This window comes from Myotis nattereri (genome assembly GCF_964212035.1).
Source record: "Myotis nattereri genome assembly, chromosome: 13".
NCBI lineage: Eukaryota > Metazoa > Chordata > Mammalia > Chiroptera > Vespertilionidae > Myotis > Myotis nattereri.
This window is the reverse complement of record NC_138088.1, coordinates 8,889,667-9,033,845: the sequence shown is the minus strand read 5'-3', so window position 1 is coordinate 9,033,845 and position 144,179 is coordinate 8,889,667. Positions and strand designations below refer to the sequence as shown.

The 144,179-nt window shown below is 42.7% G+C and overlaps 4 protein-coding genes across 4 annotated transcripts; 3 read left to right on the top strand and 1 right to left on the bottom strand.

Moving 5' to 3' along the window:
* Positions 1-24,851: 24,851 nt before the first annotated feature.
* Positions 24,852-37,174, bottom strand: LOC308529165 (uncharacterized protein; the record flags this gene model as incomplete). Its single annotated transcript, XM_081105185.1, has 4 exons — positions 24,852-28,565; positions 33,974-34,069; positions 34,347-34,482; positions 37,118-37,174. 4 exons carry the CDS (start codon positions 37,172-37,174, stop codon positions 26,479-26,481), a joined length of 2,376 nt encoding a protein of 791 aa, XP_080961311.1. The 3' UTR covers positions 24,852-26,478.
* A 10,035-nt stretch (positions 37,175-47,209) lies between these two features.
* On the top strand, positions 47,210-62,329 carry ZNF25 (zinc finger protein 25). Its single transcript, XM_081104998.1, has 6 exons — positions 47,210-47,600; positions 49,712-49,826; positions 54,578-54,704; positions 54,984-55,079; positions 57,742-57,802; positions 59,228-62,329. The coding sequence occupies exons 2-6, from the start codon at positions 49,812-49,814 to the stop codon at positions 60,276-60,278; spliced, it is 1,350 nt and encodes a 449-aa protein (XP_080961124.1). The 5' UTR covers positions 47,210-47,600; positions 49,712-49,811; the 3' UTR covers positions 60,279-62,329.
* A 6,813-nt stretch (positions 62,330-69,142) lies between these two features.
* ZNF248 (zinc finger protein 248) lies at positions 69,143-85,754 on the top strand. Its single transcript, XM_081105201.1, has 5 exons — positions 69,143-69,199; positions 70,885-70,926; positions 78,456-78,582; positions 78,846-78,941; positions 83,860-85,754. The coding sequence occupies exons 2-5, from the start codon at positions 70,912-70,914 to the stop codon at positions 85,356-85,358; spliced, it is 1,737 nt and encodes a 578-aa protein (XP_080961327.1). The 5' UTR covers positions 69,143-69,199; positions 70,885-70,911; the 3' UTR covers positions 85,359-85,754.
* Positions 85,755-94,400: 8,646 nt separating this feature from the next.
* BMS1 (BMS1 ribosome biogenesis factor) lies at positions 94,401-128,967 on the top strand (the record flags this gene model as incomplete). The annotated part of the gene is made up of 22 exons (XM_081105065.1): positions 94,401-94,576; positions 95,956-96,146; positions 97,652-97,731; positions 101,353-101,541; positions 102,475-102,617; positions 103,311-103,432; positions 103,736-103,929; positions 104,698-104,837; positions 108,158-108,900; positions 110,848-110,949; positions 111,671-111,825; positions 114,568-114,649; positions 116,341-116,414; positions 117,987-118,163; positions 120,684-120,872; positions 120,964-121,144; positions 121,324-121,382; positions 122,328-122,450; positions 123,639-123,786; positions 124,106-124,281; positions 126,802-126,963; positions 127,483-128,967. 22 exons carry the CDS (start codon positions 94,401-94,403, stop codon positions 127,711-127,713), a joined length of 3,837 nt encoding a protein of 1,278 aa, XP_080961191.1. The 3' UTR covers positions 127,714-128,967.
* Positions 128,968-144,179: the final 15,212 nt, after the last annotated feature.

The following is a 144,179-nucleotide window of genomic DNA, read 5'->3' as shown; positions in this document are numbered from 1 at the left end:
CAATTATGAAGAATACACAGACGCATATAAATAATAGAATCTAGCACAGTAAAGATTGAGTGCCCTAAGACTCTTGGGGCTGCCAAACAGGAAATAACTGAGGCTGCAAAGTGAAATAAATGTTTATTTAGGGTCATATTAGAATTTGAACCCGGGAGTCACAGCTTCAGGAAAAACCCCACCTATGTGTCTGGAAAGACAAGGAAAGCCAGAGCTTTTAAAGACATAAAGCAAGCGTGCTATTCCCATCCGGTCCTCGTGTGCCCATGCAGGGTTCTGGCTGGATTGCTGGGGCTGGTCAGGTCCATGATGGACAGGAGGGCTAGGCTTGGCTCTTTCAGGGTGAGGAATGCACCTTTTGGTCCATGTGCAGGGGTGAGGAGGAAGTAACGTTCTGGATGTGGCTTCACGGCTGGCTTAAAACTTTAAAAGTTTGGGTTTCAAGGTGAATTCAAGGAGCTGGAGCACTGGTCGCCCAGGCCTGAGGGCCCACAATCCCCATGGGTGGCCGTGGGACTCCATGGCGTCTGCAGGTGGTGTTCCTACAGATGATGCCCAGGCGATGGGCTCAAGGGGGAAGTTGTGATGGCTGCGCAGAAGGCACTGGACCCATAAATATGCTAGCCCCAAAGGCAGCTTCAGGCACCGAGGAGCACCCTAATCCAGTGATGACGAACCTTTTGAGCTCGGCGTGTCAGCATTTTGAAAAACCCTAACTTAACTCTGGTGCCATGTCACATATAGAAATCTTTTGATATTTGCAACCATAGTAAAACAAAGACTTATATTTTTGATATTTATTTTATATATTTAAATGCCATTTAACAAAGAAAAATCAACCAAAAAATGAGTTCGCGTGTCATCTCTGACACGCGTGTCATAGGTTCGCCATCACTGCCCTCATCCAGTCCCCTCCATCCCCAACAAGCAAGAAGTGGCTGCATCTGTGAAGAGGGCGGCAGAGCTGTCATCTGGTTCTGGCTGCGCGAAGGCGAATGCCTGCGGTGCCCTAACTGTGGAAGCCGGTGCCCCACGGGTTGGTCCCCTGAGCCCCCACACGAACTCATTCGAAATGTGCTGTAAAGTGTTTTGTTTCCAATAAAGACTAGCCATTGTTTTGGCTCCTCCTTCCCTGTCCCCCCACCCCCGTCCCCCCTCCCCCCGCCCGGTCGGGTCACAGCCCCTCTGCCAGGGGCTAGACCTCCATGAACGCCAGGAATTGGAAGAAGACACAAGTAGCCGCAGGCATACAGGAGAGACTTTATTGAGCACAAAGTAGCCATTGCTAACACGGGAGCCATCAGACAAAGCAGTTCTTCAAAGCAGCCCACAGAGCAGCCGCTCACCGCTGGTCAGCAACACGTCTTCATACCAACTCAGACCAAGCAGGCCTCTTGCCAAATAGTGCCATCAGCACTGGGTTATAGAAAGGTACGTGTGCACCGTGTGTGTAGTAGAACTGCTGTGTCATTGCCCTTGCACATGCGTGTGGCACATGGGCCTGGAACATCTGGTCAGGGTCCCCATCTCTCCAAAACAGAGTTTATACGTTCATGGTTCAGACATACATAAGGCCGAGCTCTTCAGTGCCTCCCAGCTGCATGTCCATTTTGTTCCCTTGACACAAATTACAATCTTGGTAACGTCCATTCTCAGGGCTCAGATAAAAACTGTAGTGTATAGAGGAGGGAGAAGGTACTTCCAGGCGGGAAGGTCAGAGAAAGCTCCAGGGAGCAGTGGTACGCATGTGAGCGGAACTTTGAAGAAAGAGTTTGATTTGGAAATAAAGAGATTGGAACAGAGGAGGGAAGTGGGACATACAATTTGTGAATGAAGAATAGCAAATAGCTCGGAAAGAAAGCAGAGAGGGACGCATGTGGAAGGGTACCCCGGAGCCAGATCACAAAGAATCTCCCACAGCAAAGTAATAAAGTAGTAAGCACTTGTATAATGTCTGCCAGGTGCCTGGCACTGGCCCACAGCTTTCTACAGATGAAGTCATGTCATCTTCAGAACAGTCATTCGCAGGCAGGAGCCGTATTTAATATCTCAATTACAGATAAGGGGCCAAAGTGCAGCGAGGTTATGTCATGACTGAGGTCGCGTCCACAGCCGATGGTGCTTGATCCACACTCAGAACCACCATCCTCTACTGCCTGATGGTAAGGAGTCTGGACTCAGTTCTCTCCAAGACGAAAAAAGGTGGACCAGTTGCTATTGTTTTTTAAAAGTAAACAGACATTTCCATGGAAAAGGAAATAAAGCTCATTATAGATAACTCAAGAGATAAAGCAAAAAGAAAGAGGGAAATACAGTTTTACTTCCTAGAGACAAACGCTATTAACATTTTATTGTTTTATTCCAGTGTGTTTTAAAACATTATAAAAACAAATTAGAGAATAAAAGAGAGTTTAGGGTGAAAAGAAACATCCTTGCTCCCCAGCGTCCACCCCAAAGGCCGCCTCTTTCTCAATTTGACAATTGGAGGCAAAAATCTATTGATTTCAGGTGTACCGCCCCGCCTTCTCCTCATGTTTGACCATTCCAGTATTAAAGACTACTATTGGTTCTCTTTATCATTTTAGATAATATAGTAGTCCTCTAATTTTTCTAGCAATGTTAGTTGGTTCATCCTTCCCTTTACAAAAATGAGAAATTAACGCCTCTTACCTGCCTTCAATTGCCCTCCCTGATCTACAATTGCACGTTCACTTTTACAGTAAGTCCCAAGGCTGCCAACATTTCTATTCTCTGCTGCCACATTCAAGCCTTCTATTCTTTATATTTAGGTTGGCTTTAAGAGGTAAAAAAAAAAAAAAAAAAAAATCAATAAATAGCATTTACATTAATCTGACCAAATATTTTTTACTGCAAGGCCAATTATAAAACTATGATTATATTTTATTATATTTATTTTTTAATATGAAAAAATATTTTTAACTGCAAGGCCAAGTATAAAACTATGATTTTAAAAAATGATCCTGGCATCAAGGTGAAATGGGTTCTCTTACATTCTATCAATTGTACTTCAAATCTTTACATATTTTATTGTGCTTTAAATTTGGATCACAACAGCTGGTGATCTCGCATGGATTTCATTTGGGGGTGGGGAGTGGAATTGCCTGTTTCTGCAGCCTGTTTTCTGTACTCCTGTTTGAAGCTGGAATGTTTGTGCTCAGGCCTGTGGCATGGCTCTTACCCTGGGTTTTCCCTCACTGCCCTCTAGGATTGGTTCCGCTGCTCCCTCTTGCCTTCTTTGAGTGGATCCTGACTCTTCTTTTAATTCCTCCCTTGCTTTTCTAGAGTATATCATCATGAAACTCCCTAAGGATTGTGCTTGCTGATCCCATGAATCTCTGAGAATGTCTTATCTCGCTGTATTACTCAGATTCCCAATAGGAAAAGCGAAATCACCATAAGCGTTTAAACAGAGGAAATGTAGGGGGAACACTGCGTGCATAAATAGCGGAAGAACTGGAACCGAACAGGGGGAAGGCAGCCTGTGTGTTACCGACGGTGGACACTCACAACCGTCCTTGGGCTGGAGGGACAGAGCAAGAAGAGGTGTTAGCAGATCCCAGCCCTGGCCAGTCACACAGGAGAAACCAGGGCCTCAGAGGACACACAGCAACGGTCAGATTCCACCAGAGGGGTGAGGCAGGAAGAACTGGGGGAAATTAGACCCCGGCTTCTTCATTCCTCCTGCACTCTCCTGCTTGAAGCCAGACAGAAGCCAATACAGGAGTCCGGAACCTGCAGCCCACAGAGCCAGTTCCCGGAATACAGAGCAGAGCAGGGAAAGGCAAGGGACCCATCCCAGGGCAAACTCCTGCCCTCACTCACACTTAATGTGTATGCTTAGCTGCTACAAAATTGTAGGGCCTCGATTTTATTTCTTCAGAGCTTTGAAGGCATGATTCCACTGACATCCAGAAACTAATGTGGACAAGAAAGCTCATGTCAGTCGGATTCTTCTCCCATGGTTCATCTTTTCTCCAGCCCATCGAGCCACCAGACAGTGGGAGTCCCAAGCTTCCTATTCCAAGCAACACTTCACTCCCATCAACGTCCAGTCCTCCTCATTCCCCCTCTACCCATCCAGCCTGTCATACCACTTTACCCCGGAACAGAGACAGGAACCTTTAGAGCCGTTCAAATGTCTGGCATCGAGGAGAACTGCCCTCAGGAATCCTCAGAGGAGGATGCACTAACTTGCCCGCAGGCCACCGAATTGTTCATACCCATAACAGACCCCTCATGGAAGGTGCTGAACAGACGTGTTCAGTATATAAACGAAACCACCTGGAGATAAGAGACCTACAGGACTCTCCCCTCACTGCCTTGTTTATCCAGGTGCCACCAGAAACCCAAACTGTCCAGATTCTTCATCAACATATCCCTAGTATGACCTGGATCTCCCCTAATCTGATCCTATTCCCCACCTTCCATGACCCCTGGAACACATGATATATCTACAATAATAAAAGCGTAATATGCTAATTAGACCAGACGACCTTCTGGACGAAGCCAGGACTGCGAGGGAAGCCCGGGTTCCAGGTGCCTGCTGGTGGCCAGAGGGAAGCCCAGTCCCGGTGCCAGAGGGAAGCTGGTGCAGGCAGCCGGGGGAAGGAAGGCTACTCTTGCATGATTTTGTACATTGGGCCTCTAGGCACCTATAAAATTCCTTCCTCTTTCTAAAACCCCAGCAACATTTAAATGTGTACATTTAGTTACCTTTTTAGTTCTATCATTTACCACCCTACCACCTACCCACTTCCATCACTCTCCCTAATTCCTGAACCACGCTAATATCTACTGTGTTCATTCATTTTCTATTGCTACCCTAATAAATTATCACAACCTTAATGCCTTAAGACAACATGAATTTATCATCTTACGTATGGAGTCTAAACCAGTTCCAGCAGGGCTACACTCCTGGAAGTGCTGCCTTCAGGGGTCAGGGATCTGTTTCTTGGCTTTTCTAGCTGCCATATTCCTTGGCCCATGACCCACATCACTCCAACCTCTATCTTCATCATCACCTCTCCTTCTCTGACGCTGATGCTATTGCCTCACTCTTACAAGGACATTGCAACTAAATTACTCCTTAATCCAGGAAAAGTTCCCCATCTGAAGATCCTTAACTTAATCATATGTGCAAAGTCCATTTTGCCATAAAGGTAACATAGTCACAGGTTCTGTGAATTAGAACATGGGCATTTTTCAGGGGCCACTATTGTGCTTACCACAACCACCGTCCCCTCCACCCCAGTCCTGCCAGCGTTCTCAGTGCATCCATTGGGAGATCTAGCCAATACCTAGACCTCTCAGCTCTTTATCACTTAGCATCACCTTTTTTCTACCACATCTCAGTCTCCTATTCCATGATCATACTCATGACCTTGCCATTACCTATAACCACACTTCTTTCAATTCCTCCAAAATCTGAATTTCAAATATCCTTTCTTTTCTAGTCCCTCATTTCATTGAAATCAGCAACTCTAGCAACTATACAAATTCAAAAACGTCCAACCTATTAGCTATTCCAGTTCTTTTTCTTTTCTTTTTCAAGTGTCTCTCATCCTTCTGACATCCATCCTGACCCAGCCTAGGTCCTATGGTCCATCAATCTAATCTCTCCCTTGAAAATTCTCAATTTGTTTGCCCTTTTTACCTGCCTACAAACTCACCTAGGAAAGTCCACCCTGGTTCAGTCTAATCAAGTGATTTTAATTCCTTTGGGGAAGAAACGGGGAAAGGGCAGGGTCAAGCCTCTGAAAATATTACACAATATAATAAATATAAGATGGCCAACAACAGTAATGTCTACCCATAGTAGAATTCAACAAGTCTTAACTATTATGAAACTATCCTTTTGGCCTACTTTTTGTATTATTATTAAAATAGTATGATCTTAATAACTAACACCTTTTTTTTACCATTGTTATCTTTTTTTTAAAGATTCATGTGGGCCCCACACTTTTAGATTCTGATCATGTGGCCCAGCACAGAAGTGTCTGCATGACAAGCACATTTATGTTCCAGTAAATCTAAATAATTCCTAAAATTACTTTTTTTTTACCCCAGAGTATTTTTACTATTTTTTTAACCTATCAGTGCATTTGATGCTTGAAACTGACATATAAAATGATATAAAATGAATGCTTCCTGCCCATAAGCATTTATGTACTAAAAAGACAAGTAAGGCAAGATGTAAAACACAGAAGATAAAAATGAAAACCGTGTTGGGTCTGCTATTTGACAAGAATTTTGAAACGTGGCAGGTGAGCTTCATCAGGGACTGACACAAAGTAATTCACTCAGAAAAATAATATAATCTATATTGACAGAGCAATGAGCTCAGAACCATCTGTTATAAACCAGTAAAGAAGACATTAAAAACTGCTAAAATGAGACACTAATCCAACCTGCTACAGAGGTGAGGGAGGGGCATGAGACATTAACAAAGGCAGATTACAAATAAAATGTAAAAAGGTGTCCTAGACCACATGGACACCTATTTGGTTCACCTCAAGAAAGATCATTGAAGCTAAAACACAGAGGAGAGAGAGAGAGAGAGAGAGAGAGAGAGAGAGAGAGAGAGAGAGAGAATGGTATCTAAAAATCATAAAATGTACCACAGTTTTTTTATCCACTCATCTGCTGATTTCCAAGCCTTAGCTATTGTAAATTGCACTGCTCTGAACATGGGGGTACATCTGACCTTTTTGATTAGCATTTCGGGTTTCTTAGGATATATTCCCAGAAGTGGAAACACTGGGTCAAATGGCAGCTCCATATTTAATTTTTTGAGGAAACTCCATACTGTTTCCTCCAGGGGCTGCACCAGTCTGCATTCCCACCAGCAGTGCACTAGTGTTTCCTTTTCTCCACAGCCTCGCTATAGCCATTCTGACAGGTGTGAGGTGGTACCTCATTGTCATTTTGATTTGCATCTCTCAGATGATTAGTGATTTTGAGCATTTTTTCATATGTCTCTTGGCCATCTGTATGTCCACTTTGGAGAAATGTCTATTTAGGGTCTTTGCCCATTTTTAATCAAATTGTTTGTCTTCCTTTTCTTAAGTTGTATGAGTTCCCTATATATTTTTGAAATTAACCCTTATCAGATGTATCATTGGCAAATAAATTCTCACACAGTGAGCTCTCTTTTCACCTTGTTGACGGTTTCTTTTGCCGTGCAGATGTATTTTGATTTTTATTTTGATGTAGCCCCATTTGTTTATTTTCTTTTTAGTTTCCTTTCCCTAGGAGATGTATCCATAAACATATTGCTATGATAGATGTCTGAGATTTGGCTGCCCATGGTTTCTTCTAAGATTTTTATGGTTTCATGACATTTAAGTCTTTTATCCATTTTGAGTCTATTATTGTGTATGGTGTAAGTTGGTGGTCGAGTTTCTTTTCTTTCTTTCTTTCTTTCTTTCTTTTTTTTTTTTTTTGCATGTACCTGTCCAATTTTCCCAACACCATTTATTGAAGAGACTAATTTTACTCCATTGTATGCTCCTGCCTCCTTTGTCAAATATTAATTGAGCATAATGTCTTGGGTCGATTACTAGGTTCTCTGTTCTGTTCCATGCTTGTTCTTGTGCCAGTACCAGGCTTTTTTATTGTGGTGGCTTTGTATTATAACTTGATATCTGGTATTGTGACTCCTCCAACTTTCTCAAGAATGCTGCAGCTATTTGGGGTCATTTTTGGTTTCATATAAAGACAATGGAATACTACAGAGCTATTAATAAAAAAAAAAAAGCTCACTGCGTGAGAACATATTTGCAACAGCATGGATGGACCTGGACAATATTATGCTAAGATAAATAAGCCATTCAGAGAAAGACAAGTATCACATGATCACATTCATATGTGGAATCTAATGAACAAAATAAACTGATGAACAAAATAGATCCAGAGACATGGAAGCATAGAACTGTCGAACCTCAGAGGGAAGGTAGGGAAGGGAGGGTGGATGGGAAGAGATCAACCAAAGAACTTGCATGCATATATGCATAGCCCATGCGCACAGACAATAAGGTAGTGAAGGCCTGGGGTGGGGGTGGGGGCGGGAGCAGACTAGAAGAGGTTAATGGAGGGAAAAAGGGGGACATATGTAATACTTTCAACAATAAAGATTAAAAAAACAAAAGTCATAAAATGGGGATCAGTGTTAACTCTTAATACCTATGATAAAAATAATGGAGTGGTTAATTAATGTGTATCTACTCAGCTCAGAAATTTCATTCATGAATTTTATGTCATTTCATCCTCATAGAAACCCCACGAGACATGTATTATAACCTTCATCTTATAGATGATGTGGTAGTCAGCTCAGCTGCCATAACAAAATACCACACACTGGGTGGCTTAAGCAAGAAAAATTTATTTTCTCACAGTTCTGGAAGCTAAAAGTCCAAGATAAAGGTGCCATCAGATGCTTGGTGTGGCCTCTCTTCCTGGCTTATAGACAGCTACCTAGACAGCTACCTCTGGCTGTGTCCTCTGATGAAAGTGAGTGAAAGAAGAGAGAGGTCTGGGGTTTACTCTTTTTTTAATTTCTTTATTGATTAAGTTATTACATATGTGGAGTTTACTCTCCTTCTGATAAGGAGATGAGCCCTATCAGATTAAGACCCCCATCCTTATGACCTCATTTAACTTTACCTCCTTAAAGGCCCCATTTTCAAATACAGTCACCTTGGGAGTTAGAGCATCAACATATGATTTTGCAGAGACACAATTTAGCCTCTAACATATGAGAAACTCGAAATTCACTCGCCACACTTGCCCACCCTGCCATGGGTCTGCAAGGCTGGCCTCTGGGGGCTGCATCACCCCACCTCCCTCTGGCTTAGAGTGGAGTCCAGCCATTGGGAGGCAATAGCGGGTGATTAGAAGGTGAGATGCTAAACTACTATCCCCCTGGCTCCCATCCTGCCACACCACCGATTTAATGGTGGTCACAGCTCCTGATGGGTGATCCCTCTCCTACACCTGCAGCTCCTGCCAACATCCTCTGACCCTTCCTTCCCCGGTTCCTCTAGGCCCAGAGTGGTAACAGCTTCACATGCTGTAATTCCAGGGCACTTGACTATGCCCGTGTGTTTTGTTATCCCAGCACACACAGTTTTAAAGAGTGCCTTCATCAGACTCTTCAATCGCCTCTTTTTAATGTACCATCTGTCTCCTACCAGATGCTAATACAATAAGTGGTACCCAGGAGCAAAAGAGGATTCTGAAATGGATCACATATTTGAAGAGAACGCAAATCACCTCTTTTCCAGACATGGGGTAGCATCACAATCATTCAGATTAATCCTGGTAGTGGCAAGGGATGAAGCATAAATCCAAAGAAAGGAGTTGAGAGATAGTGTTACTCTTTGTCTCCATTATAGCCTTTATTTTAAGGCCCTTATTATAGACTTTGTTTTAAGGTCTATTTTGTCTGATATAAGTATTGTTACTCCAGCTTTTGTTGTTTCCATTTGCATGAAATATCTTTTTCCATCCTATGACCTCCTGGTTCATAGGTCGACGCTTAACCACTGAGCCATGCCAGTCTGGCTAAACAAGATGTTTGAAACATTTAGAAATGTTTTCTAAATAGAACTGCCAAATTCACAGTAGATTAAAAACTAGTGGCCAAAAAAACTGTTCTGGTCTCTGTCCATCATACAATGGATATACATTATAAACTGAGCAAAAATTTTGGTGTTGCAAAAGAATTGTTAAAGGAGAATGATCTGTAGTGACTCACTCAGACATGTTATACAACATCCAAAGGGCAATAATTAATAAGTTAATAGTTAATAATTATGCACTCACTCCAGATGACCACACTTGAGGTTTCTTCTAATATCTTCATATTTGAAAACAAACAAACAAAAAGGATGTGAGTCTGGTACATGAACATCACTGAGGGAAAGAAAACTGCCTGGGTAGGAAGTGGATATTATGAGTACAGCACCTTACAAAACCCATAATGACTTACAACTATGAGGAAAGAAAAGTCTAGGAAATCATGATGCTACAATGCAATGAGATACATTAACATCACATCTATTAATAAATACAGTTCTCTTGTCATCATTAATAACTTTTTACTGGGAAGCAGAAAAACATAGTTGAAAGCTTGGCTAATTTGCATTTGATTTGGGGGTTGGCAAAAGACTTGAAACTTGGCAAATTGCCTGATTTCTCTGAGACCGCATTTCTTCCTCTATAAAGCTAGATTATTGCTCTAGCCAGTTTGGCTCTGTGGATAAAGCATTGGTCTGCAGACAAGAGGGTTCTGGGTTTCATTTCAGTCAAGGGCAGATACTTTGGTTGCAGGCTCCTCCCCAGCCCAGGCCCTGGTCAGGGCTCATGCTGGAGGCAACCAGTCAATGTGTTTCTTTCACATCAATGTTTCTCTCTGTTTTTCCCTCTCTCTTCCACTCTCCCTAAAAATCAATGAAAAAATATTCTTGGGTGAGGATTGACAACAAAAAGCTAGATTACCTACATGAAACCACAAAGAACCCCAAGTAGACAAAACAATCTTGAGAAGAAAGAATAAAGCTACAAGCATCACACCCCTTGATTTCACCATGTATTATAAAGCTATGGTAATTAAAAGACTATGGCACGGGTCTAAAGACAGACATATAGACTAGTGTAACTGGACAGAGAGCCCAGAATACATGCGTAAGTAGTCAACTGATCTTTGACAGGAATGCCAAGAATACACAATGGAGAAAAGATAGTCTCTTCAACAAATATCTACATGCAAAGGAATGAGATTGTATTCTTATCTTACACCATACACAGAAATCCACTCAAAGTGGATTAAAGACTTAAAAGGATAAAACATCCTATATAATAAAAGCCTAATATGCAAACTGACCAAACAGCAGAATGACAGGTTGCTGTGACATGCACTGACCACCAGGGGGCAGATGCTCAACGCAGGAGCTGCCCCCAGCCTGCAAGCCCCAGGCCAGCCAAAGCAGGTGCGAGCAGCCCCCAATCGCCCCGCCGGTCGCCCCGCAGAGGGAGGCAACCAGTGGTGGCAGCTGGGAGGTGGGGCCAGAGAGTGGACGGTGCCAGGCTGGCCAAGGCAAGTAACAGCGGCGCTCCCCTCCCCCCCAAATCACTCCACAGATCAGCTATGATCGCCAGCCAGGCCTAGGGACCCTACCCATGCATGAATTTTATGCACCAGGCCTCTAGTGAAACTATAAAACTCCTAGAAGAAAACATAGGAAATAAGCTTCATGACACTGGTCTTGACAGTGATTTAATGAACATGGTACCAAAAGTACAAGTAACAGAAGCAAAAATAGGTCTGTGGGACTACATTAAACTGGAAAGCTTCTACCCAGCAAAGCAAACAATCAACCAACTGAAAAGGCAATCTATGGAATGGAGGAAATATTTGCAAATCACATATCTAATTAGGAATCAATTTCTATAATATACAAGATTCACCTACAACTCAATCGCAAAAAGAAATTGTAACCCCATTAAAAATAGTCAAAGGACTTTAATAGATATTTCTCAAAGAAAACATACAAATGGCATACAGGCACATAATAAGATGCTCAATGTCACTAGTCATCAGGGAAATACAAATCAAAACCAAAACGACATATAATCTCACATCTCTTGGAATGGTTATTATTTTTTTAAAAAGCAAAAGACAACAAATATTGGTGAAAAGGTGGAGAAATTGGAACCTATGTAAAACTGTTAATGGGAATGCAAAATGGTGCAGCCCCTATGGAAAAATAATTGCAGGCTCTTTAGAAAAATAAATCATAGGACTACCATATGACCCAGTGAGTCCACTTCTGGATATTTAATGCAATTGAAGTCAGCATCTAAAAGAAATATTAGTATTTCCATTTTCATTATAGCACTATGCACAGTAGCCAAAATATGGACACAAACTAAATATCTATGGATATTTATGGATGTCTAGATAAATAAAGAAAATATGTCAGACACCTACAGTGCGATATTATTAAGCCTTAAAAAGGAGAAGGAAATCCTGCGATACACAACAACATGGATGAGCCTTGAGGACATTACGGAAGTGAAATCACAGGAGGGCAACGTTTCGAAAGTAAAACTCATGGAAGCAGAGAGTGGATTAGTGGTTGCCAGGACCGGGGGTGGGAGTAGGAAAGGAAAACAAGGAATTCCTGTCCAGTGGGGGTAAAGTTACATGACATGAATGAGAACTGCACACGTCATGTTTACAGTTATTGACACTGTAGTGTCCACGTGACATTTTGTTAAGAAGGCAGATCTCATCTGAAGTGTTTCTACCACAGTAAAAGCAAGCAAGTTGGAATGCCACCACCTACTCTTGTCGCGACAGAAACGTCATGGTGTGGTGGGCTAATAATACGTTGAAGTATTAATTTCTTGCACCAGTTCCAAATTCTCATATCCGTGGGTTTGGGTTGTTACTGCAGACACACAAGGCGAAAGAAATCAGACCACACCCTATTTTTACTTTTTAGAGTACACTTTACATTCTCTGGTAGAGACAGCTTTCACGATATGGTCTTTGAGCAACAAAGAATGGCCTAAACATTAGGCAAATAAAAAGGATCCCCCTCAGCCCATTGAGACTAAATAAAATGATACAAATGCCACAAAAATTTGATTCACCATGAGGCAGAAGTTTAATTTCTAGGCATCTGTCCTCGGGAGACTCTGGCATACATACATACACAAGGAGATGTGCGTAAGATTTGCTGAAGCCCTGGTGGTCATGACAACGATTGGGAAAACTAAAAGACCAATAGTGTAAAAATGGATTAAAAATCTAGATACACATGAAGGGGAATACTATACGGCAGACAAATATAATAACTTACATATGGATTAACACAGAAAGTTACAAAAATACACTGTAGAGTAAAAAATCAAGTGTGAGGTAATGAATACAACATGGTGTGACTTAAGTAACAATAAAGCATACAACAGTATGCATATTATGGGAATAGTTATATACTTAGAATTACCATAAAAGGGTAGAAAGATATGTGCCAATTATATGTTAGCAGGAATGTCTTAGGCAGGGAAGATAATTAGCATTGAGTGTGATGGACAAAGAGGACTTCAGCTTAATCAGGAAGGTCCTAATGAGAGAAGAAGAAAAAAAAAAGGGTTTCCCAAACCAGGGAGATGTGGGAAAGAGGGTCAAAGGGGAAATACTGGTGACGGTCACCAGGAAGGGCTGGGACTGTTGCACTTCACCCTGATACTGGTTCTAAATGAGAAGAGGGCCAGAGAACGAGAACAAGTCTGATAACACTGGTGATGCAACACCAGAGGGGATCTGTGCCACAGCCTTCCCATCTGGCACTGAACGTGGCAGCTGCCGCGCTCACCTGGGCACCAGGCAGAAGCTTGGGCAACCTCCATCACTGGAAGGGCACTCTTCCTCGGTGTCCCCTCCGGAGGAAACCCGGCCAGCCTGAATCCCGCATCCCCGCTCTGAGACCAGAAGGGAGCCCAGCTACCGCCCAGGACTTTGAAATGAAGACAGGTGCTGTTGTGAGTGGCTAAGTAACTTGTTATGCAGAATGGCGCCTGAACATGCAGATTGAAGTTGTTACACAAAGTAAAATGCCTTATCCTGCTCATCTGAATATTGATGTATTCGTGCCAGCAGGGCCCTGATTGCCAGCCAGGCCTAAGGACCCTACCCATGCATGAATTTCCTGCAATAGGCCTCTAGTGAAACTATAAAACTCCTAGAAGAAAACATAGGAAATAAGCTTCAAGCCACTGGTCTTGGCAGTGATTTATATAATATACAAGATTATGTAAATTCCATAGATGGCTTTTTCAGTTGTAGTGTGCACAGTGTGACATTACAAGAAACTGATCCGAAGGTCAGAAGGTCTTCAACAAAGGACCTCTCTAAAAATACTTACGAGACATGAAAGTGGCCAGTGTCTTCCGCATGTTACCACAGTTTCACACGCAATATGTAACTCCCTAGAAATCAGAAGTTCTAGGTGAGGCCCAAATGAAATCGTGATAACCCTAGGCCAAAGCCTTCTGCGGAAGGTGCTTTTTCTGAGAAGAGAGTATCATTTCGATGCTCAATGCTCTTTGCCTCATCCTGACTCAACAGCCTATGTGCTGCTGAGTCAGTATGTTTTGAGTCAGGAGAGTTCATACCCTACAGGCACGGACCTGCCGTTTCTGATGCAGAGGCCTGCGGGCAGACTTCCTTTCCAGTGCTCAGGAGGAAGCAGGTGGTGGGGCAGACACTCTTGCCAGCCTCTGGTCTCTGCCTTTCATGAGTAACCCCAGGAAGAATGCAGCTGTGTAAGGGAAGGGGGGGTCTGGTAGGAACATAAGGGGGCAGGTGTCTGCCTCTGGTTCCCCTCTGGGATCGAGAGCAGCTTGCTGCCCTCTCAGGTGGGAGCCAGGCCTGTGGGGCTGGGGGACACTCAAGGCCATGCTACTGAAATGCTTCAGGCTCCACAAAAAGTACAAACCCAACCTGATCCTGCTGGTGCGGGGCACAAACACCTTGGAGAGCATTCCTGGGTCTGGGAGGAAGGTCCTGTCCTTCCATGTGGATGTATACAGGTCTGTTCTTGATTTCAACTTCAAGTTGAAATATTTTTCAAGACCATTTTCATTACATTGCATTTAAGAGCACATGCAGAACTTGATTCTCTAAGATTTTCAAAATGTAAGTCAGGAGCCCACTATTGGGACAATACAAAAAGAAAACAATAGAATTGAATAGATCACATACTACATAATAACAGTAAGTATCTATACTAATAATAGAGGAATATGCACATTGTCTGGGACACCGTCACAGTAACAGTAACGACCAGCAGGTTGCCTGGGGCGATAAGGCTGGCAGGGGGGTTAGTGAGGTATGACCAAACAACTGAACAGCAGGCTGCGTGGGGCAACCAGGTCGACCAGGCTGGCAGGGGGGCAGTTGGGGGTGACCAGGCCGGCAGGGAAGGGCAGTTAGGGGCAATCAGGCTGGCAGGCAGAGGAGGTTAAGGGTTATCAGGCTAGCAGGGGTGGCAGTTAGGGTCGGTCAGGCAGGAAGGCAGGTAAGCAGTTAGGAGCCAGTGGTCCCAGATTGTGAGAGGGATGTCCAACTGCCGGTTTAGGCCCGATCCCAGGGATCAGGCCTAAACCGGAAGTCAGACATCCCCAGAGGGGTCCCGGATTGGAAAGGGTGCAGGCTGGGCTGAGGGGGCCTCTAGTTCTTTCATAAAACTTCTGTTAAAGACACACACACACGTGTATAATCATGATATAAAACGTGTCTTATGCTGTGGGTTGCAGTCATCAATGCTTGAAAGCCACTGCTGCAGATAGTTTGACATCTTTTATTAATATGTAAAGTCAGAGAGTGGAACAAAATGTGAAAAAGCCTCTTGGGAGTACTAACTTTAGGGGAAAGTGAAGAATAATTATGAGAAATTTACTCCCTTCCCCCTAGTAAGGAATAAATTTTTCTGAGATTATTGATCTGTAAACATATACATAAATAACTTGTTAAGTTTCAAAAGTATTTGAATATTTAACATGAAAACACATGTGAAAGTGCTTAGAGAACCTAAAGGCCAACATAAATTTGAGCCCTTTTTTCCTGAGATGAATTCCAAAGAGACAAACTGATCTTATTTTCTCTAAACCATCCTGGCAGTTCCTCTCCTGAAAAAAGGATTGGGGGCTGTCAATTTTAAAACCTCCTGAACTAGTAGAAAATGTGAAAGTCACTTTTTTATAGAGGCCTATGCTAATACCACTCTACCCCTGTTAGTACCACTTTAATTATGAAGAGCCAGGGAACAATATAGTTACAGTTTGAAACCAACCATGGTTTATTCTAAGAGCAATTAGTTGTGCTTCTTCCATCAAAGGGGCTTGTTTTGGGTCTCTCTGTGAACTGCTTCTCCTTTCCTCTCTGAAATCAATAAAAATATATTAAAGAAAGGAAGGGTAGGGAGAGAGAGAGAGAGAAGAAGAGAGGGAGGGGGGAGGGAGAGAAGGAAGGAAGGAAGGAAGGAAGGAAGGAAGGAAGGAAGGAAGGAAGGAAGGAAGGAAGGAAGGAAGGAAAAGTGTCTGCCTTCCATCATAATTCATTACAGGATTCAAGAGCTAAAATGAATTTTGTTGATCGGGTGAAGCAATACCAGAGATGACCACTAGGTGGCAAAGCAGACTTGGAGAACAGCCTCTCCGCAGGCAGGTGCCAAGGCCACGGCTGCAGCCGGTGTTTCCAAGGGGGTGACGGGTCTTTAACTTAGTTCACGCGCAGTCCGCGGAGGACATCAAACATGCTCAACAAGCCCTCTGCAACCCATCGTGGCTCTAAAGGGAGTAAGCTTTCTCAGGCTTGCATAGTCACAATCGAACTTGTTAACTCTTGTTACTCATTTCCAGCTGCAAGGAGGAGAGAAGGGCCCTAATATGGTGCTCATGTTGTGAACAGAACATGCCAGAATGCCAGAGCTGGACCCACAGTCGACTTACAACCTGGCTTTCGGGGAGCATCCTGCTGCCTTTCCTGGGTTTTATTCAATTGAACAACAAAAGTGAAGGGTCTTGCCTCAAAACATAACAATTGGACTGATGATTACCTGCATTAGCACTCTGAAGCCTAAAACATTTATTAGAATTTCTAGGGAAACGGCAAGAAGTGAAAACAAATGCTAAGCAGTTCTTTTCCGACATTCATAGGCTGCTCTGGCCAGAGGGGCTCTGCTCTGCTGAGGGAAAATGAGGGGAAATGAGGGCTGATGTCCTACGGCAAACTCATGGTGGACGAGTTAGCTGTTATTTTTTCAACATTCTGATAATTTATGGTTATTTCTTTTAAACACTGTGTTTTTGTAATGAAGGGTCATAGGTTTCATTTAAAATGTTATTAGAGTTGCCAGAGTGTTGTCCTGTGGATCGAAGGGTCCCAGATTCCATTCCGGCCAAGGGCACGTACGTTGGTTGCAGGCTCCTCCCTGGCCCAGGCCCTGGTCTGGGCTCGTGCAGGAGGCAGCCAATCAATGTGTTTCTCTCACATTGATGCTTCTCTCTGTCCTTCCCTGTCTCTCTTTCAATCTCCCTCAAAATCAATGGAAAAATATCCTCAGATGAGGATTTTTTAAAAATGTTATTAGAGTAAATAACATTCTGATTAGAAACCTTCTGGTGAGAACAGTCGTATGGACTAAGTATTTCTAACATGTCTGTTTACATACTGAAAGGACACCTGGTGAAGAGAGATCTTGGCCTTGATATCTGTGGTCTATGACTACTGTAAGTTGGGCTATTTATTTTCTCAAGGTCCATATTTATCAGAGCATTTATCTTTGTATCTGAACATATTCCATACATCTCACTTGCTTTTAAACGTCAGCCTTTTGGCACATTCATACACGTCAGGAGACTGTATGTTTGCAAAGAAAGCAGAAGTAACGCAGGAGACAGGCCCTGCCGTCAAGCATTAGGGTCAGAGAACACCCCAGCCGTGCCACGTGGGCCAAGGGCCTGCGCACTCGGTCCTGCTCTTCATCCACACCATGAGCAGCACCACGCCGAGGACTGGATGGGAGGCACAGGGAGCGTCGAGAGAGCCTGACTGGTCCCGGGCAGTTCTTCAGAACTGGTCAGATTGCTTTAAGAGTTTTCCATGACCGTCTGATGGTACAGAATGGTCCTTTTCAAGGGTAACCAGATATAACATTTGTTGAGTATAAAATATGTGTTGGGTTGAGTTTTCAACCCAAGGTGACTTTGCCCCGAGGGGGCCTTTGGCCATGTCTGGAGAGCTTTTTCTTGCCACAACTTGTGGAGAAGTGCTACTGGCATCTAGTAGGTAAAGGCCCAGGGGGCCGATAAGCATCCTACAACACACAGGACAGCCCCCTACAACTAAGAATTATCTGGCCTCAAAGGTCAGGAGTGCTGAGGCTGAGAAACTTAGTGTGAAGAGAGTTAAGAAAGATCCAGAAAAATGTTGTAGTCTTCCATTTGTCAGTGTGGGAACCATGCCAGGTCCTGGATAGTCAAGGCCGGTGGGAGCACAGAGGGCTTGTTATTAATACACCAGAATGGCCAAAGGCCGCTCTGGGCATGTGCCTAAACAGGGTGTCCAAGGACTCTGGGCCTGGGAGCCATAATCAGGCCAAGATACCATGAGCGGGTGCAGGACACACGGTACACTGTGCCCCTCAGTAGCCAATAGGATCGATGTAACTACAGGCATGAAGCCTTCTGTGTCTAAATGGTAGAAAAGTAGGTTACTGACTAGTCTAGTTGTCTGAGGATGGAGTGAGAAGAAGTCTGCTAAAGAGAGCAGCTGGGCAGGAGAGACAGGAGAAGCTGCTGAGACGGAGAAGCTGCTACCACTACGATGTGAGGCAGTGAGTCTAGGAGGCAGCGTGCGGCTGCTCAGATAATAGTTGTGGGTATAGAGACTGATGCTGCTTTGTGGGAAAGATATATGTTCAACAGCCGGTGTCCAGCTGACTGCCTGTATGGGCTTTGCGGTGAGGACTATTCTTGTCTGATGGCGATATGGCCCAGGGAGTCTTCTGCAATAGACTCATTCCTATACACCCACAACCTCTCATGGCTTCTCAGTCTAAGACTCACGTCGTAGGAGGTCCAGCCCCAGGCAGAAGGGCTCAAACCCAACACCTGTTACTAATGAGCAGAGGATAAAGGAGGAACTTGGACTAAGTTCCCAACAGTGGGCAGGGTTCGAGAAGAACCAGCCCTGGTGTAGTCGGATAGGAGAATTTAGAAGAATACATGGACTCACAGCCACTCAGAGATACTCAGAGAGAGTCAGGCCAGCAGAGCTGTGCGGTGCTCCTGCTGCTGGCTCTGACAGTCAGGAGAACCTGGAAAATGTCCTTACACTTACTAATCTGGCAAAATTTGAACTCTCTTCAAGAATCAATTCACACCCGGCCAGTGTTGCTCAGTGGTTGAGCATGGATGTATGAACCAGGAGGTCACAGAATGATTCCCAGTCAGGCACATGCCCGGGTTGCAGGCTGGATCCCCAGTAGAGGGCGTGCAGGAGGCAGCCGATTGATGATTCTCTCTCATCATTGATGTTTCTATGTCTTTCTCCCTCTCCCTATCTCTCTGAAATCAATAAAAAAATATATTTTTTAAAAGAATCAACTCACATTTAATTTCTCTGGAAATCACAGTTTCTAACCTCCACCACGGATGAATCTCATATTCATTTATTCAACTCTTCAATTGCTGTTCTGATTGTCAATTCCTATGAGTGCGTAATGCAGGCCCAACAATGGAGACAGGACAAGGAGTGTAAATAACCAGCTTTGCTCAAGTCAGCGAAGAGGGAGCGAAGTAGAGGATACGTTGTGATTCTTGAAGATTAAAACTCAGGCAGCTGAGCAGTGGAGAGTGAGCACAGCATCCCACACAGAGGGCAGGCGAGGGGGAGTCCACCCTCTCTTATAATCTTCCATTTACAATTGTGAATATTTGTTCTCAGTGATGAATTTTGTTAAGTCTCGTAATAGGAGTAACCCGATGGATGAAAGTAGTAGCTGGTGCATATCTCTGAAGGTCACGAAATATAAACCTGATGTAAAATCTCTGTCATCAGCAATGCAGCAGCAAAAGTCCCACTGATAATATCAAATGGAGTCATAAAGTTTTCTGTCAGACTATCAGTGTACATGTATACGTTAAAAAATAAATGTATTTTTCATCATCATATACTGTGTTTTTGTCGCTCGAATGCATTTTATTATTTCTTCAAGGTTCTTCACATACGTACACCTTAAGAGATATCAAGTAGGCGTAACATGTTCTCAAAAAATTAGGGTTGGCACGCAGAAGAATTTTGAGTCAGAGATTTTGCTGGTTTTGGCACGCACTCACAAAAAGGTTGCCCACCCCTGCCCTAGAGGTTACCAGTGGTAACTGCTTACTTAGTAAGTAAATATTTACTAGATGAATGGATATGTCCTTCCAAAATTTGTCCTTTTGTAAAAAGAATTATATGTGTATGTTTTTAAGCACTCACTGTGTGCCAGGCTCTTCTCTCTGTGTTTACACTTGTTTGTTTGTTTGTTTGTTTGTTTGTTTTAATATATTTTATTGATTTTTTACAGAGAGGAAGGGAGAGAGATAGTTAGAAACATCGATGAGAGAGAAACATCGATCAGCTGCCTCCTGCACATCTCCTATTGGGGATGTGCCCGCAACCCAGGTACATGCCCTTGACCGGAATCGAACCTGGGACCTTTCAGTCCGCAGGCCGACGCTCTATCCACTGAGCCAAACCAGTTTCGGCATACACTTGTTAAGTCATTTACTCTACAGGACAAGTCTGTGGTTTAAGAGTCTTTTATTTAATGGCCATGTGAAAAAGCAGAGGCCCGAGTGGCTAAGTGACTGGGCCACAGTCACACAGCTCTTAGGTTGCGGAGCTAAGATTTGAACCAAGGCAGTGTGATCCAGATTTTGTTTCCAACCACCCAGTATGTATTATGTTCTCTGGCCTGCTTTTTTTCATTCAGCACTACCATGGACATCTTCCTCATTCAGTGCAAATAAACCTACGTCACACCTGCTTTAAAGGAACCCCCAAACAAAGAGGGACTGTCCAGAATTCATTAGTTGGCACATGAAGTCCTTGGCTCAAACAGAATTTTGAAAGAGGAAAGTATATGAGACAATGTATTTGTTGAAGAGACTTTCAAGAGTTATGTTTCCGAACTCAGCATCAGTATGGCCAACACAAATCTCGAAGAGACGCTGAGAGTGAAACAACTGGATTCCAGACTCCTTTTTTCACTAGCTCTGCTGAAACTTGTATAAGCAGTTAAAGGCCCACACCTCATGTTTAAAGGAGCTCATCATTGACTATGGCCCACAGCACAAAATTCTGTAGAAAATCAAATCAGTGAATACATAATGAAAGGACTTTGATGGCGTGTTAAGATAGATGGGAGCTGACACAACTCTTCTGAACACACTGAATTCCAAAGAATTTGCAGATATTGATTAAAAATAGAATGGAAGCCCAAACTGGTTTGGCTCAGTGGATAGAGCGTCGGCCTGCAGACTGAAGGGTCCCAGGTTCAATTCCAGTCAAGGGCATGTACCTTGATTGTGGGCACATCCCCAGTGAGGGGTGTGCAGGAGGTAGCTAATCGATGTCTCTCATCGATGTTTCTGACTCTCTATCCCTCTCCCTTTCTTTCTGTAAAAAATCAATAAAATTATATTTAAAAAATAGAATGGAAGTTATAATCTAAATTTGATACAAAAGTTCTACCTATCTGTTGAAATAAAACAAGAACAAAAAATATGAGAATCAAAATAAAATAATAATTGAATGTATAATTTAACATAGTCTCTATAATTAAATGTTAGAAAACAATGATCTCTTGTTTTGAATTTCCTGAAATTAAAACGGAAACTAAATCTCCTATCACTATTAATGGCTTTTTGGGATTAAAAACAAAAAGGCACAGCAATAAAGTTGAACCAGTCTCCCTGGTGTTGAGTGTGGACCTATGAACCAGGAGTTCATGGTTTGATTCCCGGTCAGGGCACATGCCTGGGTTGTGGGCTCGATCCTCAGTAGGGGGCATGCAGGAAGCAGCTGATCAATGATTTTTCTCTATCATTGATGTTTCTATCTATCTCTCCCTCTCCCTTCCTCTCTGAAATCAATACAAACAGTTTTTTTAAAAATAAAGTTGAACCGTCCAATCAAACAGTGTGAATCCTTATTCTAAAACATGACAGGAATATGAATGGAAAAAAGTAATTGAAAGTGTGAAATCAATAAAATTAAAAGATTTGTGCAGGCAGAAAACAACCAAAAAATAACTGCAGGAAGAATGTTAAGTTGTGGTGCTGGAATAATTTTTAGAAGTCCCCATCAAATGGCACCATCCCCTTTGCTGGGGATCGTAGTGTGGAGAATTTTTTTGCCCTGGTGAGTTCAGAGTGTCATATCTCCTACTTGCCTTTAAGCGCCCCCACCCCAAGGACCAGGAATGGGAATCATATGCATATAGAAACTCACACATCAGCAATTTTGTAACAGGGAATAAAAACTTTATACTATTCTGACTAACCATGAAATGAAATTAGAATAAAATGTACCACTAAGAAACTGATAAAAGGAGCTCACATACTGACAATTTCCTTATAAGCATATTGCAGGAATCAGCAGTTCCAGTTCCTGCTTGTATAAGAAATGGTCTTGACCACAACTTCAGTTGATGCAGATCACCCAACTGCAGGAATTTGGCTAGCACTGACCAGCTCCAGTGTATTGACATTAATGATCCATATTGGAACCAGCGAGGACATAACCTGCACATCCGTAGCCCCTTTCCCTCGTTTCTTTGTTTTGCTTTCCTTCTCCTTCCCTAGAAAAACCCCTATCGACACTGAGATGTAAAGATCGTTGTGAAGGCATGAGGCTGCCATCTTCTTAGGTTGTCAACACCTGAATAAACCTCTTTCCTTCTCAACCAGACCTGTATCATGAGTGTGACTTCCGTCGAAGCAGGCAGCCTGACTTGTGCGTCATTTTCCCACTTACAATTTTGGGAAGCCATCCAAGAGGTCGTGGGAGCCCCCCTCAGTAAGTCTCTCAACTTCCCAGGCTGCCTGTAGCTGACTTACCCCGTGACAGAACTTAAGAGTCAAGACCATTTCTTATAAGAGCAAGAACTGGAACTGCTGATGCTTAGCAGCTGCTGAGTAATTTTTTATTCAGGACTGCTTCTCTCCCTTGGTGCTGGTCGCCTGCTACATCTAACTTGGGGAAGGAAACAGGTGTTGGTGGGCTGACAAGCCCATAATGGGTAAGTCTCTAATGTGCATGGCCAGGAGACTCTGATGTGCCACTTGGGTTCCAAATATAATGAGCAGAAGTATGACTTGAATCATAAACAGAGTCATGCCTCTCAATCAACTCCCAGTATTGAGCCAGTTAACAGAAACAGAGTGTCTCCTTCTTGAGGAAGAACCCACTACACTGCCCAGAATGTATGCTGTTACTCTTCCTCCAGCATTCCCCAAAAGAACCTATGGCCATTTAATAGTATGACTGTGCATTGGGTAGAAGGAAATCATCAGACTTTTGGGAATTCCCAAACACTACTCTGAACTTATGCTAATTCCTGGTGACCCAAAGTCACTGTAGTACACCATTCGGAGTAGGGGTTTGTGGAGGTCAATGGAGTTTGAGCTCATGTCTATCTCAGTGGACCCAGTGGGTTTCCCAAACCCATAATGTAGTTCCTTCCTCAATTGTGAAATTCACAATTGGAAAAGAAACACCACAAATTTTCAGAATTTCCGCATTGGTTCTTTGACTTGTCAAGTAAGAGCTATTACTAGTACAACAAAACTGGCCACGTGCAAGTCACAGGAACTGCCTCTACCTACGAAGATAATATAGCAAAAGCAATACTGCATTTCTGGTGGGACAACAGATATTAGTGCCACCATCAAGGTTTGCAAAGATCCAGGAGTGGTGATATCTACTACATCTCCATTTGACTTACCTACTTGGCCAGTACAGAATACATATACACTTAGATAATGACAGTGGATTACCATAAATCCAATCAGGCCGTGAATCCACTTGTCATGGCATCTCCAGATGTGGTTTTTGTTGCTAGAACAAATCAACACCTCCTTTGGGACCCAGTGTGAAGCTATTTACTGGCAAATGTTTTTTTTTTCTCTATACCTGTTTGTAAATACCATCATAAACAGTTAGCTTGCTGCCAGAAAGGTCGGCAATACACCTTCACTGCTCCACCTGAGGATATAGCAACTCTTCATCCTTATATCAGTCTAGTGTACAGAAATGTGGATTGTCTTTCTCTTACACCATACATTTTGCTGGTTCATTACATTAATGACATATGCTGATTGAAACTATTGTGTAAGATGTAGCAACTAGTCAGACACATTGGCAAGACACTTGTGTTCCTGAGGGTGGAATATAAATTCCACAAAAACTCAAGGGTCTGCCACCTTAGTAAGATTTCTAAAGGTCCAATGAAGGAGAGATGGCCAAAGTCATGGATCCACATTGATTCATTGGAATACTTCAGAAGGTTCTTCTTTTCTCTAATCAAAGTTGTAAATTTCTTCCTCCAGAGAGCCTCCAATCAGTATCATCAAGATTAGGGCCCTTCTCCATGGCAATGATTGCTTCATAGGGCTTAAGTCCCACTTGAATTAACCCCTTTCCTATACCATAGGGTGAGTGTCTCCCCTCTAACCATAACGATGCACTAGTGTACATACATATACAAAAATTAACTCAAAATAGATCCAAGCTCTAAATACAAGAACTGAAACAATAGATGACATAGAAGAAAACATAGGTACTAAACTTTTGAACCTTGGTCTTAGAGAAGGTTTTATTAATTTGACCCCAAAGGCAAGGGTTGTAAAGACAAAAATAAGTCAATGGGACTATATCACACTAAAAAGCTTTGTTGACCACAAAAGAAACTGCCAACAAAAGAAAAAGGGAACCAACCAACCAACCTGGCCAGTGTTGCTCAGTGGTTGAACATCGACCCATGAACCAAGAGGTCTCTGGTTAGATTCCTGGTCAGGACACATGCCCAGGTTGTGGAATTGATCCCCAGTAGTGAGTGTGCAGGAGATAGCCAAGGGGTTAAGGTCGCTATTTCGTTTCTAACATTAGCAATTTATGCCTTCTCTTTTTCTCAGTTAACCTAGTTAGATGTTTAACAATTTTATTGACTTTCAAAGAACCAGCTTTTGGTTTTATTAATTTTCTTGATAGGTTTTGTTTTCTATTTCACTGCTTTCCACTCTGATCCTTATTATTTTTTTTACTTAATTTGTTCTTGTTTCCCAGGATGGAAGTTTAGACTATTTATGTAATCTATAATCACTAGGTTGTATAATCTTAGATTACTTGTGTAACTTAATGATGTACTTGAGTATACCTCCTTTACACTATCCATAAAAGCCCTGCTCAAGCTCTACTCTGTCCCTACTCGTCTCAAACCTCCTACTCATATAGTCAAAAGTTTCTAAGGGCCCAGTATCTCTCAGACCCCTCAATTTACAGCCCAACTTATACCCCTGAGCATCACCTAGTCTGTCTTTGGCTTCTCTCCTGAACCCTATCTTGGAGGGCAGCTGATTACAGAGTGTTTGGACAAAATTTAGGCTGAAGGCTATTCACACATGTGCAGTCAAGGTACCCCGTGGCTTGAGATGAACTGAATGAGAAGAGAAAGGGGCAGTAAGACTAGGACCTAGACCTCCCAATGCACAGAATACATTTTATTTACCATTTTGTTATTTTTATTTATAACTTTTAAGTGGTTGACATTAGCTTTGCAGTCCTATTTTTAAACTATTGCTTCAGGCCCTACACCCATGGGGGATGCACCTACTACTAAACTAGGAATGCCTATTTCCTATTCGCAATTATATTAAGTTCCATTATGCATTTTGAAACACATAGTTTTTATAATGTACCACTTATACATACCTAAGTCCTGTGAACTCAAAGGATACTTCACGTATACATCTAATGCTATTGCCCTAATTACTTAATTTATCCCTGCTTTCTAAAAGTTTCATATTCAATTGTTGCCAGGGGTTTGCAAAAGGGTATAATTTAAACAAGAGAACTTATCGTGGTGAAATCTTTATTCCTTTGTAAACCTGATGAAATACTGATTTCAGATTTCTTTTTTATTTTGTAACCTATGCTGATGATTATTCAAAATGATGAAATTTCATATAACTACAAACACATACAGTGCATGTAAAGATGGGGGAAATCTGAATATGATCTTTACCTGACAAAGAAGTAGGGTGGCTTCAATTACTTGAGAACATAATATAGTTAGGTAGGATATAATCATTCAAAGCTTGGTGAAAGGCACAGGAGAATTCTTTATACTATTATTGCAACTTCTTGTGATTCTCTTTTTTCATTTTGCTATTTCTTTTTTTTCTTAAAGCTTTACATTGTACAATATAAATCTATAAATTAGTTTATGACATCAAAACAAAAACACAATTATTAATACTACATTACATCTAAAGAAAATTTTCAAACTATATGTCTCAAATTGACAGATTCCTCACCAATATAAATTCTGACATCACAGACTTTGAATTTTTGCTAAAAACTTTTACAAAATCAAAAAATTTGTAGGGTTTTATACCAGTAGTTACTTGACATTCAATTGAATGTTACTTCTTAACAACACTGTCCTCCTTTTGTTGCAGTCTATTAGTTTGTCCAACATCATCACTTTGGAGTAAAATAAGGCTAGTTTGTGGATGAAGGTTACTTTATTCAGAATATCAAGAGAACTTTCTCCATAGTGTGAACTCTCTGAGTTGTAGTGAGTGCTGAATTGTGACTCAACATTTCTAATATGTACTTCAATCATAAAATTTTCCTCCCATGTGTGTTCTCTGATGTACAATGAGGTTTGACTTCTGTGAGAAGTATTTTCCACACATGTTACATTTATAGGGCTTCTCCCCTGTGTGTGATCTCTGATGTTTAGCAAGGTCTGATTTACGGTAAAAAATTTTCCCACATTCATTACATTGACAAGCCTTCTCTCCTGTGTGAGCCCTGTGATGCACTGTGAGGGATGATTTGTGACTGAATGATTTTCCACACTCATTACATTTATAGGGTTTCTCCCCTGTGTGTTTTCTCTGATGTAAAATAAGTCCTGACTTCACACAGAAAGATTTGCCACACTCATTACATTTATAGGGCTTTTCATCTGTATGAGTTCTCTGGTGTACAATTAGAGCTGACTTATGACAGAACGCCTTTCCACACTCACTACATGCATAGGGTTTCTCCCCTATATGAATTCTCTGGTGCTGAGTGAGCTGTGATTTCTGGCAGAAGGTTTTCCCACATTCACTGCATTCATATGGCTTTTCCCCTGTATGTGTTCTATTATGTTTTATTAGGTATGATTTATTGTAGAATATTTTTCCACATTCCTGACATTCATAGGGTTTCTCCCCTGTATGTGTTCTATAATGTTGAGAGAGGGTGGACTTATGACTGAAGAATTTCCCACATTCGGGACATGCAAAGGGTTTCTCCCCTGTGTGAGTTCTCTGATGTACTGTGAGGTCAGACTTCAAGCAGAAGGTTTTTCCACATTTGTAACATTCATAGGGTTTCAACCCCGTATGAATTATCTGATGCCTGGTAAGGACAGACTTTTGGTAGAAAGCTTTGCCACATGTATCACATGCATAGGGTTTATCCCCTATGTGAGTTCTCTGATGTTGTGTAAGATGTGACTTCTGACAGAAAGATTTCCCACACTCAGGGCATTCAAAGGGTTTCTCGCCTGTATGAGTTCGCCGGTGCACCGTGAGATGTGAATTCATACAGAAGAACTTCCCACATTCATAGCATTCATAGGGCTTCAGGCCTGTGTGTGTTCTCTGATGTTTAGTGAGGTCAGACTTCTGGTAAAAAGTTTTCCCACATGCATTACATTGATAGGGTTTCTTCCCTATATGTGTTCTCTGATGTAATGTGAGGGCTGACTTGTGGCTGAAGGCTTTCTCACATTCATTGCATTCATAGGGTTTCTCCCCGGTGTGTGACCTCTGATGTTTAGTGAGGTTTGACTTCTCCCAAAACTTTTTCCCACATTCATTACATTGAAAGCTTTTCTGTCCTGTATGTATCCTCTGATGTCGAGTGAGGTGTGACTTCATCCAGAAAGCTTTCCCACATTCATTACATTCAAAGTGTTTCTCTCCTTTATGAGTTTTCTGACGTTGTGAGAGGTATAACTTCCTCCTGAAATTATTTCCACTTTTATTATAATCACAGTATTTCATATGTGACTCATGATGCTTTAAAAGTGTAGCATTCACACATAAGGATTTCCCACAAACACTAAATTCATAGTGATTTTCCTTTAAGGACATTATCTGATGTAATAAGATGGATGGGTTCTCACAGGATGTTCTTCCATACTCATTATACTCACAATCATTCCCATCTGTGATCTCTTTCGTGTATATATTAAATAGTGCCTTTTCATAAAAGCTTTCTCGATATATGTTAAATTCAGAATTTCGCTGCAAAATTTGAACCTTCTCATGTTGAACAGGGTCTTCATCATGACTGAAAGTTTTCCCATTTTTAAAAAATTCACTTTTCTCTCTAGCATGAGTTTTTTCATATATAATATTGAATAGTAACTTTCTACAAGCATTAAATTCATCAGTCTTCTTTCCTGTATAGTTTTTCTTATTGATAATCAATTCTGAAATATAGTTGAAACTCATTCTACATGAGTCACATTGACAGAGTATTTTTCTGGAAGAAAAAGAATCTGTATCCAAGCTATATGGTTTTCGTATTACATTACTTCGTTCTTTAGTCAGTGTTTTGTTATTCATGAATACAACTTTCCAGACATGGTGAAACTGGTTTTCTTGGCTCATCTCTGTCATGTAATCAGGTTTCCAGATGGCTAGAAATAAGAAAAATTAATCTTACACATAAATAATAACACATTTCTTATGAATGTGACCTATATGCAAATGTTTTATGTTGTTGCTAACTTTGATGTCCAGACTCCAGGGATGAAAATAATTGCAAGTACATATATTTTTCTATTTTGGAGGGTTTGGGTGAAGAAAAACAAAAAGAAAAAAAAACTTGGAATAGTGGAAGCAGGGAGAGGAAAGCAGCTATTAGAACACAGACATTTAGTTTCCAATGTCTGAGGAATAATAGCAACTGCTTAAATCTGAATCTCCCATGTATCCTCCAAAAGAACTATAAGGATTTATATAAGAAGAGCAATAAAATTACCTATAGTAACCCATGACTTTAGCATAACTACTCAGTGCAGTCACCACCAAGTAGGGACATAAATATTCAAATACAGAAAATCTGTGGGAAAAGTTAGCTGGAGACTATAGAAATCCATGTAAAATGAGAGACAGAATTTAAACATAATTAGGTACAAATAAAATTACTCCCGGAAAGTAAAAGCCCCACAGTCAGTAGGAAAATGCTGAGATGATGTTTCAGTTCTGAGAGATAAGCTAAGACTACTGGGAAATCCCAAAGAGGGTACTTGTAGTAGATGGGAACTAAGGAGGCAAGAGGTGAACAAAGTGAGGAATAAAACTGTGAAAACAACAAAATTACCTTAGAAAATACGGCTTACATTACAAGGAGCTTGTTATGGACAGAATTATGTCCTTCCAAATTCTTATGTTGAAGCCCTAATCCCAGATGTGATGGTATTTTAAGATAGGGCCTTTAGGATATAATTAAGATTAAATGAGGTCATATGTGTGGAGCACTAATCCAATCGGAATGGTGTTCTTATTATAAAAAGATGAGACACCAGAGCTTGCTTGCTCTCCACACAAGTAGAGAGAAAAGGCCTTCGCCAGCGGTAAACTTTTTATATTCCTGTCCATTGCATTACCTGAAATTTCAGGTAGGATGTTAAAAGAGAGTGTTAAAACAGGACATCCATGCCTTGCTCCTTATATTGTGGAGAAAGCATCCAGTTTTTCTCAATTAAGAATGACATTAAGATGTTTTTCATTAATTTGAGGAAATGCCCCTCTATTCCTAGTTTGCCGAGTTTTTATCGTGAATGGGTGTTGGATTTAGGCAAATGCTTCTTCTGCATCAATTACTATCATCATATTATTTTTCTCTCTATGGCCTGTTGATGGGGTTGATTATATTAACTGATTTTTTAATGTTGAACCAACATTGCACACCTTGAATAAATCCTACTTGGCCATGGTATATAATTCTTTTTAGACAGTGTTGGATTCTATTTCAATTTTTGCATCTATGTGCACCTTATGTCACCATCTGCTTTTGAGATTAGGAAAATAATAATCTTAAAGAATAAGGAAGACAGAATACCCTAAGGAATCTACAAGAAAGCTAGTATAGCTAATATACAAATTCAGCAAAGTTTCAGGGTATAAGGTCAATGCCACCAAATTAGTTCTGTTTCTATATCCCTGCAATGAGCAATCGGAAAGAAAATTAAGAAAGCAATACAATAAATAATAGCATCTTATTTAGCCTATGTTGCACTACACTGATTGGTTTTGTGAATGTTAACCAGCCTGCATACCTGGAATATATCCCACTTGGTCATGGTATATAATTTTTTTATACATGGCTAATTTCTATTTGCTAGTATTTTGTTATTGATTTTTCTGGTAGATTTATGGGAGATATTGACCTCTTGTTTATTATTTTTGTACTACCTTTCTATGATTTCAGTATCAGAATAATAAACTTGTCAGGAAGTGTTCCATCACCTTCTGTTTTTCTACAAGACATTGTGTGAAATCAAAATTAATTATTTAAATGTTTGGTAAAATCTCCAGTGATGATATTCCACATTTCTTTTCTCCTTTTTAATTGGAGCTTTTTATTTAAAATTTCTTTAGTCCAAATTATCTATGACACCTTCTATGACAATCTATGGGCCATTCAGAGAAGGTGTCATAGATAATTTGAACTAAAGAAATTTTGGGCCATATATAATTACGTACATTATCTTGATTAAGTTTTGATAGTTTGAGATTTCTAAAGAATTGTTCCGTTTCTTCTAAATTGTCAAATTATGGCATAATTGTTGACAGTATTCACTTAATATCCTGTTAACAGATGCAGAAATGATATTCCATTTCTTTCTTGATATTGGTGATTTGTCAATATTTGTTAATATTATTTTTGTCAATATTGCCAGAAGTTTATCAATTTTACTGTTTTTCTCCACCAAAGAATCAGATTTTTATTTCATTCGTTTTCTCTATTCTTTTCCTATTTTCAACTTCACTGATTTCTGCTCTTAATTTTTTAATTTTCTTCCTTCTACTTGCTGTGGATTTACTTTACTCTTTTCCAGTTTCTTGAGGTAAAATTTTAATTATGGGTTTGAAACCTTTCTTCTTATCATTAGTTGCATTTTAGTACTATAAATTTCCCTCTCAGAACTGCTTTAGCTGCCTCCCACATATATTAATATGGTGTGTTCTCATTCTGTGCTATGTATTTTTAATATTTCTTTTGAGCCCAATCCATTTGGTTAGGGCGCCAGCCCTCAGACTGAAGGTTCTCAGGTTTGATTCCAGTCAAGGGCACGTACCTCAGTTGCAGGCTCAGCCCCGCTCCAGTTGGGGTGCATGCAGGAGGCGATCAATGCATCTCACATTGATGTTTCTCTCTCTGTGTCTCTCCCCCTCACTTCCACTCTCTCAAAAAATCAATGGAAAAAAATATCCTCAGGTGAGGATTTATATATATATAAATATGGAGAGATATTTATATATATGCATATATATATATAGAGAGAGAGAGAGATTTACATATATACATATATAGAGCCTTCTTCATTGATCTATGCATTATTTATAAATATCTTGTTTAATTTCCAAGTGTTTATTTTTCTCTTGCCTTTCTGTTACTGATTCTTCATTGGATTTCATTATGGTCAGAGAACATAACTTACTCAGCAGAATTTCAATTCTTTTAAATTTATTGAGGTTTATTTATGCCTCTAGATGTTTTATCTTCTAGATGTTTTATCTTTCTGAATGTTCCATGGGCACTTGAAAAGTATGTCTTTTCTGCCATTGTTGGGCAGTGTTCTATAAATTAAGTTTTGATAGTTTGGGGTTTCTAAAGAATTGTTTCATTTATTCTATACCCTGGTGGTCTTGTTCAGTTTTTCTGTGTCTACTGTTGATTTAATGTCTAGAAGTTCTACCAACTTTTATCCACTTCAAGTGAAATGCAAAACTTTAATTCAACTAAAATCCCTCTTCCTCCAGCTTAAAATATAATTGTATTAAGTTCCTCAAATCATATTATAAACTTGGTTCAAATGATTTCAGAAACTCATGAGAAGAAAACTGTCATATTTAACCTACTTTTGCCACTTCCAAAGTTCTTTCTTTACTGAAGTTCCAAGCTTCCTTGTGTTATTTCCTTTCTATTTAGAAAACTTCCTCTAGCCACTTCTTTAAAAGTAGGTTTGCTACTAACATTTTCTCTTAGTTTTCTTTTGTATAATAATATCTTTAGTTTACCTCTTTAATGAATACATATTCCAAGATTAAAAAAATTTTTTGAAAGTGCTTTTTTTTCCCAGTAGTTGAAAAAAAAAAAAAGTGCTATTTCCTTGTAGCTTTGATGGCTTCAGATAAGATATCCACTGTCATTCCCAAAGGTAATGTTATTTTCCAACGCCTACTTTCAAGATTTTTTTCCTTTGGTTTTCAGAAATTAAATTATGATGTGCCTTTAATGGATTTATCTTCTTGGAAGTTCAGATTCTTGAATGAGTAGTTTTATATCTTTTGCCAAATTTGAGAATTTTTCAGCCATTATTTATTTAAATACTTCAACACCACTCTCCTCTCCCCTTCTGTTACTCTGATGATACAAATGTTAGTTGTTTTTTTTTTATCACTGTCCCCCTTCCAAATACAGAGATAATCCAAACTCTTCTTAAAGTAGTGCACTCAGTCACTTTAACCCTGCTTTGATTTCTCTGAGAGATTTTACCCACAGAACATTTAATATATGCAAATATCTGTGTATGTGTTTAGCACTTTATTTTGATTAAAATATATTTAACATATAACATTGTGTAAATTTAAGGTCTACATGTTATTTTGAAACACTTATATACTGTAATATGACTGCCATTGTACCAATAATTAGCACCTCTATCTCAGATAATTATTTCTATTTTTGGAGTTGAAATAATTAAGTTCTAGTCTATTAGCAAGTTGGATGATTATAAAACAATATTATTCTCTATATATAGATCTCTAGGGCTTATTTGCTACTCTTTGCAAGTTCATACCCTTACACAACAATTGGCTTATCTCTACACACACTATAATCTGCTAACTACTATTTTACTTTTTGTATTCAAAAGTTTGCCTTTTTTAGATTCTGCATGTGATACCATAGAGTACTTGTCTTCCTTTGACTTAGTTAGCACAACGGCCTCAAGGTACATTCATGTTGTCACAAATAGCAGGATGTCCACAAATAGCTAAATATTTTAGTTGTGTGTGCACGTGTGTGCGTGTGTATGTGTGTGTGTGTACATATTTAGCTTACATCCATTTTCTTTATCCATTCAACCACTGATGGACACTCAGGTTGTTTCTGTATTTGGATATTGTGAATAATGTTGCAATAAATGTGGTAGTGTATTTATCTCTTCAATATCCTATTTTCATTTCCTTTGTGTACATACCCAGAAGTTGACTTGCTGGATCATAGAGCAAATCTATTTTTAATTTTTTAGGAACCTCACACTGTTTTCCATAGTGGCTGAACCAATTCCATTCCCTCCAACAGAGCACAAGAAGTCCCTTTTTTACACATTCTTGCAAACACTTGCTACCTCTTGTCTTCTAGATGGTAGCCATTCCAACAGGTGTGATATGATATCTCACTGTGGTTGTGATTTGCATTGCCTTGATGGTTAATGATGATGAGCATCTCTTCGTGTACCTGTGGCCATTAGTGATACTTTTATTTATTTCTTTTTATATTTTTATTGATTTCAGAGAAGAAGGAAGAGAGAGAGAGAGAGAAAGAGAGATCAATGATGAGAGAGAATCATTGATCAGGCTGCCTCCTACATGCCCCCTACTGGGGATCAAGCCCACAAACCAGGCATGTGCCCTTGACCAGAATCGAACCCTAGACCCTTCAGTCCACAGGCTGATGCTCTATCTACTAAACCAAACCAGCTAGGGCAAGAAGTATTCTTGAAAAAACATTTCAAAGGTGTCAACCTCTGGATTAACCAAAGGAAAATAACAAATCCCTTGATGTTCATCTGTACAGTACACACTAACTCACCTGGGAGTCTCTGGCTTGGGAATTCTTCCTCCAATATCCATGGCTCCTCTCCTTGCTCCAACCTGAAGATCACTTCTGGTTTGGTGACACAATACCCTGTCAAAGTGAAATAATTTAGGACTTGGACCAGGAAGCCTAGACATCAGGGACTCTAAAAGAGGAGGAAGCTTCTGGAGCTGATCGATGAAGGTGCCACTGAACATTTTACTGAAGAGGTAAACACAAATATCTTCCTAGTGCCCAAAAGTGGTCAATCAACATTGATTCCTGAATTCAATCTTAACTATCCTGAAACTCTGTAGACTATCTCTATGTTTCATGACTGGAAGGATTTTGAAATGCCGTTCAGAATTACCTAATAAACAGACCTTACCCACTGAGACAAGGTTGCTGTAGTTCTCCAGCATCACATCTCTGTACAGGGACCTCTGAGTGGGGTCCAGATGCTGCCACTCCTCCTGGGTGAAGCCCACAGTCACATCCTTAAATGACACTGATGCCTGGAATTTCTGATCAATGTGAAATGCTCAGAATTAGGTGACATGGAAAAAGATGTATCAACTAATCCTTACCATGATTACTGTGCAGGGATGAGCAAAACGGTTTACAGAACATTCCCAGTCAGGGCACATACCTGGGGTGCGTGTTTGATCCCTAGTTGGGGAGTGCAGGGAAGGCAACCAATCGATATTTCTCTTTCACATTGATGTTTCTCTCTCTCTCTTTTTCTTTCTCTCTCTTCCTAACTCTAAGCATGTCCTCAAGTGAGGATTTTTAAAAAATAATAAAATTAGGTCCTTTTATCACATCTATGGAAAAAATTCCAGATGGATTATGGTACTAAATATTAAAACAAATTTGGAAATTTTAGACAACATATTGGAAAATTGCATTAGGCCCATGGGGTAAGGAAAATAAGAATAAAAAATAGAAGACACAAAGAGTTGTATCAAAATGTAAATATACCATTAAGTTAAAAGAAAAACATCATACTGAGAAAAGACAATTCAATTCCTACAAAACTCAGTAGAAAACTTGAAAAGCCATAAATGTATGAAAGCTTCACAACCTCAATGATTAGACACATAAAAATTAAACAGTGACATTTTTCATATATTAGTGTAGAAATAATTTTTTATATCTGGAGAGGAAGAAGGAATAGTCTTCTAATTAGTAGTACTATAACTAGAAAAATTAGAAATCCTCAAATTCTACAACTTAAAAATATTAATCATAAGACTCTAGAGCAGTGACTCTCAAGCTTAATAGGTGTCAGCATCCTATGGATGACTTATTAAAACATGACTGCTGATGCCCTAGCTCCGTGGTCAGCAAACCACGGCTCGCGAGCCACATGCGGTTCTTTGGCCCCTTGAGTATGGCTCTTCCACAAAATACCACGTGCGGGCGTGCACGTACAGTGCGATTCAAACTTCGTGGCCCAGCACAGAAGTCGGTATTTTGTGGAAGAGCCACACTCAAGGGGCCAAAGAGCCGCATGTGGCTCGCGAGCCGCGGTTTGCCAAGCCGCAGTTTGCCAACCACGGCCCTAGCTGGTTTGGCTCAGGGAATGGAGGGTTGGCCTGCAGCCTGAAGGGTCCTGAGTTTGGTTCCAGTCAAGGGCACATGCCCAGGTTGCGGGCTCAATCCCCAGTGCGGGGTGTGCAGGAGGCAGCCGATAAATGATTGTCTCTCATCACTGATGTTTCTATCTCTCTCTTCCTCTCCCTTCCTCTCTGAAATCAATAAAAATATATTTAAAAAAAAAAACAAAAAACATGACTGCTGGGCCTCATCTCAGAATTTCTCTTCCATGAGGCTTGGAATGGGGCATTAGAATCTGCATTTCAAACAAGTTTCCAGATTATGCTGCTGCTGCTTCTGGGCAAAGAACCTCACTTGAGAAACACTGCTCTAGAGTCGGGAGATACATTTGCCTTTGTGCCGAGACAATGAAAAGGATATTCACAGCAACATCATTTATATTACTGAAAAACAGAAATTACTTAAGTGTCTACCAATAAAAAAGAGTATTTAGGATATAGTGTTGCCATCCAATGGTGAGTTGGGGAAAAATATGTATCATATATCCATTAAGATAATTCATATATTTTTAAAAGCACCCACCCTAGCCGGTTTGGCTCAGCAGATAGAGCATAGGGCTGTGGATTGAAGGGACCCAGGTCTGGCCTGATGCCCAGTAGGGGGCGTGCAGGAGGCAGCCAATCAATGATTCTCTCTCATCATTGATGTTTCTATCTCTCTCTCCCTCTTCCTTTCTGAAAGCAATAGAAATATATATTTTTAAAAAGCACCCAAAACAATAAACTGTATTGTTCAACTATCTACATATTTCTTCAATGAGATATAGAGATAAAATGGGAAGACTAGTGGACAAGGATGAAAACTTAGAACGAAAGTAGGGACACGGTGAGGAAGACTCCAAAAGAGGGCCATCAGAAGAGCTGGATAAGAAGACAAAAGAGACTTCCCAAGAGAAGGTAGTCAGTTGTTCAAGATAGATAACTGCAATTAAGCCACTGGTGACCTTTACCTGGGTAGGTTCTAAATAGTGGAGGGGAAGAGCCAAGGAAGAATGCTATGGGATAAAATTTGACTGCAAACCCCAGAAACATTTACTAGAGAACTTAACTTTTAACCATTTGCTGCACGCCTTGTCTACACAGCCTAGCTAAATAAAATCGTTATGGAGAGTTTTTGCAACAGGCATGCAGGCCATTCATTCCTCTAAACACACTAGGTTTTATGCTAAGAACAAACAAGGCCATCATAAAACTGACTGCTTGAACCACCTCTTGGACCCTTTTGCTTCCAGTGAGGAACAGTTTGAGGCACTCTTTGGGTCTTGAACAGAATTTGTCTGTATCCAAGTGTTTCCCTTTCTACCATGATTATCAGAAACATCAGAGACATACTTGCAAGTCAACCTGGAAACTCTAATATATATATTAATAATCAGTATAAATCTACAGGCCAGTGGTGGCCCTGCTAGGAATCTGTTACTTTCCCTTTTTGGTGAAGTTTGACTTTTATCTATTACTAATTTCCCATCTTAACATATGGACTCTTAGAAATCACACAAAGTCTATTGTAAAATAAAGTGGAGACAAACAAACAACTTACCTGGGATTTGTTCATTTTCTGGTGTTCTTGCAAAAGTGTAGGCAACTCTGAAGACATGCTGGGTTACAAGAAGAAGAATAGAGTCATGAAAGATCTGGCCTGCCAGCAGCTCCTGACTTCTGCCCTGGGAAGCACACCACCCCCCCAACCGCCCCCCCCCCCCCCAGTAGATAGTAATAATGTCAATATCCCTTTGACCTGCAGAAGGTAGAGGGAAATGGTGAAAGACAACCTATCTGACTTTAATATAATCATACTAGTGACCTTGTGCATGGATTTGTGCACATTGAAATGCAATTAATTAGAAGGTGGCCAGCAGGGCGGGACTGGGTGAAATGGGCCAGACATGCCCTAGAGCCAACCTCCCAGCGATCCCTCCCTGGCGTCTGCAGGGGTCCCTACAGCAGGTGGGGTCCCCCAGCCTGGCCTGCAGGGATCAGGCCCAAAGCAGCTCTCCAACATCCACCGAGGGGTCCCGGAGTGTGAGAGGGCACTCTGCAAAGTTGCTGTTGTGCAGGATGTGGAACGCAAATGCAAGTTTGCAGTAAACCAGATTCGGGCCGACAGTGCCCCAGCAACCAGATAACCCACGGCTGAAGGTGGAATCTCACGGCAAGGAATAGGGCTAACCTCCTCTCTGGTTTCAGGGTGCATCACCAAAGAACCGCCACTGCCAAGTCACTGCAGCTTGGCAGCTCCTTCATTGAGCGTCTGCCCCCTGATGGTCAGTGCACGTCATAGTGACTGGTCGGACACTTAGCATATTAGTCTTTTATATAGAGAGATATATTGCTTTGGGGCATAAAATGTTTAGTGGGTTAATATAAATATTTGCTTCCTATGGATTTTTCAATAGTTTAAGTCTCCCTTGGTGTTCACAAAAAATTTAAATGACAAACCTGATTGAAACAAAAAACACATCTAATGAAGGAACATGAACCCTTCACCAAACCCGTGGTGAAGAATACTGACGGATAAGCTGTTTATCACTGTCCCTACTACCATTACTAAATTCTTTAGATAGTGACTCCTACGAAGACCATAAAAAGCAGTGCTTTAAGGAAAGGTCTATGTTTTAATTTATCTTTGTTGTCATTTCTCAAAAGGATCTTTTATACAAAACTTCTTCTACTTGTGTGGAAAAGAGACAGTAAGTGCTAGCTTAGGAGTCAGGAGCTCTGGCCTTTAGTCTTCGCCACTAACAAAGCTGTGGTCCTGAATGAGTCACTAACCTTCGGAAGAAAAATGAGGCACAAAAGAGCTAATCCTTGAACTTCTTCCTGGATGCTAGTGCAAGTCCGGGCAGAGCCACAGCATCTGCCAAGACACAGGGATGGGCATGGCTGGCAGCACCGCAGATCCAGAACGGGTGCCGGGGAGAGGAACAGCGGAGTAAGCGGCGACAGACAGCGCGGGAGCCTTTCACCGCAGACCCAGCTCCCCAAGGAGCACGTCTCGCACACGCACACCCTCCTCCCGCAGCACCGCGCCCCCCACCGACCAGATGCACCCCCACGCCCTCCTGTGGCCCCAGAACCGTCCTCCCCGCCCCCTCCCCCCGCTCCGTGCAGAGGCGGGTCACGTTGGGGGGGGGAGGGTCCAGTTCTGGGTCCGACAGAGACGCCCGTCCCGCCGCCCAGGGGCCCACAGAGCGCCTCCCAGGGGCCGCGCGAGCTCCCCGTCCTCGCCCAAGCCTCCCGCGCTCACCCGCGGCTCCCTCCTCGGGTGGCACTGGCCCCGGAAATCGCACAGACTCGGGGACCCCAGGACCGCCTCCTAAGCGAGGCCAGAGACAGACAGAAGCAGCGGAAGGCGAGAGCGCGGAGGAGAAGGCGGTCCTGGGCATGCGCAGGAGACCCGCGCGCGGAGCCCGCCTGCCCTCCCTCCAGGCTGCGCTGCCAGCCTTGCGGGGTTGGCGGGGAGGTGCAACCTCAGCTGGGGGAGGTGGGGGAGGTCTGAGATAGTTCCCTGCGTCCGTTATGGGCTCCCCGGAAAGTTCTGGACACCAGCTGAGTTCGTTGTGCAGCCAGAGTGCAACTCAGACACAAAGCCGTCGAGGAGCGGCAACCTGCATGTCAATTTCACTTTTTCAAATCCTGGGAGATAGATCCCAGCAATACAGAAGCGTAAACTCTAACCCCATCACCGATCGCAGGGCGCGGGGGAGAGTGTGTGTGGGTGTGGGTGTTTGCGGGGGTGGGGGGACGTGGCAAGAAAGTTAGTCCTTCAAAATCATGTAAGCAATAAACGAAAATTGTAGGTAAATCAGGAAAGAGACACAATCCAAAAGAAAATAAATATATTTATTCATTTACATAAACATATTCTTTCCTCTGTGACAAAGTTACTTGAAAAATAGAGATATACACTTTCATAGATCAATATTCTCTGACAAAAATTACAATAATAATCTCAACAAATGTATGTACTTTTTTCTCTTTGATTTTTAATATATTGTTTACTATACAAAAGCATTCTTAACTTCATCTGAAATAAATAAAAATCTAAATTAACAGCCAGGGAATATTTTTAAAAGAAGAAAAATGCCTAAGAAATACCAATATGGATAAATTACTCTATTATTCAAAATAGTTTGGCATCTGCTCAATGGAAACACTACAGCCTAGATTGTTTTTAAAAATCTAGTGTAATAAATAAATGTAGCATTTCAAAACAATGAATGAAAGAATGGAGTATTCCATGCAGCAAGTCACCCCCAATAATTTGGAAAAAGGTTATGCCCATAAATTTTATGTGATGGAATTCATGTGGATTCAAGATCTGAAATGTTTAAACCACTAAGTTAAAAAAAAAATACAGTAAATGAGATCAAGAAGTTGTGACACTGAAGATAGAAACCATAAATGTAATATCTAATACATGTTATTATAGAAAAAATAACTCAATTCTAATTTTAAAATGTTAAAAGCAAATAAAACCAAAAATTATATTTTTACTATTTGAAAGAAAATATATATTAATTAAATAAGGATATCTTTAAACCAAAAGAAAGAAAAACTTAAAATGGGCTATAGAACTGACCAGTAATAGCCCTTCTGGGTGCTCAGTCATTTGGATCATTGTCCCATACACCAAAAAGGTATGGGTTCAGTTCCAATCAGGGCACATATCTAGGTTGTGGGTTTCATTCTCCAATGGGAGGCAATCTCAATGATTCTCATATAGATGTTTCCCTTTCTCTCTCTCTAAAAGTCAATTTACCAAAAGAATCCTTGGGTGAGGATTTTTAAAAAAAGAACTACCAGTAATGAAATTAAAAAGAAAATGCAAATGAATATTTTCATTAAAAAGTCCACTATGATAATTAAAAGATGCAGATGTTTAAGTAAACACATATGAAATCATTTATTGAGATTAAAATTTTTAATTTATATACACCAAAGTTCACTCTATTTGATGCAGTTTTATATGTTTTGACAAATGCATAGATCTGTGTTACCACCACCACAGTCAACAGCATAACTGATTTCATCACTGCCCAAGAAATTTATTTTATGCTACTTTTTTGAAGTCAAACTCTCTTACCTCTGGCAGCCGCTATGTATACTTCATGCCAATAAGTTTTCCCCTTTTCTGGAAAGTCATGTATATGAAATCATACAGTATATAATCTTATGAATCTTGTATCTTTTACTTAGCACAATGCATTTGAGATTCATCTGTGTTGTTTCATGTACCAATAAGCTTGGGTTTTTGTTTGTTTGTTTAATCCTCATTGTTTATCATTGTTTAACATATGTTTAATCATGTGTTTATTTATTTTAGAGGGAGGAAAGGAGAGAGAGAAAGAAACATTGATATGAGAGAGAAATATCGATTGGTTGCCTCCCACATGTGCCCCAACCAGAGACCAAAACCACAACCTGGGTCTGTGCCATGACTGAAATCAAGCCTGCTGTCAATGCTCCAACCAACTGAGCCACACCAGCCAGGGCCCAATAAACTTGGTTTTTATTGCTGAGTCCTATTCCATGGTATAAATTTACCACATCTCACTTACCTAGTCCCCAGCTGATTGGATTTTAATTATTTCCCATTTGAGAAAATTATGAAAAAAATAACCATTTTCAAATATAGGATTTGAGAAGATTCAAGACTAATATGCAGTTTTGGCACCTCTATTGTGAGTTTAATTCGTGTAAAGTCTCTAGAGGTGCCCGTACTTCAAATGCAAAAGCAGCAATGCAAAATTATAAGAAATATAAAAAATCGCCGAAACCGGTTTGGCTCAGTGGATAGAGCGTCGGCCTGCGGACTGAGGGGTCCCAGGTTCGATTCCGGTCAAGGGCATGTACCTGGGTTGCGGGCACATCCCCAGTGGGAGATGTGCAGGAGGCGGCTGATCGATGATTCTCTCCCATCGATGTTTCTGACTCTCTATCTCTCTCCCTTCCTCTCTGTAAAAAATCAATACAATATATTAAAAAAAAAGAAATATAAAAAATCTAGGAAACATATCATCACCTAAAGATAGCAATAATTCTCCAAATACCAAGTTTGAAGGTACAGAATTTTGTGATAGAGCAGGTAAAGAATTCAAAATAGCTCTTTTGAAGAAACTCAAGGAGCTACAGCAACACTCAGAAAGAAATCAGGGGGGAAAGATATGAACAAAATGAGTTGTTTATTAAAGAGATATAAGTCATAAAAAGTAACAAAACAGAAATCCTGGAACTGAATCATTCAATGAATGAAATTAAAAATGCAATAGAAAGTTTCTGCAGAAGAGTAAATCAAATGCAAGCAGCCCAGCTGGTGTTGCTCAGTGGTTGAGTGTTGACCCATGAACCAGAAAGTCTCGGTTCAATTCCCAGTCAGGGCATATGCCCTGGTTTCGGGCTCGATCCCCAGTGGGAGGTGTGCAGGAGGCAGCCAATCAATGATTCTTTTATTATTGATGTTTCTATCTCTCCCTCTCTCTTCCTCTCTGAAATCAATAAAAATATTTTTTTTAATGTAAGCATAAGTGAGAAAAAAGATAGAAATAAACCAATTAGAAGAAAAAAGGATGAATAAAGCCTGTTTGACCTATGGCACTCTGTCAAATATACAAATATGAAAGTAATTTGGGTTCCAAAAGGAAAAGAGAGGGGGAAAAGGGAGAAAGTATATTTTAAAAAATAATAGCTGAGATTTTCCCAACCTGGGGAGAGGTTTGGACTTAAAAGACCAAGAACCCAGCCCCACTGGTGTGGCTCAAAGCATCTACCCATGAACCCAGAGGTTACCTGGTTTGATTCCTGGTCAGGGCATATGCCCAGATTGCAGGCTCCATCCTCAGTGGGGCCGTGCAGGAGGCAGCTAATCAATGATTTTCATCATTGATGTTTCTATCTCTCTCTTCCTCTCCCTTCCTCTCTGAAATCAATAACAAAAAAAATATACTTAAAAAAATCACAAAGCCAATAGATCACTCTGTTCTCTCAATGCAAAAAGACCTTCCCAAGACACAGTATAATGAAACTGTCAAATATCAAATATAAAGAGGGAATGCAAAAAAGCACCAGTGGGAAAAAAGATTGTTACTTCCAAAAGAACCCCCATTAGGCTGTCAGTGGATTCCGGAGCAGAACCCCTACACACCCAGAGAAAGTGGAGTAATATATTCAGAGTTGAAAGAAATAACATGCCAGATAAGAATACTCTATCCAGCAAAGTTATCCTTCAGATAGGAAGGAGAAATACTTTCCCAGATAAACAAAAGCCAATTTTATCACCATTGACATGCCTTGCAAAGAAGATTTTTAAGCTGAAAGGAAATGACTCTAACCAGCAACATGAAAACATATAAAAATATACAAGACACTGGTAAAGAAAAATATACAATCAGACTTGGAAAACTGAAACTCTGTAGTAGAATGATATGTCAATTTGTTAATAAATATGCAATACAATAAGAGGTAAAAAGCGGCATCAAAAACATAAGAGGGGACAAGTGAAAGTGTAAAGCTGATGCCGTTGTAATAACCGGGTAATTATTTAACAGGAAAGAAGGGAAGGGAAGGCTGTATATATAGGCATGCAATTTATCCAGCTTTGCCAAAAAGCTGCATTTAACACTCTCCAAGTCAGTTCCCCACTCATTGATGGGGGAAGGGACAAGACGAAGGCAATTTAGACTCATGCCCAGTGAGGTCTGATGATGTGGGAGGCTAATTGCCTGTCAATCACACCTGTAAACAAGTAATTGGCCAGGATGGGCGTGGCCGCTGCAAGGGCACGAAACCTAAATATTTAAACTTAACAAAGAAGTGAGCTCTCTCTTGGGACTCTTGCTGCAGGGGCTGCGCTCTCCCGTGCACATGGTGCATGGCTATGTTGGGCTCCCCACGTGGACTAGTGGACTTTGATCTGGCCTGAATGCCAAACCACACCGGCTGCAACATGGAACGGGAACTCTGGACACCGCTCCGTTTCTGACTGCTGAACTCCCAGCTGCACCTCTTCCAGGACTGGCTTAAGGGGCTGGGGACTTTGGAAGCTGAGAAAGGTAACTTTACACAAAGAAATCCTTCTTCCACATTCCATCCTCCAGTGGGGGCTTCTGAAAACGTTTCTTTCAGCAGCACCCCAAGAACCTCACTCTCCCCAATGTGAGGGGAGTTTCATCCACTGGCAGCAAAGCCTTTATAGGCAATCAAAGTGACTATCTTTAAATGGGCTCTGTTGTCTGTGAGATGTCTTATGTAAGCCTTGTGTTAACCAAGATGTAAAAACCTAGAATAAATTTGCAAAAGATAAAGAGGAAACAGAGTATACCACCACAGAAAATTACCAACTTACAAAGGTAGACGAAAACAGGTCATAAAATGGAAATACAAAACAACCAGAAAGCAAGTAATAAGACTGCTTCACTGAGTCCTTACATACCAAATAACTCCAAATGTAAATGGATTGAATTCACCAATCAAAATGCAGAGAGCAGTTGGATGAATAAATAACAAAAACCAACTATATGCTGCCTACAAGAGACTCACATCAGCTTTAAGGACAACAGACAGTAGTCTCAAGGGATGAAAAATAGATTCCATGCAAGTGGACATCAAAAGAAAACAGGAATTGCTATATTTATATCAAACAAAATAGGCATTAAACCAAAAATGGTAACAAACACACAAGATTATATAATAGTGAAGGATCAATTCATCAAGAAGATATAATAATTGCAAATGTATATGCACCCAAAATCAGAATCTCTAAACACATTAAGCCAATACTAAAATATTTAAAGGGAGAATAGACAACACAATTATAGTAGGGAAGTTCAGTACCCTACTTTCAGCAAGGATGAATCATCAGACAGAAAATCAAGAAGGAAAAGTTGGACTTGAAACATACATTCGACCAAAAGGACTTACAGAACATTCCATTCAACAGCAGCAGCACACACATTCTTCTCAAATGCACACAGAACTTTCCCCAGAAGAAAGCAGATGTGAGGACACAACGCAGGTCAGCAAATTTGAGAAGACTGAAATCATGTCAAGTGTCTTTTCTGAACACAAAGGTATAAAAATAGAAATTAACAAGAAAGCTGTGAAATCTAAAAATATGTTGAAAGTAAGCAATACATTTCTTTTCTGTAATTGAATTTATTGGGGTTACATTTTTGTTTGTTGGTTTACTTTATACCACATCTCATCCTCCCATGGGGTCCTCTGAAAATTCTTATTCCAGTGGTGCCCAAGGACCCAACTCCCACGAACAATTCTCCGATGAAACCTTCATTGTTATTTTGTTCCCTGAATGCCATCTCTGTGTGCTGGTAAATGTTAACTGTCCTATGCCCACCAATGTAAAAGGAGTATGTGCCTCTCCGTTTTACTCTTTATTTAGTCTCAGCGATTTCCCTGCTTTGCTTTCTCCTGCCTCCCTAATCTACCACCAATGGGTTTCATGCAATTCTCCTTAGGTCTCTTCCTTTGATTTTAATGTATAAAATTAGCTATAAAACTGCCATTCTCCAGCGCATTTTCTCAACCCATTACGATTTTGTTTCCTGGCAATTACCAGCTCGGTTCATATAAACTCATAAAAATTCTCTACAGGTCTAGAGGTTACTTACATCAACAACTGAATGTTATATATTATCTCCATTGTTTGAAATGACAATTTTAACATATATTAAATTCTTATGTATATTTAGATCTGTTTCTGTTCTTTTTGGAAGCCAGCACCACACTTTTAAGTTATTTTCATAATAATATACAAGTGTGTGTATTATTATGAAAATAACTAGAAACTAATGTACCTGGTTTCAAGTTCTTTGTTTAACATTCCCAAAAGAATATGTATTATTCTTTAAGGTTATACATTTCCTGATAAGGTTAAAACTATTTGTCAAGTAGAACAAAACCAAACTCTTCATCAAAACTTTTTATTGTGATTTTGATTGAAATCAAATTTTAGAGGATTTTCTGTAAAGGTAAATACAAATATAAAACAATAGAATTTCCCCTGGTGCAAAAGGGGGGAAGACCTTGGCTCCGCTCTTTTCTTCGAGCATTTCCTTGAGAAAATAGTAAATCTTTTCTTTGTCCTTTTCATATGTACTAGTATGTAATCTTTTAAAAAGTAAATAAGCCTGATTATTTTTACAACCCAAGAAACCTTCTAAAGGCCTTGAAGCTATATCTTTGGAATGTAACTAGCACAGATAATCACTCTATTTATCAGGTGGATTTAAGATAAACTATGTGTAGCAAATGGAACATCCTCTAAAATGGGATATATATATACTAGAGGCCTGGTACACAAAATTTGTGCATGGGACGGGGAGTCCCTCAGCTCAGCCTGCACTCTCTCGCAATCTGGGACCCCTCGGGGAATGGCCTAAACCAGCAGTTGGGCATCCCTCTCGCAATCCAGGACTGCTGGCTCCAAACCGCTCGCCTGCCTGCCTGCCTGCCTGCCTGATTGCCCCTAACCACTCTGCATGCCTGCCTGATCACCCCTAACTGCTCTCCTGCCTGCCTGATCGCCCCTAACCGCCTCTGCCTCAACCCCGGCTGCCGTGGCTTCATCTGGAAGGACATCTGGAATGACATCTGGAAGGTCGTGAGGCTGTCTGGTCTAATTAGCATATTATGCTTTTATTATTATAGATATATACCTGACTATATAAAAGTGTGATTTCTGTCTTTGCAAACTCATTAGCAGATGACCTGGGATGCCTATCACAGTTTCCTTTAACGCTTATTCAATAATAAAAACTTTTCTTTTTTCTCCATCTGTGAAGAGGATATTTTGGGTTGACAAGAGACATTTTTAATTATTTCCCCAACACCTCTTAATTAGAAAACTGGTGTGTGTGTGTGTGTGTGTGTGTGTGTGTGTGTGCCCTGCATACATATACAGGGTGGGGCAAAAGTGGGTTTACAGTTGTTTGTATGGAAAATAATGCAATAATTTATAAATAATAATACAAGAATAAACTTTCCCATAGTTACAACTGTAAACCTACTTTTGCCCCACCCTGTACATATATACACACATACTCAAATGTATGTACATATTTCCTCTATATAAATTGTTTTAAAATTAATTTTATTATTAAAAACTTAATATTTTTGTAACTACTTTGCATGGAAACGCATGTCTACTGCTCACACAAGAGTAAATTGATGTCATAAAGTTACTGACCAGGAAATCAGCATTTAGTCCTTAGTGAAAGGACAGTCAAAATATTTTATACCATTGGGATAAAACTAGTAAAAATCTGATAAGAGTGTGCACCTAATTAAGCGTTTTTCTCCCTCTCTCTTTGTAAGTGGTTTGTGTTTTTTTAGCTTATCCAAAAGTTTTCTTTATTACAAGTTCCCTGTATTCTGAGACAAAGCCGCCGCTGCAAGGTATTATTCTTGGAATGCGATGTACTTGGTTTCAAGTTCTTTGTTTAACCGATGAATGTTCACTGTCGGACCCCAGGCAGTTCTAACGGTCACCGCATGGCCACGGGCAGTTCTCACATTGACTGTGGGCAGGGCTAATGGTCACCGCACGGGCAGGGCTAATGGTCACCGCATGGGCAGGGCTAATGGTCACCGCATGGGCAGTGCTAATGGTCACCGCACGGGCAGGGCTAATGGTCACCGCACGGCCAGAGCTAATGGTCACCGCGCGGGCAGGGCTAATGGTCACCGCACGGGCAGGGCTTTGATGTCCCGCCCCCAGCTGCGGGCTGCGGTTGTCAGCAGCTGTCAGCGAGGACAGGAAGGAGGCCCGGCCCCTAGAAGCCCATCGCAGCTGCAAACGCTCAGGCCGCTGAAGCCAGGCCTCCTGACGTCACCTGAAAGGGAGTCGCCGGAGGCTCGGAGGCCGCGGGTCCCGAGTGGGCGCGGGCGTGGGCGGCTCCTGCGCACTCGGACCCTGGGCTCGGCGTCGCCATCTTCCGCGGCGCCCGCGGGGACTCCAGCTCGGGCGCGGCTGTCCGCAGGCATCTGCGCGGCGGAGGGAGCGCCAGGTGCGTCCAGGCGCGTCTGGAGGTCAAGGCCGGGCGGGCCGGCGGGAGGCCTCTCCGCGGGGCGCGCGGGGCGCAGAACCCGAGCCGCCTCCCCACCCCCCAGCTGCGCGCTGGCCGCCCAGGGGCGCCGTGGGGAGGCGGCGGGCCGGCGGGGCGGCCGGGTGTCCGCTCATGGGCCCCGGAGCGGCGGGACGCGGGGAGGCCGGGGTCGCGGGGGAGCGGTGTGCGTGACGGGGTGCAGAGCCATCGCGGCCCGCCGCACCGCGCGGGGGACCGGGCCGCAGCCGAGCGCCCGCGGTCCACGGGCAAGTTCATCGCGGGACGATTCAGACGCGCGTCTGTGCACTGGCGGTACCAGCCTTTCGGGCGTTTTCTGTGTTGAAGCGGGTACAGTACTTGGCGTGGTGACTCGGACAGACGGGCTGCTTTGTTATCACAGGGTGTGCTGTTCTTTTCATTGCTGGCTCATCGGATCCTCTTCATCCTCATCACCATCCTTTCCATCCGTATCAATCACCTCCATTTCAATAAATCGAGCGGTAACGGTTCAGCGAGAGCCATTGTTTACCCGGAGTTGGCCTGCGGGCTTTACATTCTCCTTTGTTTTACTCTGTGGCTCATGCTGATTCCCGCACTAACATTTGCATTGAGCACAGCAGTTGTCCCAGCACGTAATTAGCGGGCAGTGGATTAGGACAACCTAACCTTACCTCCTAGTGTTCTATTTCCAGCGCTTGTGGAGGCTTCCTCAGAATTCTTGTGCCGAAATGCTGTAGCTGCGTTCTCCTCCCTGTCCCTATTCTCACAAAACTGGTAAACATGTACGTTGAAACCATAATGGAAGCGCCGACTTTTAAGTTTTATGGGAGAAGCTGCAAATTCTACCCAGTCAGGAGGGGAAGGGAGGCAGACATCGTTAAAAAATGAAAACTGCAGTTTCATCCAGGCTCCATGCTATGGAAGTGATGTCATATGCCTGTCATTGGCCGGTGCGTCTGGCTCATGGAGCATCCTCTTGCAGCGGTTCTCAACCTGTGGGTCGCGACCCCCGAAAATACATCCTGCATATCAGATATTTACATTACGATTCATAACAGTAGCCAAATTACAGTTATGAAGTAGCAACGAAAATAATTTTCTGGTTGGGGGTCACCACAACATGAGGAACTGTATTAAAGGGTCGCGGCATTAGGAAGGTTGAGAACCACTGCAAGCACCAGGCCAGCGGGAAGGGGTTCCTGCTGCACATGGGAAAGATCTACGCGTGAGGCGTCTGGTTACCTTTCGCTGCCTAGGCAAAGTGCCTCTTTGGGGATGATGGTACCAAATTGTTCTTTTAGAAGTTAGATGTGTGTCATTGTCAACACTTTAGATGGCCATGTCAGAATTCGTTAAGGCCTAATTAAATTTACCTCAGGCCCAGCCCAAGTTTGGAGGGGACAGTGAATTCCATGGTGCTGTCTGGATTTGTGGCACTGGGTCAAGACTTACAGAATCAGAACAGTACATGAAGGTTGTTCAACATTCTCTAATTCTTCTTCGTGTTAAAGATAATAGCATTGAAAATAAGACAGTCTCTAGGTTGGTCATAGCAGAGCCTTGCATGGCCCATAAGACTCCAGATCCACTATAATGAAGTCAACACAAGGTTCTTGGAGAAGTGATTTTTGAGAAACTAATTTAGGGAGAAGAAACATCTTATTTTTGAGAGGTTTTGTAGGCTTTCTAAACTTGTGAGGCTTATAGTAGTAATAGGAAAAATTGTCATGACCTGTAATTTAAACACTTTCCATATCAATAAATATTTATCTTCATCATCATTTGTAACACCAACACAGGGTCCATCCTTTGGATATATATTACACACCTTGCTTAGCTAATTTATTATTGGATGTTTATGCTTTCAATTCTTTTGTGGTATTTAGTAAATAGACACAATTTTCAAAACAGTCACTAGGAAAGAAATGTTTAAATTCACTCAAAAATGTCCCAAGGTTATCAAGATTGATTTCAGAGTCACCAGGGGACAGATTCACGGCCCTTCCTATTTCTTCTCATGTTTCCAAGGAATGTTTTCCTTTTACTAAACTGTTGTCTGGAAACTCTGACAGGTGATTCCTGGAGCTGCAAGATCAAGTCTCATGACTTTTGTCTTACAACGTTCCTTGTTCTGGCTGCATAGTTTCTATTCTTTCCCCAACGCAGCCGAAAATGAGCAAATTCCAGGTGAGTCATTTCCTTAGCCCTTACTTTGTTTCACTGTGTGTGTGTTCAATGAGTTTTATGAAATAGAGTCCTTTTATTAAATTTAAAAGTTAAATAGTTAAAAATCACCTTTAGGGAAAATACTGTTTTTAGGGAAAATACAGCAGTTTCCAAGACCTTTTCAAGAGATCTGTGAGGTCAGCATGTATTATTAAAATGCAAAACCCAATTTACACTGTTGACATTTGCACCAGTGGTGAAGAGATTGCAACTTGGTTGGCATGAATTAGGACAGTGACACCAATGCCATTGCATTCCTCTGCAGTGTTCTCCCCTTTACTTAAGGATATCTTTGATGAAATAGTAAAAATTAGTTTTATTAAATTTTGACCCTTGGGTACATATCTTTTTAGCATTCAGTGTGACTAAATAGGAAGTTCACATAAAATACTTCTGCTGCGCCTGAACTATGATGGTTGGTGGTCTTGAGGGAAATAAAGCGCCGTGGGGCTGTTTGATTTGTGAGCTCATCTAGCCACTTTTTCATGGAATGCTGTTTTTCCTTAGAAGAACAAATGGCAGGCAGGCTGGTTATTCAGACGGGTATTTAACAAACATTTTCTCAAAAGTGAGTGAAGTGAGCCTGTCACTGAAAATAACTGTCTCTGTGTGTTCCCAAGGTTAAAATTTAAGCTTCAAGTGAAAATGAGAATTTTGGAAAACTTCTATCCTTCACTATGAACTTGACAACTTCTAATACTTAAATACTTTTCTGATGAGATTGGTGAGGATACTAACAAATGTGATATTATACATTTATATTATATTCAACATATAATATAAAAATATATATAAAAGCCTAATACAAATTGTCCTGTTAGGCAGGCACTCAACTGGGAATTTTACTGCTCGCTATGATGGGCACTGACCACCAGGTGGCGCACTAGGAACATGGTGTGCATCGCCCCCGCACGCTGCGGTCCCGCCCGGCACTCACTGCCAGTGCTGGCCCAGCCCCAATCCCCCAAAGACAGCAACCGGCAGTGGTGAGGGCAGGGCCACCCCTCCCAGGCACTGAAGGGGCAGGGCAGGGAGGCTGCCAGCAGGCCTTGTTCACCCTTCAAGGCTTCTCCACCTCCCCCTGCTCACACCTGCTGCCAGCAGACAGGGGACCAGGGGCCGTGGTGGGAGGGGCCGGGCAGGGGCACAGAGGATAGGCTGAGACCCGCCCCTGTGCCCACCACAGCCTCACGGCCCACGGTTCCTTTCAAGGATGCACGAATTTGGGTACTCGTCCCCTACTATCTATATCATAAAAGGCCCGTGGTCAACACGCCGTAACACCATCACGACCAAACGAGCAACGGCTCTTGCAGCGGAGAGCTATGGGTGGCAGAGAGCTATGAGTGGCGGAGGGCAGGGCGTGAGCTACTAGCAGCGGAGAGCTAAGAGTGGCAGAGAGCTAGGAGCAGCGGAGGGTGGGGCGCGAGCTATGAGCAGCGATGGGCGGGGCAGCCAGCTGAAGCAAGAGGAAGCGAGCCATGTGCACGCTGGGCCTCTAGTAATATAATAATGTACCCTATATAATAAAGAACTAATATGCAAATAGTCATCATGCCCTCATGCTCTCATGCCCTCGCACCAGGGCTGGGGGACCTGAAGCTGTGCCCCCCACCTTGATAGGGGTGGGGCCAGCTGGGCCTGGGTCTCGTGCGATTTCAGGGTGCACGTGGATGGGCAGGGACTTGACTCTGGGTCCCGTGGCGATCCCCAGACTCTGACAGGAGGGAGATTTTCATATACATTTTACTAATTTTCTTTCATCTCTGACACTTCTATTATAGAAAAAGGGCAAATAGCAATATTAAAATATTTCTGCTAGCCCTGGCTGGTTTGACTTTGTGGATAGAGCATCGGCCTGTGGACTGAAGGGTCCCAAGGGCATGTGCCTGGATTGCAGGCTTGATCCCCAGTAGGGGATGTGCAGGAGGCAGCCAATCAATGATTCTCTCTCATCATTGATGTTTCTCTCTCTCTCTTTCTCTCTCCCTCTCCCTTCCTCTCTGAAATCAATAAAAATAAAATAATTTTTAAAATGTTTTAAAAAAATAAAACAAATAAATAAAACATTTCCTCTAATTAATTCCCTTTTAATGTGCACGAATTTCGTGAACCGGGCCACTAGTATTATATAATGATTGATTATAGCAATCAACATTTGATTGGTATTTCTGACTTGAGCTCAGAGGCAAACTCAATCAGTTTAAGAGGACAGAGGGATGCAGTGAAGTGAGGACGAGGGAGTAAGTTGGTTAGGGAATGCCCACTCTAAAAGGTAATATTTGAGGAATGTTCTGAATTAAATAAGCCAGGGAGCCAAGAAGAAATATGGCAGAAGAGCATTCTAAATAGGAGCAATAGCAAGTACAAATGCCCTGAGGCATGTTTCAGAAACTGTATTGGGGACATTGAAGCAGATAATGGGGACATAGAGAGAAGTGACTTAGGGGAAGCAAGGTAAGAGGTAAAATCAAAGAGGTAAAAGGAGCTAGAATATGTAGGACGTTATAAGTTTGTAGAAAACATTGAGTTTTTATTTTATGTATTAGTTCTTTAAAAAATATTCAGCCCAACTGGCATGGCTCAGTGGTTGAGTGTTGACCTATGAAGCAGGAGGTCATGGTTCAATTCCTGGTCAAGGCACCTGCCCCAGGTTGCAGGCTTGATCCCACTGGAGGTGTGCAGGAGGCAGCCAATCAATGATTCTTTCTCACCATTGATATTTCTATCTCTCCCACTCATTTCCTCTCTGAACTCAATTAAAATATATTTTAAAAAACACTACATTTCAGATTCTAAATATTTAGAATATAAATAAAGCAATTATCAGAGGAAGTTGTATAGCCTTAAATAGTTCTATCCGTAAAAACCCAAGAATGAAAATAATTAGCCCAGCCATGGGCAAACTACGGCCCGCGGGCCGGATCCGGCCTGTCTGAAATGAATAAAACTATTGAAAAAAAAGACCGTACCCTTTTATGTAATGATGTTTACTTTGAATTTATATTAGTTCACAGAAACACTCCATCCATGCTTTTGTTCTGGCCCTCCGGTCCAGTTTAAGAACCCATTGTGGCCCTCGAGTCAAAGTTTGCCCACCCCTGCTCTAGCCATTACCAAACCATATAGACACTATATGAGTTACCCTCCCACTCTCTCCCAGTAGTTATTAATTTCCAATTAATTACAAAGATGCATTATGCTTCTTTCCCCCAGTGCTGCTACTTGAATGTAAATGTTTATTGCTTACATGTGTCTCTAAATTTTCTAACACTCCATCTTTCTGATGTGCCATTTGCCTCTTCTATTTTAGTTTTATTCTAAACTACTAATCTCATATAACTCTAGTGGTCACATCTCTCTCTTCAGTGGTTCCCCATTATCTGTATTTGCATCTACAAAGCAAAAGAGTGAACATTCCAAAAATGTATAAGACAGTCCACATAGTGTGAAATAGCAGAATGTTAATTCATATTTTTTTAATTGCACATGCTTTAATTTTTTATTTTTTAGATATGTTTTATTTATTTCAGAGGGGAAGGGAGAGGGAGAGAGAGTTAGGAACATCAGTAATGGGAGAGAATCATTGATCAGCTGCCTCTTGCACAACCCAAACTGGGAATGGAGCCCACAATCTGGGCACATGCCCTTGACCGGAATCAAACCCAGGACTCTTCAGTCCACAGGCCGAGGCTCTATCCACTGAGCCAAATCCGGTAGGGCAATACTTTTCTTTCACATAAATACAAAAAAGAAAACTTGTCAACTTTAGTAAACAAACTAATAGATGTAAATATATGATGTATAAGACATTAAGTGGGTATGCAAAATACCCACTTAATGTCCCAAAAGTCAAATTCAGAATTACTCCATGTTTTGTAACCTGACTTGACTATCACATAACTAATTTTGGTCCTACACTATGTTCTCATATTATACTTTCTTATTTGTAGTTTCCTAAATTTGCCATTATTGATGCATCTGCACCTTTGCCAGTTCTGTTTTTTTATTCCTGAAGTTTGCATAGTCACTTGAACCACCTGATAAAATCTAACTTAATAATACAAAATACAAAACAACTATCCCTATTTGTGACTATCTTACATCTTGTATACTCTTCTGTCAAAGCACCTGCTGTGCATATTGCATGTTAAGAATTTACATCTTGCCCTAGCCAGTTGGCGCAGAGGATAGAGCATTGGCCTGCGTACTGAAGGGTCCTGGGTTCGATTCTGGTCAAGGGCACGTACCTTGGTTGCAGGCTCTTCCCTGGTCCGGGCTCTGGTCAGGGCTCATGCAGGAAGCAACCTATCGATGTGTCTCTCTCTCTCTCTCACATTGATGTTTCTCTCAGTCTTTCCCTCTCTCTGAATATCAATGGAAAAGTGTCCTTGGGTGAGGGTTTAAAAATAAAAAGAATTATTTACATCCTTGCCTCCCTGCCAGAATGTAAGCTCCTTGATAACAGAAATAGTTATTTTCATTCATCGTTGTATCCCCAGCAGAGATCCAGACTTCCAATGATATCTCAGTGAATATATATTGAACAAATACTTTGTCTGTGTGTAAAGCAGGGTACAGAGTAGCAGTGTATCTTAACTTTCCAGGGTGGGTAAATTCTACAGTTAGCACATTAAGAGCTAGTTTACATGTCTTTTCAATGCTACTCTATTCTGATAACTGCAGAATAGAGCTGAAATATGTTGTTACAGGGATCAGTAACGTTCCAGGATGTCACTGTGGAATTCACCAAGGAGGAGTGGCAATTACTGGACGAAGCCCAGAGGGCCCTGTACAAGGAAGTGATGCGGGAGAACTACCGCCACCTCGTCGCAGTGGGTGAGAAAAACTGCCCCCTCAGTGACTCCTAGTAGTTTGCACTTTCTTTCCCAGTTGTGGAACATGTAAGGTATCTTTAGGTTTGAATAATACTAGTTTTTTTCATGAATCCATTTTGGGCACCAGAAAAACATTTGTGTCTCCACCCTCCCCACTGAAAGAACCTAAACTTACCACGCCTAGGAGGACCTTCATTGTTCTGCCCCGAAAACTCCCTTCGGTTCTTCAGAGTCCCTGAATTCCAAGCGAGTTCTGTTTTCTTTATCTTTTCCATTTTAGGTTATTTTGTGAATAAGTCAAATGCAGTTTTGAAGTTGAAGCAAGGAAAGGAGCCATGGATATTAGAAGTGGAGTTTCCACATCAGAACTACACTGGTGAGTGAGAAGTCAGAGCCCTGGTGATTAGTAGTGAGGTTGTTGGTGCCTTTTGCCTTTTGAAATGCTTTTCAGGAATATTTTTTAAGTGCCCTAGATGTCTGGAAATGAATGAGGATGCTTGATCAGCATATGTAAGCAACATAAATCACACCTCCAATTTTCATTCTCTCCACTGAAATTCCCCCCTTCGTTCAACATTTTTATATGTTTACCTATCTTTCCTATACACTAACCTTGACTTAAACTTTTTTTCTAGAATTCAATTACTTCTGTCATCAAAGTATGCAGCTATAATTGATCCTAAAGTGTTTATGACTCTGGCTTATACATTTTTTTCAAATGCCATTTTCCTCCTTTTATTAACACAAATGCCTTCGTTAGTTTTTGCACCAATTTTAACTTCCTATTCTCTCTTTAAACTCTGAAACTAGATTATAAATCACTATGCCTTTCATCAGTTTTATTATTTCAAAGATGATACTTCCATGTAGATGGTGTTTGTCTTTTACCCAAAGTACTGATTATGCTTCCTAAAATAACACTAAGATAAAAAAAATAAAACAAACAATCTCACTTTCTTCCTTAAATATTTTTCATGTATTTTCTGACTTGTGCATTCATGTGCAGAAGCCATGCCTGGCATATGTTAGTTTGTTCACTAGATATTTTTTGAAAGATTCAGTTTCAGTTAACAAAAGACACACTCTATCTTCTGCCCTGTGAAGTAACTTCTGCCAGGGCTTAACTTTTCTAGACCAAAGCCTTGTTTTTTAGGCTGTGAACTCCTAAAATTGATGTTTCCAGCACCTTTATTTTATTTATATTTTGGTACCATATTTTACCATCCTATAGGATAGATCCACTGATCTAAATTCCTTCTTTATCAGTGTTAAAAGCTAATTTTTAATTTAAATCCTCATAGTAGTTGTATAATGCTGCAAAGTTATATTGCTACTAGTCTATCATGGTAAACTTAGACTGACTCATGATTACAAAACACAGTTAAATTAATATTCTGTCAGGAACTAGTCTAGCCTTTCTAGCCTACTGCATCTTGTTTTTCCTTGTGACTCTCTGAACACATGCTAATCATTACTTCATTTACTCTCTGAAGTATCTTTCATAAATAGAATCTTGTTTCACGTGAATCCAAGTTAACCTTGCAGAGTCCCTATCAAATAACTTTTATGTTTCCCCTACAAATGCCATGAACTTCAAACCATAAGCCTCTGCTCATAATCTTTGACTTTCTGTGAAGCATTTAAACATGAATAAATATGAAGATCAGTAAGTGTTCTAGAATGATGTTGAACAATTAATCTAAAAACAATGCAGTAAATTGGAGCATAGATGTGAGAGCTAAGATATGAAAGTAGAATAAGACCGTTGTTGAGTCATAGGTAACATTGCTTTGGAGATGCAGTATTTGGTGGTCAGGGTTGAACACCTCTGGTGCTATAACTGGGAAATGATCCTGCTATATGGATGGCATATGCTCTGCTTTTAAAAAAATCTTTCCTTTTGGACATATACCTTCCTGGGTCCTCTGTTCTAGTGAAAATTAAGTCTAAGCTATAGGACTGTTCCTCTGGACATGAGAAAATTAATGTTCTGAACAAGTCACTTTAATGTTGACATCTAGATTGCTGTGTATGGGTAAAGAGGAAATAAAGTAGAAGTTTATAGTCTGCGAACTACTAGGAATCCTAACACAATAGACTAGGTGTGAGCAGATAATAACCTATGTTCTTTAGCTCCTTCATCCAATTTAATCATTGCCCTGATATTTCCAGTGAACATAGTTGTGTACTGTTTTTAGCACCCTACTTACTGTTACTTGTCCTTAATAATGGGCTCCCAGCATTCTCTATGAATCTCACATTCCTGCTCAGCAATTCTTTAAATATTTTTTGTTCTCTCTCCCTGATCTTTTTTTTTTTGGTCTTAATTTTCTCCTCCAAGGTTTTTGGTGTTTTTTTAAATCCTCATCCAGTGATATTTTTCCATTGATTTTTAGAATGGAAGAGAGAGGGAAAGACAGAAATATCAATGTGAGAGAAATAACATTGATTGGTTGCCTCCTGCACAATCCCTGACCAGGCCGAGAGGAGCCTGCAACTGAGATATGTGCCCTTGACCGTAATCAAACCGGGGACCCTTTGGTCTGCAGGCTGACACTCTATGCACTGAGCCAAACAGGCTAGGGCAGTGATTGGCAAACTGCGGCTCGTGAGCCACATGCAGCTCTTTGGCCCCTTGAGTGTGGCTCTTCCACAAAATACCGACTTCTGCGCATGGGCCACGAAGTTTCAATCGCACTGTACATGCGCGCCCGCACATGGTATTTTGTGGGCCAAAGAGCTGCATGTGGCTCGCAAGCCGCAGTTTGCCGACCAATGGGAGGGCATCCTCCAAGTTTTTAAGGTCATTATTTGTAAAGTGTCAGTGGTACTTGGGTTTATAACCACATTCCTCCCCTTTCTGCTATAGCAGTTTTTAGTGTTTATTATTTTTTATAAACCAGTGAAACAGAGGAAGTTTGCATTTGAGAGTTCCTTCATTTGCACAGATTGACTTGAAGTCTAAGAATCAACCCAACCCTATGACCACACTATTGTTTAAGATGGATATAGTATAAAATATTGGATTTTTTTTGTAGATCTATGGAAGATTCATGAATCACAAGAAAGACACCAGGAAAGCCAAGCTGAAAAGTCAAGGCAAGTTCAAGAATTCAGTTTTAAAACTAGAAGTTTTGTAAGAAAGGGTCTTGACGAGGGTACTGGAAGTGGGAGAGTACTAGTTAATACTACATGTGAGAAAACTAACATTGGAGCAAATTTCAAAGAACAAAATGCAAATGGGAAAGCCCTTTTTCATAATGGAGGCCTTATTCAAGATCAGGGGGCTCAATTATTGAAGCAGTCTTCTGATTCTTCAGAGTTACACAATCAGGGAGGCTTTATGATACAAAGTAGAGTTAAGTAGAGAGAGCTTATGAATGAATATAGTGCAAGTGAAGGTTCTCCTACCAAACAGTAAACCACAGTGTATGTCAGAGGGCATTCATGGTGGAGAAACCTACGAATCTAATTAATATGGGAAATTCATAGAAATTGGTTCTTATGTTGGTGGCGAGAATGGCACCAGGTGTTAGACTGGTGAAGTCAGACCAGACCTTGGTTCAGCAACCTCGGCACTTGAGTTCTGGCTAAGAAAGAATTCAGATCCAAGACTCACACTGTAAGAGAAAGTGTATCTCTAGAAAGTCACAGAGGTAGAAGTGAGCTGAGGAATAAATGGGCTCAGGAAACAAGTTAAACACATTACAGGAGCAAAACAAGGGCCCTTGGAATTTAGGAGAGAGAAAGGTAAAAGTAATGCACCTGGTGGGAAGAAGAGGACAAGGGGAAAGGCTCAGATGTGCTCCCAAGAGGGGGAGCCAACCTAAATCTTGAGGTTATTTATCTGGAGGTCTCAGGGGAGGATCTCAATAGAATATTCATCAGCTTTCCAGGTGTGTCCTTTGAGGCTCATGGTCTCTACTGATTTGTTGGCACCAAGGCAGAGGCTCATTAGTCATTGCAGGTCCTGAGGTCAGCCATGGCATCATTTGTCTGGTTTTGTTTCTTTTGTGGGTCTCAGGCTAAAACACAACGGAGGCCTAGATGTTATCCCTAGGGATTGATGCCTAAGGGAGTGACCATGCAGGGGCCCACATGGGAGTTGCATGAGGCCACTCTTTGGCCCCTTGTTCCTCCTCTAAGGGGGTCTATCCCAAGACTAGCAACATGCTAAAGAGGAAAGGTCAGGGGAGGGTCCAAATCACATGACAAGTGATATGAAAGGTCTGAGAACGTCTGGACCGTACAACCAGAAATGAAAGGTCAAGAGGTTTAAATCACATGAGCAGGAAGTGATATGCTAGGGTAGGAAAGGTTACACTGTGGGTGAGGTACTTCTTTTCCCAGTTTTTCCCATTGCTGGGAACCTGAGGCTTTCTGCCTTGGTGACCTTCTGTCCCTGGCCCATTGTCCTTGCTCTGTTCATGGCTATCTAACTGCCTACCACACAGCTGTAAAATACACACAGCAGTCAAATAGAAAAGCCTTATACATTAATGAATTTGAAATTTTTTTCTCTAGGACTGGAGAACCCACAAATCAGAAGACTCATACCAAAGAGAAAACCTATACATGCAATGAATGTGGGAAGTCCTTCTACCAGAAGTCTATCCTTACAGTACATCAGAATACTCATTCGAAGGACAAACCCAGTGAAGGTGGGAAATCTGTCCCTGGCAATGGAGACCTCACAAGACATCAGAAGACTCACAATAGAGAGAAAGCTTATGAATGTCAAGAATGTAAGAAAACTTTCTACCACCTGTCATCTCTCAGTAGACATTTGAGAACTCATGCAGGGGAGAAACCCTATGAATGTGATCAGTGTGGGAAGTCCTTCTACCAGAAGCCACACCTCACGGAACATAAGAAAACACACACAGGAGAGAAACCCTACGAATGTACTGAATGTGGGAAGTTCTTCTATGTTAAGGCATACCTAATGGTGCATCAGAAAACACACACGGGGGAGAAACCATATGAGTGTAAGGAATGCGGGAAATACTTTTCTCAGAAATCACACCTTACAGTACATCAAAGAACACACACGGGGGAAAAGCCTTATAAATGTAAGGAATGTGGGAAATTCTTCTCTAGAAACTCACACCTCAAAACTCATCAGAGAACTCACACTGGGGAGAAACCCTATAAATGTACTGAATGTGGGAAATGCTTCTACCAGAAGTCAGCCCTCACAGTACATCAGCGAACTCACACAGGAGAGAAACCCTTTGAGTGTAATAAATGTGGGAAACACTTTTACTATAAATCTGATCTTACTAAACATCAAAGAAAACACACAGGGGAGAAGCCCTACAAATGTCATGAATGTGGTAAATCTTTCTCTGTGAATTCAGTCCTGCGGTTACATCAAAGAACTCACACCGGAGAGAAACCTTATGAATGTAAGGAATGTGGGAAATTATTCTCTCAGAAGTCACATTTTATCATACACCAGAGAAAACATACAGGGGAGAAACCTTATGAATGTCAAGACTGTAAGAAATCTTTTATCCAGAAGTCAGAACTCACTGCACATCAAAAGACACACAGAGCGAGAAAGAGCAAATAAATAGTATGAATTGGGAACTTCTGTCTGAATGCACCATTCAGAATAATGAGATAATTTACACAAGACAAAATCTTAGGAATACCATCAATATGGGGAACTTTAGCAACAATCCTTCACAGCGAGGAAATACAGAGAGAAATTCTATGAGTGAAATTTTTACCATATGTCAGACTTGACTAAATATCAGACAACATAGATAGCAGAAACACTGCAAATCATGAGACATGAGAAAACCTTTGAGAAGTCAGACTTTATTGTACAACATAGGAATCACACAGGAGAGAAGTCCTGTAAGTAAAATGAATGTCAGGAAATTTTCTGGCAGGGCAGCCATCACCAGACATCCAAAAGCTCACGTGTGAGACTCTGTCAGTATCCTGATCATTCAGAAGTCTTTTTACCCCCGTTAGACTCAGGACACAGAGGGGCTGACTGCAAAGATGGGAACAGATACAGAAACTTCCATCAGAAGTGATGTTTCAGCAAATGTCAGATTATTGATACTGGGATAGAACCTTTAAATATATGAAAGCTTTTAAAAGAAAATTCAAAGAGAATCTATTCTGAGGGAAATAGTGATACCAGAAGTCATGTTACAGAGATTTGACTGTAAGGTGTGTGTTTTTGTTGTTTTTTTAAAGAAAACTACAACTGTCTAGATATGTTAAGGTTTTAAAAGTACAAATAAATTGAATAATCAGGCAACATCATTAAACACATGGAGAGTCCTGTAGTATGTAGGGCTTATGTGTGTTTGTGAGTGCACTACAAAACACAGCCTGTGGTGTTTGATGTGCGTGTGGAACCCTTACTTGTACATAGGGAAATATGTCACTTTAGTTCAGTAGTTTTTATGTACATGAAGGTATTTTACATTATGTTTTAGCAGTGACTCCTGTCAATGTGCATTTAAGTATATTTTTTAATTATAATGTATCTTTTTCTGTTTTCTGGCGTTTTTAAATGAATATGTATGTTGTTACTAACTAGTCCTTCAGAAAGAAGTTAAAAATGTTTTTGTAAAATTTTCAGCTGTCAGCTACATTTTACATTAGGAACACGTTTATAGGAAAAGCCGGAGTTTATTTTTTCAAACAGCTAATACTCCTCTACACAGTAAACAAAGAATGCGGTGTGAGCAAATGTTGTCGATCTCACTGCTGATGTTTTAGCAGGTGCCGAGTTATCTGTTTTGTATTTTGTAGGGGGTCCTAAGTGTTCTGTGCTGCCTGTTGATTTCTGGTGGAAGCGACATGACATAGGCTCCAGTTCCAGCATGGGGCAGGCCACACAACCTCTCGATGCCTCAGTATACTTTTGTAGGAGAAATGATAATATGTTAGGATTGCTTTGGGAATAAATGAGTTATTTTAATGCACTTAGAATATAGTTTCTGAGATGGAAAAATAGCTGTATGTTAGATATTATCATCATTGTAATGTGCCTCTTTTGAATTATGCTGCAGAAAAAGATTGGCTGCCAACATTCATCCCAGACTTTATTGCTGTAGTGCCATTTGATTGGTTTGTACATTTTCCCAGAAGTGACCTGGCCCACACCCATTTTTGCAGCTGGCAAATTAAGGATGGCTTTACATTTCTAAATAGCTGAAAAAAATAATGTTTTGTGATGTGAAATTTAGGAGATATTCAAATTTCAGCATCTCTCTAATGAAGTTTTTATACAAAATCCATTCATGTCTGCTTTACTTTCCTGTTCCAAGAGCAGAGCTGAGCAGTCCCAGCAGAGACCCGATGGCCCATGGAGCCTGAGACAGTTCCCAAGTGGCACTTCACCATGTTACCTTGTTCTGCTCCTTAGAGCAGAACGCACTACCGCCAATGTAGAGGCACTTTTATATTTGGTACGTGTTTCAGAAATGGTGCATACAGCAACTTGTGGTGGGGTAGTTTTGTGCTATATACTTATTTTGCGTAGTATATTTACATGCAAAAAGACTAAAGATTAGAATTTTTTTCAAATAAATGTATTTTACTTGATGATTTTTCATAACATCAAGAAATTTCCTGATGGAATGTAGCAGTGAATATTATACAAAATAAACAGTGTCTAAATAAAGTTGAATTGTTAATGGATCCCTACCCACATTATTAATTTTCCAAGTCAATGGCAAGTTTTCCCTATATCATTTTATAGTTTTTCACTATCTCATGATAAAATACCATCTTTATGTCATACTTAACTAAGGTAACCTAATAACACAAAAAAGTCACAATACCCAACTGCACCAGCTACATTACTAGTAATTTACTTTACTAGTACTATATTACTAATAAAACTAATTTATTGCCCATACTTCATATAATTTCAAATGCTGCTCCAATCTAAATCCTGCCACCTTACTTCCCCTTTTTAGTGATGACTTTCAATGAGGTTCAACTTTTTAAGCATGCTTCATTCTGATTTGTCTGTTAAACACTAATGATCACCTAGTGTGATGATATTTAGTGATTGCTTGTATCTTAAGAATAAAGTATATAAACCTTCTGATATTCCATGGTAAAATACTGTTACCCATATTGTACTCAGCTCTGACGAGCATTCCATCTTGATAGAGTTTTAAGAAGAACCTTAATGCCTTTAGAATTGCTTTTTATTTCAACCTGCTGTGAGAGCAAATACATTTCTAACTTCCTCAGGCTTCTCAATCAACAAATAAAAATTAATTAGTACTGCCCTAGCCAGTTTGGCTCAGTGGATAGAGCATTGGCCCATGGACTGAAGGGTCCTGGGTTCAATTCTGGTCAAGGGCACATGCCACGGTTGCGGGCTCAATCCCCAGTGTGGGGCATGCTTGATACGCAGGTCTGGTTGCGCCTCCCATGGAGGCAACCAATCGATGTGTCTCTTTCATCTTGATGTTTCTCTCTGTCTTTTCCCCTCCCTTCCACTCTCCCTAAAAATCAATGGAAAATAGCCTCAAGTGAGGATAAACAACAAATAAAATTTAATTAGTACTTTCCAAGGACAATCCAATAACTAGAAAATCTATTAAGAATAAAGCCTGGCTCGCCCTAGCTGGTTTGGCTCAGTGAATAGAGCATTAGCCCAAGAACTGAAGGGTCAAGGGTTCAATTCCTGTCAAGGTCAGGCACCTTGGTTGCAGGCTCCATGCCTGGTCCCTCCCACCTCCACCCCTCACCCCCGGTTGGGACTGGTGCGGGAGGCAACCAATCTCTTTCACATCGATGTTTCTCTCTGTTTCTCCCTCTCCCTGTCACTCTAAAAATCAATGGGAAAATATCCTTGGATGAGGATTAACAACAAAAAAAGAATAAAGCCTGGCCCAGCCAGTGTGGCTCAGTGGTTGAGTGTAGACCTATGAACCAGGAGGTTATGGTTCAATTCTCTGTCAGGGCACATGCCTGGGTTGGGGTCTTGATCCCCAATAGGGTGTGTGCAGGAGGCAGTCAATCAATGATTCTCATCTTTGATGTTTCTCTCCCTTCTTCTCTGAAATCAATAAAAATGTATTAGCAGAGAGCCCAACAGCATATTATGATTTGCTTGCCTTGCTTCTTTAATAAACTTGCATGCTTTAATTTTTTAATAAATTGGCTTTATCTCAATGCATGTTATTTGGGCAACTTAGCCAGGAAGCTGCAGTTTCACACTCGCCAGGAATCCAACAAAGAGGAGATGGATGCATGCCCAGTAAAGCTGGAGAGACTAGGGAAGACGCTGTCAGTCACACCTGGAATCAGAGGTCACTGGCTGGAATGGGCGTGGCCACTGCAAGCACTCGGAAATTTGGGGATACATCATCCCCTAAACAAAAACGTTTGCTCTCTTGTGCTCGTGGGACTCATTGTTCATGTGCTCCTGGCTTGCTCTTGGCTTCCTGGTATTTACCCTTATAGCCCACGGCCATAGGGGCCCCTCCATGCAATGGATAATGAACTGTAACCAGCCTGAGGCCGGACTGCTCCTGGCTCCAACATGGAAAAGAAACTCCGGACACTGGCTCTGATTTTAGTCCCACTGAACCCCATCTGCACTTCTTCTATGACTGGACTAAAGGAAATGGGACTTTGGAAGACCAGGGGTATAATTCCACGAAAATAAACTTTCAACCATATTGCATCCTCCCATGAGAATCTCAGAAAATCCCTTTTCTCAGGATATCACAAGAATTCCGCTCCCAGCGGCAACTGCAGGTGAGGCCGCTCCCCTCCAATAACACCTGGGCTTGAACCTCTGTCCTTTTGCCCTCCTCTTCTCCTCACACTTTGGGGGGGGGAGGGCAATCCTTCCAAGGTTGTGGCCTTCTCATCTTTCTTGGTTTTACTTACATTTAAAACAATGGAGAACCTGACCTAAAATAATTATTGATATTTATATTTATTTAAATGTAACTAAAGAGTCGGGTATGACTGCATGTTTTAAACATTCTTGCAGCACACCAGTTGAAAATCACTGTTTCATGGCAGCTATGTGGGCCCAGCAGCCACCTGGGGCGCATGTCAGGCCACGCAGCTTTAATATGGCACAGACTCTCTGAACACTGGCCTGTGTTCTGGGCTTGAAGACAAGGCTGGACTTTTCCCACCGGGGGACAGATGGAGATGAGACACTAGGAACCTGGCGGCAGCCTTCTATTTCCTCCCAAAATAAATCGTACCATGCCACAAGCTCCGTACATGGGTCCCTGGAATGTCTTCCTTGGGACCTGGTGAAAGAACCCCACTTCCATCAGCAAAATAGGGAAATGCAAATAAAAGACCACAAGGTCTTTCCACTCCTCTTAGAATGGAAAAAATAAAACAAACACTGGACATTGAGAAACAAGATCTCTCATTCATTGCTGGTGGGAAGGCAAAATACACTTTGGAAAACAGTATTACAATATCTAATAAATGTAAACATACACTTACCCACTCCAATATATTAACCCAAGCAAACTAAAAACTTAGGTTCACACAAAAGCTTGAACACAAATGTTTATAGTATCTTTTTCCATAACCACCAAATCAGGTGACAACAGGTGACTGGATAAACAAATTGTGGAGCACCTATAAATGGAATACTATCTATAATAACAAAAGCATAATATGCTAATTAGACCAGACAACCTTCTGGATGAAGCCGGGGGTGTGAGGGAAGCCCGGGTCCTGGGTGCGAGAGGGAAGCCAGTGCCGGCAGGCAGGGGAAGGAAGGCCTACTCTTGTATGAATTTCGTGCATCAGGCCTCTAGTTCAGTAATAAGAAGGAATGAACTAATGCCTCACACTACTATATGAATAAATCTTAAATGACTTTTGCTAACTGAAAAAAAGTCAAACCTAGAAGTGCATATTATATCATTCCATCTATCTGACATTCTGTAACAGTTAAATTATATAAAAGAGAATAGATCACTGATGCCAGGGGCTTGGCGAGTAAGTAGACATTGAGTAATAACAGGTCACTCCAGGCAATATTTATGACAATAGAATATGTTGCTTGATATTTTGGTGATGCATTCATCAAAACCCACAAAGCTATATACCACCAAGAGAGAAACTAACTCTATTCCAACAAAAAGAAAATCAAACAGGGGGAGCATTGAATGCAGACTGTGACAAGTCACTCTATTTTTACAAATAAATGTATAATGTAACTTGAATGAAAAAGGGAGGGGGAGGAACTATCCTAAATAACTTTGTAAAACATTTTTACTGGATACAATGAGACTGAAAACAAAAAGAACTGTACATAAACATTGTAGTCTCATTGGTAAATAGGGGTTAGCAATTCTGAAAGTACTTTACATGTATAGTAGTGTTAGAGTAAGTAGCTAGATATTAATAATAAAAGGAAGCAAAGGGAACCAGACATTATTAAGCATAATAATCTAGGAACCTGAATCGGATAATAAGCCTGCTTCACTAGGAAGTTATAGCTTCACACCACCCCCCACCCCCCCCGGAGCAAGCATGTCAAACTCAAAGGCTAACACGGGCCAAATAAATAAGGTTTAAGTTTATGTGGCTGCAAAAAACCAAAAGCTTCAATTTTCATAGAAACAAAGGTTTATTTTGATAGAGACATGCTGAAAACAAAGGGCTGAAATAAATGAGTAATCATTAACATAAAATAACATTTTAATAAAAATGAAGGTTTTTCTTGAACATTAGCTTACCAGATACTGAATAACCGCACAAATTAATAAGCATAGTGCAAATAAATCTATTTTTTTGTTCTCCGAAAGCAAAATATTTCCTGTTGCGCACACCAAACAAGTCAGTCCAAGACTAATGATGGGGCAATCGGCTGCAAAATATTTGCTGCTAGTATTAGTGGAGAGAAATGGTGCGCCTGTGCGTAAGGCGCGTAAGGGAAATGAATGCAACACGATTATAGTAATCAGTCATTAGTGAACATTGTAGTTCATTATTAATAACTATGTATAACAGGATATTGTAAAAGTTATGAACTTTTTATTAAAACGTTTTTTACATACCGTTACATTGGCTGGGCCGCAAAAATATTCGTTGTGGGCTGCATGCGGCCCTTGGGGTGCCAGTTTGACATGCTGGTCCGGGGCATCCTCCACCCTGGAGACCTAATCCCCCAAGCAGGAAGGAAGGACTGTTACTGGTCATTACCAGCGGAGGAATATAAACAGCAGAAATTCCTCTGCTGGGGCACATGCCCAGTAGAAGCCAAGATGGCACAAGGGAGGTGCTTTTACTATGAGACATGCACAGTAGGAGCCAAGTTAGGAAACATAGAGGCCTGTCCGTCTAGCCTGGGAAAAGGACTGGATTGGATAAGGGTCATAGAACCCTGGAAGATCTAGGAAATGGATTGGTTAGGGGGAGAACCCAATGCTAGAACGATTGAGGAGTTGGTTGGTTTGAAAGGGCTCCTAGTTTTTCCCAAGCCCACGATAACGTAATCAGCCTAACAAAAACAAAGCTCGCTCTCTCACTCTCACTCAGTAGCATGCACTCCCCAGTTTGTCCCTGCGTTTCTCTCCTAACAGCCATGCGCGGACTCCACGTGCAGGTCCAAGCCTGAGCCTGAGTATGGCAGCACAGCGCCAGCCGGGATCGGACTAAGCTGGCTGGACAAGGACAGGTACTGAACTGTACTGGCCAATGGCACAGAATTCAAGAAGCTGGGGAAAGAATATATGGGAACTAGCTTTTTAGCTAACTCTTCTATAAATCTGAAGTTATTTTTTTTTTAAAAAAAAAAAAGCTAAAAAAATGACATTGACCAAAAAGAGTTCACTATATATCTATAATAATAAAAGCATAATATGCTAATTAGACAGACAGCCGGACGACGTTCCGGATGACCTTCTGGACGAAGCCAGGGCTGCGGGGGCTGAGCCCCTTGTAAGAATTTCCGGCATCGAGCCTCTAGTTCAGCCGTGGGCAAACTACGGCCCGCAGGCCAGATCCGGCCCATTTGAAATGAATAAAACTATTGAAAAAGAAGACCATACCCTTTTATGTAATGATGTTTACTTTGAATTTATATTAGTTCACACAAACACTCCATCCATGCTTTTGTTCCGGCCCTCCCGTCCAGTTTAAGAACCCATTGTGGCCCTCGAGTCAAAAAGTTTGCCCACCCCTGCGAGTTGTTTCATAAGAAGCTCATCATAAAATACTATGCCCAGGAAAATGGGAGATATCTGTAATACAATTAACAATAAAAAACATATTTAAAAAATAAATAATATGCCCATCTCCCCCCGCCCCCCCCCCAAAAAAACATTCATAGATACAGACAACAGTATGGTGATTACCAGAGGGAAAGGAGAGTGAGGGAGGTAAACGGTGATAAATGGTGATGGAAGGAGACCTGACTTGGGGTGGTATATTATAAAATTGTACACTTGAAACCTGTATCATTTTAGTAACCAAAGTCATCCCCAATAAATTCAATAAAAATTTTTAAAAAGCATGACCATAGGATCATACTGTACTAAAAATATCGGGAGGATGTGCACATAAAATAATGTATAGTTGGCGCAGGTACATTTTGGTGTGCCCTCCTCTTTATATGAAGTTCCTTACATGTGAGCAATTTTTATTATTAAAACCGAACTGCTAGCTTGCTTTATTCCTCACTCTGGAGAGTAACTACGGTCACAAATATTAAATTTATTTTCTAAGTGTTAAAAAATTGACCTACATGCCGAAACCGGTTTGGCTCAGTGGATAGAGCGTCGGCTTGCGGACTGAAAGGTCCCAGGTTCGATTCCTGCCAGGGGCATGTACCTGGGTTGCGGGCACATCCCCAGTAGGAGATGTGCAGGAGGCAGCTGATCGATGTTTCTCTCTCATCGATGTTTCTAACTCTCTATCTCTCTCCCTTCCTCTCTGTAAAAAATCAATAAAATATATTTTTAAAAAAATGACCTACAGTAACATAACTGTTCACGCTCAGACATGCAATCCAGGCCCCTTTCCCTCCTCTAGGCTTGTGTCTGAAGGGGCAGCACTTGGATGCGGGTTGCTGGGAGGACGCCTCCGGTCCGGCCCGACAGCAGCCGCAGGTAGCAATCCCTCCACCGGGTCCGCAGGAGGAAACCGCCGGGACGCCTAACGGGAGGCACGGCGTTGCCTGGGAGGGGAATCTTGAGAATGTTCTTAACAATTTACGTGCCGGGCACCGTCCCGAGTGCTTTCACAGTAAGCGCCTGGAATGCGTATTCGTGAGAACCGTGCGAGGCAGGCCCCGCTACTAGCTTACGTTTAGGAGTTTGCAGCGAGGCATCGCGCCGAGGGCCGAGCCGCTCCTCCAGCCCCGGCTGTCAGAGTCGAGCCCCCGCGCCGCGCCCGCCGGAGCCCGCCCTCTGCGCATGTGCATCCCCGCCTCCACCCCGCGCGTCCTTCCCGGCCTCTAGCCCTCCGGGGGGAACCATCCTAGGCCTGCGGGTCCACGCGGCGAGGGAGCTGCGGGTGAGCCCCAGAGGGTGGGACAGGGCCGAGGGGGCCCCGCGCGGCTCGGGGGTGCGGCGGTTCCGGTGATGGGGAGGAACCCTGCGGGCCCCGGCGGAACCCCTGGCGTCTGCGGCACCTGAGGCTGAAGGGACGCCGGGCGGGGGCTTCTCCCTCCAACTGGGCCCCGTTGGAGTGGGATGCGGGCTCCAGGGCTGGCGAGCTCTACGGCGTTTCGCCCCGAGCTAACGCGCCCCCGTGTGGCCGCCGGTGGGAGTGCGCGTGCGCGACGCGAGCGCTGGGCCCCCGGGGCAGAGCGGGACTGGGACTGGGACGCAGGAGTGCGCGTGCGCGGCGTATGCGCGTGCCTGGCGTGTGCGCTGGGCCTGCGAGGAAAGGGGCTGGGGGTTGGTAGTACGTGAAATCGCCGGACCAACTAGCCCCCGGAGACCCTCATTTCTCATCTGTGAAATGCGGCGTTAGGGACATTCGCCGCCCTGTGCTGTTCTGAGCGCCTGCGCGTTGCTAGCTGCTGTTTGTTTGTTGTGCGCGTGACCTGCGTCTGGAGCTGGGACTGGTCTGCGGGGCCTCGTTTCCCCGTTAACTCTGGGGAAACGGGAGGGAACGGGCTGGGCTGGCTGGCACCGAGGCGCCCCCTCCGCCCCCCGCCCCGGCTCCAGCATTCTCCAGACCCCAAGTTAGTGTTCATTATGTGCTCATTTGCTGTGGGTTATGTGTAATCACGCACAGCCTCTGGAAGCCATGGGAGGCTGTGGGACGGGAGAGGAGAGAGGTGAGCTGGAGCCGAGGCCGGCGCACAGGCTGTGCAGCACATGCCACCCCTTTGGCGAGCTCGTGGCCCTGTCGTGGGGATGGAAGGCTCACCAGCGACAGCTGAGGAAATTGTCATAATTCCTCCCCAAATACCCGCTACGCCTCTGGTCCTCGGTCCTCGGTCCACTCTTCCGGAGGTGAGCTGCCTGCAGCGCCCCGTGGATGATTGTTCATGGCGCCTAGAGAAGATGCGAGGTCCCCCCTCTCCTGGCCTTCTGCGGGCAGGGCCTTTCTGGATGCTCTCGTTTGACCTCATTTGAAAGGTTTTTTAAAAAAGTGAATCTGAGAAGGTGACCGGCTCAGATCATGCCATGTGTTAGTGGTGGGACCGAGATGAAAAGGTAGGTCTGCAGACCTCCGAGCTACTGCTCATTTTGTCAGTTCGGTCAAAGCTGGTTCCTTATTAAAAGATCTTTTTGAAAATTGTGAGCAGGTTAGAACAAACATTAAAAATATTACCTGGTCCTAAACATCCCCATCCCTTTTTTTCAGGGGTTTCTTGGATTATTTGACCCCAAAGGATTAATGTTGCTCGCAGGTAAAGAGATAAGCAATATGGCTTGAGGGTTTCTTTTTCTCCACAACATCAGTTTTAACCAATCCGTGGCGTTTCCTTCTTTAGATGACTGTTCTATGTTAAACGCATCTTCTTATGTTTTTAATTTTTGTGTCGCAGACCCTAAATTGGTAATAAATCAGTCAGAAACAAATATTACATTCACTCAGTGACAAGTGTCATGTCTAAGCTCAGCATGTGTTGGAGCCACACGTGGACATGTAAGCATCCTGCGTGTGGAGCTGTGCAGGCAGGGCAACCCGGGAACCGCACAGCAGGCCCTGCTCTCCTGACTTCCTTCTCCCTTCTCCCTTAGCACTGCCGCCTCCTCTAAGAACAGAAAATGAACAAACCCCAGGTGAGTGTTTTGTTTATGTATTCCCACTTGTTTTAAAATGTGTTTTCTAAATTTTATAAGGGTTCATATTTTTAAAATGAAAAAGTAGAAATAGTCAAAGTGTTACATTAAGGGAAACGTAACAAGAGAAGTAAATCCAAAAGGACAGTTGGTAAAATCAGGGGCACGATGTTTAATTTTACAGTTACCCAAGTGATTGTAAAATTTTCTCTGATCTTCCTAATGACAACACTGACATACATGCATTCTGTTGCCTATAATCATTCTTTGGTGGAAACAGTAAATGCTAAGGCTGAACTCGGCGGGTATACTTTTCAGGAGACCCAGCAGTGAGGTGTGAGTCCACAGCTGTTCATGGTCCTGCTTGATCCAGGAATAAAAACCTGGAAGATCTGGCTGAATGGAGGGACTTTAATTCCCCAAAGAACTCCCCATAAATGTTTGTGTCAGTGCGTTTGTATTTCCAGCGTGAGCAGTAGACAGCTCTGATGTTCATTTCTGCATTTGTCATTTACATTTCAACCTAACGAAGGCAGTCTTGCTGCGTCACCACTGCTGCCTTGACTCAGTTCTGGAAAAGGCCACCAACTTGGATAAAACCCAGCTTTTGTCTTTGTCTTACTTGCTCCTCTGCAGTACTTGGAACTCTGATCTAGCGTCTGTTTTGAAAGTGTCCTCTGTTGTCTGTGACTCTGCCCTCCTAGCTGTCTTTACCTACTCTGTCCCCCAAGAAGTGTCTTTTTCTTTTCTTATCTGTTCTTGGTCCATTGCTCTCCTCAGTCTACCTATTTTTTATGACCGGTATTGCCTTTTATTTTTTTAAATAAAATAGTTTTGAATTGGTGATATATTTACATGGCTAAACATGTGATATAGAAGACAGTAACTTAAAAACTCACACTTCCATCCTCTCTGTACCTGATGCTCCCTCTCTGTTTGGTGACATTTATTTTATCACTTAAACTGAGATGCTTTCACTGAGCGTGAAAGAGGTTCTACAGACAATTATGCTGGGACAACTGGCAGGCGTTGGAGCAGTTCCAGACAGACTGGAGTGCGTGGTCACCCTCCTGTTGGTATCCATTATTAATGATTTCTTGTTTACCTTTCAAGTGTTTCTTTATTCAATTAAAAGAAAATATGCGTGCATATTCTTGTATGCCCTCTCTATTTAAAATGCTTCCTTAAATGCTTCTCAAATTTAGATGCATCTGTACATGTTGTTAAAATGCAGATTTTTGATGTAGTTAGTAGAGCTGGGTGGAGTCTTGAATTCTATATTTTTAATAACCTCCCAAATGAAGCTGATTCAGCTGTTAAAGTTACCACACCAAATAGCAAGTCTATACACTATTTTCCCTTTTCGGCATTTTCTTTCACCTTTTTTCATCCTGTCCCAGAGAACTCTATAACAGAACATGGATTGCTGTTTCTTTTGTGTTATAACTGTATAGTAATTCAATTGTGAATATCCCATAGTTTATTTAACCAGTTATTAACTATTTCCAACCTTTTTCTGTTACAAGCCATGTTTTAATGACTAACCTAGTAAGTATAGATTTATTCCATCAAATAAATTACCATAAGTGGAGTTGCGAGATCAAAGGGTGAGTACAAATAAATAAACTTGATCAGCTTGGTGGAATTATGATATTATTATATCCCCTTTATACTACATGAGAGTGCTTGTTTCTCCTCAGCTATTTTTCATACACTATGTGGTTCAACTTCTGGCAACTAATAAGTAAAAAGTGATATTTTATGTAGTTTGCACCTGCAATTTTCTTAATTCTGAGTGAGGCTGAATATTTTTTCATGTATCTAAAAGTTGTCTTGTATTTATATTTCAGTGAACTATCTGTTCATACCTATTGCCCATTTTGCTCCAAAGTTTCTGGCTTCCTTTTTTCAGTGGCTAGTTAGCTCTTTATTTATATTAGGGATACTAATGCTTGTTTATTATATGCGTTACAAACTATTATTTTTTGGTATATCATTTGTCTTTTGGTAATTGCTCTGGTTTCTTTTATTGGAACCAAGATTGGGAGGCTATTGCTGCTGATGTGTCATTGCTTGTAGACACTCTCTCAGCTGACTGACCAAGGAAATAGATGTCTATACTAACATATATATATATATATATATATATATATATATATATGTATATATATATACACACACACACACACACACACACACACACACACACACACATATATATATATATATACACACACATCCTATCTAATAAAAGAGAAACATGGTAATTAGCGTACGACCACTACCCTTCCCATTGGGTAATCAGTGAGATATGCAAATTAACAGCCAGCCAAGATGGCTGCCGGCAGCCAGGCAGCTTGAAACTAACATGAGGCTTGCTTGCTTCAGTGACGGAGGAAACCAACGTTCCCCGCCTGCCTTGCCGGCGTCTGAGCTTGCAGTTTGAAGCATAGTTACAAATATAGAAGCTAAACAAACCCCCAGAAACCTACTTTCAGCCCACCGGGATCTCAGAGCTGGAGTTGATACAGAGTTTCAATTATAGAACCCAAACAAACCAGATACCTGCTTTCAGCAGCAGAGGCCTCAGAGCTGGAGCCAGAGCTAAAGGTGGCCCAGAATAAAAAAAGAAAGGAGCTGTTGGGAGCTTTAGTCACCTGCCAGCCTGAAAACAGCCCTCAGCCCCTCACCCAGACTGGCCAGGCACCCCAGTGGGGACCCCCACCCTGAAGGGTGTGTGACCAGCTCCCCAACCCCCCTGATGGGCCCTGCTCTGTGAATGACAGGAGGCAGCGACCCAACCCCCTGATCTGCCCTGCTCTGTGCGTGACAGGGGGTGGCGCCACAACCTCCCCATCCACCCTGCCTTGAGTGTGACAGGGGGCGGTGCCCCAACCCCCCCAATCGGCCCTACCCTGAGCATGACTGAGGGTGGCATCGCAACCTCCCGATCCGCCCTGCTCTGTGCATGACAGGGGAAGGCGCCCCAACTCCCCAATCGGCCCTGCTCTGAGCCCGACCAGGGGCTGCACCTAGGGATTGGGCCTGCCCTCTGCCACCCGGGAGTGGGCCTAAGCCAGCAGGTCGTTATCTCCCAAGGGGTCCCAGACTGCGAGAGGGCACAGGCCGGGCTGAGGGACTCCCCCTCCCCCTCCCCCCCGAGTGCACAAATTTTTGTGCACCGGGCCTCTAGTATATATCTATATATCTATATATCTATATCTATATATAGATATAGATATATAGATATATAGATATATAGATATATAGAGATATATATACTAGATCATGTATTAAATAAGACTGTGTTTCTTTGTGAGAAACTGCCAAACTGTTTTTAGGGGTGATGTGAGTTGATGAGACTCCTCCTTTGTTGCTTTGCCCTTCCAGCAATGGTGACCAGTGGACCTCCATGGAGTCCCCTCTGTGCCTCCACCCATCCCTGCGATTAGTCACAGAGTGCACCCTTTGCTCAGAGAAAAAGTGTTTCTGTAGTAACATTTCTCGGGTTTGCAGATAATGTGCTCTGCAACCTAACACGAAGGGTGAAGTGAGGCGAGCTCTGGGTGGTTTAAGGAAGGTGGCCAGGCTCCTGGGCTTTGTCTGGAATTCTCTGTCTGGAAAGCCAATTGCCAGACAACCATGGCCACATCTGTGCTTTGTCCCTGCCCTGGACACTGGGCTCAGCTGAAGCTCATACTGCCCATTCCTGCAGGAATGCTTACTAAATCTCTTGGCTTCTTTTGGCTGAAGGGAGTTCCATTCACAAGATTCCTCTGTCTGGACTGAGCCCCACAAGGAGCTCTTGGCTGCAGGGCTGCGTCCGTGGCTCCTTTAAACTCTTCTTGTCTCCCTGGTTGGCTCCCACTTGCCCACCTTTAGATGTTTCAATGTGCAGATCTCTCAGACATGTTTGTGTGTTGAAGAAAGAATTCTTTGTTGAATTATAGCTGTTCAAATTGTTGAAACTTAAAGGGGTGAGACCAAGGGGATCTCTCACAGCACCATTCCTCTGATATCACAAGTTACCAATTAAATAACTTGTATGTCTAACATACATTTGGTGCTCTGCATTTCCCTTTATGCACTGCTTTCACTGCATCCCACAAATTTTGATGAGAGGTATTTTCATCTTCATTTTATTTAAAATATATTAAAATTTCTTTTGAGATTTCTTCTTTGACCTATAAGTTATTTATAAATGTGTTGTTTAATAACACATTTAGTATTTGGGGGATTTTAATAACATAAATAGTATTTGGGGGATTTTCCAGCTGTCACTTGCTTATTAATTTCTGTTTAATTCTATTATGGTCTGAGGACATATTTTGTATGATCAACTATTGTTTTAAATTCATTAAGGTGTGTTTTGTGACCTGGGCTATGTTCTGTCTTGGTGACTGTTCCATGTGAGCTAGAACGGAGTGACAGAATGTCTATTTTATTGTTTGGGATAAAGTCAGTTAGATCATGTTGAATGATAGTGTTGCTCAGGTCATCCATATACTTACTGACTTTCTGCCTGCTCAATCTCTCAATACTGAGAGAGGAGCAACTGAAGTCTCCAACTATGATCTGTCTGTTTCTCCTTTCAGTTTTATCAGTTTCTGTTGTATGTATTTTTATATTCTTTTGTTAGATACATACTTGTTTCAGATTGTCTCCTTCCTGTGGTATGATTTTGAACCCATCTAATGAGTTCTTAGTGTCAGCTCTAGAATGCCCTTTCAGGGTATGTGTGTCTGTATGTACATGTGTGTACGTATATACATGTATCAGAAGGCCCCAAGAGCATTCCCAGGTTCAGTGACTCATTGGGGTGACTCATTATGTAGTTGTACTTATGGTGGTGACTTATTTAAGTGAAAGGATACAAAGCACAGTCAGCATAGGGAAAAGGCACATGGGGCCTAGACCAGAGGAAACCAGGCACAGGATTCTAAGAGTCTTCTCCCAGGACACACTTAGTCCTCTAGCAATGAGCTATGACAACAAACATGAAATGTCTGCCAGGAAAGCTCAGTAGACACTTAGTGCTCAGGGGTTTTATCAGGAGATAGTCACATCGGTACTCTCTGCTTAGCACCTGAACTCCCAGGCACCACTTGTACAACATAAACCACATTGTTTGCATAAACAGTCTAGGGCCAGTGAACCATTGTTATTAGAGAACTAGAGGCCCAGTGCATAAATTCATGCACAGGTGTGGTCTGGCCAGCCTGCCCCAATGGGGTTCCATAGGGCTGGTGGGGGAAGGAGCTGTGGGCGGTTGGCTAGCCAGCCCCGCCCCCAATCGGGGTGGGGGCCAATTGGCCCAGACCGGCAGGATGGGGGGAGTGGGGGGACAATTGGGGCCTGGATCAGGCTGGTTGCTGCCGCAATGCACTTCATAGCCACCAGTTGTTCTGGTTGTTCCGCCATTCCAGTTGCTGGGCTTTTATCCTATACTCGGGGGCCCAGTGCACGAATTCATGCAGCTTGAAAGGAACTGTGGGCCGTGAGGCTACAGTGGGCACAGGGTCAGGTCTCAGCCCATCCTCCATGCCCCTACCCGACCCCTCCCACCGTGGTCCCCCCGTTCCCCTGTAAGCCGGCAGCCCCACTCCCGCCGCCACTGCTCCCGTGCATTGACGGCACCGGCCCTGCTGACGGTGGGTGCGAGTGGGGCCGTCGCCGGCAGCAGGTGCGAGAGGTAGCTGCCGGCCCCAATTGCCCCTCAAGAGCAGGGGGAGGTGGAAAAGGCGCCGGCAGCAGGTGTGAGCAGCAGCTCCAGCACTGGCAGCATGTGTGAGCACTGGGCAGGACCATGGTGCACGTGAGCAAAGAATTTTCAGTAACCATCAGAAGCTTGCACCAATGACTGCAACCGGTGCCCCACCTTGGTCTGGCGCCCCCGCTTACCTGCTCCACCATCCTGCCGCAGCCAACGCTCGCCATGTTCCGTGTGCGCCCCCTGGTAGTCAGCACACGTCACAGCAACTGGTTGTTTGGTTCGGTTTTTTAGTTCCACCGTTTGGTCTATTTGCATATTAGGGTTTTATAGATATATATAGATAATAAAAGGCTAATATGCAAATTGACCGAACAGCGGAACGACTGGTCACTATGACGAGCACTGACCACCAGGGGGCAGATGCTCAATGCAGGAGCTGCCCCCTGGTGGTCAGTGCACTCCCACAGGGGGAGTGCTGCTCAGCCAGAAGCCCGGCTCACAGCCAGCAGGCGCAGCGGCGGTGGTGGGGGACTCTCCCACCTCCGTGGCCAGGCTAAGGATATCGGACTGATGGCTTGAGCGGGCCTAAGCTGGCAGTTGGACATCCCCCGAGGGCCCTGGACTGCCAACCGCCCAAATCTCTTGCACTGGGCCTCTAGTATATATAGATAGATGGTGAGAACTCTCCTGAAATCCAAGGTCCCAGATGCCAGCCAAAGGACACCTTGTGGTGGACTTATCAAGGGCTAGTGGTCTTAGCCCTACTCTGTTCTTTTCTGCACACCACACATCCCATCTTTCATTTCTTTTGTTCATATATTCATCTGTTTTCTTGAATATATTATTCATCATTTATTTTGAAGTTCTTGCTTATCATTTCCAATATTTGAGTCCCCTATTAGTCTGTTTTTATTGTCTATTTTTTTCTTGGTCATTGTCTTTTCACAGAACATGAAATTTTTTATTGGATGCCAGACATTATGTTTTTTTAAAAAATGGTAGAGGCTCAGAAAATGATCTCTTTCAGCAGAGAGGATTCATCCTTTCTCTGGTGGGCAGGTAGAATGCAGGGCTGGTCACTTTAATCAATCATAGGTTGAACTTGGTCAGGGCCTGCACCATATTCATTTCAATCCACTATTCATTTTAACAAAGTTAAAGTGAAAGTTAACTTAATAATATAAAAGGTGCCCAGCCGTTGTGGCTAAGTGGTTGAGTGTCAACCTATGAACTAGGAGGTCACATTTCGATTCCCGGTCAGGGCACAACCTGGGTTGCAGACTCAGTCCCCAGCAGGGGACATGCTGGAGGCAGCCAATCAATGATTTGCTCTCATCATTGATGTTTCTATCTCTCTTCCCTCTCCCTTCCTCTCTCTGAAATCAATAAAAAATATATTTAAAAAGATAAAAGTATTAAGCATTTAAAATATAATAATAATATAAAAGATAATATAAAAGAACTAACTTAAAAAAAAACACTAACTTTTCCTTGGTAACCCCAACCTATTTTGTGAATACTGCTAGCTCCTACAATGTCTAATTTAATAAATGATAATGTATATGTCTCCTTATCATGTCATAAGCATTGAGAACAGAAACTGTGTTTGTTTTCATCAGTAGTATTTTTGTAGCAGTTAGGACAGTTCCAAGCCCTTAGTGGAGAGTCAGTTTGTACATATTTTATCCTACATAATATAGCACAAAAGAAGGCATCCTATATGACAATTTTTAGTAAGCTCCAAAGAGATTAGTTCAAATGTTTTCCTCATAATAGTTCTGAAAGCTTCATATAGAAAAAGAATATACCGTTACAGGAACAAGTGTCATTCAAAGATGTGTGTGTGGACTTCACCCAGGAAGAGTGGCATCTGCTGAATCCTGCTCAGAAGATACTATACAGAGACATGATGCTGGAAAATTACAGCCACCTTGTCTCAATAGGTAAGAATATTTCTATGTGACTACCAGTACCATGCATTTCTTAGTTGATGAAACATATGAACTTCCTGTAAGAATTTTCTGATTTGAAGCTAGAGATTTGGGCTAGCATAAAGAATGCTGTGTTTTTCCCTCCTCAGGGATTGGTTGATTAGGGCACCTCCTTTGAACAGCTCTTTAAGCTGTACCTTTCTTCCCCACCATTTTCTCAGAGTCCCTAAAACCAGGCTGTTTAGCCATAATGCTGTAGTATTTTCTCTTAACAGGGTATTGCATTACTAAGCCAGAAGTGATCATCAAGATAGAGCAAGGAGAAGAGCCCTGGATATTAAAGCAAGGATTCCCAAGCCAGTGCCACCTAGGTGAGTTCATGAGTTCACACGCAGATGGAAGCCACAGGAAGTGAGATTTAAGCCATTGTTTAGGGCTCATCACCTTTCAGATATTTTTCAGATATTTTCTTTTGTAGCCCAGACCTTTGGAAGTTATAAGGACATTGGCCCACATCCCTTTATTACCTTAATCACATTCCTCCACATGTCACTTTCACTCATAAGTGCTTTCCTTTTTCCTTCTACATTTTAAGGGTGACTTACCTATACCCATAAGCTAAATGCAGTCAGGTTCATCTTAGATAATTTTTCTTGGTTAATGTATCTTTTTTTTTTTTGGTTAGTGTATCTTAGAATTGTTCACCTCTATTGTCTTTGTGTTAGCTGGTGTTTTTTCATGCAGTACTTCTATATATTCATTTAACAAATATATGTGAGCACTCACTATGATCCAGTTATGTTTTTAGGTAATTAAAAGAATAATGTCCCTGCTGTCATGTAGTGTATATACAGCGAGGGGCACAAAGCATACCTGTGTGTGTGTGTGTGTAGATATATGTGCATGTATATACACACACAGTGTTAGGTGGTGGTAAGTACTGTTAAAGTAATGGAAAGGGGGATGGAGAATGATGTACTGTTTGGTAAGAAAGTCAGGGAAAACCTTTTTAATGAGATTAATAGAGACAAGACTAATAAAGTGGAAGCGTGAATATTTTAGGCAGGGGAAACATCAGGTGCTGAACTTCTCAGGCAGATACATTCTTAGAGTGAAGAATGGCAAGAAGGCCACTGTGGCTGGAGACCAGAGGGCATGGGGGAGATAGATAGGAGATGATATTATAATTAGTAGCATGGACCATGGTAGATACCATGGTTAATTTTGTTTTGAGTGATGTGAGAAATCCTTTGTTTTTTTAGTACATGTAAATCAAATTATGTCATCAAATCTGATTTACAGTTTAAAAGAGTCTTTCTGACTTCTAGTCAGTAAATAAACTATGGTGGGTGAGTGGTACTTAGGCATTAGCAAGGAAGAAACACCAGTTAGGAGGCCATTATGTACTCCAGAGGAGAGAAGATAGTAGCTAAGGCTATGTTGGAAGTGCTCAGAAGTGGTAGATTTGTACAGATGTATTGAAATGCGACTAAGAGGATTTGCTGTTGGATTAGATAATAGTGTGTGAGAGAAAGAGAGGAGTCATGAATGACAAGCAACTGGATAAATTAGAGTGTCATTTACTGAAATAGAGAAAATTAGGGAGGAGAGATTATAGGGGGGTTATTGTAAATTTAAATTTGGACTCAATAAGCTTGAGGTAACTGTTAAAATCTAGTCTGTGGATTGGAGGTTGGATGTGTACAAGTATGGAATATAGAACTGGAAGTATCCATTTGAAAGGCATTAATTTCAGGTGGTGTCAAAAGGCATGGGTTAGAGGAGATCTTCTAGAACAGATGTTGGGAAACTTTAATAAAAAACCAGAAGGTAAATATTCCAGGGTTAGTGGCCACATGTGGTCCTGGCTGCTGCTGCTGCTCCGCCCCCTCCCCTTTCCACCCCTTTCTCTTCCTATTTATTCTCCTCCTTCTTATCCTTGCTCCTCCTAGTGCTCTTCTACTTTGTCCCTCTGAAATGTAAAGAACATTCTTAGTTCAAGGACCATTCATTGCTTGTAGTCATCGTTGGCTGACTCCTTTTCTAAAGTGGTTCTTTGTGAGAGAAGTAGTCTTGGGACAATACACTTTTATGAGACACGTAAGTCCATTAAGTCTCATCATTAGAGGAGATTGGGAAGGAACAGTCTGAGTGGCATGAAAACCAGAGAGGCTGGTTTTCTAGGAGTCAAATAAGGGACATTCTACAATCCTTTACTACCTTAAGTGGCAACCATGGGTCACTATACTAAACCTGTTATTTCCTATTACTGTTCTATTCAGACTGCTGTTGTTTTCCTTTCAAAACCATCTACTACAGCGGTTCTCAACCTGTGGGTCGGAACCCCTTTGGCGGTCGAACGACCCTTTCACAGGGGTTGCCTAAGATCATCCTGCATATCAGATGATATTACATTACATTACAATTCATAACAGTAGCAACATTACAGTTATGAAGTAGCAACGAAAATAATTTTATGGTTGGGACACAACATGAGGAACTGTATTTAAAGGGCCAGAAGGTTGAGAACCACTGCTCTACATCTCTTCATTTTCTCACTTTTAACTGATAACATAAAACCAGAACTGTGCCTGTGATGTCTCATTTCTGGCTTGAGCTACCTCCTAAAAATGGCTTTTATTTAACCTAAAGCATCCAGTGTATCTTTTACTAGCCTGATAAAGTAGCTTTTTATTAATAAATAAAATTAAAGCCTTTCATTGACTATTACAGTGTGGTCCTATTCTTTTTATTTTTTTATTTTTATAAGAATTTATTTGAGCCAAAATGACGACATGCTGGGAACCAAGATCACAAGTGCTCTACTGTCCTACCTATCTTAATTTCTTTCTTTCTGCTCTCCAGAATTTACACTAAAACCCATACTATATTATATCCTAAATTCACTTATAAATGCTCTTTTTTAAACTTTTAAGTAATTTTTTATTTTTCAGTTACAGTTGACATACAATATTATATTAGTTTTTGGTGTGCAACTCAGTGATTAGATGTTATATAACTTACTAAGTGATCACCCCGATAAATCTAGTAACCATCTGACACCATAGTTATTACAATATTATTGACTGTATTACCTATGCTATACTTTACATTTCTGTGACTATTCTATAACTTCCAATTTGTACTTTTTAATCCTTCACTTTTCCACCCATCCCCCCAACAGCCTTCCCATCTGGCAACTGTCAAAATGTTCTTTGTATCTGTGAGTCTATTTCTGTTCTACTTGTTTATTTTCTTTTTTAGATCTCTTTTGTCTGGTGTAAGTATTGCTACCCCAGCTTTTTGTTTGTTTGTTTCCATTTCCATGAAATATCTTTTTTCATCCCTTTAAATCTGTGTGTGTCTTTTGATCCTAAGTGAGTCTCTTGTAAGCAGCAAGGGTCTATGAGTCTCTTGTAGATAGTAAGGGTCTGTTTTCATTATCCATTAAGTCTCCATATGTCTTTTGATTGGAGCATTTAATTTATTTGCATTTAAAGTAACTGTTGATAGATATGTATTTATTATCATTTTATTCATACTTCTTATCCTTATTTTTTTTTCTTCTTCAATACTAATTTGGTGGTGATGAACTGCTTTAGCTTTTCCTTGTCTAGGAAACTCTTTTTATTTGTCCTTCTATTCTAAATGATAGCTTTGCTGGGTAGAGTAATCTTGGTTATAGGTCCTTGCTTTTCTAAAGAATTTTTATTGATTTCAGAGAGGAAAGGAGAGGGAGAAAGAGATAGAAACATCAGTGATGACAGGAAATCATTGATTGGCTGCCTCCTGCACACTCCCTACTAGGGATTGAGCCCGCAACCCTGGAATGTGCTTTGATCGGGAATCCAAGCATGACCTTCTGGTTCATAGATATATGCTCACACACTGAGCCACGCTGGCCAGGCTAGCCAAAAATTTTAAGATAATACCTACTTAAGGTCTCAGGACCATGTAGAGAAATGTGATCATTATGGATATTACAGTTCAGTAAAATCCACAGATGAGCCTCAAGGTATAAAAACTGAAAACTCTATAAAAGATAAACCTAGAAATAAAAGCAGACTTAAAAATCAACACTGCCTCAGAAACAAAATTATTTTGGGGAGAAGTTAGCCAGCAGATTGAGGTGAAGGAACGTATGACTTGATGGCTTGGGCAGTTTCGTGAACAGCTGTGAGAAAACAAAATGAACCTGGTCCTTTTGCAAAGAAGGCCTGCTCCTCATCTGGGTTGTATTTCCTGTTGAACATTTGTGATGTTGTGAGTCACAGCTAGAAAGAGAGTTAGAGTCTCAGGTAAAGCAGTGTTGCTTAATGCATGAGGAAATAGATGCTTTCAGAAATTTATTTTGATGTTGACATAAAATGGGGAGAGAAAGGAATGGCAACATGCATTAGTGAGGATCTTCCCACAGTAATCAGGTTGTGAGAAGGTAAGGACATAAACCATGATCCGCCTCTGCCAAAGCAGATTCTTCCTCTAATTTGTTTTTCAGTCTGTTTTCCTTAAAAACAAAAACAAAACAAAAAATAACTTCCCTGTTGAACTCATCTAGTTCTGAGTGTCTTGCTTTCCGAATGAACAACTCTCAGAAAATCTGTACTGTTTGCTCACCATCTCTTCAGTTTATTTCACTGTCTCTAACTTGCCTCTTAAAACATTTTTAAAAGTAATTATTTTTCTGTGAATTATATTAAAGGAAAATCTAGATCCTGGGTTATAGGACTACTAGGACTATTCTTTTGGACCTAAGGAAGCTGGTGTTTTCAGAACTTTAGTTTGGTTTCATGTATAGAGTGGAGTCATGTACTCTAGTTGGAATCCTACCCCAGTATTCTGTGTACGAGAGGATTACGACTAAATTGTTCTCTCTCTACCAAACACAGTTCATCCTCTGAAAGCCCTTGTCTACTCACCTTAACTATCACTTTATTCCATGTTTAATGTCTCCTTTGGGCTCACCCCATTCTCTTGCATTTCCTGGTTTCTGAATCAGCCACTCCCAGTGCTTTGAATTTTATTTCCTTTTTTTGGTTTAGTTTTGAAGGTTATATATTTATAAAGTGCTAAATGTCATTGCCACTTTCCTTTCCCTGCTTCCACTGCAACATGTATTTTCCACTCCAACCATAACAGTAAAGGAAATATATAGTTGGATTTAGTTCATACCAGGAAACTGGGTCTAAAACAAAGGATTTATTGCATAATAGGGCATTTGTGTGAAAGTCCAATTCCATTAGAAATGTACCGAAATTCATAAGATGTGGTTATTTTTCTCATTTCCAGAAGACTGGAAAGATGATGACCTAATAGAGAGCAGCCAAGAAAATGAAGATGGGCATTTTTGGCAATTTGCTCTCACTACCAACAAAACATTAAATATACATGGTGGTGAGAGAGTAAGGAAAACTTTCAATCTGGGTAAAGACTGTGTTCCTTCCAGAAATTTTTCATATAAGATATGTGCCTCTTGTGAAATGAGTTTGAAGAATATTTCAGACTTAATTATTAGTAGAAAGAACTATTCTGGAACAAAACCTGATACGTTTAGTTTATATGAGAAATTGCTCCTTGATACTAGGCATGAGAAAACTCTTACTGGAGGGAAATCTTATAACTATGATCAAAAAAGGAATATCCTTAGTCATGGCCAGGATCTCACTCAGCTAATTTTCGACCAGTCTTCTGAGTATAATGAAAATGGACAAGACTTCCAAGAAGAGGCAGCCTTTTTCTCAAATAAGAGATCTCAGATAGGAGAGACACTCTGTGAATATAATGAATGTCAAAGAACTTTCATCCAAAACTTAAAGCTCAGTTTATCTCAGAGAACTCATTTAGAAAGGGACCCATATGAATGCAGTATTTGTGGGAATCCCTTCTATGTGGATTTAAGATTGGGACATCAGAGAGCTCTTACAGGGGAGAATCCTTATGAATATAATGAATATGATCAAATTTTCTGTGACAATTCAACTTTCATTATTCATCCGAGAACTTACACAGGAAAAATTCCCCATGAATATAAAGTAAGTCACAAAACGGGGGGGAAATCAGCCCTCTTTAAACATCAGATAGTACATATGAGAGCAATACCTTATGAGCACAAGGAGAATGGAAATAATTTCAACAAGAAGTCACATCTCACCCAACCTCGAAGAGCTCACTCAGGAGAAAAAAATTTTGAATGTGCTGAATGTGGAAAAACATTCTGGGAGAAGTCAAACCTCACTCAGCATCAGAGAACACACACAGGAGAGAAACCCTACGAATGTGCTGAATGTGGGAAAGCCTTTTGTCAGAAACCACACCTTACCAACCACCAACGAACACATACAGGAGAAAAACCTTATGAATGTAACCAGTGTGGAAAAACATTCTGTGTGAAGTCAAACCTCACTGAACATCACAGAACACACACAGGAGAGAAACCCTATGAATGTAACACATGTGGGAAATCCTTCTGTCACAGGTCAGCACTAACTGTACATCAGAGAACACATACAGGAGAGAAACCCTTCATATGTAATGAATGTGGGAAATCCTTTTGTGTGAAGTCAAACCTCATTGTACATCAAAGAACTCACACAGGAGAGAAACCGTATCAATGTAATGAGTGTGGGAAAACCTTCTGTGAGAAATCAGCTCTTACTAAGCATCTCAGAACTCACACAGGGGAGAAACCCTATGAGTGTAATGGATGTGGGAAAACCTTTAGTCAGAGATCAGTACTCACTAAACATCAGAGAATTCACACAAGGGTGAAAGCTCTTTCCACATCCTGAATGTTCAGAAATCTGTCCACCCTTTCAAATTCATTATTCAGTTTTTAAAAAATAAGATCAATGAAACCCAAAGAACATCACAAGTTACTCAAAAGTTATGTCTTATTGCACTTCAGATAATTAATATTAGAATAAAACCTTATTAATGTTTTAAATATGTGGAAGCTTTTAAGAAAAAATAAACTTTTGTCAAAAAATTTGTACTTAGGAAAAATTTGTTCATTTAAGTTATATGGTAAAAATCTTTGTAGAGAATTTATGTTGTATCATATTCCAAATGTGATACCAAAACTTTATTGTAAATATAATGTGTGATACTCACTTATACTGATATTCACAGTATAATCTGAAGCTTAAAAAATATTGAATGACAATAGCATTAAACATTTATGTGAAGAATCCCTAATGTGTTCAGACCTATGTAAGTATTCTAACATAACAGAAATTTGAGGTATGCTTGATTTATATATTAGAGTCCAACATTAATTGTGAAGAGAAAGTATGAACACTTAAACAACTATTGTGATCTATATTAATATTTCCCACACTAAATACCACCAGTATCTTTGTAGGCTAACATAATTGCATATGTACATGTAAATATATTTATACACACATATAGTGATGTGCTAGATTAAGTTCATACTGGCTTGGAAGTACTGCTGATTTAAATTTTCAGGAATTTTGCCAGCCAGTTGTTAAACACAGTCATTTAAAAATTAAATTACATAAAATTATAATTAAATTATATTAAAAACAAAGGTGGTAAATACTCAACACATTACTTCCTAATTATTTTATAATATTTTGCTATTTGTTCTTTAGGTTACTTATATTTTTGAGTCTTCATGGAGAGAATACTGAGAAATGGTGTGCAGCTGCACATCTCTTTCCATCTCTACATTCAGTGCCATCATGTTGGTAGCTTGGCTTAGTGTGAGTATTTACACAATGGAAATTGGCAAACTCTACATATTAGAGTTATTTTCTTAGATAACCTATTGTCAAGTATTTAGCAGCACACCACTATGGATATAAGAAAATATATTTGGAAGAGTTAAAGTGAAAACCACATAACTTTTCTCCTATTTCCTGACATAAATACATGGCTATTGTCATTGCTGAACTGCCACTTCAATAAAGAAGACAAAATATGTTTCTGTGAGTTTTTTAACCACCTGTGCATCATTTCTGTTCTCAATACTACCAAGTCTCTTTAGAGTACGGCCAGTATATGTTATTTTACAGACACGTCACCTACCTTTCCTCATAGATGAGTGAGTACTGCCATTATTATTGAACTACTTCCATTAAAAAACCAAACATTTTTTCCTGAGTTTTTTTAAGCAGCCTCTCAGTCAATACTGTAAATGCTGTTAATAGTGATACATAAATTCCACAAAGATTAATATTAGTTATAAACAGTAATATTGCACTGTACAAATAAAAAAATAGTTGTATGTAATGAAATGCCTCTTTCATACTCTTGGTATTTCATTGCTGTATCTATTTAGGCATGATATGTGTAACCTGAGTTGTATGTAATCCAGGAAGTATGTATTTGTATTTCATATAATAGTGTTACATACTGTCCCTTTTGCCTTTGTCCTATTGTTTCCTATGATTCCTTGCAACATGTTGATAAGCAGTTCCAAGAGACTCTACTTCTTATTTGTTGGGCTGTTTTTTCTTTGTCTATCCCTCACCCAGATGATATAAGGGTAAATCCAGATTAGTCTGAGTTAGTCATGGATATGCTAATGATTTTGTTGGGTGGATATGTGAGATATGAGATGTTTGGAAAATATTTTATAGTGCTTTGGGGAAAGATCTCAGCAATTAAATGTCATGACATGAGAAAACATAAGAAGAGATTGTCTCTATTGTAATGGACTTTTTCATGTCTATATAGTATATCAAATTATAGTTTATGGCTCTAAAGGGCAATAGCCCAAAGGTAACAGCACACAAGATGAGAAAACCCTAGCTTTAAGATATGCAACTCTATATGGACTTGCTCTCTCTCAGGACCTTATATTACTGTGATAATAATGGCTTCTCATTTATTCTTAGGGTTATTATTTAGAACTGAAGGCATTTCCCCCAAAAGAGATGAATTATTTTCTAAGTGTTAATATTCTTAAAATACAGTGAATTTTGGGGGAAATTCTTTTTTAAAAAGTATATATTTTTATTGATTTCAGAGAGGGAGAGGGAGAAAGATAGAAACATCAATGATGAGAGAATCATTGATTGGCTGCCTCCTGCATGCCCCCTACTGGGGATCGAGCCTGAAATCTGGGCATGTGCCCTTGATTGGAATTGAACCCAGGACCCTTCAGTCCACAGGCTGAGGCTCTATCCACTTAACCAAACCGGCTAGGGCAAATTATTTCATTTAAAAAAATATATACTTTTTTATTGATTTCAGAGAGGGAGGGATAGATGAGATAGATCTATAATGAAAGAGAATCATTGATCAGCATGCCTCATACTGGGGATTGAGCCCACAACCAGGGTGTGTGCCCTCACCAGTAATCGAACTGAGACCTCCTGGTTCATAGGTCGATGCTCAACCACTGAGCCATGCTGGTCGGGCTGGGAAGAATTATTTCTTTTGACAATTTAATATGGGGTAGGTCTTGTGTCAGCATGGTTCCGGTGAAAAACAGAATTCTAGATTTTAATGGCAGACTTACAGTGGACCAGAAACGGGCTATTGAATCACCTAGAGACTAGCATCTGCACTATTCTAAATCCTAAAGGGGCGAAGGATGGAAGCAAGTGTTACCAGAGCCCAGTGAGACTTGCTCCCATGAAGGAGGGGCCACCTCCAGAATTGTGACACCAAGTTGCTGGTGCCTCCCTAGGGAGAACCTAAGCAGATGCCATCTGCAGGTAAGCCCAAGGGGGCACAGAGATCTGGGTGGAGCCGATGGAGAATAAGCAGCGCAGTGTTTCTTAATTCCTATGTAAAGGCTCAGCATTAGAAATTTATTCTAGTTGAGAGTTGTGTTTTTGCTTTGTTGTGCTTTGTTGTCATAAGTTCATTCCTTTTGGAACTGAGTACTGTGGTAGGTATGTCTCGCCTTTAACGTGTGAAGCAGACATGTATACTTGCATTATTCATATTTCCGTCTGTGGCGTTTCTTGTTATATGTCGTGTGAGGTAAGCAGCTCTCTATTCTTCCAAATAAGCCAGCTGTCCCTGCAGCTTAATTCACCTTTTTCTTTCTGATACGGCATTTTTATTACATCTTTGCAGGACATTTGGTCCTGTCCAAAACACCCACTGAGACATTCGGCCCACAAAATAATACATTTAACTTTGTTAAAATTGTTATTTTTTTATGATGAATTTGGGGTTTCATATTTATTCTTGTTTTTCCTTGTCATGAAGTTTGGCAGAGTTACTCTGTAAAGCCATGAGCAATTGCTCTAAAGAATATATCAACCTGCCTGGCTCGTGTGGCTCAGTGGACTGAGCACCATCCCATGTACCAACAGGTTGCTGGTTCAATTCCTGGTCAGGGAATATGCCTGGGTTGTGGGCTCAATCCCTGGTAGTGGATGTGCAGGAGGCAGCTAATTGATATTGCTTTATCATCAATGTTTCTGTCCTCTCCCTTCCTCTTTCTAAAAAGTCAATAAAAACATTTAAAAAAAGAATATATCAACCTGATTACTGGCTTTATATTTGTTATATCTGTTAACAATGTTGTTTATACAAATTGTATTTTGTTGGTATCATTGTTAAATTGGTGGCTATATTTGAGTGTGACCACCAAAACCTGGCTGGTAACTTTATAGCTTTACTGTTTATCTTTCAACACTTAAATAAACTCCAAATTGAAGGATAATACACTACCATCAGCTTTGAAATTTGCTATGCCACCCTTCCTCTGTGTGGTTTGTCCTATGATCAGCCTTCAGTACTGATCTGTATACACCCCAAGTTTCTGGTAGAAATCTTGGAGCTTCTGGTCTGCTGCCTCTGTCACACCTTCCACAGAGGTACCCTATCTCAACATAATTAGGTCAGTGGTCAGCAAACCGCGACTCACAAGCCACATGCAGCTCTTTGGCCCCTTGAGTGTGGCTCTTCCACAAAATACCATGTGCGGGAATACACGTACAGTACAAAGTTGACTTAAAACTTTAAGTAAAGTTTATTAAGTTAATTTTAGGGAATGTTGTGGAGTGAAAGAAGATGTAGTGTCAAGGACTGAAAAAGGTATGTTGAGATGGTTTGGACATACAGAGAGGATGAACGAAAGGAGATAGATGAAACAAGTATACAAGACGAGTGTGGATGGGAGAGTTGGAAGGGGTCGACCTCAGCAAACGTACCTCAATCAGATTGAGGACGTTTTTAGCAAAGGCCAGCTTAGGAGCACCCTAATCAAGTTAATAACAATGTACCTACCTATATAGTTTGGCTCTCAAAAGAAATTTCAATCGTTGTACTGTTGATATTTAGCTCTGATGACTAATGAATTTGCCGACCACTGGTGTAGGTAAATGCAGTTACTCGAATCCTCACACAACCGCATCAAATTAAAATAAACTACAGAACAAGCATTATTCAGAACTGCCTGACGTCTAGCTGAATGGGAAGTCCTACAACTGGGAATTTAAAGAAGCCATATGGAGACTGGTAGGAGGGGTGGAGATATGGAATGAGCTGGTCCCACACCCACATGTGCCAGATAAAAATCAGAAGGTATATTTTGGCTGTAGAGGACCTCCCTGAGGAGTGAGGAATCCTACCCCACACTAGATCCCCCCAGCCCAGGGTCTCAGTGGCAGGAAGAGAAAAACCCCATAACTTCTGGCTTTAAAAAACAGTGGGGGTAGGTGACTGAGGGAGATGGAAGCTGAGAGGGACTGAGGCTGCTGGAGTCCCAAGCACTTCCTCTTAAAGGGCCTTTGTACTGACTCAGACTTGCTCCCTCTGAGCGCTAGCACTGGGGCAACAGCTCGAAAGGCACAAGGGACATATGGGGAGGAACTGAATTTTCCAGCATTTGGGCAAGAGCTGGAGGGGCAGCTTTCTGTCTGACAAAAGTGCTGGCAGAGGCACTAGTACCCTTGACGAGCCCAAAGGGAGGGGCCATATCTGAGTCTCCATCAATCTGGCTCACACTGTTTGCCCCTCCCTGTTGATCCCCTGAGACCCCGCCTCACCCAAACTGTGGACCACCCAAGTTGTTTCCAGTGGCTTTTCTATACAAACTGCCTTTCTTAGCTCCTGTGGCAGGCTTTCCTAAAAATCTCTTAAAGGTTCACAAATTGCAGACACACAGCATCTAGCCTTGGCATGCCTCATACCTCTCACCAAGAGGCCCCAGGCCTGGCACTAATGGCAGCCAGCCTTGGTTCCCACCTTGGACTCTCCTGGGCACCTGCAAGCCCAGCTTAAGTAGCAGCCATCTGCAGATCGCTGGGCAGCTCGTGCTGGGTGGCCCCAGGCAGGGCACAGGTGGTGGCTGACCTTGCACCTCCCAAGAGGCTTTAGAGTCAGTGCACCCAGTGGACAGCTGGTCAGGTAGGAGTGGAAGAACAAACAAAGGCCATTGAGAAGGAAAACCCCAGGACCGCACTAGTAGATGGTGTTCTGAGAGCAAAGCGAATCTAAGAGAGACTAGGAGAGGAACCAGAGAAAATACTGACAATTCTTTTGTGAAACTTTGCTACAAAGAAACATGGAGAAAAGGTATAGGAAATGGGGTCAAGAGGAGTTCATTTGAAGATGAAATAACTGCAGGTTGTATGATGACGGGAATACGCTAGTAAAAACTGATGGTGTTGAGGAAAGAACAGACTGGCTGGAGTGACGCCCTGGAGGTAACAGGATCCAGCAGTCAGGTGCAGGATTAGTTTTGGTGGACACAGGTAGCGCATCTACAGTAAGGGGCAGGGAACAGAGGGGGGCACTGGTGGATATGGTGGTAGAAGTCTGCAGCGGTGGGAGTCTCCACTTCCATTTTCTTAGTGAAGTAGGATGGAGGGGGAAGGAGGTGGGAAGGACTGAAGAGAGAAGAGATGTGAGATCCTCATTTGGGAGAATGGCAGAGCCCAAGCAATGCTGGAACTGTTGCTGGGAGGGCAGTCAGGATGGCTCTGTGCTCTCCTCTAGCCGCGTTTGGCTGCACTGCTGCAGTATGGAGCCGGAGAACTGGGTTTCTCCAGGGTTCTCATTTTACCAAGCAGATATGATGAGGTGACAGGGAGATGAGGGAGTTAAAAAGGGATGCAAGAAGCGCCTCCTAAAGGCTGACCATGGAGTTCACGCTAGCTTACTAGGGAGGGAGAACTCACCAAGGGAGGAAGGTGGTAGGAGGAGGGTTGGAGATACTGGTAGGGTTGCAGGAGTTTTGGTTTGGGGGCATTAGAGGGAATAACTTAGAAACATCGGAAATGGTAGTCGGAGTGGGGCGCTTCAGGGGTTGCAGACCTTAGACAAGTTCTAGGGTGTGATCACGGGGGCACTGAGGCTGCGCCAAGTTAGAAGACAGGAGTGGGACCCACGGAGCCAAGTGGATGCTAGGATTACCCACCCGTATACTGAAATCTCCGAGAGTATGGGGGCTAGCGTTAAAGCTACAAAATTATGAGCTCTTCACAGAGGAGGGAGTGTGTGCCCCGGAGGGCAGCCTCCCTGGCACAGCAGCGTGTAGTGATGCAGAGCGAATGCCTGTGGGCACCGAGGGAGAACTCGAGCTCGCTGTGCAGGGCATCGAGGGCAGGGGGTCTCCGTTACTAGTGTGCCTGGTTTTACGAGGCAGAACTGGGCCCGGAGGGGGGGGGAGTGGCGGGGTGGCACTGGTAGGATATTGAAAAGAAAACCTCCAAGACCAGAGGGAGATAAAACTGGCATCCAGCTCACCCGGGATGGGCTTGGATGAACCCGCAGCAGTCCCTCGGGTGGAATGGGCAAACCTGTGCTAGAAGAAAGCGGCAAGAGGCTGCGTTCTCCCACGGAAAGTCCTTTCCCGGGGTCAGAGGAAGGCCGAGGCATTCCACGTGGGTCAGTCTGTCCCTGCCCTGAGTCTGCTGTTCCCGAGCAAGCGGTCGAGCCACAGCGACTCCCAACCCAGCGATACCCCACCAGGCCCGTCGGGGGTCGGCAAGGTGGCGCAGGGTGACCAGAAGTGCTACTTCCTGCTTCTGTCCCGCAGCGAGGAACGGCGTCAGGCCGCACAGTCGCCACGGCCTCCGGGTCGCTCGGGCGTCCGGAGCGGACGCGGCTCGGAAACCCAGGAGAGTAAATAGTTGTAGCTGAGGGCGGCGGTCCCCGCGGTCGGATCCCCGGGGCGGGGCGCCTCCACTAGCCAATCACAAGTCTTCCTTGCGGCTCTCCCCGAAAAGTCGTCCCTCCGCCGGTCCCTTTCTTCGGCCCCCGCCTTGTTTCCCGCCGGCGGGTGGAGTAAGTGCGTAGGCCGCATTTCCGGTTCCGGCGTGGTCCACGCGGGGCTGAGCAGGAGCACCTGTGAGCTTGGTGAGTGCCCGGGGCTGGGGGAGGCGGCGGCGGCGGGGTCTCCGGGTCTGGGGCTCCGGGAGCTTCGCGAGCTGAGCGCACGGGAAGGCCCGTGTTCGGTCTCGGGCAGTCTGCTCCCGGGGAGAACCTGAGGCGCCGGGCAGGCATCTTCCGTACCTTCCGGAGACGTGCTCCTCGGTCGTTGGGGGCGTGGCTAAGGAATGCGCGTGGGGAGCCGGGACCCGGGGAGAGGGGCAGGGAGAGCTGGCGGGCGTTTCAATGCGGCATAATCCCGGCCGGTGACAGACCCGAGTCACGTCAGTTAATTCCAAAAAGTGTTTCCCCTCTCCCCACCTAACCAGCATCCCAAGAGGATAAACTTGGCATCAAGTGCATACAAGTTCGGAACCAAGATACAGTTGAGTAGAAAAAGAATGTCCTGAAACACACAGCTGTTTAGTTTCAAAGCGCTCCTAGAACCCAGCTCCCCTAACTCCCATTGGTATTTCTTGACATGCTGGTATGTGCGGACTTTCTATTCCGCCGGTGAGAGGGGGGAATCGGCCTGCCCTCCTGCAGTGCAGCCCTCTGATGTGGCCCTTACTGCCTGGCTCTGAAGACATTGCTTTGAATTCCGCCCACTAGTCAGATCAGCTGCAGCCATCTCCTGGCACCGTGCCTGGCACATCTTAGGCAGACGCGTATATTTATTGAACTGAAGTTATCTCAGTACCTTCATTGGATGACTTGATTGCCCCACTCCCCTTTTTTGTTAACCATGTGCTATATTGTATGCAGCCTGATTTCCTTAAAAACAAACAAACAACAAAACTTAATCCAGTGGTTCCCAGTTTATGAGCCATGAATTTCTAGGATGCTCAGGAGTCCTAAGGGTTTCTGCAAATCTGTGTGGTCTCCAGGCATCATCCACAACCAGTCATATCTCACACGAGTACATATTGCTATTTTTTAAGTGTATGTAGGTAATTGTTATAATTTTAGAGTTTTACAGTATCAAACTAAAAGTAATACTGCTATCATGTTGGGGGATTATTAAAAAGCTTTGATTTTTTAAATAAAATACCTTAAAATAGTTTGTTTGGAAGCCATTTTATTAGTCCAGTTGCTATTTAGAGCTGAGCTGTCCAAATATTCTAGTAAAATATGACTATTTAAATTTAGAATGGAATTAATTAAAATAAAATGTCAATTTCTCGGTTTCACTTGGTACATTGTAAGTTCATTAGCCACATGTGGCTAGTGACTACTGTGTTAAAAATAGCTATAGAATGTTTCCATCCTTGCAGAAATGGACAATGTTAATGCAGAAACTTAAGATGAATAGCTAGTAATCTAAGCAGAGCTAACTAATCTAATTTATAGCAGAGCAGTGAAATTTGGCATATTAAGTAGTTCCTACCCTTCTTGGGTGAACATATATGTGTCTTTTTTTAAAGAAATAAATTTGCTGTTTTTCCCTGGGTGCCGTGTAGATTGTAAAATGCTTCCTCCACCCCCACCTCATTCAATGTAGGTTACTTGTGAATTGGTAAAAAGTCACCATGGAGACCAAGGACCAGAAGAAACACAGAAAGAAAAACAGCGGGCCCAAAGCTGAGAAGAAAAAGAAACGGCATTTGCAAGACCTCCAACTTGGAGATGAGGAAGATGCCCGGAAGAGAAACCCCAAAGCTTTTGCAGTCCAGTCTGCTGTGCGGATGGCTCGATCCTTTCACAGGTATGTTTAGCTAGATTCTTCTAGTGGTTCTTTCATTTTTTTCTGTAAATAATATATTTTTATTGATTTCAGAGAGGAAGGGATATCAATGATGAGATAATCATAGATCAGCTCTCTTCTGCATACTCCCCACTGGGGATGGAGCCCACAACCCTGGCATGTGTGCTGACCAGGAATCGAATTGTGACCTCCCAGTTCATAGGTTGATACTTGACCATTGAGCCACACTGGCTGGGCTCATTTTTTTCTTCTTAAACAGTTGGAGTCTCTCCAGATGATGTTTGAATTCATGAGTCTATTCAGCTCTGAAGGACATGGAGATGCATGCCATATTTCTTTTACTAAGACATAAGAGGTCGTTCCTATGGAAGCTGCCTTGCCTCCAGTGATTATACTGATTGCCTTTTTTTGCCCAAGAAAAACCATGAGTTTTTTAATAGAATTTGTTTGTTCTTAAACTTTAAATAATATCTCTGATAATAGGTGTGCTTGTGGGTTTTTTTTGGATGTGTTTTATATAGTTGAAATATGTAATATTAAATAACTTTATTTAATGAATCCTTATATGCCAAGCAATGTATTATAAACATTATTATTTTATTTTTTTATTGATTTCAGAGGGAGAGGGAAGGAGGGGGGGGAAAGAGAGAGAGAGAGAGAGAGAAACATCAATGATAAGAGGGAATCATTGATTGGCTGCCTCCTACACACCCCCTGCTGGGGATCAAGCCCACAACCTGGGCATGTGCCCTGACTGGGAATTGAGCTGTGACCTCTAGTTTATAGATCTATGCTCAACCACTCAGCCATGCCAGCTGGGTTAAACATTATTTTTTTTAAAGTATTTTTATTGATTTCAGAGAGGAAGGGAGAGAGGTAGAAACATCAATGATGAGAGAGAAGCATTAATCAGCTGCCTCCTTTACACCCCCCACTGGGGATGGAACCCGCAACCCAGGCATGTGCCCTGACCAGGAATGGAACCAGTGACCTTCTGGTTCAACCATTGAGCCATACTGGCCGGGTTAAACATTAGTGAATGATATTCTTCCAGTAAAGGAGCCAAATTTAACTCTATAGCCTCTGCTCTTATTTATTATGATATACTGCCTCTATGTTTGCTCTTTTTTTTCTCTTTCAACTACTGTAATCAGCCAATAAAGCAATCAGATTTAAGGTTAGTGTAGTTTTCAACCTTCTGTACTGTTGAAGCCCATCTGTTTTTCTATTTACTGAAGTGGTTATTTGGGTTGGAGCCAGGAGTTAACAAGTTAATTATACCTGTGTATTGTCTGTTCTCTCTTTAAAATCTTTACATATAGGGATACTGCCTTTTATATTTTGAAAATGAATTTATTTATTTATTTTTTAACAAATAGGACTCAGGATTTGAAGACAAAAAAGCACCATATTCCAGTGGTTGATCGAACTCCACTAGAGCCTCCACCAATAGTGGTGGTGGTGATGGGGCCTCCGAAAGTTGGCAAGAGCACTTTAATTCAGTGCCTCATTCGGAACTTCACCAGGCAGAAGCTCACAGAGATCAGAGGCCCTGTGACAATTGTGTCAGGTAGGTGGGTGCGACCCCAGACTGACATGGCAGGTATTGTCGTCTGAGAAGCATGCATGTCCTTGATGAACTTTTTTTTTTTACTGGTAAATGCGAAATTAACATTGTCACTTCATATTCCCTCTTATAAGTTTTACTAAGTTGGCTGTAACTTCAGAAAAAGATAAGTTCCTAGAGGTAATAATGATGCAGGTGTATGTCTTATTCTGACTGCAGTTGGGTTTGCTAGGGATGCTCCTCCGAAAGAGGAGCAGGCTGGCGTGGTCCTGGTGAGCACCTTCATTTAACAGATAGCAAGTCCTTCCCATTCTTGTGGAGGTAAGGGAGTTTTCCTCTTTTCTGTGAGATTTATCTGCTTTGGAAGATGGTGATCTTTATAAATTTGAGGGAAGATGAAACAAATTCCCAAAATGACAGTGGTAGACCCTGAACTTTCTCATTTAGCAATAATAAGCACGGGTCCACTTCTATCTGGATTTTTTTTTTTTAAATAAATGTACAGTTGGCTTTTTGTATCCCTAGGTTTCACATCCGCAGAGTCAAGCAACTGTGGATCAAAAAGAGTATTTTTTCATCCGTGGTTGGGAATCTGCATATGCGAAGGCCAACTCTATGCATTGTCATGAGCCATTTTATGTAAGGGAGTTGAGCCCCTTTGGCTTTTGATATCCACAGGGGTCCTGGAACCAACCCCTGTGTTTACCAAGGGACGACTCAAGTTTTGGGGGAGTCAAAGATGATATGCAATTTTCTACTGCACAAGGGTTGGCGTCCCTAACCCCCTAATTGTTCAAGGGACAACTATAGTTGGACTAAGGCTTATCCTTAAGACATTTTTGTTATGGTGATGACTTTTTTTTTTTTTTTAATATATTTTATTGATTTTTTACAGAGAGGAAGGGAGAGAGATAGAGAGTTTGAAACATCGATGAGAGAGAAACATCGATCAGCTGCCTCCTGCACATCTCCCACTGGGGATGTGCCCGCAACCCAGGTACATGCCCTTGACCGGAATCGAACCTGGGACCTTTCAGTCCGCAGGCCGACGCTCTATCCACTGAACCAAACCGGTTTCGGCTATGGTGATGACTTTTTTATACTTATTTTAGAAATAGTGATTGTTCACAAACATTCTGTTGTATTAGGTTTGAGGATTTTTTTAGCTTTAGTGGGAACACAGGAAGCTTTGTTAGAGGTAGAAGCGCTGGCCATACTGAACAGCAGGATCAGGGTCATCATGAAATCCACTTGTCTGCCCATTCTAGTTGGAATTTTACCTGTTTGAGCACTTTATTCATATGAGTAGTCTTGTGATATTTTAAAATTAGAGAACATAGCAAGAAAACCAAGATGAAATAGATTTTATCAATTTTCTCCTATAAAAATGAATTTCTGGCATACTCCTATAAGTGTATATGGTGCTTTACTTAATGCAGTTAAAAATGTTAATTAACGTTAATGGATATATATTTTTTAAAGTACAGTTTTCATCTTTTCACTTATAGGTAAAAAGCGCAGACTCACCATTATTGAATGTGGATGTGACATTAACATGATGATTGACCTGGCTAAAGTAGCAGATTTGGTAAGTTAGTGTGGGCAGTGGTTTTCTGATGGGGACTTAGAGCAGAGTGATGGGTTATTTATCCCATGTTGAAGGGAAGAAAGGATTATAATTATTAAGGAAGTGATGAGTGTTATGAGGGATGCAGTAGATGTATTTGATGATGATGGTCATAATAATTTTTGTTATAGTGAAAATGGAATGTGCACAATGAAATGTATTCTAAAATCTAAAAGTAAATCACAGGACAAAGAAAACCTTTAACCAACGTAGCTAATAAAAGCTCATTAAGATATATATATATACATGTATATATATATGCATGTGTGTGTGTGTGTGTGTATATATATATATATGCGCATAAGTATGTACATGAAACAGTAGTAACGGTCCATTTCTTGGACCCTTAGTGGGCATTGTGCTAACAGCTTTCTACAAATTTAGCTCATCCCCTAGTATGCCCTAGAGGTAAATAGGTATTATCTCCAATTGTGATGGAATCAAGATTCCCAGAAGTTAAATGATTTGTCAGAGGGTGGGAACTCTACTCTTAGCTGGTGCCAGAACCTCCATCCTAAATGATTATGATAAAATAAATATGTGGATTGCCCATGAGAAGTTGTCAGAGTTGAAAATAAGAAATCTCTACAGTATTCAGCATGTGGAAATTGTGCAGCCTCAATTGCATTTACAGAGATGTTACTGTGCAAAAATAAAGCTAAAAAGGAAAAAATTAAGCCATATTGATTAGAAAATGTGGGGTAATAGATACCTTGGCGTTTTGGGGGTTTTTTTATTCAACTTTCTGGATAGCTGTTTGGTGAAAGAGCTACAGATTTTATTCTTTGGCCCAGGAAATCCTCTAAAATAAAAAATAATTTAATATGATGTTATGGGTATCCCATTTTAATATCAGAAAGCTAAATACTATTCAAATTTTCAATAAAAATGTTATTGTCAACACAAAATAGTATAAACTTATTAAATCTTACATATGTGAAATGATTGAAAGCTTAGTATATGAGTCATTGGTTTCTCTTTTATGTAAAATATTCCAAGCCCTAATTTTATTTAATTAATTTTTTAAAATATATTTTTATTGATTTCAGAGAGGCAGGGAGAGGGAGAGGGAGTGAGAGATAGAAACCTGTGATGAGAGAAAATAATTGACCAGCACACCTCACACTGGGGATGGAACCCATAACCTGGGCATGTTCCCTGACCAGGAATTGAACCGTGATCTCCTGGTTCACAGGTTGATGCTCAACCACTGAACCATGCTGGCCAGGCCCAAGTCCTAAGTTTAAAAGCATATACATATTAAGAAGCCTTTCATATACATTTTTTTAAGGTTTAAAAAGGAACACATCAATTTGGCAAAATATTCAAACTGTACTACAGGGTGCAAACAATGTTTGTTTTCTGTTTCCTTGCTTCTCTCAGTTTCCCTCAAAGCAGCATCCTTCCAGATATGTCTATACATACACATATAACCCTTTTGAAGCTCACATGTTTATTATACTCGGGTGCTTTGTTTTTTTTCACTTAGCATTTCTTGGAGGTAAATAAGCTCAACCTTACTAAGTATTCCATTGTGTGTACTGTATTTATCTAATCTGGCTTTTGTTGATTGCTCTGCTCTGGGTTGTTATAAAGCCTTCTAAGTCACAGCAGGCATACATAATACACAGATTTGTGTTTGCATGCACATGTGTGTGCACTGGAGGAGGAATGCAGGTTTCATTTATCTTCAGTTGGCAAAGGTTGTAACTAAGACAAAGATTGTGTTTGCCACCAGTTTTTCTGATCATACAACGAATTGCTTGCCCCTTGTCACTCCATGTTGTCAAATGGGATACGGGGATACCACCGCCAGCCCGCTCCCCTTCGGCCTGCTCCAGTGTCATTGGACAGCTCTCTGTGCTCAGCCTATGCTCTGCAGCAGCAGCTATACTTTCTCAGAATGCTCAGCAGCCTGCCTTCATGTAGTTTGTGGTTCAGGATTAAGAATGTTCCATAATTTAATCAGATAAGTTTTTCTGTATTTAAAAATTATTATATTTTAAAAATGTTTCTATTGATTTTCAGAGGAAAGGACGGGGAGAGAGCCAGAAACATCAATGATGACACAGAATTATCTATCGGTCGCCTCTTGTATGCCCCCTACTGGGGATTGAGGCCGCCACTGGGCATGTGCCCCAACTGGGAATTAAACTGACCTCCTGGTTCATGGGTTGACACTCAACTACTGAGCCACACTGACAGGGCTAAAAATTATTTCTAATTATCTATAAAAAGATGAAGACAGAGATGTAATATCTTTTTTTTTTTTAATATATTTTATTGATTTTTTACAGAGAGGAAGGGAGAGAGATAGAGAGTTAGAAACATCGATGAGAGAGAAACATCGATCAGCTGCCTCCTGCACATCTCCCACTGGGGATGTGCCCGCAACCCAGGTACATGCCCTTGACCGGAATCGAACCCAGGACCTTTCAGTCCGCAGGCCAACGCTCTATCCACTGAGCCAAACCAGTTTCGGCGGGATGTAATATCTTAAAGTCTCTAGGAATCAACTCTGAAATTATTTGAAGGGTCATAAATTTTAAAAATTGGTCTTATCTGCTTGTCTTTTATAGATTAGCATTTATAATTTTATTATCTTTGACTCCATTCTAAACTGGTAGCCTCCTTTTTTTAGTTTCTGAGCAATTGCATGTTACAAATTAAGATAGAGCTTTTCTACTACATTCTTCCCAGCAAAAGACTTGTTTTCCGTCTGAGAAAATTGAAACAAAAATATTTGGTTTTCTCTACATTTTTTATATTTTTCATTATCATTTTCTCCCATTTTTTGGATGTCAAAGATTTGGCTTCTTTGTTAGAGAGACCTGTTATTGGCTTAAAAACACCTTGCCAAACAGTTTATTTCTTGAAGTAAGAACTTTTTCAGATAAGGGCTAAAGTAGATGCAGCCTTTTCTGAGTTATTTCTCAGACATCAAAATTCCTGAAGTGGAAGTTTATATCTTGGTGGATATTGTCTCATGTTTACCTTTTAGAGCAAATCAAAAGATGTGGTTTTTTTTTTTTTTCTCTATCATGGTTATTCCTAAATAATCATTTGATTTAGTCTAGATCAGGAGTTGCAGAGTTGCACATTTTCAGTAAAGGGCCAGATAGGCTTTGTGGGTTATAGTTTCTGTTGCAACTATTTAACTTTGCAGTTGTAGCTTAAAAACAGGTGTAGAGCCCTGGCCCTGCTCAGTGGTTAGAGCGTAGGCCCACAGACCAAAGAGTCTTGAGTTCGATTCCTGGTCAAAGGCACGTACCTTGGTTGCAGGTTCCCCAGCCCCAGTAGGGGCGCGTGTGGAAGGCAACCAGTCAGTGTGTCTCCATGTTGATGTTTCTCTCTCTCTCTCCCCCTCCTCCCACTCTCTCTAGAAATCAATGGAGGGAATATCTTTGGGTTACAGTTAAAAAAAAAAAAAATTATAGGCAATACATAAATGAATTAATGTGGCTGTATTCCAGTGAAACTTTCGTTGTGAAACAGGTGCTGGCTGGGATTTGGCCCAGAGGCCTTAGCTTTCTGATGGTCTGTTCTGGGTAGTTTCCTGGAGAAATTGTCTTCTGTTTTTAGGTTTTGATGCTCATAGATGCCAGCTTCGGGTTTGAAATGGAAACATTTGAGTTTCTAAACATCTGTCAAGTACACGGCTTTCCTAAAATTATGGGCGTTCTCACTCATCTAGATTCCTTCAAGTATAATAAGCAACTGAAGAAGGCGAAGAAGCGATTGAAGCACAGGTTCTGGACAGAAGTCTATCCGGTAGGTAGATAATTAGTTATTGAATACTAACCCTGTAATCCTTTAGAAATAGGCTGCATGAGTGGGAGATCTTAACAAGCATCTCTACAGGACTCGCCTCCTATATATCTGTGGATAGTCCCTGGCATGCTTCCTCGAGGTAGTCTTTATTCTGGACAGACTCTTCGTGTGTCTCATTTGTCTCTGTCCCCCAGCACCAGGCAGGGTCTGGTTCTAAGTCAGCGGTTCTCAACCTGTGGGTCGTGACCCCTTTGGGGATCGAACGACCCTTTCACAGGGGTCGCCTAAGACCATCAGAAAACACATATATAATTACATTTTTTTTTTTTGGTGATTAATCACTGTGCTTTAATTATGTTCAATTTGTAACAATGAAAATACATCCTGCATATCAGGTATTTACATTACGATTCATAACAGTAGCCAAATTACAGTTATGAAGTAGCAACGAAAATAATTTTATGGTTGGGAGTCACCACAACACGAGGAACTGTATTAAAGGGTCGCGGCATTAGGGAGGTTGAGAACCACTGTTCTAAGTGGTTTGGATTTGTGACTTAATAGAGTGTCCAAAGGTTCTCGTAGTGACAGGGCCAAGAACAAGTGCACACATACTGCCCCTTCCTCCCCTCACACTGATGCGGCCCATTGGCCTCAGGATGTTTTGTTACAGGAGCCTCACTGCAGTACTCCAGACAGGTGCCACTGCTGGACTGCAGAGCAGTCTTGAAAGTAAATGTATTTGCAGTTCTGTCCGTACGAAGCCCTAACAAGAAGGTTTCTGAGAGGCTGGAGAGGTTCCGGAAGCATTGGCACCGTGGTTTGCTAGGAGTCTCGCTTTCTTAGCCTTGCTGCTTATTTAGAGGCCTTTATTTTAGTGCACTATCGACAGGAATTTAGTTGAAATTTAATTTCTTTTTTCTTTATGTTTAGGGTGCCAAGCTGTTCTACCTTTCTGGAATGGTACATGGAGAATACCAAAACCAAGAAATTCACAATCTGGGCCGTTTTATTACAGTTATGAAGTTTAGGCCTCTGACATGGCAGACATCTCACCCTTATATCCTGGCAGACAGGTAAAAAGTGAATGTCATTTTTTCTTCCTTGCCCAGATATTTCAAAGTTAAGGAGGTCAGAAAAAGAACAGTAGTAGAGCTTATTTTGTGTTTCTTTGTGAATAGTGGAGGGAGAAATGTGGTTGATGGAAAATACCTACTTATTTTTGTATCATTACATAAAGATGCTGTGGCTTTGGGAATAAAGTATGAAATGTTTAGAAAAGTGTGGGGATTTTGAAGCATTTAAGGCTGCAGGATGTGGCTCCATCCTGCTTTTCCAACCTTTAGTTGGTGCTCCAGTCATTCAGCTGTGTCCTGTGTTTTCCTTCCTTTATGCTTTTTTTTTCATTTTGTTTTCTCAGCCTGGGGTACCCTTATTCCACCTGCCAGAACCCAACCCACACTAAAAAACCCCAGATCCAAGCTTAATCCTCTTCCTTCCCTAACCCCAGGGACACGCATTCCCCATTTCTGGGGTCTTACTTAAGGAATGTGTAGTTCATAGAGCCTAAGGTGCAGTCATGTGTTTGCTTCTTTTCCTCTGGTAGATGGTGAGCTGTGCTTCCTTATGTCTGTATTTTCTATAATTTTCTAAACGTGGTGAGTGAACTAGTGAAGGTGTTGAATTACTGACACGTGACAGCGGGGAGTGGGGGCGGTACACGAACTCTGACTTCATTTCTGCCATGTGATTGGGTTTTATTTTTCTAGGATGGAAGATTTGACAAACCCAGAAGATATCCGAACGAATGCCAAGTGTGACCGAAAGGTGTCTCTTTATGGTTATTTAAGAGGAGCACATATGAAAAATAAAAGCCAAATTCACATGCCAGGTATTCTTTCGTTGTAAGATGTATTGTATTTGTAGAATTTCTTAGATGACTTCATCTTCTGAGGAAAACTTCAAATTGGCCAAATAAGGTAGAGCCACCTTGCTGGAGGCTTTAAGAGTAACTCAGCTCTGCTTGGCCGGCAAACACTGAGTTGCCAAGTCTTCTCTGCTCTATTGTTGGCTGGAGAGACACAGTGCCAGTGTGGAGGATGCCCTTGTCGTGGCTGAAGCCTCCTGACTGGGCCATTCCTGCTGACAGTTGGTAGATTTGTCAGCTGAAGCCATTTTCCTGTCTCTCTTCCAGGTGTAGGAGATTTTGCTGTGAGTGACATCAGTTTCCTACCAGACCCCTGTGCCCTTCCTGAACAGCAAAAGAAGCGCTGCTTAAATGAAAAGGAGAAGTTGGTTTATGCACCCCTCTCTGGAGTTGGCGGTGTGCTCTATGATAAAGATGCTGTCTATGTCGACCTTGGTGGCAGCCACGGCTTCCAGGAATCGGTGAGGGCAGTCACAGGCATAATATAATTGGAGCTTTGTAATCTGTATTCGTATTTATGATAATGCCTATTGTAAATATGCAGAATATTTAACCACACTCAGCAGAAAGTAAAAGGCATGTCCCCTGTACCTCCCGGCTGCAAGATTCACAGGATCCCACATCTCCCAACATGAGCACTGTAAGCAGCATGGAGCCTGACTTCCATCTCTCCTTATATAAAACCAATGTGTTTTCTAGCTCCAGCTCTCTGGTCTTTGGTTTTCTCTCTCAATATATAATGTTTATTTAGATTATTATATATTATCGGTAAATACTGTAATATAGTGAGTGAGAGAAAGAGAAGTGATATTGTTATATGGTATCTAACTATAAATGCTTTTACAAGATTTGGCACTTAAGAATATATTTCTGTCTGTAGACAGTTGTGTGGTATTTCATTGTGTGCATATACCTCATTTTTCTTTTACTGTTCTGAAGTGGGATTTAATTGGGCTAAAGTGAGTACATTCTGTAGCTTCAGCACGTAAGGTTTTTCTAGTAAAATATTTAGGTTATTAGGTTATGTACTCCGTGAACTTTGAAAAAGTTTAATGAAGACAGAATTGAACTAGGCTTTGTTGTAAGAATTTTCTTTTCTTTTTGAGGCAGGAAGAAGGGTTTTCAGGAGCTGCGTTTAGGGTAATTTTGAGAAAGTAATTGAAGCCAGTGTGTCTCTCTTCACAGTCCTTGTGCATTCCTCATTTTCCCTTTCTTGGTCGCCTTGGCAGGACGAGGCAAGGCCCACCCATGAACTGGTCCAGAGTCTCATTTCCACCCATTCCACTATTGATGCCAAGATGGCTTCAAGTAGAGTGACACTTTTTTCTGATTCCAAACCACTGGGGTCAGAGGATATAGATAATCAAGGGTAAGTTTGCTATTTTTCTATTTTTAATTTTAAAAAAAAATTACACTACAGAAGATCCTATCGCTCATAACCTATCAGGACACATTTTGGTGTGGTTCATTGCAGGGCATTTTGCTGTGCTTTGCTTTGCTTTGCTTTGTATGTGCATATGTTTCTGAGAGTTCTTCCCCTAGGTCACATTACATGGCATTTCTTCTTTTTCTTTTTTTTTTTTTTTTTTTTAAATATATTTTATTGATTTTTTACAGAGAGGAAGGGAGAGAGATAGAGAGCCAGAAACATCGATGAGAGAGAAACATCGATCAGCCGCCTCCTGCACATCTCCCACCAGGGATGTGCCCGCAACCCAGGTACATGCCCTTGACCGGAATCGAACCCGGGACCCTTCAGTCCGCAGGCCGACGCTCTATCCACCGAGCCAAACCGGTTTCGGCAACATGGCATTTCTTAAAACAGTATGGAGAATTCTGTTTTTAACAGACCCAGAATATTCCTCAACTATCACAAAACATTTTCCATAGATTGCTTCAAAATAGTGGAGCAAGCAGAGTCAGGGAGCTTGTGGACATGGCTGTCCAGAAGCTACACATTTTTGTCTCTGAAGGTGTTACTTACATTGTGTTGTAGTATCTCTTGTGGGGTGATTTCCACTAATGTGTGGCTTATACAAATTATTTTCAGTCTGGGTTGGGAATTTGTATACCTTGTACATAGTTTTATTGAAGTAATTTGTGACCCTCAATAAAAATCATTCTGAAAATGATTGAGATTATCTAATTTATAGCTTATCTATATTAATCCTATCTAATAAAGAGGGAATATGCTAATTGACCCTTGCGCCTTCGCAAAGATGGCGGTGCCCACAGCCAATAAGGAGGGAATAGGCTAATTGACTGCCACACCTTCAAAGATGGCGGTGCCCACAGCCACAAGATGGCAGCGTCCGGCACCCTCAGCCCCGCCAGGGCCAGGCCGGCCCGGCCGCTCCGCGCGCCTGCCTCCGGAGTCCCCCAGTCCCCTCAGCCCCCCAGCCACCCAGGGCCGCCCGAGGCTCAGGTAACCAGGGCCGGCCAAGGCTTGCGCTGCCAGCAGTGGCAACATCAGAGGTGTGATGGGGCGTCACCTTCCCCTGATCGTCGGGTCACCTCCTGCCCCTGAAGGCTCCCAGACTGTGAGAAGAGGCAGGCTGGGCTGAGGGACCCCCTCCCTCCAGTGCATGAATTTTCATGCACCGGGTCTCTAGTAAAAGCATAATATGCTAACTAGACCGGATAGCTGAACGACCTTCCAGACATCATTCCGGATGTCCTTCCAGACCAAGCTGCGGTGGCAGGGGCTGAGGCAGAGGCGGTTAGGGGCAATTAGGCAGTCAGGCAAGTGGTTAGGGGTGATCAGGCAGGCAGGCAGAGGCAGTTAGGGGCAATCAGGCAGGGAGGCAGGTGAGCAGTTAGGAGCCAGCAGTCCCGGATTGAGAGAGGGATGTCCGACTGCCGGTTTAGAACTGGCATTCGGACATCCCCCAAGGGGTCCCAGATTGCGAGAGGGTGCAGGCCAGGCTGAGGGACACACACACACACACACACACACACACACACACACACACCCGGCCGTGCACAGATTTCATGCACTGAGCCTCTATAATAATAAAAGCGTAATATACTTATTAGACCAGACAACCAAACGACCTTCCGGACGAAGCCGGGATTTCGAGGGCCAAGATAAGTCGCCGTGGCTGCAAGGGCCAAGCCCCTTGCACAAATTTTGTGCATCAGGCCTCTAGTTATAAATAAATACTAATGAAGAAAAAAATCATCTGCCTCTTAACTAGCAGATGGTATAGCATGGTAGTTGAGTGCAATAGTTCTACTATTTGGGGAAAACATCTCTAAGCCTCAATTTTATAATCTCATAGTAGTAATGATTATTAAATGCGATAGTATACATAAACTATTTAGCATGATGCAGATAACAAGTATTAAAGATCCCTATTATGGTCAGTGTTATTAGTTATTTTCATTTTTAAGTATTTTGGTCATCCTTGTCTACATGGACACTAATATAGTTACAGTCATAATCAGATAAAATTTCTCTGTCTATATTGTGAGCATTTCTTTTTTCTATAGTCTTTTTATATAGTCATCACTTTGTTATTGGTATATTTAACTTATATAATCTCTCTTAGTACAATTTTTAGTATTTTTTCACAATTTTCTGTAAACTACATTAAATTGCTTCATAAGTTTTTATTTTATCTTGTGAATTTAGCATTTTTTTAAAAGATTTTTTATTGATTTTTAAGGAGAGAGGAAGGGAGCGTGAGAGAGAGAGGGGGAAAAGTATTGATTGGCTACCTTCTGCACACCTCGTACTGGGGATCGACCCTGCAACCCCAGCATGTGCCCTGACTGGGAATTGAACTGGCAACCTTTCAGTGCATGGATGACACCCAAGTGAGCCACACCGGCCAGGACTGGATTTAGCATCTTGATTATGATTCTTTATCAAGTATTGCATTGGTGATTTCAAAATGGCAATATTTTTTCTTTCTTTTTTAATCCTCATCCAGGGATATTTTTTTCATTGAGAGAGAAAGAAAAAGAGAAAGAGACATTGATGTGAGAGAAACATCTATCGGTTGCCTCCTGTACCTGCCCCATCAGGGATCAAACCTGCAACCTTTTGGTGTATGGGACCATGCCCCAATCAACCACGCCAGCCATCCAGGGCAAAATGGCAATGTTCTTAATTTGTTAGCTGGCATGCTTTAGCAAGGAGCTTTCATTTCTACCCCTTTATTTTAGTATCACTTGACAATGGACATTTTTTGTTTATTTCATTTGTTATTATCCTGTTACGATCATTATTCTTTCAGTGCCTATGTTGTCCTTTTAGCCTGTCTCGTGTCGTTTTGGCACATTTCTTTTGCTCTTTGAGCACTTCCTGGCTGCTGACACAGCAGGATGTTCCAGGCTACTTTGTACTTTCCCTGCCTTGGACCTGTAGTTAGCCATTTTTCTAAGGATCACCTGGTTCAGGCTTGGCAGTGATTAGTCTTCTAAAAGATCTATTAAGTTCTCGCTTCCATTTTGAACAGTTTTTCCCTAAAATTAGTCTTTTTCTTTTTTAAGTGTTGTTAGGGAACTGCGTATGAGTTTGCTTATTAAATATTATAGTATTTATTAAATCATTCCTTTCTGTGCTGTGTCATTTAAAACCATCCCTTGACAGTGTTTTCTGCTTTGTATATTTATTGACTTGCCATTTCTAGATTAGCAGATTATTTTATGTGTTGAATTATTTTGCTTTACTTGGTAATATAGGCTGTGGATGCCAAAAGAGGAAAAGCAGGTGGATTTAAAAACTGGTCGAGTACGTCGAAAAGCCATTTTTGGAGGCGAGGAAGATGAGTCTGGGGATAGTGATCCTGAAGATGATGAAGAAATGTCTGAAGGTGACAGGTTGGAAAATAGCTCTAGTGATGAAACAGAAGAGGAAGAAGATGCTGAAGTGACCGGTAAAGTCTATATAGCTGACAAAAGTGCCAAACGGCAGAAATTTGAGATGGAAGAAGACACCGAGATAGATTTGCCAGCATTTGCTGACAGTGATGATGACCTGGAGAGGAGCTCAGAGGATGAAGGAGAAGTAGAGGAAGCTGATGAAAGCAGTGAAGAAGAGGGCTCCAGTGCAGGAGAGAGGGATATTTTAGACTCTGAGGCTTTAGAAAAAGGCAGTAAACACAGTAATGGTCTGAGTGACCGTTTGAATCTGGAGAAGACAATGAAAAAAGCAGCCCTCACGACTTCAGATTCCGGCCATTGCACAGCTGAAGAGGCATTTGCATCTGAAGATGAATCGGAAGGAAACTCCTCTCTCAGTACAGAGGAAATGGACTCAGAAAATGAAGCATTCATGAGGAAGAAGTTTCCAAAGCCTTCTCAAGTGGTCAGTGGTCAGAAACGGGGATCAGAGAGCTTAACTGATGAGACCAGTGATATAGAAGACTTACTCAAAGAGGAAGAAGAGTACAAGGAAGCAAGTAATTATTCCACAGAAACTTCAGGTATGCCTAAATTTAATTTAACTGCCCCTATAAACTTGGCACTGACATATCCTATCTGATAAAAGAGTAATATGCAAATTAACCATCACTTTTTGACAAAGATGGCAGTGCTCATAGCCACAAAGATGGTGGCGCTGATTGGAGCCACAGAGCCAATGGACACACAAGCCCGCAGGGGCGTCTGGACCCCAGCCCCAGCCCCAGCCCCGCGGAGGCCACAGCACTGGGCTGCTGTTGCTGGAGCCAGCAGACACACCCTGCATCCCTAGGTCCCCTCCTCTCATTTCCAGGAAATAAAATACCTGCTGTGCACCCACCTTTTGGCACAGTCCCTGCCCGTCGCAGGTGCCCCCTCCCCCAGCAGGCAGTGCCGTGTAGCTCCCGGGCACCTGTCTTCCCATATCTTACAGGGTCTAATGCGTGCAGGCAAAGTCAGGAATTCAGGCCCCGATGTCAGCTTCCAACTCTCAGGGCACCGCACCAGAGAATGAGGGGAGGGGGTGGGGATGGTGGGGAGGAAGGAGGGGGAAAGGCACCAACCAGCAGTTGCTCTAGCCCTGCCAAAGTTTCACTTTTTATCTGTGGGTTCGCTCCTGGGCCCCACACGAGCTTTCCTGGGATAAGTAGCTTTAGCAAGCAGGGGGACAGCTGGGTGCTGCAAGGTAAGGGCTGGTTGCACGGCCCGGGGTGCGGGACATGCTGCAGGGCATGGGGCCGGAAGACAACGTGAGGGGGAGTGCCTGGGCACCTCCTCCTATGCCTTAGCCACCACCTCCAGCCACCACTGCCACCGCTGCTGCCTCGGCTGCCTCCTCCCAGAGGTATTGTTGCAAACCCTCCTTCCTTCCCCCCACCCTCCGCCTGCAGGTGCCTCAGGAGCCCCCAGCCTCCCCAGGCACAAGTGCCTCTGTAGTAGCAGCAGCACTGGCACAGGGTGTGGAGTGTGCACTCTGCCTGGGCAGAAGGGCCCACGGTACAGAAATGCCAGCCATGGTGCAATCACGGGGTACACGCCATGAAGGGAGACCCGAAGTTTTTCAGGAAGCTCAGATTGCGGTCTGGGCGGAGTTGGAGCCCTTCCCTGTGTGACCCCAGCCTGGGCCTTTCTGGGCACCCAGGGGGCTGGGCCACACCAGCTGCTTAGAGCTTTTGCAGAGTCTCAGTTGTCACATTGAAAGGGCCTAGGAATCCAGTTATCCAAGCCCCATTTTACAGTTGGGGCGGATGAGGTCCAGAGAGAAGGAGGGCCTCCCCAGAAGTCAGTCACTAAAGGCCAAACTGTAATGGCTCCCAATTCCTAATTTCCGTTTTCCAGCATTACTCCAGTGCCCACAGACTGGCGGGGGGGGGGGGGGGGGGGGACATTTGGGGGCGATCAGGTCAGCAGTTAGAAGCGATCAGGCTGTCAGGCAGAGTGGTTAGGGATGATCAGGCAGGCAGGTAGGTAGGTGAGCAGTTAGGAGCCACTGGTCCCGAATTTTGAGAGGGATGTCCGACTTCCGGTGCAGGATCGGGCCTAAACCAACAGTCTGACATCCCTCGAGGGGCCAGATTGGAGAGGGTGCAGGTCAGGCTGAGGGGGACCCCACCCCCCCCACCCCCGCACAAATTTCGTGCACTGGGCCATTAGTCTATAATAATAAAAGCATAATATGCTAAATAGACTGGACGTCCTTCCAAACGACCTTCCAGATAAAGCCAGGGCTGTGAGGGAAGCCTGGGTCCGGTGCCGGCAACCGGGGGAAGAAAGGCCTACTCTTACATGAGTTTCATGCATCGGGCTTCTAGTTTTACAAATAAAACGTCTACATTTGGGGGTCTGCTATTTTGGATATTTGTTAACTTCAAATATTATACTTCAAAAAAGGATTTCAGGGTGATGAGCAGTGAGCCTGAAGTAGAGACAACAGATAAACAGCCTTAATTGATTGGCATTGGTCTTTGCAGGTGCTCTCAAATGGAAGGAAGACCTTTCCAGGAAGGCAGCTGAGGCCTTCCTGAGGCAGCAACAAGCAACGCCAAATCTCCAGAAGCTTATTTATGGGACAGGTAAAAGCTCTGGTTCATATCTAGAAGCATCGCAGTTTCTTAGACTATTTCTGGAAAGGCAGTGAGAAAATTGGTTGGAGGTTTGAGTGGTACTTGTGATATCGGTAAGATATTTCTGGCTGTCATAGTTTGTATTTGGCAGGTGTTTGTATTCATCAGTTTATGAGAACCATAAATTGGTCCTATGAAATAGATTTCTGGCTTTGCCATAAAGCTTTTGATGAGAATAGTCTTCATTATGTCATTTTGTCTCATCTATACAAAATCTTTTATGAGAATTTCTTTTATGGTAGAATTTAGGACCAAGAAAATACAAAGTGGTGAACTTTTCATTGTGGTCCCTAGTTACTACGTGATTAGAACAAGGCCAACAGTGTATTTGTGAGCTAGGAGCATCGAAAGAGGAGGTAGGTGTGGACTGGTTTCCAATCAGCTTTTGCTTAAGTTCTCTTAGTGACTAGGGACTCAGCATTCTTCCAGAGAAACTACAATAACTGAAAGTTCTGCCTGTAAATCCCTTCCCTGCCCCAACCCCTGTTACTCTCCCTCCCCAATGGACTCTCTGCTGCTGCCTTGCAGGAAGATAGCAGCAGCTCCCTGGCTTTTCTCTGACTCATGTGCTCAGGGACTCCACCATTCCTCCCACAAACAGGGACCCTCAGTCCCAAGGCCTCTAGGGTGTTGATTTGTTCTCCCTTTTCCATCTTGGTGGTCTCTTTAGTGACAGAGGATAATGAAGAAGATGATGATGCCAGGGAGGAGCTTGGAGGGTTGTTTCGTGTCAGCCAGCCTGCCAGAGAGTGTAAGTACAAGGCTGACTCTTTGGACTGCTCCAGATTTCACTTGGATGTGCCCCATGACTGGGATTTAGAGGAGGTAAGACTGAATATGAATAGTATGTTTTATATATGAGAAAATTGTTCTAAAAGATCATGTGATTTTAATGTTGCCTACCTGTTATTTTGTAAAATAACAGGATGTTGTCCCAGATGTTGGTGTGTATATTTCATGCATCCTAAACAATGAAATGTTCTAAGTTTAGTCGGACTATGTGCCTGTGTTATGGAGAAAAGGAAAATGTTCAGCTTTTATTTATTTTTTTTTCAGCTTTTAGTATGGATAGTATTTGAAGCATTGCACATAAATCTTATACATTTAAAATATTTTGTTTTATGATTTGATTGAATCTAGTGTCCCTCATTTGGCAGTTGTAATTTCTGCTGTTTATAAACAAGTAAATCTGTTACGCTGGTGGTAAATTTTCGTTCTTGTTCCCCGTTCTCTGATTACACTGGGAGTCACTCAGTTCTCAGACTTGCTAGGCTTACTCCCCTCTGTTATCTCTTCTGGAATGTTCTTCTGATCTTCCCAAGCTGACTTCTTTTGATCATAAAATGTCACTTCTCAGAGAGCTCCAGTCATTTTCACATTAGCTATTTTAATTTACTGAATAGCGTTTATGTACTTTATGAGGTGTATTAACCATTTTTATGGTAAAATTTAATACAGATTTTAGAAGACCACATAAAATAGTTGTTAACCTAATGAATGGATTACTAGGTGAGGACCCTTGTGGCCACCCTGTGCCCATCCTAGTTATGGTCCTTCCCTTCCCTGCAGAAGGAACATGACTCTGTGCTAATCATCGCCTCCATCATTTCATCCTTCAAGTTTGTATCATAAACACCATAGTTTACTTTTACCAGGTTTTTGGGGGGTTGTTTTTCACTGTGTCTTTTTTTTTAAAATCTTTATTGTTGAAAGTATTACATATGTCCCCTTTATTCCCCCATTGGCACCTTCTAGCCTGCTCACTGTGCTTTTTAAAACTTTAAATATACGATCCTTTTCTCTGCCCATCTCCCCTTCCATTTAATTTGTTTAAGAAACCAAGTATTTGGTGCGTAGTTTCTCGTATTATGTACTTTATAAATTCCATTGTAACCCTATGGGCAGTTTATTGGGCTCCTCTGTCCTCTGTGTTTCTAATAGAGTGGTGCAGAGAAATAGCAATAGAACTCTGTGATGATGGAAATAACTTATATATGAACTGTCCAATGTGGCTACTTGTGGCTGTTGAGCACTTTATATGTCTAGTGAGACAGAAGAACTAAATTTTTAATTTTTAATTTTATTTAATTTTTGTACTTGGTGTGAGATGAATATGACTTATTCTTTTGCATATGGAAATCAGTTGTCCTAACGGTATTTGTTGAAAAGACTCTTTCTTTCCCTTTACCTTGTCTTGGCACCCTGGGCAAAAAAAATCACTTGACTATAGATATGTGGGCTTATTTATGGACTCTTAATTGTATTCCATTGTTCTATGTCATTCCTTGTGCCAGCACAATCCTGTTTTGATTACCGTCCTTTCATAGTAAGTTTTGAAATTGAGAAGTGTGAATCTTCTAGCTTTGCTTTCTTTTTAAGTTGTTTAATCTAATCTGGATCTCGGGTTTTCTGTATTTTAAGATCAGTTTTTCCATTTCTACAAAGAACCAGCTGGGATTCTGACAGGGATTGCACTGAATCTATACTTAGAAAGTATTGCTATCTTAGCAATATTAGGTTTTCTGATCATTAACATGGGATGCCTTTGCATTTATTTGGATTTTAAATGTCTTTCAAGAATGTTTTGTAGTTATCAGAGTATAAGCTTTGCACTTTTGTTGAATGTATACGTAGCATCGTATTCTTTTTGATACTATTAAAAAAGGAACTGTTTTCTCAGTTTCATTTTTGGATTTGTTATTCCTAATATAGAGAAATAAAATTTATTATTCTATACTAATCTAGTATTTTACAACCTTGCTAACCTCATTGATTGATTAGTTAGTTCTGCTGGTTTTTCAGTGGATTCCTTAGAATTTTTTGTAAACCAGATTACATCACCTGTTAATAGAGACAGTTTTCCTTTCTAAACTGGATGCCTTTTATGTCAATTTATTGCCTAATTGCCGTGGCTAGGACATCTAGTACAGCGTTGAATAGAAGTGAGAGCAGATAGACTTTCCTATTCCTGATTTTAGGGGGAAAGCTCTCAGTCTTTCATCATTAAATATGCTAGTGGTGAGTTTTTAATGAATGTCCTTTACCGTGTTGAGGAAGTTTCCTTTCATTCCTAGTCAGTTGTGTGCTTTTCATGGAGGTTCTAATTTTTTTTTAAATTTGTTTGGTCTTTGGTTCCCCTAAGTCAATGATTAAGCTTAATGAAATAAGGATCATCTGGGAACAGCTTGCCTATAAAACTTATTGGCATAAGATAGATATGTTCAGTAAATGTTTAGTGAGTGAGTGTAGGCATGAAGGAATGAATAAATGAACAGACTTGCTTTTGCATGCATTGTAATCATGCTAGCCTCAAGGCTACTTTTTGAGAATTAGGTTGTGTATGAAAAACATGATTCATAACCAAAAATATGATTCAGTTGAAAGCCAAACAGCCACAATAAGTCTGGAGTAGCAAATAGTAAGTTAAAAATGCTGTTTAACTGCATTGTCTTAAGAACACTAATAAACTTTGAAAATCTGTTGAATTAGTAAATGTCTGTTTACTTACGAGGTCAGTGGCTAATAGGACTTTGCCTGTCTAATGAAGTGCTGATGTTTCTGTGTAAGGTTATGAACAGTATCAGAGATTGCTTCGTGACTGGGAAGTGGGAAGAGGATAAAGATGCAGCCAAGATCTTAGCAGAAGATGGTAAGTAAAGGGATGTGTCCTGTCTTTTTTAAGCTTTTTAAAATTTTTATTTATTAAAAAAAATTTTTTTATTGATTTCAGAGAGAGAGAGAGAGAGAGAGAAACATCAATGATAAGAGAATCATTGAGTGGGAATTGAGCCTGTAACCCAGGCATATGCCCTGACTGGGAATCGAACCATAACCTCCTGGTTTACAGGTTAACTCTCAACCAGTGAACCACCCCGGCCAGGCAAAAGTCTATATTCTTAAACAAAGATTACCTTCTTTAAAAGTTCCTCAATATTTTAGTGGTTGAAAATAGTCAATTGTGAAATGCTTTGGGGAACACTGACAGAGTTATGGGTAATACTCTGGTTCTTCCTTCCATGGTGACCTTATTTTCTCTCCCTGGTTAACTGACTAATTAGATAAAAACCTTGAAGAAAAGTGGGAAACTTTCCATAAATTTTATCATGTATTTGTTAAAAATAGATTTTTGTGAGTGTGAAAAATGTACTCGTGCAAGAGTTAGGCCTTCCTTCCTCCAGATGCTGGCACCGGCTTCCCTCTGGCTCCTGGGACCCCGGCTTCCCTTGCAGTCCCAGCTTCGTCCAGAAGGACGTCTGGTCTAATTAGCATATTATGCTTTTATTTTTATAGATAGCTGAGAGGAACAAAGGAAACATGTATACTCAATCTTTTCCAGACCAGAAATTCTTGGTGGCTATTTGTATTGTAATTGTGTTAAGGGAGAATTGGCGTCTTAATGATATTGAGTCTTCCTTTCCAAAAACATGGTACCCTTTGTTTGTTCAGTAGATAATATTAATAGTGCCTTCTTCACTGGGTCAAGTTGAAAAATGTAGTTAAGTCATGTAAAGTAAAGTACTCAGAGCAGTGCCTGGAATGTAAAATACTTGAAAGTGTTAGCTAACATTAGTCCATGTGCCTTTGGTAGCATAGTGAAGCCTTTATAATATTTAATTAAAGATCTTGTACATTTTTTAGTTTATTTCTAAATATCCTATTTTTTGTTTTTATTACAATAGAATCTTCCCATCTTTTATTTCCTTTGGCTCTTTGGTTCTTTGACTCTTTCTTATATGAAAATGTTTTAATATCTTTCTGAAGTTGCCTCCCAGAGGACTTTTAACTTGTCTGTTTCTTTTAAGGGTAATATTCATAACTAAACTTAGAGCTTCAAAAACAACTGAATGAATTAATGGGCTCTTCATGTGGGCTCAGCACTGTTTTAGGTACTACTCTTATAATCTAAGATTTTTCCCTTGGTATGTCACTGTTGTGTTGAGCTTATTGGTGAGACTCTTTTTCACATGTGCTTGTTATCTAAGCCATTGCTTTTCCAGTCACTCTTGACATTTCTGGTTTTGGGGGTCTCATCTGCAGGGCCACTCGTGCCACCTCTGTGTGCATCTCTGCTATAGTGTCAGTTACCTATACTGGAAAAATAGCTCTCGGTTGTGTGGGATATTGAAGGAAAGTATGGAAATGTGGATTGGGCTTGTTTACTTAAACTGAACGGGTTATGTAATATGGTTTAACAGTCCTGCCTTCTCCTGGGGTGCGTAGTGTAGGAATAGTAACAATGAAGTTTGGGATGCGGACCACACTGTCCACCTGGAGCTGGTAGTACTAGGGTGTCATATGTACCCCATTCAGAGATGAGTCATTTGGATGTTCTTTTCCCAGAGGAGCTCTATGGTGACTTTGAAGACTTGGAAACAGGGGACGTGCACAAGGGAAAATCAAGCCTGGATACTCAGGTATGACTTTGCCAGGTGGCTGTCAGCCACTGGTCCTAAAACTGTGGTCAGTATATTCTGAGATAGGTCTATTTTGAGACATTCTAATCTTGTTGTCTATGTAGATTAGAGACTGGATGGATTCCTTCCTGAAAACATGGAGGGTGGGGACAGATCAAAGGTTATTGATTTACTTGTTATTCTTTCTTTCTATGTATATAAAATGTCTCTATTGATTTTCAGAGAAAAGAAGGGAGAGGGAGAAAGAGATAGAAACATCAGTGATGAGCTTTAACTGATTTGGCCCACTGGATAGAGCATTGGCCCTTGGACTGAAGGGTCTTGGGTTTGATTCTGGTCAAGGGCACCTAGCTTGGTTGTAGGCTAGATCCCCAGCCCAGATCGGGTTGCCTGCAGGAGGCAACCAATCAATGTGTCTTTCTCACATCGATGTTTCTCTCTCTTGTCTCCCCCCCTTCCCTTCCAATCTCTAAAAATCAATGGAAAAAATACCCTCTGGTAAGGATTAACAACAACAACATAAAAGAAACATCAGTGATGCGAGAGAATAAAAAATCAGCTGCTTCCTGCATGCCCCCTCCTGGGGATCGAGCCTGCAACCCGGATATATGCCATGACCCGGAATTGAACCTTGACCTGGTTCATGGGTTGATGCCCAACCACTGAGCCGCACAGTGTCTGGGCTACTTGTTATTCTTGATTTTTGGAGTGACACCTATTACCTCTTGCTGTTATGATTCTTCAGTCATTGAAAGTTTTAGCTCTTGGGTCACTGTCTTCCTCTCCACCATTATTTTTGCCATCATTCTCCTGTTCTTAAATCATATGTGGAATCTAATGAACAAAATTAACTACAAACAAAATAGAATAGACTCATAGGTAGAGAATTGTCAGAGGGGAGGGGATTCAGGGGCTGGTTGAAAAAGGTGAAGGGATTAAGCAAAAAAAATAAGCCTCATAGACACAGACAATGGTATGGTATTTACCAGAGAGAAGGGTGTGGGGGGGAGCGAGAGGGAGCGGAGCGTTGAGCAGGTCGGGGTAGGTAGAAGAAGGTATAGGGGAGTTAAATGGTGATGGAGAGTTGACTTGGGATGGTGAACAAATAATAAAATATACAGAATTTGTATTATAGAAATGTACACCTGGAACTTATATAATTTCATTAACCAATGTCACCCCAATAAATTCAATAGAAAGAGGGGGAAAAGAAGAAAATATTCATATCTAAGCAAAAAAAAAAAAAAAAAAGCCATTTAGAAAAACCAATTCTCTGTTATCCCTAAGATTTTTTTAGAACAGTATCTGGGTGGAGACACTTGCCGCTATTTTATTCACATTTGGCATTCCCAGACAGACTAAGGAATTGCAGTTCATTGTAATGCAGATGTCTAAAAGTCTCTTGTAGCAATACATGTTATTTAAAGCTCAAGGCTGTGTTTTGTTCTGTTTTGTTTCATGATGATCATAACTTAGATTTTTGCAGCTCAGTAGAACTTTTTAAGTCTGCTTTAAAGCTAAAGAAAATATTGCCACAAACTTTTACAAAATTTTCTCTTCTGGAAATTTAAGACTGAAGATGTAGAGGAAGACGTTAAGGAAGAAATTGACTCCTCTGCAGAGGAAAGTGCCAAGAAAAAGCATTTGGATAAGAAGAGAAAATTGAAGGAGATGTTTGATGCAGAGTATGATGAAGGAGAAAGCACATACTTTGATGATCTTAAAGGGGAAATGCATAAACAAGCACAGGTAAGAAAACTCAGATCCCATCAGCCTCATTTCAAGGCTGTAATACAGTGTTGTGAATCCTTAACTTCTTTAGCTCTCTGCTCCCTGATCTACTTCTGTGCCTCTCGTTTGGACTCCAAGGTCGAGGTGAAGATGAGTGTGTTCATTCGTGTTTATTCATGCAGTCCTCTGTTTCTGCAAGAAATCAGAAGATACCAGTTCCTGTTTTGTACCAAGAATTAAGTGTGAGGAAACAGAAATGGCTGAGACACTGCCACCACCTTTGAGGCTCTCAACTGTGTAGTTATTTGAGGCAGTGAGTTTATTTAAATGCCAGTGTGGCCTTAGCATTCATATTACTGCTCCCTAGAACCATAAGGAAATCATTTGAATGGGTAGGTGATTCTTGGCCTGTGTGGACACACCACTGTCTTCAGGAAGGGTTGTCTGAAACTCACCTTGATCAGAGTTCAGGAGTAGTTTGAGTTAAGGGGAGATAAAAAGGGCATGTGGCATGCTGAAAGGGAGCTAGTCTAGCCCTCCTGCCTGGGGATGCTGACCTCACTCTGAAAGACACAAAGTTGTGTGCACAGTTGATGGGGAGTGGGCACAGGAGTCTCTGTAAACTGGAACACACTATGCCTTTTGCAAGTTAAGTATATCATTTGTGAAAATGTGATCAACCTAGACCTTCATCTAGTCAAAGAAGGATCTGCTGGTTAGTCATTAACATAGTGTCTCAGGTCTGTACTGACCTTATACAGACCGTGACTAAGAAATGTAAAGTTAGTTCTGAAGTCTGCTTCAGGCATTTACAATTTAATTCACCTAGAACTTCATGGGCCATTGTAAAGGTCTTGACGGGCTTACTCAGTGGAATGGGGCCCATTTGAGCAGAGGATAGATGTATGTAATCTAATTACCTTGAGAGGGCTGCTCTGGCAAGAGTTTGGTAAGATTAAGTAACACACACTGCAGGATGGGGAGGTATGTGGTAGTGGAGGTGAAAGAAAATCAAATTCTGGGTATACTTTGTTTGAAAAGTAGACCTGTACGATTTCCTAAATGTGGGGGGTGTGAGAGAGAAAATAAGGATGACTTCCTGGAAGAACTGAGTTTTCATAAGTAAGATCGAAAAGCTTTAGTTGGTATAGGTTTGTCTGGGAAGATGAAGTTTAGGTCTGTTAGGTTGGGGTCATTTTTCAGACAAGTAGAGTGTCAAGCTGGGAGGGGTTGGAGCCAGGGTCTCAGAGCTAGATGCTGCTTAAAGCCATGATATGGATGGGACAGCGAGGGATTGAGTGTAGAGACAAGAGGAGAGGTCCAGTACTGACACTGGGTGCCCCATTGCAAGACTGGCAGAGAAGAGGCAGCAGTGAAATCGAGGAGAATGCCAGGTATGCTGGAAGCTACTACAGAAGGAAATGAGACATTATTCCAGATCTTGCTGATGTGTTAACTATAATTAAGACAAAATTCACCACTAGATTAGGAATGTTGAGGCCTTTATGTGACTGCAAACATTTTTATCGAGTGTGGGTTAAAGTCCAGTTTTAGGGAATTTAAGAGAATGGGAGAAGAGGAAATGGAGACTGCAACTATAGAAAACTTATGTGGCAATTTTCTTCAGAAAAATGGGATTCTAGTTGAAGGAAGTGGAGTTAAAAGGAAGTTTTAAGATGAGAAAAATAATAGGTAAGATATATTGGAATCAAGTCCAGGAGTGGATGATACCTAGTGTATCAGTGAAATTGAATAGACAGACGCGAGTGGCAAGGGAAGGAGGAGAGGGGAGGTGGGGGACCTGATCGGCCCTGATCACTAGCCAGGCCTTGGGACCCCACTCATTCATGAATTTTGTGCACTGGGCCTCTAGTATAATCTATAACAACCACTCAGTAGAACTCTGTGCTGTACCATATTGTAGCCACTAGCCACATGTTGATACCACTTGAAATGTGACCAAGGGACTGAATGTTAAAATTTTTATTTAATTTTAATAATTTCAATTTGAAAAGCCATCTGTGGCTACCATATTGAACAGTGTAGAGCTATAATGAAAGGCTAGACATGGGTGTAAATCCTGGTAGAGAGGTTGAGTGTTGAAGTTCTTGTAGATGCTTAACTTTTGAGTAAATTAGGAAACAGCAGCTAAGAATGAGGATGAGGGCTTGGATATTGGGTGATTGAAGAAAGGAGGAAAAGTGTGAAATAATTATTTGGAGAGTAAAAAAAGAAAGTGTGTACTGGGGAAATTGAGGGTCTTTGCTAATCACCATTACGGCTCCTTTCTGTGTTGCTGACGTTTGCTGTATATTGGAACAGCAGAGAAGAAAATTTTGGGACATATCCTGAACAAACTGTGAAGATAGAATATATAATATTTTTAATTAGGATAAAGCCTAAATAATTCTGCTTATAGATTGTTTATTTTGAAATAGCTCATTTTTTATATATTAATCTTACATTTATTAAAGATGACAGTATTGTGGGTTTCTTATTGTGTTTCTCCCCCCCCCCCCCCCCCCCTCTCTTATATAGCTTAACCGAGCAGAATTTGAAGACCAAGATGATGAAGCCAGAGTTCAATATGAGGGTTTTCGACCTGGGATGTATGTCCGAATTGAGATAGAGAATGTCCCCTGTGAATTCGTGCTTAACTTTGATCCCCATTACCCAATTATTTTGGGTGGTTTGGGCAATAGTGAGGGCAGTGTTGGATATGTACAGGTAGGTACCCTTTGCTGTGTGATATGATCATTGAGGTTTTTTTGGACATACTTTCACCGAATAATCTTATTGAAATCTCTTCTCCCCTCAGTTGCGTCTGAAGAAACATCGTTGGTATAAGAAAATTCTCAAGTCCCGAGATCCAATCATTTTTTCTGTAGGGTGGAGGAGGTTTCAGACCATCCCACTGTATTATATCGAAGACCACAATGGAAGACAAAGACTTCTAAAATACACCCCTCAGCACATGCATTGTGGAGCAGCCTTTTGGGGTAAAATGTGATTAGAATAATTTGCCTTTAGGTTAATTTAAACATTTAAGCTTTATCATTAGTTTCCATTTTATGAAATCCCAATTCTCTCTCCTTTTTTTTGGATTGGAGTATATATGCATGTAAAATAGATAGTAAATTTTGTGGTTCACTATATATTTTTTCCTGTTTTATTCAAGGTCCTATTACTCCACAAGGAACTGGATTCTTGGCAGTACAGTTTGTCGATGGCACAACAGTAAATATCTCGGATGTTTTATTTTATATATTATGTTTGAGATATATCTTAAATATGGAATATGTACATGATACTTTAAGTGGAAAATTGCTCATTTTTAGTGTGTATAGTAAATTACTTTGCTTTTAATTTTCCTGCATCTTTTTAAGTAGATTGTGGGAGTAAAGAAGAGGGAGGTAGAAGAATTTTAATGGTACTAAGGACATTTTATATTTTTATGTACTTTTTTGATGTGTTTTTCTAAAAATATGTAAGCAGTATTCACCATGTGCTAAGTACTATACTATACTAATACTATACTAGGTTTTGGGGATGTGTCAGATACTAGCTAGACATAAGGCTACACCCTGTAATGTTGGGTTAGCAAAATATGTTCACACCGTCTTCATGTGATCAATCAGAGTGGGTTTTATTGTCTCCATTTATCAGAAAAGAAAACAGAATACAGTGGGGCCTTGACTTACGAGTGTCCTGACTAACGAGTTTTTTGAGATACCAGCTGTCTCGGCCGATTTTTTTGCATTGAGTTGACAGAGTAATTTGAGTTAACGAGCTCGGTCTCTGAACGAATTGAACTTGTAAGTCAAGGCCTCACTGTAGTGAACAGATGGAACCCACTCTGGAGGTCTGAAATGTAATTTCTTAAACAATATAACCAAACTTTCATGTTCCTTTTTATCTCAGATAAGTCATTGTTGTGAAACTATGTTACTGTGAGATCACCCTCATTCAGGAAAATACTGAAGACATCAACATTAGTTTGGCTTATGTTCATTATAGTTTCAGATTGCTTTTGTTAAAATACTGTTTTGCATGTTCAGATATTCTTTTTTCTTAGCTAATTGTAAGTGAAGTGCACTTTGCTAATTTATTGTATCACAGAATTGTAGTTGTTCTCTTGCTGATATTATTCCTGTATTCAAATTTTGGGGGTTTCCTTTTTAGCCTGATTTCAGGATAGCTGCCACAGGAACTGTTCTTGATTTGGATAAATCCATAAAAATTGTGAAGAAATTAAAGCTAACTGGTTTTCCATATAAAATTTTCAAGAATACTTCATTCATTAAGGTCTGTATATTTACATATTTATAAATGTATATTATAGGGGTGGGCAAAAATAGGTTTACAGTTGTGAGTATACAGTTTATTCTTGTATTTATTTATACTAGAGGCCCGTTGCAGGAAGATTCCTGCAAGAATAGGGCTTCCTCGGGCCGATTGCGCCGCCTATCCTCGCCACCCAGGGCCACACACGGGGGCCCGGATGGCGGCTCGCACTGGCCCGCCCTACCTGCAGTATGCAAATTAGCCTCCATCTTTGTTGGTGGTTAATTTGCATATTGCTCTGATTGGCTGGTGGCATGGCAAAGGTATGGTCAATTAGCATCTTTGTCTTTTATTAGATAGGATTATAACTGTAAATCTACTTTTGCCTCCCCCTTGTATTATTTTTTCAGAAAAGGAATTTAAATAAACTTGGTCTTAGATATTTTCAGTTTACTAGTACTTTTTTCTGTTGGCTTCTGTGTTACTTAAATATGCTCAGCAATCTTAAGGTGAAGTAAAATAGAGATAGTTAGTAATTGAGGCTATTACTTCCAGTGAGACTGTCATAGAGCTAATATGTGTAATCTTTCATTGGGCTTTGTTTCCTGCCTTTTTGGTTTGTGTTAAGAAAAGAGAAAAATCATAGATTTATCAGACAGATTAGTAGAAAAATAGACAAAGCCATTCTCAACATACTTGTGGACAAGGGTATAGAGAGATGGACACTTACGTGGTATAACATCGGAGGGTGGTTTGACGTTTATTGAAACTTTCATTGGTGGGTATTCCCACTAACACAGAGTTAAGATGATTATAAGATGTTCTTACAGTATAGCATTTATCTAGCTCTTTGTTTTCTGAGTGTGTGCACCTAAGTAATAGGAAATGAGCTGGATGGACAACAGAGGCTATCCAGCTTAGTTCAGACTAACAGATATCTTCTATTCGATATCAATGATGAGCATGATAATGAGCCCACGATAGATAACATTTGTATCTTAATGTTATTTTGGGGAAAATAAAATAGAGTTGTATTCTTTTTAATCTAGTAATTCCACTTAAGGGGGAAATAGTTTGATTATTACCTTTATCACCCTTCAGTGAGTTCTGTTTTATAACCAAGGATGTAGTTATGAACTAAGAAGTAAAGTATCTGATTTTGTGTGTGTGTATTTTTTTACATATATATATATATATATATGCCTGTAGGGAATGTTTAATTCTGCCTTAGAAGTGGCCAAATTTGAAGGTGCTGTGATCCGCACTGTCAGTGGAATAAGGGGACAGATCAAGAAAGCTCTCCGAGCTCCCGAAGGCGCTTTCCGGGCCACCTTTGAGGACAAGTTGCTGATGAGTGGTAAATACCTTTCTATTGATTTCCATCTAGTGTGGGTTAGAAGTTGCAGTTCAGGTCTTTAGAAAACTGGGGTCAGCTCCAGCTCTTCCGGTTGGAGCATCATTGCAGTGTGCCAGGTCACGCTGTATCTGGGGCCATGTGATTCACAACCAGTAAAAGTTTTGTGATATTCAGGAGTACATAGTTCACTTGGTAAAATCTGTCTTCAAATTCTGTGCAACCAGCTTGAGAAGTTTGGGGTGAATGTTTTGTTCTTTGTTTGACATATGGATATGAACCTTCTTCTGAAAATGTTAAAGTAAATGTCCTCTCTTTCCAGATATTGTCTTCATGAGAACTTGGTATCCTGTCTCCATTCCAGCCTTCTATAACCCAGTAACATCTTTGTTGAAACCAGTTGGTGAGAAAGATACCTGGTCAGGAATGCGGACAACTGGTCAACTCCGGCTCGCCAATCGTGTCAAACTGAAGCCCAACAAGGATTCTCTGTATAAGGTACAGTCACGCATGTGCTCTCTAGATGGGTCGTCCAGATGCTTTGTATGTAACATTTCCTGTGCTTTGAATTTTCAAGTGGAGAGTCTAAGATTAAATTTGAATGAACATGTTGTATGTTTATAGACTATTTTAGAAGAAACATTGCAAAGCAGTAATAATTGTTTCTGTGATTTGGAAAATAGACTTAAACTTTTCATTGTATATTTTGGACTGTTTTTTTCCACCACATATACTTACTACTTTTAAAAATAATATGCTAATTCTTATTGAAGCAATGTGGGTTTAGGGGAAAGTTTTTATTGAAATGTTAACATACATACAAGAAAGTATACAAATCAGAAGTGTATACCTCAATGATGTTAACACACTCAGCTTGCCATCACCTGGATGAAGCAATAAATTACCAGCACAACAGAAGCCCCCCCGTGACCTTTCCCAGTCACTCCTCTTCAACCTCAAAGACACTCACTGTCTGATTCTGACTCCTGACATGTAAATGAGGTCTGCCTGTTTTTGAGTTTTATAAAATACAGCATGTATTTTGCCTGGCTTCTTTCAGTAGTAGTATGAAATTCGCTCATGTTCTTGTATGTAGCAGACATTCATTTGTCGTTATTGTCTAGTAGAATTCTGTTATGTGATGATGTCAGTTTATCTACTGATGGAGTTTAATTGCAATATTTGGTTATTATAAATGCTGTTCTGAGTACATATGTATGACTTGTTTGGTGTGCACAAGCACCCATTTTTGTTGCATAGGTCCCCACGGGTGGGGTTGCCAGATTACAGAGCAGCATGTGTTCTGTTTCAGCGTATGATGCCTGTAGTATTTTGGAGTCATATTCAGTGAGGCTCCCACTAACAGCTACCAGAGTTCTGGTTGGTCCATATCCTTGCCAGTCTGGCTTCATCAGTACTTTTTTATTTTAAGTTCTTAGTATCTGTCTGGATTCCCATTTTCATTTAGATTTTGGTCTCAAAACTTCCTTTTTTTTCTTTGCAGGTTAACATTACATTTGAAAAGAGTTGTTTTAATGCAGGATATTTAATTGTTATATAATAAGATGGTAGTGCAGGGTATCAGGCTGATCTCTGCCTAAGACAGAAGGTCCCCGGGCATTACTTTTTCTTTCTTTTTAAAAAGTTTTTAAATACGTTTTTATTGAGTTCAAAGGAGAAAGAGGGAGAAGGAGAAAGAAACATCAGTGATGAGAAAGAATCATTGATTGGCTGCCTCCTATACGTCCCCAACTGGGGATCAAGCCTGCAACCAGGCATATGCCTTGACCAGGGATTGAACCTGTGACCTCCTGGTTCATAGGTTGATGCTCAACTGTCTGAGCTACACTGGCCAGGCTTGGGCATTACTATTTCTTTAAAATAGTTCATAAGATTTTGAACCATGTTACATTCATGTCTCTTAGAATATGCTGCCCTTCAGTTCCTGGCACCTCTTGTCCAGTCTGTGGTGCTTACTCTTTTTGAGAAGGTGATTTCTCTTATTTCTTTCATTCTAAAGCATTTTAGTTTCTTAAAACAGAATATTGAATATTACTATAGATGATGTCTTTAATAATAAATTTAAAAAAAATTTTAATATATTTTTATTGATTTCAGAGAGGAAAGGAGAGGGAGAGAGATAGAAACATCAATGATGAGAGAGAATCATTCATTGATCAGCTGTCTCCTGCACGCCCCCTACTGGGGATCAAGCCCACAACCCAGGCATGTGCCCTTGACCTGAATCAAACCTGGGACCCTTCAGTCCGCAGGCCAACGCTCTATCCACTGCTAGAGCAATAATAAATTTAAGGACATAAGAGAAATATTGCTTTATATAGTTGATGTTGACCTTGGTAAAGATGTAGGGTAAAACTCTCTACTTATTAACTAGTTCTGAGGCAGTTAACAATTTTAGTCATCTGAATTTAAGCATAGAATTTAGATTACTTTAAAATCTGAAAGTAGAGCTTACCCTGCATTCATTTGTTGCTTAAATCTCCGTTTTCTCAGCTGGCCTTCCATTAGAAACAGAACAAAGTTAAACTTCTCAGTGAGAATTGGGTGAGGAGACTGGTTCTGAGGAAGAACTATGTCCTTAAGTCCAGAGAGGCTGATAGTAAAGATGAGCAGTGAGATTATTCTTGTTCGGCCAGAAAAACCACCTCAGTGCTCCAGAGATAAGGCCGGGCTTTTCCATTTAGAGAGACTTTGGATCTTTTTATCTGCTCTGTAAAGACTCCCATAGTACATATTGTAGTAATAGGCACATTTGAATTCTTGGGAAGAATTGCAAATATTCTGTATATTTCTCTGTTTCGCCTAGAGTTATGCATGTCTTTTGAGGCAGTCCATGTTTGATGTATGATTGAATCCTTATTTCTGATTGTCAGCAGATTCTGGTGTTACTAACCTTGTGGGAAAAGCCAACAATCCGTTGAGAAGATTTTATGCAAGTTTTAAATGCATGTAGGTCATAATTTATATCAGCCTTTGTTTTTTTTGTTTGTCTTTCAGCTGATTGTGAGGCAAAAGAAACATTTTAATTCACTACACATTCCGAAAGCCTTACAGAAGGCCTTGCCCTTTAAGAACAAGCCTAAGACCCAAGCAAAGGCAGGCAAGATACCAAAGGACAGGCAGAGACCAGCTGTCATACGGGAGCCTCATGAAAGAAAGGTACTGTCAACGAATGGCTTACTGCACATTGCATTTAGATGTGAAAATAATGCTTTCAGTAGCACACCTGACATATCCACTGTGTTCTCATTTTTCATCAGAAAGGATAAGGGCCAGAGTAATTCAAGGCCCTAAGAACTGGAAGCTAGAGGAAAACTAGTCTATTTTCCTTCTGTTCAGCTATGCTCTGTCTCATGCATTTTGATGGGAAGAATTGGCACACAGCTGGCGAATCACTCTGTGTTAATTGGTTGTACATAGTATCCAAGAGTGACTGACAAAGGTAGTTTTGTGGTGAAGGTCATTAAAGTATTTCGCTAAGTAAATAGACTCCCACATATAGCTTCATGCAAATTGTAATTTCCTAACTCAGGATACATTTCACTAGGTTAACATCCACTTGTATCATAAATGGATCCTAGTTTTTGTACAGTCAGTTCTGACACCGTGGCCCTTAGAAGGCAGGCCCGCAGTAAGTGTAAGGGTTTTCTGATGCTCACTGGGTTTTGTCCTTGTCAGGTCCTTGCGCTGCTGGATGCTCTGAGCACAGTGCACCGTCAGAAGATGCGGAAGGCCAAGGAGCAGCGGCACCTGCACAACAAAGAGCACTTCAGAGCAAAGCAGAAGGAGGAGGAAGAGAAACTGAAGCGGCAGAAGGATCTCAGGAAGAAGCTCTTTCGAATTCAGGGTCAAAAAGAGAAAAGAAATCAGAAGTCCAGCCTGAAGGGGCCTGCGGAGCAGTTGAAATGAGCTCCAGACTGTCATTGGGTCTGCAGGGGTGGGTGCTTTCCAGTATTGTAGCCCTTGTCAGTGACAGGTAGGGGCGCTAGAGCCAAGAAAGATCTCTGCTGGATTCATCTCCCATACTGTGCCTTTGAGAAGAGAAATGGAAATCTGCTGATAGGATGCCTGTTTGTTCTCAACATCTGGGTTATGTCAAGATTGAAAGCAGTATAATTTGTGCCCAGCCAGTGTGGCTCAGTGGAGCATCAGCCTGTGAACCAGGAGGTCAGGGTTCAATTTCTGGTCAGGGCATATGCCCAGGTTGCGGGCTCGATCCCCAGCAAGGGGCGTGCAGGAGGCAGCCAATCAGTGATTCTCATCATTGATGTTTCTATCTCTTCCTCACCCTTCCTCTCTGAAATCAATAAAAATATATTTAAAAAATAATAAAGCAATATAATCTGTGGCTTTGTAGATTCTCTCACATTTCTCTTAAATTTTTTGTACATAAAAAATGATTAGAATTTAGTTTTGGCTTAATGTTTTCATTAGGGATGGATGCCTGATGATTGTGGGTACTTTATCACCTTCATGCGTCTTCCAGAAGGGGGGATATTAACTTCAAACCTCAGCTTTAAAGTAAAGTTATGGAGAAGGATGAAGGGTACAGCACAGCTGAGTTTCCTGAAGGCCACACGGCGTGCAATAGTGCAACAACCCAGCTACAGATGGGAGAATCCAACAGCTTCCGTGAAGCCAGACTTAGAGACTTGCAAAAATGTAAAACTGTTACTTTCCTACAAATGGTTTTGCTTTCGAAAATGTTTTTCACAAGAATATGCTGTTTATGTTATCGTATAATAAACTATTTTTTGTTCTTTTAAGACAAATTATTAAATTTTTCTTAGCTCTAATTTCTTATGTAGTAAAAATTGATAGCTACAACCCACACAAAAACTCTGAGGACCTCAGTCATCTGTAGTTGAATTCTATTTTTATACCATGTGGTCAGTGAAGATGCTTGAAATGATTTCAGTATTCTTGAATTTAAGACTTATTTTGTATCCTAACATGTGGTCTATCTTTGAGAATGTCCCATGTGCACTTGAGAGTAATGTATATTCTGCTTTGGGATGAAATGTTCATTGATATTAATTTAATATCAATTAAATCCATCCAATTCAGAGTGCCAATTAAGGTTGCTGTTGCCTTGTTGGTTTTTTGTGTGGAAGTTCTATGCTTTGATGACAATGGGGTATTAAAATCTCCTACCATGACTATATTACTGTTGATCTTTTCCTTAATTTGCAACAAAATTTTCTTTCTGCATTTAGGTGCTCCTATGTTGGGTGCACATATGTTTGTTTGCAAGGGTTATATCTTGCAATATAACAAGATATTGGATCAGTCCCATTTCTATTATGTAGTGATCTTTGCCTCTTGTTATGACCTTCGTTTTAAAGTCTGTTTTGTCAGATACAAGCATTGCTACCCCAGCTATTTTTTTTTTTCGTTTCTATTTGCATGTAATATTTTTTTTCCCCATCCCTTCACTTTCAGTCTGTGTATCTTTCATTCTGAGGTGGGTCTCTTGTGGACAGCATATATATGGGTCTTGCTTTCTTATCCATTCAGCTACCCTATGGCTTTTGATTGGAGCATTTGATCTATTTATAATTAAGGTTATTACTGAAAGGTACTTATTGCCATTTTATTCTTTATACCTATGTTTCTTTCTATTCTTAAAGCAGGCCCTTTAACATTTCTTGCAATACTGGTAATGAACTCCTTTAGCTTTTTTTGGGGGGGGGGGTCCCAGACTTCGAGAGGGTGCAGGCTGGGCTGAGGCTCCCCTCCCCCTCCCCCCCCCCTCCAGTGCACAAATGTCATGCACTGGGCCTCTAGTACTAGACTAACCAAGGTGGCTGACCTTGCCCAGGGAAAGTGAGTGGCCATAGGGAAAAACTGAGATACAAGAAGAGTAAATTCTGAGAAAGACCACAAACTGAATACCAGAGGAAGCAGATAAATAGAAAAGTATTTGCATGTGCATAATAAATATCCTCAGGAGGATATTGGAAATATGAGGCTAGACAGGCAGGTATGAAGAAGAACCAGCAGGGGATATTGGGTATGAACAATATAAGTGCCAAAACGATGGAGCAGAAGAACAAGTGAATGAATGGAGATCAGATTGAGGGTTCTTACAGAAGAGGTGAGGAAGGGGCCAACGAGATGGAGGGTTCAAGGGGGACAGAGATGAGGAGAAGCGATCACGTTTACCTGAGTGCCAGGAGGGGAGGAGATCAGTAGATAAGAGAAAATATCTGAAAAAGACCAGAATTTTCCCAGTTCCTGCCAGTGGTGAATGTGCTCATGGTTTTAATTTTTGCACGTCTGGTAGGCACAAGAAATATTTCATTATTGTTTAAATTTGCATTTTTATTAGATAACTGGAGGACTTTAGTACATTTTCAAGTGTTTATTAGCCATCCTTATATCTTCTGTGATTTGTGCATATCCTTTGTTCATTTTTCTATTGGGTTTCATACCATATTGATTTTGTAAAAGATCCTTATATTCCGGATATGAATGCTGTGGCTGTTTATAACCCTTATAAATATTTTCCCTACTATGACTCTTGTCCTTTGACAAGTCCACAATGCCTTTCTTTGTACAGTGGGTTTAAGTGTTCATATAATCAAATTTTGAATTTTCCTTTATGATTTTAGGTTTGGCTGAATCATTCCTACCTCTTTAATGACAAAAATGACCTTCTATTTTAAAATCCTCTTATTGTAAAAGCTCTTTCCACAAGTGTTCTAAAGTTTTAATTTTTATTCTTTAGCTTAAAAATATTTAATTAGCAATTATTAAAGTGTTGCTTCTCTTTTCAAATTAATATTCAGTTATACTTACTTTTATTGATTGGTTTACCTGTAGTTTAATATTTTTGAGGTAACAAATGAATATATTTAGTTTTTAAACATCCCAGGAAGATAGGGAGAGTGTAGAGATGTTTCCTCATTAACTCTCCCCCAAACCTCTCACCTTACCTCATCTCCATTACTAATGGTGCTGGTCTGTCTCGTGTGTATCTTTCCGATCGATCCCCTTCTAGTAGGCATTACAGTCAGTCACACGCCGTTATTTTCCTCCGTTCAGGGTCTTTAACAACAAACACAAATAGGATTGTTTTATTTGGAAACTGTTTTTGGCCATTACGAGTGTCTTGGGAGACCTTTCGATATCATCGCAGTGTGTGCATGTGTGTGACATCCTTGTTCAGTTGGCTGGTCTTGTAGGAAGAACTGAGAGCTCCCCGCTTCCTCCTGTGACTTGGTAACATCCACTGCAGAAACCCCGCCCCTGAAGGCAGATGGACCCACTCTGACACTTTGTTACTTATTTAGTTTTTCTATGGTTATTGTTCTTTTCTCCCTCCTGTTGAGCCATTTCAGTGGCATACATGTTCCAAGAAAATCTTTCATCTCATCCAGATAAAACAAATCGACCAGAATGAAGCTGTACCTACTATCTTCTCGTGGTTTAAAACATCTGCTCTATAGCTGTAGTCATGTCACTTTTTTTAACCTAACTTTTCAAATTTGTACCTTTTCTTTTTTTTTCCTTTTGTTTGACCCCCAGAGGTTTGCTTCTCTCTCTATATATATATATTATTGATTTCAGAGAGGAAAGGAGAGGGAGAGAGAGAAACATCAATGATGAGAGAGAACCATTGGTTGGCTGCCTCCTGCATGCCCCCTACTGGGGGGTGAGCCTACAACTGGGGCATGTGCTCTGAACAGGAATCAAACTGTGACCTCCTTGTTCACAGATCAACGCTCAACCACTGAGTCACTGGGGTCAGGCAGGTTTGTTTATTTTAATGGTGTTTTCAAAGAATAGGTTTTGGGCTTTATTTATCAAGCCTACTTTTATTATAGTTGTTTAAAAAATAAATTAGTTTGTGTCTTATTCTTTTTCAAAAGAGCTTTTTGTGTTATTTGCTTGGCTATGTCTTTCATATACTTAAGTATATGCTTCTATACTCAGGGCTATAGCGTTTCCCCTGAATACTTATTGGACACATCCCAGTGGTTTTCATAGGTCATGCTCTTATTATAGTCGGGTTCTAGAGAGTTGTTCACTTTAGTGTCTTATTTTCTCTTTAACCCAAGTTGCCATTAGCTTTCTCCTTTGCCCCTTTCATCCTGTTTATTACAATTCCATTTGAGGATATAAATTTCCTTTTAAATACCAATTTTGCTGAACTCCATCATTTTTAATAAAAAATTTTAAAAAATATTTTTATTGATTTCAGAGCAGAAAGGGGGAGAGAGAGAGAGAGAGAGAGAGAGAGAGAGAGAGAGAGAGAGAGAGAGAAACATCAATGATGATAAAGGATCATTGATTGGCTGCCTCCTGCATGCCTCCTACTGGGGATCGAGCCCACAACCCAGGCATGTGCCCTTGACCAAAATCGAATCCTGGACCCTTCAGTCCGCAGGCCGACACTGAGCCAAACCATCTAGGGTGAGACTCCATCATCCTGTATAACAAAAGCGTAATATGCTAAGTGTCCGACTATTCATTTGACCATTTGTTCGACCGTTCCACTAGTTGCTATGATGCGCACTGACCACCAGGGGGCAGATGCTCTGACTGGTTGGTTAGCTTGCTGCTGGAGTCCCGCCGATAGGGACTGGGCAAGACTGGCCAGACATGCCCTGGAACCCTCCCGCGGTCCCTCCCCAGCCCACCAGCCCCCATCGGCCCCCATCAGGACTGGGCGAGACTGCCCGATTGGCCCCGATTGCCAGCCTTTAGTTTTTACATAAACACCTATTACCATTGAGTTTCAAACATTTTATAAATTTCTTTGTAGAAATTATTTTTGCTTCCAAAATGCATTTTTAAAAAACTCCTCACCCAAGGATGTTTTTATTGATTTTAGAGAGAGAGTAAGAGAGAGAGAAACATCAGTATGAGAGAGAAACATCAATTGGTTGCCTCCTGTATGCCCCCCCAACCAGGGATCAAACCTGCAACCTAGGTATGTGCCCTGACTGGGAATCAAACTCGTAACCTTTGGGTGCACTGGACGACACTCTAATTAACTGAGCCACCCGGCCAGGGCCAAAACGCATTTTTAATATCGATTTCTTACTGTCCCTCGTTTTACTGCAACCTGGTAAGAATATGATGGGTGCGAGGTGTGCAGGTGTCCTTGCTTACCCAGCACAGGGTCAGTGTTTCAAACGCTCCGAATGAGCTTGATGAGGACATACTCCTCTGTTGGGTGCGGGTTCAGATCTTTCTGTAAAAACAGAGATCTTACCATCGGCTCTCCTGCTTTTTAAAGCTTCATTTGTTTAGTTGCTCAGGTTTTGGAGTTAGAGGATCTTGGACCGTATCCAGGGTGTTGTTTTGTGCGGAGGCTGAGGGGGTGGGGGAGTGGGAGGGCGTTTTCATTAGCTCTCGCTGTGCCTTGCCAGGTGGGCGCCCGTCTCCGAGCTCAGAGAGCAGCTGGTGGTGGCTGCATGCGGAGCTGCATTCCCCGGGTGGGAGAGAGGGGGAAATCCGCTGTTTGTTTTTGGAGCCGAGACAATACTTTCTTCTCTGCTTCCTGATGGATCAGTGGTTCTCAACCTTGGCTGCACGTTAGAATCACCTGGGAATCTTTTTAAAATCCTGATTTCTGGGCCTCATCCTCCGGAAATTCTGTTTCTTTGTTATGGGGTGGGACCACAACATTAGTAACAAAGAAACAGAATTTCCAGAGGATGAGGCCCAGAAATCAGGATTTTAAAAAGATTCCCAGGTGATTCTAAAGTGCAGCCAAGGTTGAGAACCACTGTGATAGATCTTGGTCAGCTGGCCCCCACCTGGTGAGTCCCATCTCCTCACCTTGTTTTCCAAGCTCAGCTCCAGGGGGGCCTGCACCACCCCTGCCCCTGGCGTGCGCCTTCCCCGCGGGCTCCGCACAGGTGTCCTCCTCTCTCCTAACACAATTCAGCCTCTGAGACGCCGGCTCCCCCCTGGACGCTAAGGTCCTGGACAAGGACCTCAGCTGTGCCCGGCCGAGGCCGCAGGCACCTTCCCGGATCTCTGCCGTGCGCAGCCCGCAGCCAGCCGGCTGGCCCCGGGCTTCCCGGGTCGCGGAACTGACCTCAAGGTCAAGTTCCTCGCGGTCCTCACACGCGGCCTGGTGCCCTTTCAGCAAACGCGGCGAGACTGGGCACAGGGCGTCTTCTTTCTGGGCCACAGTTCCCCCATCTGCGAGGTAAACTAACGGGGCCACCCCGCTGACGCTGAGAGGAGGAGGGGGCGCGCTCCGCAGGTGTGGTGGTCAGACTCGGGGCGAGCGCCGCTGAGCTCGTTCCGCCCCGGGCCGGGAGGGGGCGCCGCAGACAAGCAGATGCGGAGGGACCGCGCGGGGCGGGGCTCCTCAGCCTGATCGGGAGGGAGGGGCCGACCCACTCCATCCGGCCCAAGGCTGACAATGGGGAGAGTGATTGTCAATCGCGGTAGTTATTGCTAATTGAGCGCTTGAGCTCCCAGGCTCTAGGCTGACGGCATACGGGCCTTTATTCTCTCATTCTAGCGCCCCAGTGTGTGGAAGCCTGTGTTTGTGTGAACTGGTTATTAAAGAACGCCCAGAGGAGAGCTAGAGGACGGGAGATCTGAATTCTGCCGCCCGTGGTTGTGTGACTTGGACGGACGTTTGAGCCTGAGGTTCGTCTACATAAAATGGATTTTTGAAAGCCTCACTGCGTGTGCACATGTGTGTTTGCATGTGCGTGTGTGTGCGTGCGCGTGTGTGCTCACACGTGTGCATTATAGGCTCCCGGAGTGGCGTTGAGGAGTCCAGGGGAGATGCCTGGGAGGCCTTTGACCGCAGGCGTTTGGCGCTGTCGCCCCGTGGTCCTTGGCTCCAATTACAGCAACAGGAATCCCCAATCTGGGGAGCAGCGAAGAAGGAAACAGGGCACAGCAGTTCAACTGTGATGCGGGCAGCTATGGAGACCGCGGCTGTGCACAGCTCAGTGGTGTGACAGCCAGGTTATAAACAGGCGGCTGCGGAGAGGCCCGGGGCCAGGGCGGAGGAGTCACCCACCGTGGGCTTCTGAGGACCCACGGAACATCCAGATGACTGTGGGGCACGGGGCTTCTCCTGCAAATGCCCCCAAGGAGGGAGAAAGCTGAGGTCAGACACTGAATCCGGAGTCACAGGGACCATGGAGACCGACCTGGGCGCCAGCAGCACCTGCCGCCACCGGTTTGGGAAAGAGAGACAAGTCCTGACCCTCTGGCCTATGGCCGTCCTCGAACCTGCTTAGCCCCTTCATGCTTCCTTCCAGGCCTGCATGTTTTTCTCTCGTTGCATTCATGGAAAGTACTCTTCTAAGTCACCCGGGCTTATCCACTAATTTTAATACTTGGCTCTTCTCTCCTGCTGATGCACTCCTGGTATTGCCCTTGCTGAACCCTGGTGGCTGGGCTTTCTGGCTCCCATCAGCCTTCTGCTCTTCATGTGGTGAGGGTCCTGCCGCGGAGCCTCCCTGTGGCCGGCTGACACGGACATCCCCAGTGGACCAGGCTCTGGCTGCACTGGCCTCACCACCTCACCTTCCTCAGCATCCTCACCCTCCTCACCTTCCTCACCCTCCTCACCTTCCTCACCTTCCTCACCCTCCTCACTCTCCTCACCCTCCTCACCCTCCCCACCTTCCTCACCTTCCTCACCCTCCTCACACTCCTCACCATCCTCACCCTCCTCACCCTCTTCACCCTCCTCACCTTCCTCACCCTCCTCACCTTCCTCACCTTCCTCACCCTCCTCACACTCCTCACCATACTCACACTACTCACCTTACTCACCCTCCTCATCCTCCTCACCCTCCTCACCCTCTTCACCCTCCTCACCTTCCTCACCCTCCTCACCTTCCTCACCTTCCTCACCCTCCTCACACTCCTCACCATACTCACACTACTCACCTTACTCACCCTCCTCATCCTCCTCACACTCCTCACCCTCCTCACCCTCCTCACTCTCCTCACCCTCCTCACCCTCCCCACCTTCCTCACCTTCCTCACCCTCCTCACCCTCCTCACACTCCTCACCTTCCTCACCCCCCTCACCCTCCTCACCTTCCTCACCCTCCTCACCCTCCTCACCTTCCTCACCCTCCTCACCTTCCTCACCCTCCTCACCCTCCTCACCCTCCTCACACTCCTCACCTTCCTCACCCCCCTCACCCTCCTCACCCTCCTCACCCGCCTCATCCTCCTCACCTTCCTCACCCTCCTCACCCTCCCCACCCTCCCCACCCTCCTCACCTTCCTCACCCTCCTCACACTCCTCACCTTCCTCACCCCCCTCACCCTCCTCACCCTCCTCACCCACCTCATCCTCCTCACCTTCCTCACCCTCCTCACCCTCCCCACCCTCCCCACCCTCCTGACCCTCCTCACCCTCCTCACCCTCCTCACCCTCCTCACCTTCCTCACCCTCCTCACCCTCCTCACCCTCCTCACCCTCCTCACCCTCCTCACACTCCTCACCCTCCTCACACTCCTCACCTTCCTCACCTTCCCCACCCTCCCCACCCTCCCCACCCTCTTCACCTTCCTCACCTTTCTCACCTTCCTCACCTTCCCCACCTTCCTCACCCTCCTCACCCTCCTCACACTCCTCACCCTCCTCACCTTCCTCACCCTCCTCACCCTCCTCACCCTCCCCACCTTCCTCACCCTCCTCACCCTCCTCACCCTCCTCACACTCCTCACCCTCCTCACACTCCTCACCTTCCTCACCTTCCCCACCCTCCCCACCCTCCCCACCCTCTTCACCTTCCTCACCTTTCTCACCTTCCTCACCTTCCCCACCTTCCTCACCCTCCTCACCTTCCCCACCCTCCTCACCTTCCTCACCTTCCTCACCTTCCTCACCTTCCTCACCCTCCTCACCCTCCTCACCTTCCTCACCTTCCTCACCCTCCTCACCCTCCTCACCTTCCTCACCCTCCTCACCCTCCTCACCTTCCTCACCCTCCTCACCTTCCTCACCTTCCTCACCCTCTTCACCCTCCTCACCTTCCTCACCTTCCTCACCTTCCTCACCTTCCTCACCCTCCTCACCTTCCTCACCTTCCTCACCTTCCTCACCTTCCTCACCTTCCTCACCCTCCTCACCTTCCTCACCTTCCTCACCCTCCTCACCCTCCTCACCTTCCTCACCCTCCTCACCCTCCTCACCCTCCTCACCTTCCTCACCCTCCTCACCTTCCTCACCTTCCTCACCTTCTTCACCCTCTTCTTCTTCCTCAGCTTTCTCACCCTCCTCACCCTCCTCACCTTCCTCACCTTCCTCATCTTCCTCACCTTTCTCACCCTCCTCACCAGCCTCACCAGCCTCACCATCCTTACTATCCTTACCATCCTTACCATCCCTGCCAGCCTGATGCTCCACGCCCCGTTTAAGGCTCTTTACCGGAATTTCCTTGCAGCCCTCCTACTAGAAGTGGAGGCGTGGTGTCTCCCCATTTACTGATGAGGCTCTGGAGCTTACAGAGGTTAAGTAACAAGACCAAGGGCATCACCATTTCCATCTCCTCCTCTCTGGTTTGCCCCAGCCCAGCCCTTCTTCCTGTGTGCACTTCCCCTCCCAGCTTAACAGAGATGCCACCCAAGCCTCTTTGGGCCCATTCAGGGGGCTCGGTGACTTCATCGGCCATCAGCCCCTGGCCCCCCTGAGGTGCTGGAGCTGACTGAGCTCTCCCAGCTCTGGGAAAGTGGACTGCGAAGCACTCCTTTGCCTTTGGAGTCTCCACAGAGCCTGGCCTAGGCCTGGCCACAGTAAGGGAGCCAGAATTGCTGGTTTGGCAGTCACCTTGTTCTGACTGGTTTAGTGTGGGGTCCTAGAGAGATCTTATTCTATGACCCTCACAGTGCACTCAGAGCCCTGTCCCAGCACACACACACACACACACACACACACACACACGCACATGCACACACGTGCCCCCAATGCCATCTTGTCTCTGCAGTTTCAGTTCCACCCTCCCCTGCCCATTTGCCCATCCCCTCAAGGCCATGCTCAGAAACCATCTCAGCTGCCCCGTCCTCTCTCCTTCCCTTCCTCACAGAAGAAGCGATGCTCTTCCCGGTCACCAAGCATTTGCTGGGTGCTTAGTGGATGCCAGGCCCCCCTCTGACAGCAGCAGTTGCTGTGTTCTGTGCCAAGCCAGGCTCCCCTTGAGTCCGGGATGAGGTGAACCTCATCGGACAGACAAGGAGACGGAGGCACAGAGAGGCCGTGTGACAGAGCCGGGTCCTGCTCAGGCTCCTGCGTGTACAAGTGAGCAGCCAATGCCCTTCCACAACTGGGGTGGGTGAGGTCCACACGCATCCGGAGGCGCAGGGCTCCAGGTGCGAGAGCAGAATGCAGAAAGCTGGGGGCATCCAGGAAGGACTCCTGGAGTCCCAGGGCCCGAACCAGTGGAGGAGAGAGAAGAGGTGGGACAAGGCTATGCCCAGTAGGACAGGCTGGGAGTGCTGGAGGGAGGGAGGCCCACAGGGGCTGGGAGTGCTGGAGGGAGGGAGGCCCACAGGGGCTGGAGGGCTGGAGGGAGGGAGGCCCACAGGGGCTGGGAGGGCTGGAGGGAGGGAGGCCCACAGGGGCTGGGAGGGCTGGAGGGAGGGAGGCCCACAGGGGCTGGGAGGGCTGGAGGGAGGGAGGCCCACAGGGGCTGGGAGTGCTGGAGGGAGGGAGGCCCACAGGGGCTGGGAGTGCTGGAGGGAGGGAGGCCCACAGGGGTGGAGCCACTCTGTGTCATCTCTGTGGTGTGTTCCTTTATCCCTGCACTTGTATGTTTGTTCTACAAACCTGTGTTGAGAAGCTTTCATAAAATCTTCTCGATGGGCAGGACATAGGAAAATAAAGTTAACTTTATTTAAAATTCTTAGAGAAGAAGGCCAGAGGCCTCATAGTGGCACACTGGCCTTGGGTGTATCCCTCAGCCTCCTGTGGTTGGTTAGTAGGAGTCGTGTCCTGGGGGTGCTGGACTACAAAGCAAAGGGAGCAGACTCTGAGATCACCCCACCCTGGCCCAGCCACTAACTCTGGTGGGAATGGTCCTGTCTTGTCTTTCTGACAACAGTCAACTTAGCTATAGCCACTGTCCTCTCCCGGGCGCTTCCTCTGGGCCCGGCTCGGTGTTTAGTGCTTTACATACACCCTGTCACTCAAACTTCAAAACAGTCCTGTGATCATCCCACTGAGGACACTGACCCGAGAGGTCAGCAGAACCCCCAAGGTCTCCCAGCCAATAGGGGGCAGTGCCAAGGTGGGCCCAGCCTGTGGAGCTGACCTCTTACCCACGGCCCCTCGTCCTGTCATCTCTGTGCCAGGGGTTTCTGTGGGCCTCACAACAGTCTTACAAGCAGATGAGGTCAGTCCTGGCCACTGAGGCTCAGACTGAGCTCGCTCCCTTCTTCCTCCGAGTGTGAGCTCATTCCCCTGCCCTCCCTCCTCCCCACAGGACTCCCTGTCCTGCTGTGAGAGAGCGGGCTCAGACCCACTCCCACCTGCAGCATGCCATCTGCTGGGCACCCCTGCCTGCCTGTAAAACCAGGAGGGCCTATGACAGGGCAGGCATGCAGGTCGCGGGGCCTTCCCAGGCCAGCTGCCTCCACAGGTGACTGCTGGGAAAGGCTGATTCTGGGGCCAGGAAACCAGCACGGCTCAGGGACCCTGTACCCCGGGAGCCTGGTGGGACGGCTGCTTTGACCTCCCGCCCTGGGTCTGAGCACCGAGTTTCCTCCTCTGCTCTGTGGCCCTGGTGGCCCTCATTCTGCCACGCGTGAGCAGCAGCCTCTGGAAGCCATGTCCTCCAGAGAAATGCAATTATGTCCTTGGCCGTGCCCCCTCATGAATGCAATCCGGAAGTTTCCTCAAGACTTCAGCTGCTTGGCTGGCAGCCGGGCTATGCGAGGCCCACAGCTTCTCCCCAGGCCCAAGGGCCTCAGAGAGCCGCCCCCAGCCTGGCCGGCACCCACAGGGCCAGGCAGCTCTGGGCGGCCCCACCTGTGTGCCTCATGGCCGCCCTCCTCTCCTCTTGGAGTGTGGTCCTTGGCGCTGACTTTAGTGAGTCATCGAGTCTTCATTTGTTTGGACAAAACACTCAGCAATGAGGAATCAGCACTTTGGAGAACATTCCAGAAAACAGCCATTTTCCCATCAAGGTTAATTGAGAATTTTAAGAGGACAGGAAATTTGGGGAGAGTCCAGAAATCCTCTCCGCTGTGGAGATAAGCTGTAATCAGAGCCAAAAGGCTGTGTTAATTCCCGGGGGTTGTCTCCCTGGACGGCCCAGAGTGCGTCAGCAGCAGCCTGTGGGGGTCAGGTGAGAGGCGGTCAAATATTTGGGGAAGTAGATTCAGGGAGCGCCGGGGTGCACCTTGCTCCTTGGAGCTGCTGTGCCCCCACCCAGCCCAGCCTGCACCCTGCCTCAGTGTCCCGCAGTTTGAAACGGTGGGGACAGGGCCTTCAGACAGGGAGGCGCGTGAGCGGCGGCAGGTGCAGGAGGGCCGGGCAGGGCCTGGGGCCGAGCTGAGAGTCGAGTCCCCAGTGAGGCAGGGACTAGAGTTCAAGGTGAGGAAGCTGCAGGGGAGCAGGTTTCCCAGGCAGAGGCCCAAGAACCGCCTCTCCAAGTACATCCAAGCGGCGGGCATGGCCTGCGGGCACAGCCATGTGAACCAAATGGAGTTCCCTCTGCGCTGGCCTCGGTGGGGCGGGCAGGCTCCCGGTGCCCGCTGGCAGGCCCCCGTGGTTTCTGTGAGTAGAGCTGGCAAGAAGGAGGTGCCCAGTGATGCCGGCTGTTCCCAGGAGCTTCTTCCAGCCTGGGCTCTGGGTCTGGATCTGCCCCTTCTACCCCCACCCCCACCCCCCTGGGCCGGGTCCCCAGGCAGATTCACTGGCTTTAGCCACCAGCTGACCAGAGCCCCGCTGTCCAGCCTCGCAGAGCAGCTGCTGGTTGGATGGAGAACTGGTGGGGCCTTGGACACGGGGGTGTGTGTGGGGGGAATAATGGCAAGGATGCTGATGCTGATGCTGACACAGCCACATCATCATTAATTTCCTCTGCTGACCCCCCCGCCCCTCCATTCACTTTCAGTCCCTGTGACTCCCCACCTTCCCTCCAGCCGGTAGTGAGAGGTGGGTGGGGATGCTTGCTCTCTCTGTGGGTCAAGCTGTAACCCAGGAAATTAGAAGAAATGCTATCACCACATGTTGAGAGCACACTGTGTGCCAGGAGCTTTACAAATCAGCAGCCCAGTCTGCACCCAGCTCTGACCTCGGAGGCGCCTCAGTGCCCCACACCCACCGCAGGTGACCCTCCCAGATGACACAGCCAGTGCAGAACTGGGGCTGGGATCGGAGCCGGGTCTCTCCAGGCACCTCGCCCCTCTCCATGGGGCTGTGCTGGGAGGGAAGGGGTGTCAGTAAAGGGCAGAGCCAGCTCCTTTGGGAGAGCCGTGTCTCCTATCCTGCCAGCCGGCTCCCTGGTGGGACTCCTGGGCAGAGCTCCGAGGCCTGGCCGCTCCCCTCCTCCTGCTGTCGGCCTGTGACCTCAGCACCAGCAGGCCGCCTGTGATAGGGTATCCTGTACCCCAGGAGGAACCAGGCCCTCGGACAGCAGGCGTCCCCCACTTCCGGGCCCAGAAGCCCAAGAACAACGTGCAGCTGTCGTTTCATGCCTCCCGTGACCCCATGCCTGTCCCGGAATGAAAAGCAAGGCCGTGTCAGGGAGCCGGCGGTGGCCAAGGCTGTCATCCATTCCTCAAGTTTCCCCTGGGCTAGTTCGGAAGGTGACCCACCTTGATTACGTTGGTGTTCCCACAGAAACATGCCAGAGAACCAGAACTTCACATGGAGCTCTGATGAGGGTGAGGTGAGGTCGGGCCTGAAGAATGCTCTCAGATTCACCGGGAGACCCTGGCGGCCCTGCTGGCTTCAGGGCTGTGTCTGAGCAAACGCGCAATAACAGGTCTCCCAGAGCAGGGGCAGGAAAGCAGAGGTCTTTCCCAGCAAATGGTTAGGCTTTTTGGCCTGAATAATAGGGTTAAAATATACACCTCCCCCTTTTCACCTTGGCTTCCAGGAAGCTCAGTGCTAAGTTTTATACTCAACTCCAGTCTCCTTTCCTGGGCTGGTTCTCTGGGGCAGCCCTGGTCTCTCCCCACTGCACAGGCCTGTGGTTTACTATGTGTATAGAGTGCCCACTATTGCTGCCTGGGGCACCTTCTGGAATGAGGCAGTGTGAGTACGAGGGGGTGATGATGAGTAAGCAATTATGGCAGGTGAGTGTGTCCTTAAAGGGCTCTCTGCAGAGGATGGGTGAGGCATATGGGCTGGGGAGGAGGAGAGCGGACGGAGGGACTCAGTGATGGCCACCAGGGAGCGGGAGCCAAGGCGCGCGCACCTATGGTGACATCATGGCATATTGTGTGACAGACGCTTTCAATAAGCAGAAGTGTTGCGAGGTGGCACAAACTGCATCGCACAGGAGGGAAACCATCCTCAGCCCCTTGCTGGGCTGTCGCTGCTGTCATATTCCTTGGCCGCCTTGGCCTGTGCCTGAGGCGATGGTGAAGGGGTTGATGCTGTGCTTTTGCTCACTAACCTTGTGCCAGAAAGAAGCCTTGGGCTCTGCACGAGCCTACCTCTCGGGGGACTCACTTAGACCGGCCCTATTGTTGTTGTTTTTTGTTAACCCTCACCTGAGGATATACAAGTATATAGTTAATCCTCACCCGCACATATTTTTTCCATTAATTTTTAAAATATATATTTTTATTGATTTCAGAGAGGAAGGGAGAGAGGGATAGAAACATCAATGATGAGAGAGAATCATAGACCGGCTGCTTCCTACCTGCCCCCCACTGGGGATCGAGCCTACATGTGCCCTAACCAGGAATCAAACCGTGATCTCCTGGTTCATAGGTCGATGCTCAACCACTGAGCCATGCCAGCGGGGCTCCATGAATTTTTTAAAAGAGAATGGAAGAGAGGGGAGAGAGAGAGAAACATCGGTATGAGAGCGCCACATCGATTAATCACCTCCCACACACACCCTGGCTGGGGCTGGGGATTGAACCTGCAACCCAGGTAAGTGCCCTTGACCAGGAGTCAAACCCATGACCCTTCAGTGAGCAGGCTAATGGTCTAACCATTGAGAACACTAGTCAGGGCATAGCTTGTCCCTGTTTTTTTTAATGATGAAGATAGTGCTGCAGTGAGCCTGCTAGTGCATATGTGGCTTTTCCCTTCTTTTAAATCATCTGCACCAGGTAATTGCTCAAATGTGGGGGTCAGTGCCTGGGAGCATGAGTGTTTGAATGCACTACTGTGTAGGGTTGGCTGGAAAGACCCAGCCAGCTCCCAAGCCCCTGTCCCCAGAGGCTTGCTCCTGCACGCCAACTTGTCACTGTTGGGTTTGGCATTAAGACATTAATTTGATATTAAACTGCATCTATCACTTTATCTGAATTTCTTTGCTGTGTGGTTGAGCAGTTTGCTCTACTTTATTTAATTTTTGAATTACAGTTTACATTCAATATTATTTTGTACTAGTTTCAGGCCTACAGCATAATGGTTAGAGAATCATGTACTTTATGGAGTGCTCCCTGATATTTCCAGTACCACCTGGCACTACACAGAGTTATTACAATACTAGTGACCCAGTGCACAGATTCGTGCACATTGAAAGAAAATTAATTAGAAGGTGGCCGGTGGGGCGGGACTGTGCAAGATGGGCCCGACACGCTCTGGAGCCAACCTTCCTCAGTCCCTCCCCAGTGCCTGCGGAATGAGTGGTGTCCCTGGCAGGTGGGGTCCCTCGGCCAGGCGTGCAGGGATGGGGCCAAAACCGGCTCTCTGACATCCCCCGAAGGGTCCCGGAGTGTGAGAGGGCACTCTGCAAAGTTGCTGTCATGCAGGGTGTGGAACGCAAATGCAAGTGTGCAGTAAACCAGATTCGGGCTGACAGTGCCCCAGCAACAACATAACCTGTGGCCGAAGGTGGCATCACCTGGCCACACGAAGAATTGGGCTCCCTCCTCTCTGGTTTAGGGGTGTGTCACCTGAGAACCGCCACTGCCAAGTCACTGCAGCTTGGCAGCTCCCGCATTGAGTATCTGCCCCCTGGTGGTCAGTGCATGTCATAGCGACCAGTTGGATGGTCGGACACTTGGCATATTAGCCTTTTATATATAGAGAGATAGTTGACTATATTCCCTGTGGGTTTTTTTTTTATGTTATTTTACGTTTTTGTTTTTCTTTTTTTGCTATTTGTGCTTCATTTATAAACTATCTGTTCATACTAATTGCACCTTTATCAATCAAAGACTTAATGAATTCATTAAAATTTGAGGGAAAATTTTTATGTATTATAAAATTGACTATAGGTAGGTCTGTCATATTTAAT

Bases quoted from the DNA above. Each gene is read 5' to 3' on its own strand.
- ZNF25 (XM_081104998.1), top strand. The intron at 54,705-54,983 runs GTGAGAAAAACT...TTTCCATTTTAG, and splicing joins CCGCCACCTCGTCGCAGTGG to GTTATTTTGTGAATAAGTCA. The intron at 55,080-57,741 runs GTGAGTGAGAAG...TTTTTTTTGTAG, and splicing joins TCCACATCAGAACTACACTG to ATCTATGGAAGATTCATGAA.
- ZNF248 (XM_081105201.1), top strand. The intron at 78,583-78,845 runs GTAAGAATATTT...TTCTCTTAACAG, and splicing joins CAGCCACCTTGTCTCAATAG to GGTATTGCATTACTAAGCCA. The intron at 78,942-83,859 runs GTGAGTTCATGA...TCTCATTTCCAG, and splicing joins CCCAAGCCAGTGCCACCTAG to AAGACTGGAAAGATGATGAC.